This window comes from Colius striatus, chromosome 18, assembly GCF_028858725.1.
Source record: "Colius striatus isolate bColStr4 chromosome 18, bColStr4.1.hap1, whole genome shotgun sequence".
Classification (NCBI taxonomy): domain Eukaryota; kingdom Metazoa; phylum Chordata; class Aves; order Coliiformes; family Coliidae; genus Colius; species Colius striatus.
The window spans coordinates 10,261,480-10,383,375 of record NC_084776.1 but is presented as its reverse complement, the minus strand read 5'-3'; the positions used below and the strand labels follow the sequence as shown (position 1 = coordinate 10,383,375).

The window sequence follows — 121,896 nt, the reverse complement described above, 5'->3', positions numbered from 1 at the left end:
TTCTGAGGATGGGCTCTCAAACAGGGCAGGGCCACGGCCAGGACTGACAGCCACTGAGCTCCCCAGGACATTTCACTGGGCCACACCACCACCACAAATTCAATGGTTCAAAGGGGCTGCTCAGCACTAAACACAACCTTGTCATTCTCCAGATCAGGCCCTTACAGGTGCTAAAAAGCATTTCTGAGCTCTATCAGCCAAGACTGCCTCTCCCTTTCCCAAAGCCCCTTAAAAGTGTCACAAAAGCCATTCTGACAACAGAAGGAGCACATTAACAAACCCAGTCTGTGAGTCACTTTTATTTGCCTGGCTGTGACCATGAAAGAGTCAGGTACACTCACCTGAAATCAGCATTCTCATTAGGATAATCACTGTGTGAGCCTGTTCTTAATTATCATCAATTCTAACCCAAAGACACCTTTTATTAAAGTAAAAATAAACCCTTTCCAATCATTTCAATTTGACTTCTGCACAGTATTGAAATGTAAACAAAAGAAAAAGCATAGCTTGGAGGAGGAGATGGGATCAGCTGAAATAACCAAGACAGCAAAGAAAGTGTGAAATGAAACTAATGGAGTTGATGCCAACAGCAGGTAACTGCCCAAACCCAACTGAACACAGAACCCTCCTGTGTCTGGAATTCTCAGTTCCAGAGTTGCTCTCAATCACTTCAAGGATATTTTTCCCCCCCACTGTCTGATTGGTTCTTCTCTGTGGTACTAACACAAGCTCTGAACTCAAAGCATCACTCTGAATTTACCCATGAAAGCTACAGAAGTCTCGGCCTTGCTTCCAAGCCAGTGTGGTCAGATCAGGGTGGCAAATGTGGTGTTAAGCAGCTGCTCAACTTCAGCTTGGATTTCTCCCAGTTTGTACTACTTCTGACAGCATGTTAGGACATGTACCAGGGGAACACAGCATTAACTGCTGCTGCCATTCACTTAGCAAAAGTGGGCTACAAGAGTTCCAAGGACGACAGTGGTGTGGATGAAGGCTTTGAAAACTCATTGTGCTAGAGAAATGAATGATCAGGATTGTAAGATCCTGTCTTCACTAATAAACTTGTGCAATTCCAGTCAAGATTGAGTGTTGTGTCTACTGGCATCAGGTTGAATGCAGAAGTTCCTATTTATAGTGAGAGCAAACAATTAATCATTGCCCTAGAAAACAATCATTGAGGTTCTCTTCATACACGAGGGAGATTTTGGGGTGTGTGGGGTGGGTTGGTTTATTTTTTCTCATCTATCCCTTATGAGTTTAGTTGTAGAGATGAGAATTCTTTAGAAAGAACATTTTATAAATGGTTCTCTTCCTTGTTTCAACTTGCTAACATAGATTCTACCTAATGAAATTAACATAACAGAAGGAAACACACATAATTAGCAACAAGCTCTGCAGTGGCAGACCCTTCCTTTTCCATACATTCACATTTCAAAATGAAAACTAATTGGCAAGACAAAAAAATACAGATATTCTTCTATGGTATGCATGAAAGAATAATTGGTAGCAGCTTCTTTGGCACTCAAATGTCAAGAATATCAGTTTTCACTTCCTCTTGAGCATTTGGGGATGTGACATGTCAAGATACTGAACCTCAGTAACAGCCTCAAAAGGTAAGAGAAAAAGGAAATGAAGGGAAGACTATTCAACAAACCTAACATGTCATTTTGCTTATGAGGATAAAATCCCTAATGTAAAACAAACCCCCAATAGAGCAAAAGCCATTGTGTTGAAATCCCACTTAATTTACCAGTAAGCTCCCCACTGAGATGAACATGCCATTGTTAGTGACTGGGGTACAGTCTCAGGGCTGGTAAATGCTGATGAGAAAATTAAGGGATGGAATCAGAAATGGATGGCAGCATTACTGTCCTTCTAAATTCTGACTAAACTAACAGTTATGTACAGCTAACTGCATTTTTCACCTCCTGACAAAGGAAAGAAATATGAATAAATGAAAAGCAACTGTGAGTCATCCTCAGCTTGAGTAACTGAGAACTGTCTCAAGATCAAATGTCAAAAGTGATGTTTATATAGCCAATAGTAAACAATCCATTTGCTGTCCATGATGCAGTTCTGAGCATTTCATGAGTTCTTGTAAACACTGTCACAGAGCAGTACTAGTTCAACTCCCATGACACAGTAAATAGTTCTCAACAGCCTTCCAACGTTGTCTGATATTGAGTCAGCCCAAGCAGAACAATAAAGATAAAAAAATAGTAAAGCATCAGCCTCCCAGAAGTACTGAAAATCCCCAGGTTCTCATTTGTTAGCATCCCTGAAAGTCAGTCTCAAAATGCTTTTTGAAACTACACAGACCCAGCACTTCAACTTCTAGTCAAATGTTTGATATCATTCTTACCTGGCAGATGTACAACACACGCTCATCAGTAAAAGGGATCAGTTTAAAAAGCAACCTCACAAGAGCTGTAACCAAGCTACAATTAAACAGCATTGCTTTAAAAGCATTTACTCATCACCACAACACCCAAGAATCATTTTTTCCCCTCTCCATTTACTGCAAGACAAAAATTGTTCCTTGTTAACTTTCAAGCCTTTCTTCTCTCATTGATATACAGGGGAAAGCTGGTCCCAGGAAGAGTTGGGAGATAAAAATCAGTCACTATCTTAAAAAAGCTCTTCATCCCTTTTTGGTACTTGGGAGAAAATACAAATGTGTACCAACAAGAGAATGCTAATCACTGGCAGCATCCTATTGTCTCTACCTACCTTTTACAGTGCTCAGTGTATAAAAACAATATGCTTCCAACTACAGGATGAGTGGATAAGAGAAGCATTAGAGTGCTGCTAGTCAAGTTAATCGTGTGTATTGATTGAATACTGAAGGCTTTTCCAGTTTGTCTGACAAAATGGAATGGCTTCAGTAAGCCCTTGCTCAAATGTGTGTTCTGTCTCATTCTCCTTTACATCATTCATGAAATCTCCTGGGAATACACAAAGGCTTTCTCTCCTGCTTGTCCTTATAGATTTCTTTGCTTGCCAAGCGTGCAGCTGCCCTCTCATCCTCCCATTAACACCTTACAGATGCTCACAGCAAAAACCTGCATTTCCAAATCCCTTTTGGCATGCCTGTAAGAGATCCCCCTCTGCTGTTTCACTGGGTGAAGAGGGCTGTGCTTCATGGGAGCTGTGTATTACATGCCCTGTGAGAGCACGTGACAAATGTCACAGGAGACACTGTACTCCCTTCACCAAGCTTAACCTTGGGCACACCTTCGAGTGGGGACAGGCAGAGGGAGTGACACACACTGACTGCTTGTCTTTAAAGGTAAGACATTTACACTCAGACTGTGCTTAGAAAAAAACAGTTAGCAAATGGTACTTCTCTGGAAACAGCCACATGGAGTGCCTAAAACCACCTTCTCAGTGTTCCAGCCCTGCTCTCAGCTGCATCTTGTTTGCCCGCTGGACAGAAACACAACTGCAAGTACTACAGAGGTCATGGAGACAGATAAAACTGAGTTGTACTCACTGCCTGGATTGTATCATCTCTTAACAGTTTTGGATTAAAACTTAGTACTATGCAAGTGACCTTGTTTTCACATTTGGCAGAGTAGGATTACAGTACAGACCTCCCCAAGTATACTGAATGAAACTACTTATATCAAGCACTTCAGGTAACTTTAGACTATGCAGTAGAATAAACACTGCAAAACTACTCTCCCAGTTCACATTCTGAGTCTGTACTTTTAAGAAGTGATCTTAGACAATGCTCCCTTCACAGAGTACAATGCAAATTTCAGTGACCTCAAAAGAAGCATTTGGGAGTCTGTGAGGGAAGCTATGCCTTATGGTCCTTCATCTAGCATTACCCTGAGAAAGTTCCAGCAGCCATCCCAACAGAGCTCAGTTCTGATGATGAACTAAGAGCCTGTTTTCAGCTATCAACACTCCTCAGCTCTCAGCATCACATCCTTAAGATGGCTATGGGTAACTTGTTCAAATTCTTGTCAAACTTGTCATGTCACACTGCAACTTGATTCATTCTCTTCAATAAAACCCATGCTCTGATCAAATTTCAGCAGATGAAACAGATTCATAAACAAAATGGCTGGGAAACAAGGAACTTACTGAATAAGGCAGCACCATTTCCCACAGAAATACTTCTGCATATCTAATTGCTGAAAAAAAGACAATGGCCCCAATCAATTTCCCAGTTGTGCAGCCACACTCTGTGATATAACGTAACTCATAAAAACATCACTTGTGCAATGCAAGAACTCAAGTGGCTGCAGATTTAGACTATAGGAAAAAGAATTTAAGGGGAAAACCCTTAATTCTGTAGTGCATGGCAGAGTGAAATTAGGCAATGACATTCTGCAAGGTCTCAGGACAGAACTGTTCAATACATAGATCCCTACATTTCCTTCCATCTCTGTAACTGGGTTTTGAAGAATACTCATCCCATGCTCATTTGATTAAAGCACGAAAAAAGCCTTTCAAATTTGGCATTTTCTTTCTCTCATCTTTCACATTCAGTTAGACTGATGGTGATTTAGTAGCAGCCTCCACCACCTTTATCTCTGCAGCAAATTGCAGAGATAACTCTGCAGAATCAGTTCTTCTTGCCTCACTGGGCAGTAAGTGTGCCTGTGCTTTCCCTTACACTGGATGAGGTACGGTATCCAGATCAGATGCTGCTGTAGTCCGAGCCACGGGCAGCAAGAGCTGCTGCTGCTTCCCACTCCACTGTGAAGAAGGTAATTGTTCCAAAGAAGCCCACAACCACCATGATCAGGAGTTGCCATTGCAGAAGGAAATAGTTGCTGTAGAAATATGCAACTGCAGCACAGATGGACTGGAGAGAAAAAACACAATGCAAAAGGATTATCAGTGGAGACAGAGGATTATCAAATCGATGTGCACACAGCTGAATGTGCAACGCTCAGCACTATGCTGCTGCAAAGACATAGCATCTTAAAAACTTCATTATATCTCAGCATATGTCTTGATACACAACAGATGTAGTTTTCACTTGTTATTTAACTAGTGTTGACTGCAGAAAGCGAACACAAAACTCGAGGGTTTGCAGCATTGGAAGTGCAGCTCTCTGGTATTTGGAAACAGTCTGTCTAAAAACAACACTGTCAGGCTTGGAGGCAAAACTCACAGAACTATTTCCAGTTTTCCAGCATCACAAACTATTCTGTACCAAAACAGCTCAAGGCTTTGACAAGCAGCACTGCTTACTTACAATCTAGCCTTTGGATAAGATACAGCACTTGTGTTTATACTGTATGAAGGACTTTTCACCAAGTCTCCAGACACATTCACTTTGGCATTCTGACAACTTAAGGACATGTAAACATGACTTCATTCTTCTTTTGTCTGGATGTCCACTTGGTAGCTCCCAGTGATATGGCAACAACATCCACAAACTCCTCAACTATTCTTTACATAGCTTGTTTCCTTTTAGCTCACAGACACCTGAGTATATCCATTCAGTAAATGATTATTGCACTGAAATCCAAACCTGATTAACTGCATTAGCCTTCTGACTTTAAACTCCAATTCCTAACACTTCTAATTCCCCTCAAAACTTATAAGTAATAACAGTTTGATTATAGCATCACACCAAGCTACACAATTCAGCTACTTCCACCCAAAAACTTTTCTCTCTCTTGAAAGATAAAAAACCAGGATGAAATCCTTTACAGCAGCAACATTATTCTTCTCAGCTCACTACAAAGCCCAGCCTACTATTTCAATAACATTCCAACAAGTCATATTTGCTAAAGTGTGATGTCATGTAATACCTGCACAAACTTAAAGATGGCAAAGGCAGGAGCACTATCTTCTGAATAGAGAAATCCTAAAATACTGAGGAGCTGGGTGTTAAAGCAGCTGTCCCCCAGGCCCAACAGGAAGCTGCAGAATATGGCCACCTGTTTGCTGAAGGAGAAAAGGGAATTGTATTTAGCAGTCATTCATTCAAACAGCTTACACATCCATCAACTATTTTTGGCAGACTTATTTGGAAATGAGAATGGAAGGAAGTTCTCAAACTTTAAATTTCACTTGAAAAGAACTGGAAACTTCTGGCTTGGCAAAAAACAAGAACAGATTAATCAGATTTTAATGGCTTGAATGCTAAGACTTCTGTCACTGTTACCTGCAGTCAATTCCACACTGAATTCAAACTGCTAGAAAAAAGCATTTTGCTGCCTGAAGCCACAGAAGCCAGGAGGCAGTGATGAAAAACTGAGACACACATGGTAAGTTCATTAAAACAGCAGGAATATTGGAGAAATAGCAGTTCATTCTGCAGAAAAATACTCCAGTTAAATAAGGAACAATCAATAAAGAACAGTCACCTGCACAGGCACTAATGCTTAGCATTGCAAGTTTGCAGCTGTGTCTGCTCCAACTGACAACACTATTTTCACACAAATTGGCAAAAGTACACCCCAAAAGAAAGTTGCAATGATGAGATAAGAAAGCTCCCTAAAGTCTTCCCCTAACACTGAGCCAGGCATGGCATGGCTCCAGCTACACCAGGTAGACTTGGATGATGAGCATCCAAAGCATTTGGAAAACAGTGCAATAGCACAGGGCTGGTGGTGCTGCTCCATGCTGTGGTAAAACCGAGCCCAACACTGGTTTAATATAACCTGAGTTCCTAGTACTTAATACAAGAGTTGCTGGTCTCATTATTGTACTAAATATCAGGAATGTTGGTTCTTAAGTGACAGAATTGCTTATGCTTTTTATTCTTTTGCCATTTAAGTTCCTAAATGGGGCACACACAGGTAGAATATCCACCTTTAATTAAACCAGAATCCCAGAAAGTTGTTTCTAACAAGTTACCTCTTAGAAAAGCAGCTTCAAAGAATTTCCTGTTAGAGGAACAAGGTGTTTACATACATCTTGAGTTACACCAGCCAAAGGAGAAGTTCACATACCTTGGAATCATATAAGCAACATCATCTGTTCCTTCCATAGGAGCAATTGGGGCATCATTTGGCATGTTGAAAAAAATTAAATAAAAAGCTATGAAATGGACAACGATGCCCAACATCACAACAGGGTTCCTGCCAAAGCCATTGCTCTTGCTCAGCAAACCAAAGATGCCTCCACCTGTGCAAGGGGAAAAGATTTTATAGATAATTAAAGCAGAACTGGAGTTGTGAAATACAGAACCAAATTTAAAATGCCAAAAAAAGCCAACAACTTAGTTGGACAAGGGGCAATGGGTATAAACTGGAACACAAGAGGTTCCAAAGAAATACAAGGAAGAATTTCTTCCCTGTTGAGGTGAGGGAGCACTGGCAGGGGCTGCCCAGATGGGCTGTGGAGGCTCCTTCTCTGGAGACATTCCAACCCAGCTGGATGAGTTCCTGTGTGCCCTGCTCTAGGTGGTCCTGCTCTGGCAGGGGGGTTGCACTGGATGAGCTTCCAGGTCCCTTCCAGCCCTTGAGATTCTGTGCTTCTGTGATAAATTTCCCCATAGAGGATAACTGCAATATCAACAGACATGAAGCCAGCCCCAAGGACTTTGCCAGAGCTGCCAGTCCCATTGACTAGAAGACACAACCTCTGGGTTGGTAGATATGTCTGGGAAACATGGGCAGGAGACTTATCAGGTGATTCCTGATGAAGACACAATTCTTTTTGCAAGTACCCACTGCTTTCTCCAGTATTGCAGCAGTACTAAGTGAAAATGGGTGGCCTTGTGCTTAGCTCTCAATTGCAAAAGCATCTCTACAGGTCCAAGCTGCTGGTGACCAAAGATAGAGGAGTTTGTGTAACCACTGTAAGTACTTGAGTTTAAGAAAATGGATATTTACTTAATGAACATTACTTGCATTCATTTTTATTCAAATATTACTTAACACAACCTCTTTTGTAAAGAAAGAAATCTTTAGTGTAACAATTTATCATCACTTAGGAAACAATGAAAACAGAACTACAACACTATTTGAAAAGAGTATGAAAATGCTGCAAATTCCCTTCTAACACTGCACCCTGCTGTTTATCCCATTCCAAGTCTCTCATATTTCTTTGCACTAATCCAAGAAGAATGCAAAATCTTAGGACTCCCAGTCATCAATACTTCCCATCCTAGTCCACAGCCACTCTGCATACTGTAATGCACAGTTCACAGAGCAAGAAGGAACCACATTGCCAATGTTCTTTATAGCATTTTGTTCATAGTCATTGCTGGAAGCTTGAAAGCCAGTATTCAGTTAAACACAAAAAACATTTGGAATAGCTACATCACCTTAATCACTTTTTGTTGAAAAGGCAGTAAATTTAGACTCACCCAAAATTTCTCCAACACCAATAAAAATACCAGAGAGGCCAATAAGGCTTTTCTCATCGCTGCCAAACCGATTCACAGCACCAATACACGTCCCATAGACTCCAGAAAAGAATGTCAATTCCAAACCTTTGAAGGAAAGATAAACTATTATGTCTAAAGGCTGTTTTCCACTAAGGCATCTTCCAAATACATATATTTAAATGAGGAATGCATCATAAAAGCCAAAAGGGAAATTCAACCGATGCAGTTTCAATATTCTCCTGAGCTGCTTTATGAAAACTGTATTAGGAAAAGAATCAATGTCACAAATTAGTGTCTCATGCAATCAAGTTAATTCTGATTCTGTTGCCATAGTCCCTATAGATACATCTTTTATTTTTCAACTTTTCAAGAACTTTGGGACATCATCCAAATGAAAAGTGCCACATGAAACAACACTTCAAGTCATTGGAAAAGTAAAGTACAATTTCTATTGCCATTTCTGTGAAGAAAGGGGATATAGCTGTGTGTTCTGCCTTGGGGAGGCCTCATCTGGAGACCTGTGTCCAGTTCTGGGCTTCACAGCTCCAGAGGGACAGGGAACTGCTGGAGAGAGTCCAGCACACGGCTACAGAGATCATCAGGGGACTGGAACATCTTCCTTATAAGGAAAGGCTGCAGGACCTGGGGCTATTCAGCCTGGAGAAGAGATGGCTGAGGGGGATCTCATCAACACTTATAAGTACCTAAATGGTGGGTGTCAGGAAATTGGGGCAGCACTTTTTCTGCTGTATCCAGGGACAGGACAAGGGGTAATGGAAAGAAGCTGTAACATAAACAGTTTCATTTAAACAAAAGGAAAAACTGACTGTTGAGGTGAGGGAGCCCTGGCCCAGGCTGCCCAGCGAGGGTGTGGAGGCTCCTTCTTGGGAGATTTCCAACCCCACCTGGACACGTTCCTGTGTGACCTGATCTAGGTGGGACCTGCTTTGGCAGGGGGTTGGACTGGATGAGCTCTAAAGGTCCCTTCCAACCCCATTCTATGATTCCATGATTCCAAGTACCATGGCTATAAGCAACCACTTGTGAAAATACAAGTTCTTTATTAGAAAGTATATTTAAAGTAATGCAAAGTGCTAGACCTAAACAAAGAAAAGGTGCTCAAAAATGAAACTGGTTCCGATTTACCTCCTTCATCTTTTGCTGCTGCAGAAATATGATACACCATATGCTGGTCTACACGTGGCAAGCTACCTAACATGGTATGTGATTGGCACAGCTGCTAAACAGGGCGAACTTCCAGCGGTCTTCATAATCTGACCATCGATTTTGGAAAGTAAAGCTTATTTTGCATTTTCCTACACACAGTGGCAATAATGCCCCAGTGCCAGCAGGTGGCAGCAGTTACTTTTTGCCAAGCCAGACTGATGATTTCTTTTCTACTTGTAAAAGCAAATTTCACATCACTCAGGTCAAACCTGGCTGACTCCCTTTTGTCACCTTGCTTCACATTGCTCCCATTGCACTAAACATCTAAGAGGAACTCAAGTTTGTTAACTTGGGTTAACACAACACTGGAGATGCTGTGAATTAAGTTGGAACTCATGAACAGGAGCTGGTGCAAGCTGACTTCACAGCTATTATTGCTATTTCTCTACCAAGAGCTGACTGTAAACTTCAGCAGATCTTATGACACTGTTTATAGTTTGTTTATTTGCATCTAATTCTTTCTCTTCACTCACAAGAGCTAACAACATTTTTTTCATAACAGTGACTCTGAGCTGAGGTTCTGAAAATGCATCTGTTCTTCCTAAAGCTTAATTTGATCATGAACAGAACCACATCTGAAGCCAAATGAGAAGCAACAACCCCTCTCCCAAATCCACTGAAGGATCCCAGTAATGTTTTAAACACTTTGTAGTACTTTTGTGGAAGGATCACAGTAGTTTATGGCAAAAATAAACATGTTTATTTTACAACTATTGTCTAACAATATCAGGCCAGGTTTAACTGCAGCTGCTAAAAAAGAAAGAGCTCTTGCCACAGCAAATACTAGTGACAAGAGTAGTTGAAAACAGCTAAACATTGTCCCAGTAGAACCGAGAGAAGAATGAAGACTGTCAGTGATCTCCCACACCTCAATGGAGGGGACACAGAAAGTGTGTTCTACAAAAATGATTTTAATTCAGATGCAATTGCATGAAACCATCTACAACCTGTTGATAGTGAAATGCCAAATCACATAAAAAACAGCTTGGGAGATTTTGCCTAACCCTCCATTTGAGTGAGGCAGAACTGTACAGAACCAGCATCACCACAGCTGTTAGTATTTGCAGCTTTAGGCACACCCCTCCTCCCCTAGTTAAAATTCCAACCAATGTCCTGTCACTGCTACATGGTTAACGCACTCTCTGGTTTCATACCTGTGTAGGCTGTTGTAACACTGAGAAGCAGAATCTCTTTGGTAAAGCTGAGCTTTAGGGATTTCTCTGTAAAGACATGACAATAGAAATTAACATAACTGGTAAGACTATTAAGAAAATCGACACCTTCCTTTGCTCTTTGCAAAAATCAGATTAAATTATGCAAACTAGGACTTTATTACAGCAAACAGAGGGCTAAACAAGCCAACCCTGACTTGCCCTTTGAAAGAAAAGCTGTTATCTGAAATCCTTAGTTTGTAAAAAAGGCAAGAGGAGAAATATTAAAGAGAAAGGGACACACAGTTTTCACTTAGGAGCCAATTTTCTGCTCATGGTATTTCTGTGCTCTCAGTTCATGGCAATTGTCTCCTAAAAAGACAAATAAATTATCAGTGAAGAGCCCCACATTCTCAGAACAAACTTCACAGCCACATGCAAACCACACCAAACTACGATGGAAACTGTAAATGCTCCAGCTCAAAATTGTTGGTTTTAACTGGATCATTTGGTGACAAAACAAAAGCACATGTGACTTCTTTGATCTTATGTTAGTGAATTTTTGATTTAAAATCTAAAACCAAACCAACTTTCCTGCACTTGCTTTCCCAAGTGGTGACCTGTTCTTTCGGAGCTCATCTGTATAAAGAAGCTGTAAAGCAGCTTGGATCTGAAAGTGAAATATTGCTCCAAATTTCTCATGGACTCTACCAGTATATCACTGAAGCCTACTTCACTTTCCTTGCTTGCAGTCAGGCTTTGTATTGTATCATCACCTGAACAGAGCACTTGGGAAATGCAGTCAGCTCACACTAACCCCACCTCAACACTAATTAACCCACGTGTTAGTTCAGTGGATCCCAAGTCTCGTTTTGGCTAGGCTCAAAATCAGAAATGCTTACACAGACAACTGAATTTCTATCAAGCTCAAAACTCATTCCTGTGTCCCTGCATGAACTGTCATCTCTGGGCTGAAAAGCATTGCCATCAGACAGTCGTTTTCCAAAGGGGTCAGCCTGAAGGTCTATATTCAAAGAATAACTGAAACACACTCTTAAAACTTTGTTTGTTCACAACCTTTTGTTCCAAGTGATTTGCACATTATCAGCAGAATCACAGACAGCTGGAAAGGATATGTCAGTGTTTTTGTTACATTACTTACTGAAGGCAGTCACTGCTCTCGTCAGTTTGTTTTCTGCAGACCTGGGTGAACAAATGACTTAGTCAAATAACCACCCTGTATCACTATACTGGAAGGCAGCTTTAGTTTTCATTTCTTCTGTACATTTTCTAACACAACATTATCTAGTGGAATACACTAACATACTGTTACAAGTTTCTGAGAACCCAAACTACTAACTACAAAATTGCTTTCTGGGCTAGTGAATGCTGTTCAAAAATCAGCTTGCTTAACAGAGTCTTTCTTTTGAGACATCTTTTCTTTGAACATTGTTTTACTGGTATACTTATGTTTTCCCCTGTTGTTTAAACAAAGCAATACTTAAACTGATGCCTCAGGTAAAACCATACTGAATCTATGTGCCTGTGCACTTCTCATGTATTGACCAGTGGCACACATTTAGAGAAGACACAAAAATATGTGTTTCAGTATGTAAAAGATAATCTATAAAAAGAAAGCAATTTCTGCTTTTTCCAGCCTTTAAACTGGGCTGATGAAGGCAACCCAGACTATAGAAAGCAGATACATGTTTAATAATAATCAGTGGAGAAAAGAGGTAAATGGTGTATTTCCAAAGTCATTTATTCCTTAATGGCCAAGCTTAACGTGCAGTACTGCACTCCACCCTTGAGAACATGCCATACAAAGAACATGAATTCTCCCTTGTTAAGGTACAGACACTTTGCTATTAAAACTATCAATTCTACAGGTTGTTCACAACGTTTCTGTTTGCAGTTCAGAGGGGAAGTGAACACAATGTTCCACTGAGGAGCAGGAGCCTAATTGTGTGAGACAACGTGGTGCTGCCCTAAGCACTTACGAGCTGTCCCCCAGGATTTCATTAGCAGAATCTTCCTCTCCTGGAGCTTTTGTGTCCTCTTGTTTCCTAATCAGAAAGAACAGAACTGTGCCCACAAGACTGATAACAGTCAGAGCAATGAAGACAGTTCTGCGATCGCTCTCTGTGGAAAAACAAAGAATCATAACTAGATGTGTAAAAGCAACTCAGCCCAATTCAACAGCCTTCAAAGAACCAATAACAGACACACTACATACCAGTGCTTAAAATCCAAACTCAATCCTTCCACATGGAGCAAAAGGCACTCAGCTGCTGACAAATACCTGTCTCAGTTTTACTATGCCAATAAAATATTGGCATATTTAAGAGAGTCACTTGGATTTTCTGCCATGCAAAGTATGAGCAAGGAGGAGCCCAGCAACAAAGGAAGTGCATCAGTTATTAGCAGGAGAAAATACAGCTTTCAAGACTTAAGTAATTCAGAGTGGACACAGTAAACTACCCCAACACATTCCAAATGTCTAAATAAAACTCTTGACCAGCATCAGAAATATTAGCACTGTCACATCACAAACTGGAAGGCTTCTAAACTACAAAGGCCTTAAAACCACTGAAACCTGACACAGCCTACAGCGTGCAGCTGGAGGAAGGTAACTGCTGCCCTAAGCCCCAGCAAACTTGTTTGACATGGCAAAGTCTGTAATATAGGAGTTACTGCCATTTACAAACATTAAGCAGAAAAAAAGGCACCAAGAAACAGCTAATAGTTGCTACTGAATTGTTAATTCTGAAGATAGTGTCTTGTATTTCCCATGAAGTTGTTCTGCACCAATTAAAAACAACGTGTGCTTACAGATCACAAAGAGAACACGTGCTTCACCTTCCAATGCCTGTACAGTTTTCATTCAGGTAGGTAAAGGAAGGAGGAATTGATTTTAAACAGACAGATCTTCTGATAACAACATTTTTAATAGTCTCAAGACATTTGAAGATGGGTGCAATAACAACAGAATTCCCTCACAGTTAATTGCTCCATTCTGTGGTTAGAAAGAGCAATGGAATTTAGAATATACCCAGGCCCACCAGATCCAAAGTGTCTCCAATGCCTTCAATAACATTTAAGCCTTTGTGTCAAAGATGAGGGAACGTGGGACCTGACCTTTAAAAATCAACCTGTGTTGTGCTACCAAGCCTGTATCTGTGGGGATCCTGAAGAGATGGATCCGATAGAGACATGAAGTGGACTCTTAATCTCAACAGGGCATCATTTAAAAACCAGCATCATCTTTCTGATTGACTACAGCAGCACTATCTTCATCTTTCAGAAGTTAAAAGAATTGATTATTCCAGCAGGTATTTTACTCTAACACTATAATGCAGAACAGACAATTGCTCCCATTTCTTTACAAAAGGCTGGCTTTCCAGCAACAGTAGGGTTTTATAACTCAAATCTCAGATTGTGCCCTATTTTCATCATTGCTGTTTTCTTACTTGACATCCCCTCACTTTGCTTTAATTAAAAATCTGGTTTAAAACCAATGAGTCTCAACCACTACCCAACTCCTGTTAAGTTTACTGTTCACTATCTTGCTCTTTACCAGTTTAGTATGACATCAAACAAAAAAAATCCCCTATGGTATTACTTAAAAACCCATTGGGAAGTTAGTATCCATTAACTATCCCAAGCAAAGGCTGAGTTCTTTACCCACTCCTCCAGCAATGCTGCAGTTTAAGCTGCAGCCACCCACTCCCAGTCCAGCTGCACACCTCACCCTCTGCTTTATGCCACCACGATGAGTGCAGCCTTGAAGTGCAATGGGATGGCTTTCCTTTCTTTTCCTTTATTTCATAGCTTAATCAGTCTCAAAAATGATCTAGAAGGATGGTCTACATGAAGAAATAACTTCAGAACAGGACATATGTATATTAACACACAGTCACTCCAGATTACCCTTCACCCAAGATACGTATTTTGGCATGAGCATGTCTGCACAGGGAAAATCTGAGGAGCTATTGTGGAAAACCTTATTCTAAACTAGCATTCTGAAGCATTTCATAGACAATGTGCTACAAGAAGGAAAACAACAATTGTATATATATGGGCTGTCAGAACCATGGAACACTGAGTCAAAAACATACTCCAAAAACAGTCTCTCTCTAACAACAAATTGGAAGAAAATTTGTCTGCTGTCAGAAAGGTTTCTTGCCAGTTATTTCATCTGTTTACTCATGCTACTGTGTTTCAAAGGATGCCTTCCCATATAAACAAACACCACCCACCTGATATGTGAGTTTTTCCTTGCCAAGCAAAGTAGATATAGAGGTTTCCAAAAAACAAGCTGTAAACAAAAAATACACAAAGGTGAAGAGCACTTTTTGGGGTAAGATTCAGGTTGTAGCATCATGGTAATACTGGTCTATGGAAAAAAAATAATCCTGTGCAATCTTGAAACCAATAAAGGCCATAGTCACTCTTCATGCAAACTGCTTAGGGTTGTGGAAATTGCTACTCTGATAGCATAGTGAGGTGTTAATTCCTGAACCTGGAATGTAAGGAACGCCAGAAGCTTGCCAATGGTCCACCAATGCAGATTTCTGGCCCCACAACAGCATCAGCAATGCCATCTAGTGCAGTCTCACCAGCCTAAGTACTCTCTGGGATTCATTCTCCTCATTATCTCCCAATAACCAGAACTACTACATTAGGATGGTAAAAGGCATCTCTCTTCAGGAGCCATTTGTAGGCCTGTTGCAAATAAATTTGTTTGATCCCTTTTTGATCTTGCTGACACCACCCAACTCTATACCCCCCTGTAGCAGCAAGCTCCAAAAGTTTAATCATCCACTGCATAAAGAAGCACTTCATCTGTTTCAAAGCAATCCTCTCCTCATTTCACCAAACAACTCAAGTTCTAGTACAGCAGCACTCAGTGAGCAACACTCAGCTCATATTCTGCCTTCATGTTTCAGCATGAATATAGACTAGAATGACCCATCAGAACCCTTGTCCTCAAGACAGAGGAAAGACTCCCAGTCTTTTCAGTCACTCTTCAAGTCAGCAGCTCTAGTTTATGCATTTTGATTATTACATTCTGCTCTCCCAAAAGGCATTTGCACAAAACAGGGGAAGCAATGGGTGACTTTAATTCATTGTTCTGTAATGCACAGTAGCAACAGAAATGTTGCTTCCAGCTCTCCCTCCCACTTCACTGACTCCAAGGTACCAGTGGAGTATTTTCCTTCCAAATATTTTTAAAACAGGAGCTGTACAGAATCAAAAATGAAGCCCCAAAACAAATAAAGCTTACCTGGACTGTAAGAGTGCCCAAAATACCCCACTGTTCCTCCCAATGGTGTTTTCATCAGAATTTACAGTCAGGCAACTCCCTTGTGCTGTCCAGAGGACTGAGACATACAGAACATGTTTCTCAGGAAATAAACATATTTCAGAGGCATATGGAAATATAACAAAGAATAGTATGCAGGGTAAGAACAATGCTTACCAGCAGCTGCAATGCCAATGAAAACAGAAGCTGTGTAGAAAGCCCATGTAGTAGGTTGGATAAAAACTGCAATGTATAGGCTAAAAAAGAACAGATCAGTTTATTGAAGACAGACTTAAAGTGGACAATGCTCTTTAACAACTACATATCTCACTCAGCTTCTGCTAAACCAGCTACTCCCTCCTGAGTGACACTGGAAAATGTTTTAGGTTATCTGTGAAAAAAGGGAATCTTTCTACTCCATTAAGCATGTTGAATTATTTTATCTACATACAGCTGTTAATCTGAGACCACAACCTCAACTCCAGAGTCAGCAAATGGAAAATGTTGTGGAAAAAATGCACTGTTTCCAGTAGGCTGAAGTACTCTGCAGTTACATCTCTACTGACACAAGGTATCTCTGCAAGATGCTTTCCATAACCAGAACAATTTTGTGCATGGCATGGCAGCCTTACATGTGAGAAAATGAAAGGAAGGTTTCAGAGGAAGCAGACAAAAATTCAAAACTAGTACCTACCTATAAAACACACCACTGACAACCATGGAGAGTTGAGGTCCTACTATTGCCACCACTGAGGGTGACAGAAGATTTGAGGCAGAGAATACTCCATAAATAACGGACATGCTACATAAATGAACGAGAAAGATGATTACATACTTAAAAATAACATATAGGGGATGAGTGCAACTGATTTAGGCATGTTCAGTCAATTCCAAAAGATTAAGTTAAGGGCATACAGAAATAGCTGCACAACTTTCATGGTCAAACATCTCCTTGCTTCCTTCTATTACCTTCACCCATTGCACTCTGTATTGTAAAGACTGTACAGTGCTGCTGAATAGAGTCCAAGCCTACTGCAGGCAAGCACAGCCTGCCATTTATCACTGTTCTTTAATAGCAAGTACTGTATCTTGTGCCCAGTACTTCTAGAGGAGAAGGTTGCAGAGCCTCACTCATCAGTGAGGGTTTCATTTTCTGCCAAATATTTTACAGCAGTTTTATAGATACATTTTGTGCTAGTTGTATTTTTAGTTTAAATTAAGATTGCAAACTCTTCAAAGCAGCAACCAAGGTTTCCTATATGACAGAGTAATCTGGCATACAAAAGATCCCTGGGGGTGCCTGGTGAGTTTGGCTGTGCCAGCACAACAAATAGAATGGCTTTTTGTGGCTTTGCTTCTCATCTGCCTGCTCCTTCCACATTTATGTTGCAGTACTTCCTGGAAGCTGATTCAAGCCATCTGTCCTACACAAACAGAGGTGTAAGAGACCAAACAACTAAGCCCTTAGCTGGCTGTTTGATCTAGTTAAAAACTTTCATACTTTTCATCTCCTAAGATAAAATGCTGAGAATGTCATCTCCCTACAAAGAAAACATGCAAAACAGGTGTGTAGCTCAAGTAGAAATCATTCAGAGTGAACGTGTTTTAAACTGCTTTAAGCATGTTCTTAAATTGTGAAGTCAGCAGAACACTTATCTCTCGAGAGCATCTCTCTACCAGCTGGAATTTATAACTTGCTTTACTCTGCAAGGAACAAAGTAATAAGAAGATTTGTGTATATTACCTTGTGTAGCCACTGCCATGAAAATCTGTGCTGTTTAAATTTGTGATAACAGTTTGCTGTGGGGAGAAAAATCATACAGTGTAATAAAGTAGAATGTATCTTGTAGTTTGGGAACACTTGCATTGGTTTTAAGTCAGTATTAATCATCACTAGACTCTACAAAGTACTTAACACAATTTAAAGTGTTATAACTCACACCTCCAGAGGAGATATTTGGCTGGGAAATATCTATGTTTGAAGCAGCAATTAGTACTTTAGGACTGGATCATTATTTCAGCAGAGATAAAGTACTTTACAAAACATCTCTTTCACTCTAAATGCTTCTCTTAGGTAGGGATGTATGAGGAACAAATTCAAAAGTCGGAAAAGCAGTTTTAAAATACTCTTCATTTGACCTGAGCAAGAGCTTCTGAGAAGAGTTTCCGTTCTTTTCAGCTTGCCCTTACTTCCCTGTTCTTTTTTTTTCCCCTTGAATCAGCTTTAGCAATCATGAGACCATGTAATTAGTTAGATTGGCAGGCAGATCTGATTGAAAGTCACTTGTAATGACTTTAATGACAATAAATGACATGATTGCATGATCACTAAGTCCAAATCAGAACTTGTAAGATCACTGGGCTGTACATATGTCCTCATGTACAGTGTCAGGCTGCACTATGACCTTTACAAAAACTATCCTAAGAAGTTATTGCTGTAATGCAGGGAAGGACATTCACATGTCTGAACCCAGAAACAATTCTTCCTGCATGCAAAAAGAGAGAAGCTGTAATACCTGTAGGCTTAAGAGGGATGTTGAAACTGTCCTTCAGGCAAATAGCTGATCTCAAAAGCCATGTCAACAACTCAAGAAGTTAGAGGATCCAAAGCTAAGGGTGTCAGTAGCAGGATTCTAAACATTTAAGCAGTAAGGGAGCAAGCTGCTTTTACCAGTGAACTCGGATTCTGTTAAGCTCCATTTTGCTTCAGCACAATACATGACACTAAAGCAGTAAATTATTTATTCAGATGGAAGGTGACTTGGCAGTCCCAGCAATTGAGGAAGTCTGACTACTCGTCAGATGTTATCCTCACACTCCCCCTCAATGTTTAATTTGTCAACACAAAGAACATGTTAGATTAGGAAAAACACTCAAGGAAAAACATAGCTGTATGGTTAATAATAACAGCTGAGGCAAATGTTCTGAAAGGGACTATAAGCAGAAATATGGAAGGTCCAATGTAATTCAGTTGCTAAAAATTACAAGTGGCAAAAGAGACACTATTTAAAAGTTGAAGCACTTGACAAGATTCATTTTCTACATTCTAAGCAATCAGGCACAGTTACATATGTAGCTATGCTATCTCAAAGAAAGCCACTGCTTAATTATCCAGTTAAGCTACTGAATCTATTTAACAGCAACCCCAAAGGATGGAGACACAATGTCAAGGTGTCTTGCCCATCAAATACCCCCAGTAAAGTATAAATTAGAAGATAAATAAGACAAGAAAGGAGGAATAACTGTGACAGAAACGTGGCTTGGTTTGAAATTCACACCTACCGCAATATTTCCACAGGTTTGGAAAGCTGTGAAGATGAACATAAAAGACACTCCCAAAATAATGATGTTGAAAAGTTTTTTGCATTCTGGAGACATTTTGTGCTCCTTGACAAGTCTTCAGCTTCAGCCTGGAAAAGTTGCTTTCTTCTAACAGTTTCCTCTTAACCTCTGTTAAAAAGAAACAACCAACACTAATAAAACAAACAAACAACAAAAGAAAGCTTTGAAAAGGATGGCTACTCTGGGCTACTTCTCAGCTGCTAGGACACAACCATCAACTAACCAAGAAATCTGGTCACTCTTAAATAATGTACAGCAAAATCAGTAACTTGTTAAAAAAAAAACCCAATTAAAAGAAGCTCTGGTATAAAAGGCAAAGAGCAAGATTCCCTCTACCTTTTCCCATGAAGTTAAGGAGCCAACTGCAGTGTGTTCCTCCTTCATGACATCATTTTCTCCCAAATGAAGCAGTTTTCCACAGATAAGCTACTTAATCAGCTCAGTTTCCTGCCATTGTTCTAAATCAGAGTTCTGGTCCACAGCCTTTAAATCACCTGACGAAGGAAAGATGAGACACTGGTACACGAGAGTCACTTCCATGCACGTTGGACAGGAAATAAAGACCATTTCACAATCGACATCAGCTGACCCAGCATGGCAAGCCCTCGTGCACTATGGGAAATGCAGTTTTATGACAGTTCACCTTTTCTACTCAAGAGAGTGGAAAACTAACCTTTAAAAGAAAAGGATTGGTATTACTTTTTAAGGATTATAATCTCTAGCCACTGAATAGGACGTAGCAAGATCTTAAAAGGTCTTAGAAAGTCATCTGGGGTAACAGTTGAATGATCTGAGTTACAACACAAGGAAAGTCATTCCAAAGGGCAAATGAGTCCCACCTCAGTGCCACCAACACACATGTGCTGCACAGGGCTGCTGCCTTCATTGTCTCAGCGACTCAGGAGAGGAAAGAGTCTTCATAACCTCTAACTGCTTTGTCTCAAGGGATTCACTTTCAGCAATTTAGCAATATCCTTATTGTTTCACTCCATAGTACTTCTAAAGAATAAATTTTAGATTGATTGACCTTTAAGCTGTGAAGATCTGTTAAAATGTGAATGAAACCAGAAGGGGATCACACATCGTGTATCGATCCTCCAGGCACTGTGGCCCACTCACATCTTCTTACAGCAGTGCCATGAAGTTTTTGGCTCTTGGCCTAAAAAAAAACAGCTCAAAGCCTATAAAACCAGCTCAAAGCCTACTTCATGTGCCTCTCAACCCAGGGTCCGATTCTCAGCTTCTTCCTTGTGTTTCTTTGGAACCTCTCATGTTCCAGCTTGCACTCATTGCCCCTTGTCCTGTTATTGGCCATCACTGAGAAGAATTAGACATTATTTTAGGGAAATAATCATAACCTTCAAACATCTCCTTAGAACAGGGTTTCAGCAGATCAGTCACAAAAAATTTAATCTAAATTCTCTGGGGGGAAAATAAAACCCAAACCACATTGCCTGAAGCAATCCAAAGTGTGAAAAGGAGTACTAGTTTACTTGATTTCTTAAGTCATGTGCAGCAGGAAACAATCTGTTGCCTCTGGGTTTGTGCTGATGCCACTGCTTATGATTATACTTCTTCGGTGAAAAAAACATTAAACACAATTACAGTAAGTATAAGGATTTCAATCCCAATCCTGGATTTCTCATGTCAATACCATCATGCTACCAAACAAAACAGGAGAGCACTGTCTCTGGTTTGGGTTTGGGTTTTTTAATACTGTACATTATAGTACATGAAACAGAGGCATAGAAACATTTATCATTGTAGTAAGATGAGAACTAGGTATACTAGGTTCATACTTAAGAGCTCAGGCATTTTATGCCATGCCTGGTGACAAAACAACAGCTTCAGGAGTGGGGGAGCAGCTTTCACCGAAGTCCCTAGAGAAAACCCAACGAAGCCGCTTGTCATCATTGCACAAGGGCTGTGTTAATCATCTGCCTTGCTCCCTCTTTACCCCTCGTGCTGCCAGCGCTCGGACACGCCGAGACCGCAGTGGGTGAGGGAAGGCTTGCGCCGCTTCGCAGCTCGCCTCAGCCCGCGGCGGGGCCGCCCCGCCAGCACGGTGCGGGCCGAGGGGCTGCGTGCGCGGCGCCGCCTCCCTCCCGCAGCCAACGCCGCGCGTCCCAGGCTGCGGCAGGAGGGGAAGAGCGGCCGCGGAGTTCCCACCCGGCTGCAGCGGGGCCAAGAAGGGCTCAGGGCTCGCGGGGCAGAAGCGCCCGGCCCCGCCTCCCCTCACAGCGCCGCCCCCGCGGCCGCCATCTTACCCCGCCGCCTCCCGCGCGCGCCAACCGCCTCCGTCCCGTCCCGCGGCTTTCCGCGGCGGCGGCCGGCTCCCGCCCGTGCTCCCGGACACGGACACACACACGCGCGGCCTTATCGACGGGTTTTTTTACCGTTTTCGCCACACATTGTTCAAAATGTTCCCCGCCTCTGCCGAGTCCTTCCGGGTCACGGCGGAGCCGCCCCAGCGGTCCCTTTCCCCGGTAACCGAGTAATTGATTCCGGGAGTGATTTTCCTCGCTCGCCCCGCGGCCGCCTCCGGGACTCGCGGCCGGTGGAGACAAAGCGAAGGGACGCGGACAGGCGACACGGCCGCCGCCACGGCTCGTGAGGCAGCGCTTTCGCTTCCGGGTCGCCGTCGGCCATTTTGTGGCGTTAAGTAGGCGCGCGCGGGCGGCGCCCGTTCATTTCCTCGCGGCGGCCGTTGCCAGCGCCTCGGCCTCGCTCCGGCCTCGGGCCGCCGCTCCCCCCCCGGACCGCAGAGGTGGGTGTCCGCACCTCCCTCTCCGCTGAGGATCCCCCCGCGGCGTTCCCCTATGCCCTGTAGCTCTCCTCCTTTCTGGACTCCGCTGGGCCGCCGCTCCGGCGCTCCCCCTCCGGTGTGAGGCGCTTCCCCGCTCAGGGCCGCGCCGCCGCCTGACTCCCCTCCTCCCTTCCCTCGGGTCTCTTCTCCTCAGCCGCCGCCGCCCCTCGGGGGCAGTTGCCCGCCATGAGCTACGGGCGGCCTCCGCCGGACGTGGAGGGCATGACGTCCCTCAAGGTGGACAACCTGACCTACCGGACGTCCCCGGACACGCTCCGGAGGGTCTTCGAGAAGTACGGCCGCGTCGGCGACGTCTACATTCCCCGGGACCGTTACACCAAGGAGAGCCGCGGCTTCGCCTTCGTCCGTTTCCACGACAAACGCGACGCGGAGGACGCCATGGACGCCATGGACGGGGCCGTGCTGGATGGCCGCGAGCTCCGCGTGCAGATGGCCCGCTACGGCCGGCCCCCCGACTCGCACCACAGCCGCCGCGGGCCGCCGCCGCGCCGCTACGGGAGCAGTGGCTACGGCCGCCGCAGCCGCAGGTGAGCGCCCGAGGTTCAGGGGGTTGGGCTGGGCGCTGGTACAACCGGGGCAACCTGGTTTTGTTTGGTTTCCCGAGTGAGTTCCGTGGCGGGGCTGGGAGAGGGGAGTAGGAGTTGAGCGGCAAAGACACGTGGAGCAGAAGGGTTTCAGCCCAGAACAGATTTAGCCGCAGGCCACTCGCTCTGAACAATGGCGCCCTCCTCACCACGCGTGCCCACGTGGGGCCCCTTCTGCCCTCACTGTCCCGCACTCTCACTGAAGTCTCTTGCAGTGCCTGTATTCAACTTTTAACTCCTTTCTTTTCTCCCTCTCTTGGTGCGTTTCAGCCCTCGGAGACGCCGCCGCAGCCGCTCCAGGAGCAGGAGCCGCTCGAGGTCCCGCAGCAGGTCCCGCTACAGCCGCTCCAAGTCCCGATCTCGCACACGCTCTCGGTCTCGTTCCACCTCCAAGTCCAGATCTGCCAGGAGGTCCAAGTCAAAGTCCTCGTCTGTCTCCAGATCCCGATCCAGGTCAAGATCCCGGTCCAGGTCTAGAAGCCCTCCTCCTGCCTCAAAGAGAGAATCCAACTCTAGATCCAGGTCTAAGAGCCCTCCCAAGTCTCCGGAAGAAGAAGGAGCTGTATCCTCTTAGGAACATGGTAACGTACCTCAGCATCAGCACATGTTGCATGTTACTTTATTATTCTAGCACTTAGGTGGGGTGTTGGGTAGTTCTTAGAGCATTAATAGCCCGAACCAAGTGAATCCTAAACGGGGCACATGATTCGTTTTTCGGGTGTTTTTTGTTCCTCGAGCAGTGCATTTTTTTGTTATTGCTTTAGGGAAATTAATACCAAAGGGCTTTCTACTGAGAATTATAATTTTTTTTTCAGAGAACAAAATGTTTTATTGAGAGATTAATGGCTTGGTTTAAATAAAATATTGTATGAGACGCAACCTATGATGAAAATGATTATTTCTTACTGTATTTATCCAACATCTGCATTTTCCCCTTTAAAGCTGCGGTCTCCTGTTTGCTAAAAGAATATTGGCCAGTATTGCAGATTTTAACTGATTTGGCTGATCCTCCAGGGACCAGTTTCTGTGGGCGTGTGTTGGAGCAGGTTTGTCTTTAAAATGTTAAAGATACACTATCCTTTTATAAGGGAAGATCGGTTCAGTGGCCTACACTACTGGAGGTAATAACTGTAGCAGCAAAGTGGCAAATTCCTTGCAACCAGAAAACCACGGAAACTAGTTTTTTCCTGAAGTTGGACATCTTTGAAGAGGCATCTGAGGATACACCGGGAGGGGAAAGGATAGTGTGTCTTTAACCCTTCAAACTGTTTGGTCCTGTTTTTTTTTAAAAGGAAAGGGCCTAAGTTAGCTCTGGAGTTAGAGAATTGTAGCCAAACTAGTCACACTTTTGTGTTTTGAATGCTAATTACAGAATGACAGACTCGCTAATTAGAGTTTAGTTAAGTCTTTATGAAAGAAGTAGTAGTTTTATAACTGATATCACTTCTAATCGTTGAACAGGCTGAAGTTAATGGTGGCTTGATTTACAGCCTGATGCTTATCCTTTGTAACTAAATACTTTGACAGAACTGTACCTCTGAACTAAAGCAACACGTGGGGGGGGAGGTGGACCACTTAATGGATACTCCTAAAACTTAAATTAGGCAAAGCCAGTTGAAACACCACTAGAAGTATACCTGAAAGTCATCCACCCAAGCCAAAGAGACAAGGTAGAAGGCTGGCTGAACTTTTCTTTCTTCAAACCTAGATGCATCAGATAAATGAGAATCTCCAAAAAGGACGCCTTTGGGGGGAAAAGATCGCTTGAGTCTTCAGCCCGTTGGAGAGACCCTGGCAGAGCAACCAGCTGATGAAAAGGTTCTAACTTTTTAATTGTTTAAGTTGCGCCTCAAGTGGCAGATTTTACATTTTATGTGCCATTTTGTTGCTGTTATTCAAATTTCTTGTAATTTAGTGAAGTGAACGACTACGATTTCATTATTGGCTGGGATATTTGAGGTAAAACTTCATTTTTGTTTATGTAGTGCCGACTTTTATTTGAAATTCAAACTGATGGGGAACTTTTTTGCTGCCTCCAGTTTCATACTGAGGAGAGGTGCAGCTGTTCTATGCTAACTCTGTCCAAAAGTATTCCCATTTTTGTCTTCATTCCTTAAATAAATTTCTGCAAAAGCTTCAATTTGGAAACTTACTGTAAATGCTTTTTTTTTTATTATTATTAAACTTTGAGTTCAGATAAGTATCTTCAAATTCAAATTGGTAGAAATCTTTTCAGGTGACAGTTGATGTTTGAAAGGATTGTTTTATCCGCCTCAATTCTAATCTCTTCTCTTATGTATTTTTGTGCACTAGGCGCAGTTGTGTAGCAGTTGAGTAATGCTGGTTAGCTGTTAAGGTGGCGTGTTGCAGTGCAGAGTGCTTGGCTGTTTCCTGTTTTCTCCTGATTGCTCCTGTGTAACGATGCCTTGTCGTGCAGAAACAAATGGCTGTCCAGTTAATTAAAATGCCTGACAACTGCACTTCCAGTCACCCGGGCCTTGCGTAAAAATAATGGAGCATACAGTGAGCACATCTAGCTGATGATATACACACCTTATTTTTTCCAGAATGGTAAAAACTTTTACCAACCTACATATACGAACTTGCATAATGAGAAATGTAATGTTAAGAAAATAAATGGTTCATTCCTTTGTAAGTACTGATTGGTGTATCTTTTGCTTAAGACATTCTGTACTATACCCACTGTCTCTGTAGTTAATATTAAACATTTTTCTGTGTTAACTTTTCTCAACTTAATGTCTGACTCAGCTTTATTTTTAGCTTGAAAAGATTTCTGCAATTACACTGTCAATGTTTAACTTCTATATAGTAACTGAATGCATTCTACTGCTTAGAAACATTATCCACTGGGGTTGCTTTGAAGTTAACTACAGGTAAACTTAACTAGTATTGTAACTAACCCAAATGTGGTATGGCAAGTGTTGCACACCAGCCTAGAAATGCAGAATCAACACAGTGGTTTAAAAGATACACACTGAGCAGTACTCATTGCATTTATGCTTGCCCTGACTCCATGGTGAGAGCTGATCTTACTGTGTGATGATTTCTGTTCTTGATTTGAATACCCAAAAGGAATTGTAACTTCAACTGTTGATGTGTCAAGGGTTATTGTAATGCCTTGTTGAACTTTTATGCATGTATGTTCAATGGGAATGGAAACATCTGAATATTTGCAGTTTGGCTTGGTTTGAGGATTAAAAGTACTTTTCTACAAACTGAGGAGTTTGTATGTTCTGGGACTGTGTGGCTGGTGGCAGTCTGCACAGAGGCAGCAGGGAGTAAAGGGGCTTGTTTTTTGGGGATGAATCTTTTGGGAAGGAGCCTCAGTCCTGAGAAATGAATCTTACAGGGATGCTTGGTTTTTATCTTGAAACAGTGCAGTTATCATTTCAGCTGTGAAGAAAAGTTATCTTGTGCATTGGAAAGGGTTTAAACTATGGAATTGAGTCATTGAACTCTGCCATGGTCTTTGGGGAGGAGCACAAACTTCTCCAAAGCCACAGCTGCACCACAGGTTTATTTTTACAATGCACATTCCCTGCTAAGGGGGATACACTTCCCCCAAAACAGGCACGAGGTTTGCTGTAAACAGGAGTGTTTGCTGCAGATCCATGCTACAGTCAGCAGTCCAGTATTGTATTGGAACCAACAAGTGCAATAAACTTAAGTACCCTCTGATTGTGCCAGTGAGATGATCATCATTTCAATTGTGTGTCTTCCTGGGAGAGGAGAGCTCGCCAAGTGCTCCTGGTCTGCCCCGAAGGAGCACAAGGGGATGTGGGTGTGCTTCAACTTCCATTTGCAGAGCAAAGCTTCTATAGACCAGTCAGCACTGAGGGGAGGAGAGATGGTGTGAAAATGTGATCCAGTGGGCTTCTAACTTCTGGGGTTGTTACAGGAGATTTATCACCAAACTGAAGTACAAGAGTAGTCAAGTATTTAAGACTAAAAACAGTCTGTGACAGTTTTCTAGTCAACTGAAAATTAGTGGTTGTTGAATTATTTTCTGGGCTACCCTGCTACCCTGGCATTTACATGGCCTGTTGTCAGGCTGTGAGGAGCTGCTCTGGAATGGGTGTGGTGGCACCTCTGAGAAGTGAACACTAATAGGAGCTGAAACAGGAATGAAGATTTCAGTCATGCAAAGAGTTTACCTTCGGACTTGGTAAGTAGTCCAGAACTGAGCCTGTGGATTCTTTTCCAGCAAGAAGTAAACTGTAGTTAAAATATCTTCAAAGTCTGGGTAGTTGGGGGAGATCAAGCAGTCTGGGTTAGTCTCTAGATGTTAGGTACAGTTAAATATGTTTGGCTATATGAAATGGCAACTAAAAACCAATCCAAGACTAACTGCAGCTGTGTGAGAGACCTTAATTAATTACTCCCTTTTCTATCCCCCCTGCCCCAGGGTGGTATTTATTGTTTAATGGTGGAATAACCCCAGAATAAGGAGGCTGAGAGCATGGTATCACTGGCAAGGCTGGCACTTCAGTCCTTGGCAGTGCTCCCAGAACTACTGAGCCAGAGAGAGCTTGTAGTTTGTCACAGGTAGCCGACAGCATTAACATACCTTTGGGGTCAAAAAACACATCTGATCCTAAAATAACGTCAATGGGTGTGAGCGAGAGCAGCTCTGGGGATATCCGCCCCCAGGTGAGCCCGAGGACCGGTACGTGGGGCAGGCCGTTCATCAGGCAGCTCCTCCGGCACATCTGCAGGCACTGCGGCAGCTCCTCGCTGTCGGACAGGATCACGGCCGCGCCGCACCGCGCCGCCAGCACGCCGGGGAGGCTCACACCGGCACCCACCTGCAACGGCAGCGGGCCGCTGGGGACGCGAGCGGGGCCGCTGCCCCCGCTGCCAGGGCTGGGGGAGGCGGCCGGGGCCGCGCCGCGGTACCTCCAGCACTCGCTTGCCGCGCAGGCCGCTCCGCTGCACCCACACGTACTGCGCCAGCACCACGGCGCAGGGCCACACGTACATCCCGTACCGCGAGTCCAGCGCCTGAAACACACGGGGCGCGGCGCTGGGAGCGCGGGCTCTGCTCCGCCACTGCCGCGCCGCCGGCCCCTCCACCCCGCTGCCGTTCCCGTTCCCCCGGGGCGGTACCTCGGGGATGCGCAGCGCCAGCGCCGCCGTTCCCTCCGTGAAGCGGTACCGCCGCGCGCCGCGCCGCCGCCGTGCCGCCGCCATGCCCGCGCCGCGCGGCCCGCCAATAGCGCGCGGCCACGTCAGCAGCCGCGGCCCCGCCGACCAATCGGCGCCTTCTCCGGGAGTGACGTCACGCGGAGCGCGGGGGGCGGCGGGCCGGGCTCAGTGCGCCCGGTGCCGAGGGCCGGTGGTTGGGGGAGCGCCGCGCAGTCGCGCGTGGATAGGGGAGCAGCAGCCGCCGGGCAAAGAGAAAGAGAGAGAGAGAGGCGGCGGGGGCTTCCGCCGGGGAGCGGGCGCGGCGCGGCCAAGGGCGACCGGCGCCCGCGGTACCGCAAAACCTGCCCTCCCAACATGGCGGCCGGGCCGCTTCCCTCCTCAGCCAATCAGCGCCGAGGGCTCGTGAGGCACGGCGGAAGTCGTGGGCGCAGCGAGCCAATGGGAGGGCGGCGGGGGCGGGGCCGCGGCGACAGCGGCGGCAAGGGGGTGAAATTTCTCGAAGGTGCGGCCGGGCCGGGCCGGGGCTGAACCTGGGGCTGGGGCTGAGCCTGAGGCTGAGCGGGGCCGGGCCGGGCGCTGAACGGGCCCGCGACGGCGGATGGTGACGGCCCCCAGCGCTGCCAGCTGCACCGTCGCCATGAACCATAAGAGCAAGAAGCGGATCCGCGAGGCGAAGCGCAGCGCCCGGCCCGAGCTGAAGGACTCACTGGACTGGACCCGCCACAATTACTGCGAGACTTTCCCCCTCAGCCCCGCTGCCTGCAAGGTGCGGCCCGGCACGGCCCTGCATCGTATGGGCGGAACGGGGCAGAATGGCGGGGGGTGTCTGGGGAGGTCCTGAGGGGATTGGGGAGGCCTGAGGGGAAGGGCGGGCTGGGGGAAGCCTGATGAGAGCGGAGAAAGAGCCTTTCCTTGAGGTCGGGGTCGCGTCGGAGCTGGCGGAGCTCCCTGGGGGAGGCGGGTGGAGACCCTGGCGGAGGGGGTGGGGGGAGAATGAAGCGGCACCCGCGTGTTTTCATCCCTCCACGTGGCGAGGGGTGCGGGGCGATCGGGCCCGGCGGCGTGGGATGGGCGCCGTCCGTGCCGGAGCGCCCACGGAATTCCCAGGCGCCTTCCCCGGGGTCCCGGAGGCGGCAAGGGGAGGGAAATACGGCTGGAGATGTGTCAGCGGAAGGGCAGCGGTGACCTCTGCACGGGGAGTCACCTCCATAGGGAGCTGTGCCAAACGGCTTCGGGCTGTGGGTGTTACCGATGTGCTGAAGGAGGAGGGCATGGGAAATAGGACTGCAGCCTCGGGGAGCTTAAAATACCACGTAGGCAGCTTGATACCTGCTTGGTGTGTGGAACAAAGTATGAGTGAAACTCCTCCTGAAATGAAAAGCACAGCTCTAGGACAATAATCTGTTCTAATGTGTCTTCTGCATTCCTCTCTTGCTTTCCCAGGATAACGTGGAGAGGGCAGATGCTCTGCAGTTAACAGTGGAGGAATTTGTTGAGCGATATGAAAAGCCTTACAAGCCTGTAGTGTTGCTGAATGCTCAGGTGGGCTGGTCTGCCCAGGAGAAGTGGACTCTGGAACGGCTCAAACGCAAGTACAGGAACCAGAAGTTCAAATGTGGGGAGGACAATGACGGTTACTCTGTGAAGATGAAGATGAAATACTACATAGAGTACATGGAAACCACACGTGATGACAGCCCCCTCTACATCTTTGACAGCAGTTATGGAGAGCACCCCAAGAGAAGGAAACTCCTGGAGGACTACAAAGTGCCCAAATTCTTCACTGATGATCTCTTCCAGTATGCAGGGGAGAAACGAAGGCCGCCTTACAGGTACGGTACAGAGGCAGCAAGATCAAACCAGCTGTTTTCCATCTCTTTAGGTAGAATTGTCTTATGTAAAACAAAGTGAGAGCCTTACCTCTGCTCATTTGAAACAAGCATAAATCATAACCCAGAGGGTGGGAAGGGCTGGTGTGTGTATCTCAATTCCTGGTTCTGTCCCCGGTGTTGCTGCAAGTTGATGGGGTTTTTTGGTTGGGTTCTTGGGGTTTTTTCCATTAGGTCACTTTACCTCACTTTCCAGGACTTTTTTTTCTAGGACTTTTGCCTAGTTGCTGAAAGTTATGAAGATTAATTTCTTGCTCTGTGTGCTGTCTGGCTTTCACCTTTTAAGCACCTCAGGACTAGCTGCTGGGTTTTACACTAATGTATTTGGACAGTGTGGCGTTTTGTTGAGTTATGAGTCAGTTCTAAGAGAAGGATCTTAAGCTACATAAGTATGAAGTGTAGAGAGCAGTCCTTAGCTCCCCTTCAGGTGATTTTGAGAGAGAACAGTATTTCACATCTATGTCGTTTTTTCAACTGTTTTATGCATGTGATAGGAAAAGTGTGACCTGACCTTGGTGATCCTGCTTTAGCAGGAGGGTTGGAGTGGATGATCTCTAAAGGTCCCTTCTAACCCCAACCATGTTATAGAAGGGACAGAATGGGTACTTTGTTTCTGAATTCAAATGCCATCAGCTTGTGTTTGGGCTGTTAGTTACAGAAGTGATCTGTGTCTGTGTTTCACAGCAGTATGAGCGAGAGCTGAACCCTCCCAAGTAATTAAAGTCTTTACAGCAATGTTATAATTGTCAGAGAATGCCTTGTCCTTCAAGTGATGTGGGGTTTGTAATTCTTAGAATAGTAGGGGTTGGAAGGGACCTCTAGAGCTCATCCAGCCCCTGCTAAAGCAGGGCCAGGGCTCCCTCACCTTAACAATCAAATACTTCTTCCTTATGTTTAAATGGAACTTTTTGTGTTCCAGCATCTTCCCATCACCCCTTGTCCTGTCACTGGATACAACAGAAAAAAAAGTGCTGCCCCAACCTCCTGACACCCACCCTTTAGATATTTATAAATGTTAATAAGATCCCCCCTCAGTCTCCTCTTCTCCAGACTGAACAGCCCCAGGTCCCGCAGCCTTTCCTCAGAAGGAAGATGCTCCAGTCCCCTCAGCATCTTGATGGCCCTGCACTGGCCTCTCTCCAGCAGTTCCCTGTCCCTGTGGAGTTGAGGAGCCCAGAATTGGACACAGGAGTCCAGATGAGGCCTCCCCAGGGCAGAGCAGAGGGGGAGAAGAACCTCCCTTGACCTGCTGCTCATACTCTTCTTAACACATCCCAGGATGCCATTGGCCTTCTTGGCTATGAGGGCATGTTGCTGCTTATGGTTAGTTTGTTATCAGCCAGGTCTCTCTCTGCAGAGCTGCTCTCCAGCAGGTCACCCCCAGCCTGTCCTGGTACATGGGGTTGTTTCTCCCCACAACTGAGTGATACAAGAGAGTACACTGACATCTGGAGTTCAGGGTTTCATCTGGGTACAGAAACAAATTAAGAGTGTCCAGTAGGGTTGGAGTGTTCCTCCTTAAAATAAAGGCAGCCATTTTTTGAGGCCAGTTACTGAGGCAGCTCTTCCAGTTGTGGGTTGGGGCTTTAAATTGAAGTTACAGGTTGTGAGGTTTTTAAAGGGAAATTTGATGTCCTGTGGTGAGCTGGGCTGTGTTCATTGTGAATTAAACACCTGGAGGAAGCTGCTGGTAAATGACAGTGTATCTAAATAAGACTTATTAAATCTTGTGTGTGTGCAGATTCAGGTTATGGTAAGAAAAATGGTCTTGAACAATATGTGTGTACCAGAGAGATGTTTTGAGTGTAATTTCTTCTTCTGACTTCCTGGTAAAAACTTTGACTGTTTGCTGGTGGTTTCATTTGCTTTCCAAGGCTAATATGAATCTAAAGAGTGAGTCAGCAAGAGAAGTGACAAACACCTGCTTAGTTACCTTTTTATGGCTCCTTTGTGAGGTAGGAAGAGCATAGCTTGATAAATTTACAGTCCTCTAGTTGGTGCTAGCACGTGATACCTGACAACCAGCTCCACTTGCACCTGCCTTGGGAAAGGTTGCTGGTGAGCTTGCTGACTGCTGCTGCTGCTTTCTAGAGCTTTGAATTCTTGCTGGGTACTGTCTTCCTGCCAGCCACAAGACAGAGGGATCTTTTGGTGCTTTAGCTTTAGTTTCTACCCTCTCTGTCCATGAAACAATTAGTGCCTCCTCTTCTCACTGCATGATATTGTCACCTCACTTAGGCTGCTTTGTCTGGGAAGGTGAATCTTCCTGTTCTGATCCAGGGGAAATGAGGAATGGAAGGTGCTGCTGCTGGTAAACATGGATAGTGGGTACAATTATCCATTGGGAGCAATAAACCTTACAAACAGGGAATGAGAATACCCACCCTGAACAGTCACTGGAGAGTAACCTCCATCTAGTTCAAAGTTGGAATGAAAAGCCTGTTGTAGATGAACAGAAGGCACAGAGAGAGGCTAGGCTTGTGTAACCCGGCTCTGTTCCTTTCTTGTGTTGCCTTTTGTTTGTTCCTCATTGTTCTGCAATTCTGGATCTGTTTAGGAGTAGCAAATTTTAGAAGAGGAGGATTAGGAGACTCTCCCTGCATAGTGAGAATCCTGACACAGGCTGCTGTGACTTAATCACATTCATAAACCTTGAAATCGCTCCATATTTTATTGAAGAACTGTTTGAGACAAAATAGGCCTGTGAAGTACAAAAAGCTCTCTGCACTGTCTTCTCCCTGAGTTGTTCCTGTCCCAGTTGATGTTGGTTTTTAGGTTAAACCCATGCTGTGCCTTTTTGCTGTAGTGTGAGCCCAGCAGTCTCAAGAAGGTAAAGGAAGGAACGATGGGAAATTACCAGCTGTCACTTTCTCATATGAAGAAAAGAGAAGGTAGCTACTTGCTTGCTCTGTGACTAAAGGATTCTTTCCCCTCATGCAGATGGTTTGTGATGGGTCCACCTCGTTCTGGAACAGGAATTCACATCGATCCCTTGGGAACTAGTGCATGGAATGCCTTAGTCCAGGGCCATAAGCGTTGGTGCCTGTTCCCCACCAGCACTCCCAGAGAGCTGATCAAAGTGACCCGAGAAGAGGGAGGGAACCAGCAGGATGAGGCCATCACCTGGTTCAATGTCATCTATCCTCGGACACAGCTCCCCACCTGGCCCCCTGAGTTCAAACCCCTGGAGATCCTGCAGAAGCCAGGCGAGACAGTCTTTGTGCCAGGTACGGATGAGTCCCGCCAGGAGGGGAAAACACCTTTTTAACGTGCTTGTGGAGTTGAGATGAAGAGAGTACTTCAGCTTTATGTGGCCCATCTCCTACATAAGAAACTATTCTGAGCTGTTTCAAAAGGGATAAATATTATAGCAAGGTGCAATTTGTGACCACTCAGTTGTTTTATGAATGTGCTGAAACATTTGTGGCCACAGGGTTGTGTGTGGTACAGGTGACAAAATGAATGGCACCTCAGTTGCAGCCCAGGGGGTGATCCTGGGCTAACTTGCAACAACAGGGAACTGTCCAGTTCACTTAAACACAAGGAGAAACTCCTTTGGTGCTGGGATGAGGGAGCCCTGGCCCAGGCTGCCCAGGGAGGGTGTGGAGGCTCCTTCTCAGGAGGTTTCCAAACCCACCTGGACATGTTCCTGTGCCCCAGATGGTGGGGAACCTGCTTTAGCAGGAGGTTGAGCTGCAGGAGCTCTGCAGGGCCCTTCCAACCCCCATCATTCTGTGATTGTGTGAACTGTCAAGGCACAAAATGAGGGGAATTTGAGTACTAGTAACTCTTAGGCAAAAACACTGGAGTTTACACTGTAGCCTGAATTCGTGACTGAGCTTTCCAGTCTGGCTGGAATTTATTTCAGCTGTGGGAGAAGAACTACTTAAAGGCACTGACACCTTCCACCCACCTCTCTGTGGTTATGCTTCCACTTGCACTTGAAATCAAAAGCTGAAGGAAGATGTGATAAAGATGCCATTGTCTCTGAGTGGCACGTTGGAACCAGGAGGAGAGGTGGCTAGTGGGTACAGAGGGCCAGTTCAGTGCCAAACTCTCCCCTCTGCATCCTGCATCATTTTTGTGTAGCCTGTATGCATGTAGCTTCTGTCCACATCTCTTGTCTCTAATGTGCAGCTGACTTCATGTTTGAAGAGTGCCTGATGATTGTCTTGGCACTTCTTAGTGGCTGCTCGGGGTACCTTCTGTTAGGATTTTGTAGCTGTCTGTTCCCATTAAACCATTTCCTTCTTCTTTGTATGAGGTTCTAAGTGGGTTGTATCAACACCACTGTCTAATTTTATCCTATGTTGGGAAACAATTCTGCATCTATTTTTAAACAAAAGGTTAGTCTGTAGTCATAAGAACCTTACAGAGTCAGCATGGAAGGTGCTCTCCAGGTTAACAGGGGGTCTCTGCAGCCTGGGTTACAATGGCTTTTGCTATTGAATAAGCCACCAGGAGCCAGTGAGTTGGGTAATTTGGACAGAGCATTGAACAGCTTTCTGTACCAGGGATCTGTAAAGCATTGGAGCAAATGCTGAAACAGTATTGTGGAGAGAGGAGGTGATGGCAAACTCACTTGGGACTGGGAGAGAAGGTCCAGTTTCCACCTGCACCATGGCAGAAGTGTACCTGTCTGTTCCTGAACTTGCTCTGTGCTGTGCAACCAGGAATAATCACTGCTGTTCTATTTCTAGGTGGCTGGTGGCATGTAGTTCTCAATCTTGACACAACTATTGCCATCACACAGAACTTTGCCAGCTGTACCAACTTCCCTGTGGTGTGGCACAAGACGGTGAGGGGGAGACCCAAACTGTCACGGAAATGGTACAGGTAAGGGATTGAGGAGCTTTGGGGTTTTCATCTTCTCCAAAACAAGAGACAAAAATACCCTTTTCATTTACATGCAGTAAATGTTCCAAGGCTAACCTTGACATTTCATCTGTGTTTAGGATCCTAAAGCAGGAACATCCTGACCTGGCAGCCTTGGCTGATTCAGTTGACCTGCAGGAATCTACTGGTATTGCTTCCGATAGCTCCAGCGATTCTTCCAGTTCCTCAAGTTCCAGCTCCTCAGACTCTGATTCAGAGGTAATGCTTTTTTACCCCAGTGAGATGATCCACATCCTGCAATCCTGTTGTTTTTTTTCCATATCTGATCATATCCTCATCCAAATACTTGTGTCTTAGGGAGGAAATTAATAGAAAGCAGCTAAACAAATGTACGTGGTGGAGCAGCCTGTGGTCTGAGCAGGTCCTGTGGGCTGAAGCCTGTCTTTGTATTGCTAAATGAAGTTGATTTGTTTGATTTATGTTTATATAAACCTGTCACTCACTTAGCTAAGCCATGCTTGTGTGAAATGGGTGTTTTAAAAATAGGCAGGGGCCAGGATCCAAAGCAGAGACTCGGTACTGACAGGGGACTTTTCTAGGCACTTGGGCCTTTCAGGAGGGACCCAGTCTGCTTGTAGAAAATTGGGTCCTTTTAGGAGCCAGAAGGAACACATCCATTGTCTTGCCCCAAGCCAGCTAAGTCAGTGATGAAATCTTAAGAATATACCTGTTTCTGATTTTTAAACCCTTCACTTGAACTGTATTTCATCCATCTCATCTAAATAGCACACTCTTTGGACATTGATTGTTCAGGGTTGCTGAGGTAGCTTTTACAGTTTACTACATTTCCTTTCATCTCTTCATATTTCAGTGTGACTCTGGCTCTGAGACAGAGGGGATGATGCACAGGAGGAAGAAGAGGAGAACCTGCAGCATGATGGGGAACGGTGACACCACTTCCCAGGACGACTGTGTGAGCAAAGAGCGCAGCTCCTCCAGGTGACCTCATGGCAACTCTTGTTCTTAAACCAGAAAAAGACAAGCCAAGGCAGAGCTGGCAGGCTCCAGATAAGGCCATTCCTCAGGCCAGAGGGCTGGAGAGCAAGAGATCCTTTACAGAACATAAAGCACTTGGCCAGGGGGGAGAACTTCCCTCCAGGAATGATTTTAATTGCTCCAAACTGAAGACTAAAATTGATCCCCTTTTTTAAAATGAGAGGTTTTTACTTTATTTAATAAACAGTTTTATTGCTTCTCCCAGTTGGCTCTTTTAATAGAGAAAATATTTTATTGAACTGGGAGAGGTGGGATATTTTAATTGTGTCCTTCAGAATGCACAAGTGAGTAGTAAGGAGATAAAGATGAGGAAGGACCAGGCAAGACTCAGGCTGTACCATTTCTCCTCTTGTTGCCTGGATTACTTCCATTTGGCCCTCTGTTTTACCTGCTAAAGGCAAAATTCATCCCAGATCCCAAATCTCTCTTATCTACCTGTGTTTTTTTGTTTTTTAAAGGAAAAGGTTTCCCTCCTGGAGGCAGGGAATGTGAATATTGCAGAACCAAGAATAGATACTGCCTAGGGGAAAGCTGCTGAGCAAGGAAGTTGCTCTGGGCTTGGCAGGTTAAAAGCAGTGAAACACTGGAGTGTGCTGCAGGGAGGAGCTCAGAAATTCTGTGCTAAATGAAGCATTTTCCTCAGATAACAGAGGTTTGCCCAAATCCTTCAGCAAAGTCCTTTGCAGCCTGGGGAAGGGGTGCTGCAGCTCTGGTGGGTTGTGGGTGCTGTAGTGACTCCTGCCCAGAGTCCCAATGTCATGCCTGGCTGCTGCTGCTGCAGGGCAGGGGCTGCCTCCAGACCTGGCTGCTCCTCTCTGTTGCTCTTGCTGCGCTACCTTGTTTTCAGGAGCTGCTCATAGCTGAGTACAATTGAATTACAAGTGCAGAGCATCATGAAGCACTTGGAGGTAACTGTACCCACTGCTTATTTTTCCCTGGAGGTTTTAACACCTTGTTACAAGTCAAATCCTGTTTCAGCAGCCTGTGTGAGTTCAGGCAGGGAGTGAGCAGCAGAGGTAACAAACCTCAAAGCAAGCCTTGGTTTTTAAAGCAGGAACAGCTGTAAAAAGGCAGAGCACACCTGCAGATCTGTCCTTCTGAAAGCCCCTCTGCATTGTTAACCTGTTTGCACATTAAAAATTAACATGTTGCCTAAAGCATTGACTTCCAGGTTTTACTGTTCTTCCTCCAGGGTGCTGATTGTTCCTCTCTCTGGGGATGGGTGGGCTTTCTGCTCCAGCAGAAACGGATTCGCTGATGGAAACAGTTCCAAACATGAAATGTTTTGCCTAGCTCATACAATTCTGTAGGCAAAATAAGCATCCAGTTAACCATCATGCTGTGATCTCATGTCCTGTACAAGGGGAATGCCATAGTTGCTGACAGGCAGTTGTACTTTTCTTTGCCAGGATTAGGGAATCTTGTGGAGGCCGAAGCTACCCCTGAGGGATAACGCCACCCGCCTGAGGCAGCTGCCCGTCCCAGCTCCCTCAGCAGCCAGCCAGCAATCTTCTACCCCCTTCTGCTTCTGTTTCTCACCACCCTGAAGTTTTTCTCACTCTTCCTGGCTCCAGAAGTCCATCTTTTATGTGCTGTCCAAGGTTGGCTCCTTCATAACCCGTAGGGGAAGGCCCCGACTCCACGTCCTCGTGCAATGCTCTGTCCCCCCACACCCTGGTGAGTGCACTAAGGACCCAGCTCTGGGGAAGGACATGCCAAGGATTTAATGGTTTAAGGAAGAAGATGGTCAGTTTTTAAAGAACTCTTTTTAAAACCAGCAGGGAAATGTCAAAACCTGCCTTGCTTTGACACTGTCATATGTTTACATGTTGTCCTGTACACTTGAGGAAAGGAACACCAGCCCTTCTGGCCTATCTGAATGTCTGGCAGATGTCACACCACATGTCAGGAGGTGAAGGTAGTGTGAATGCTCCAGATACTGAAGCAACTTCAGCAGAGGTGACCATCCACATGAAGCATCTTTTGTGCTCTTCATCTACAGGCATACACTGAAGATGCAACACCTTAACCAGCATCAGCCCATTTGCTTTTGCTCCATGTCTGTCAGGACGACTGATAACAAAGATGCACTAGCACCTTGTGATAGGAAACTTGATGGAGCAGGAGAATCCTGGAGTTTCTTGCACAGCAGAAACTGGGGGGGATAAAGTCAGCATCTGCCAGTAATTCCAGCCCTTTGGGTGCAGGTGTGATGGTGAGCACTAGGCAAAAACTCACACAATAACAACGGTTGCTGGGCTTTAAATACCAGGCAGTGACAGGCCCATGGGCTCCTTCAGGCCAGTGCAGTTCTCATACCAACCTGGCTTTTCTCTGAGTGTTCAGCTGTTTCTGAAACTTGTGGTGCCAATTTTAAAGGGCTGGGAGGGGGGACATGTTGTTGTCTTATGCTTTTTAAAAATGCAGTGTGTTGCTTAAGTCTGTGTAGATGCATTTGTATCCTGCTGGGTAAAGCTCTCATCACCAAGGCATCTGTTGGAGCTGCTGGGTGTTTTAGCAGGGGCTTGTGCTGGTGGTGTCAGCAAAGAGGTTGGTTTGGCTGAAGTTGTGCTGCAAGGCAGGGATCCTCCATCTCTGGCTGAAGCCCAGGCAGAAGCTGGTTGGGCTGGGGCACTCCTGGGCATGTTTGGTTGCTCTCCTGACAACTGGGAGGTGGGTATTAGATCTCACCTCAGCCATTTGTCTTTGGGAGAGGACACTTGAAAGCATCAGTGCTGTGATACAGGAGACAGACAATAATGTCCACACACTGGGAGCAGAGGTAAAAAGCAGATTGGCAGCCTTAGCTGAGACTTTCTTACCCAGGTTATCTTTGATGGAACCCAGAACACTGCTTGTCTGGGTTTCCCAATCCCTTTTTTAACCTCCTGGTTAAACACTCTCTCCCTTCAGGGAGACCAAATCATACCCTATTGTCCAGGGAGTCCTGAGTATGTTTGTCAGGATCTCTGAGTCTTCCCTGCCAGCACTTTGTGTGGGAGCAGTGAGGTGGTGGAAAATCAGAGAGGGCAGGGTTTTTGGTACACTCCTTAGCTGTCCACACTCCTGCATTCCCTGTGATGCCCAGCCATAAGTGAGCACACTGGCTGTGTAGACCAGAGTCAGCCAGAAGATTACTTCAGTTTTTAAAAACCCCACCTTCTCCAAGTGCTGGCTGTTGTGGCCAAGGGTTCCTGCCTGCCTGAGCAGCCTGGGAGCTGCAGCCTCTGCCTGCTGGAAGCATGAGGAGCACGGAGAGGTGAAGGCTCAGGAGCCTCAGCTCTGTCCCAGTGAGGGAGGGCTGTCCCCTGTCCTGTGAGGTGGCCCCACAGCAGGTCTGTAGGGTGGCATCTGCTGCAGCTGCATTTGGCCTGTGGGGTTCAGTTTCACAGTCATAAAATGTTGTGTGGTGCACAAGCCCCGTTGCTGCCCAGGGAGAGCTGAGGGAAGGCCCAGAGGCAGAGGCCTGTGAACTCTGGAGTGAAATAAAGCAGCCTGGGGTTGGAGCCTGTGGTCCTTGGGCAGCCCTTGCAGTGTAGTGGTGTGTGTGAGGTGAGCTGCAGGTGCTGGGACACCTCCCACGTGGCACTGTCTGACCTGGAACAAAAGAGTGTCTGTGCTGGTGCCCTGGGAATCTGGTTCTGCTGCTTCCAGGCTCTTGCCACAGCTGAACGTGTGAGCTGTCGTTTCAGTGGCTGGGGCGAATCCCTGCCTCACAGGGGTGTTGTGGGGCTGAAAGGGAACTGCTCTGGAAGATGCTTTGAAGTTGTTCTCCCACAAAAAAGTGTTGTGGAGATCCTGAGCAACCTGAGGCTTCCTTCTGAACCTGGTGTTAGCTTTTTGTAGCACAAAACATTGGGGATGTTGTTCTGCACTCTGGGCCACGTGGTGTTCTGGGGTGGCCCTGCCAGGGTCACTGTGTGGTACAGAAAGTGTAGCAGAACAAGGCTTTTTGTTTTCACCAGTTTCACAAGTTGGCATTTCATGGGCTGCTCTAAACAGCTGCTCCTGTTAGATCAGGGTTCTTCAAAACAGGACTAGATGAAATGATCTCATCAGGGAGTCAGCCTCACTGGCCTTTCAGGGAAGAGCTGGTGCTGCCCAGGCCCTTGATCCAGGCTGGGCAAATGAGGAAGAGACTTCAAACCTGTGCTCCCCTTGTGCCTGGCTCCCCACCTGTGGGATGCTGCCAGGAGGGTGAGCTTTGTGCTCTCACTTCTCTGGGCATGTGCTGCTTGGGACATCCATGGCTGCTGCTCCAGCCACACTGCTCCTGTGTGCTGCAGAGCCCTGCCCGTGGGGCAGCCCCACGGTGCCCCTGGTTCCCCAGAGCAGCAGCTGCCCCAGCCCCAGGGGAGCTGCTGTGTGGGTTTGGGCCGTGTGGTGTTGGTGGCATTGTCCTGCCTGTCCTGGGGAGGGAGCAAGGGACCTGTGAGCCCTGGCTGAGGCTGGTGATGGCACAGACCTGCCTGCTGTGGCAGTTCAGGAGCCTGTTCTCAGCAGCAGCGCTGTGGGAGCGGCTGAGGCTGAGGCAGCACCTTCCTCCCCTTGCCAGCTCACAGGTGCTGGCTCCAGACTGTCTTAGTTCCATTAAAGCCTCCCCAAATATTCTGAGAAGCAAAGACAGCAACCTCTCTAACAATTAACCAAGCCTGTCTCCCTGAAGGCCTGGCCCATGTGGGGCTGGGAGCGTGGCCACTGCCTGGGTCAGAGCCACGAGGCCTGGCTGGGCTGAGGGGGAGGGCAGGGCTCTGCAGCCCCTCCGGGGGGAGGAGGGAGCTCTGCCTCCTGTTCCACCGTCACACTGTCAGCTCCCAGCGCTGCCACTGCCTCTAGCTGCTTTTATCAGCCCCTCCAGCAGAGCTGGGATACTCTTAATTGTCTTGTTTGGATGATTGTGGTTTTGCTTTTTATTTTAAATAAAATGGATTATTTTGCATTATCAGCTCGACCCTTCTTTGGCTGCCACCAGCTGGAGGTGCCCCCGGAGCAGGGTGTGCCTCAGTTTCCCCAAGCACACGGAACTAAGGGTGCAGGGTCTCTGTGTGCAGCCAGCCCTTGGGGTGAGCCCGTGGGCCGTATCAGACTCTCCCACAGCAGTCAGGACCCTGCTGGTGCCGCTGTCTCACAGCTTTGGGTTGCCTGGAGGACGGTGGGCTTGGGTTCACTTGTCTCCACAGGTCAGCTGTAGAACTTGCTCAGAACTTTGGAGACCATTGACCTGCCCCAGCTGAGGACTTTGGCTGGAAAATGAGTTGTAGCATGAGGGAAGAGCTGCACTGGGTGAGCCCAGAGGCTGAGCTCACACGGGGGTGAGCAAGGGGAGAGTATGGAAGGCACTCAGGAGAGAGCTCTGCAGGAGGGGAGCAAAGCACAGCCACCCCAGGCCTGTGCCAGCTCTGGGTGAGCTGAACTCTCCTGCTAGGGGTTGGTTTTCTGAACTGAAGCAGCTCCAAGTGTCAGGGCGAGCACACAGCCAGCTGTGGAAGGGCAATGTGCCCTCCGGGCTTGTGCCAGCCAAAGGACGGGGCAAGTGCTGTGACATTTCCTGGGACAGCCTCTGGTTTCTGGCATCAACACTGAGAGCATGTTGCAGCTCTTGGCAAGGAAGAAGCTGGGGGCACGAGTGGGGCCTGCAGAAATAACCCGAGCTTGGACCAGCAAGACCAGTGTGTGCCCCGAAGCCCGTCAGGAGCTGGGCCCAGGGCTCTGGGAGCCAGCAGCAGCTGCTCGCCCTGCTCCAGAGCACAGGGGTGTGCTGGCCCGGCCCCACGGAGGCCACGGCCCCGCAGAGAGGGGTGCTGAGCCCCTGCCCGCTCCATTCCCTCCTCACTTTGCGATGTGTCAGGGCAGGTCGAGGCCCGTGGAAGGCTCGTTGTAGCGGTCCCAGAGCCCAACCCCTGCCCTGACCCAGCGCCGGGCCCGGCGCCTCGCTCCCGCGGAGCCGCTGCGGGCTGCAGCCCGTGCAGAGCCGTCGGTGCCCGCGAGAGGGCAGCGGCCGCTCCCCACGGCCCGGCCGGGCCCGGGCAGCCGCCGGACACCGCGACGGGACGGGACGGGGCCGCCCTCCCCAACCTCCCCCCGCAGCTCGGCTGTCCCACGGCCGGCGGGCAGGAGCAGGGCAGAGACCCCTGGCCAGGAGCCTCCCCCACTGGCTGGGTGCCTGAATCCATCCCCTCCTGTCCCCGAGCTGGCACGAGCCTGGGGCATTATCTTGCTGTTGGGTTGAAGTCCCCTGTGCTCAGCGACCCTGTGACAGCCGTCCTTCGGGAGCTGTGACACCAGCCCAGATCCAGGGAAGCACAAGAGAGTCGCCACCAGCTTCCATGGCCACCTGCTCTGCTGGACACGGAGTTTTTCCATCTACATGGGACATGCCAGGCCTGGTTCTGTTGGGGAATTGGGGGTTGTGTTCTGCAGGAGCGGGTTTTGCCCTCTCCCCAGTCTGGATGTGGGGAGCTGAGTGCTGTGGCTGATTCTGACCCCTCCTTCCTGCACAAAGCCAGCTCAGTTAGAGCTGTCGTTGCCAACGTGTCCTTGATGCTCTCGGCTGCTGCTCTCCGGGCCAGGAGGGTTGTTCTGGGGAGATGTCTGAGCCCTGCAGTTCCCACAACTCCTACGAGCGTGGCAGGTTCCAGCAGCCTGACAGGGAACCCCTGCAGGGCTGAAGGCTGAAGCCAGTGATGATTGTCTCTGGCTGTGGCTCCTGTTTGATTCTCCCATCCGTGATCCTGGGCTCAGAAGAAGCCATGAGGCCCAGTGTATTTTAAAGCAGTGATAAATCCCTCTTGGGAGGGCTGGAGCTCTCCCTGGGCTGGGTTAAATGCAAACCATGTGCTGCTGCATTCCTGTGTGGGCAAACACCCCCTGGCAGACTTTCAACCCAGAAAATGTCTGATACCAGGGAAAAAGAGCAGGAGATGCCTCGGGTGTCAGCAGCAATGGAGGGCACAGCGATGTGTGTAAGGCCAAGTCACCCCAAGTCACTCTGCTAGCAAACTGCAGTGGCCAGCCTCAGGCAGTGTCCCCAGAATCCCTCCTTGTCCCCAAACCTGATATTTCACCCAAATGCAGCAGCAAAGACCCAGTCCTGTGAGTCCCCCCAGTTCTGTCTCTAGCTGTGAGCAGGCCTTGGGAGGAGCCTCGGAAGGCAAGTGATGCATTGGATTTGGGACCAGGCCTTGGTGGCTGGTGGGCAGCTCAGCTCCAAGGTTCCTTCAAAATAAAGACAGACAAAAAACTTGATTAACTGCTGATTCAGAGATCTGCCCAATGGCAGAGCGATGTGTCAGGTACCTGAGGCTGTGCCAGGCTCTAATCACCCCTCTGCCCTAAAACCCTTCGGCTGAGGCTCTTTTGGCCCCTGGAAGGTTCATCCAGAGCTGTTTGAGAGAGAATTTCAGTCTCCCTGTACTCCAGACCTGTTTACATCCCCTTGTATCTCCCTCCTGCAGCAGCCCTGGCTGGCACATCCCTTTATTTCTGCTACTTCCATCTATTGAGTCAAGCTTTTGGAAGCAGCTTCATCAAGCTAAGGAGTGGATTTGGACATGAAGGGAGAAGGAGGCCAATGGCACCCTGGCTTATATCAGGAATAGTGTGACCAGCAGGCCCAGGGCAGGGATTGTGCCCTGTGCTGGGTCCTGGGGAGGCTGCAGCTCCAGGGCTGTGTCAGTTTTGGGCCCCTCACTCACTGCCACAGGGACACTGAGGGGCTGCAGCGTGGCCAGAGCCGGGCACAGAGCTGGGGAAGGGGCTGGAGCACAAGGGGCTGGGGAGGGGCTGAGGGAATGGGGGTGTTGAGCCTGGAGAAGGCTGAGTGCAGATGTTCTTGCTCCTTGACAGGAGGGTGTAGCTGGGTTGGGGTCAGTCTCTTCTCCCAAGTCACAAGCAAGAGACAACAGCTTCAGGTTGCTCCAGGAAAGGTTTAGGTTGAAGATGAGGAACCATTCTTTCCCCAAAAAGATTGTCAAGCCCTGTGCCAGGCTGCCCAGGGCAGTGGGGGAGTGCCCAGCCCTGGAGAGATTCCAAAGCCCTGTGGCAGTGCTGGAGGAACAGTTGGACTCGAGGATCTTAAATGTCTTTTCCAGCCTCAATGATTCTGTGATTCTATGAGAAAAGGTGTGTTGGGGCCTGGGCTGTAATGAATGTTATGGAGTCAGTCAGAAACAGAGAAAGTCTGCAGTTTGTCTTTGAATCACCTTCTACAGCAAAAAAGGCCAGAAAGGAATGTCTATGTGATAGCTGCTTGAGCAAGGGGAAAACCAAAACAGCAGATTGGAACAGAAACAAGGTCAAAGCAAGACAGGACAGAGCATTAAACTAAGCATTGTTAGAAGACTGAATAGAGCATTCAATTTAGCATTGTGTGATTGATTGTACTTGACTAATAAATTGTAACATATGTAACCAACAATAATATAAAGTTAACTCAATGTAAGGTAAACATAACCATAGTGTGAGAGAAAACTAACTGAAGGCCAAACAGATGGGGTGATGTTTTAGACCCAATAAGGCTGATGTTTTAAGCACAAGGATGGTGTTTTTACACAATGAGGTTGGTGTTTGTTACAAAAATGAAACTTTGAGGCCTTATGCACAGCGTGTGATCCTTTGTATTAACTACTTGCCATGAATTGTAGCACGGTACAGCATTTGGAAAAGGTACATAAGTGATGATGATGTGACACTAAATTGGAGCTGATGCACATCAGATTGGTGTCTGGTCACTCCTGTTTCACGCAACAAAGAACCCCTGCACAAAGAAAAAGGAACCCTGCAGAGGTGCTGAACTAGGCAATGGTGGGATGCTGCTGTCTCAGGTGTGGCTGAGCTCTAGAGCAGCTCTGCTGATGCTGCTGTCTCTGGTGTGGCTGAGCTCTAGAGCAGCTCTGGTGATGCTGCTGTCTCAGGATGGTGTGGCTGAGCTCTAGAGCAGCTCTGCTGATGCTGCTGTCTCAGGATGGTGTGGCTGAGCTCTAGAGCAGCTCTGGTGATGCTGCTGTCTCAGGATGGTGTGGCTGAGCTCTAGAGCAGCTCTGGTGTTGCTGCTGTCTCAGGATGGTGTGGCTGAGCTCTAGAGCAGCTCTGGTGATGCTGCTGTCTCAGGTGTGGCTGAGCTCTAGAGCAGCTCTGCTGATGCTGCTGTCTCAGGATGGTGTGGCTGAGCCCTAGAGCAGCTCTGGTGATGCTGCTGTCTCAGGATGGTGTGGCTGAGCTCTAGAGCAGCTCTGGTGATGCTGCTGTCTCAGGTGTGGCTGAGCTCTAGAGCAGCTCTGCTGATGCTGCTGTCTCAGGATGGTGTGGCTGAGCCCTAGAGCAGCTCTGGTGATGCTGCTGTCTCAGGATGGTGTGGCTGAGCCCTAGAGCAGCTCTGGTGATGCTGCTGTCTCAGGATGGTGTGGCTGAGCTCTAGAGCAGCTCTGGTGTTGCTGCTGTCTCAGGATGGTGTGGCTGAGCTCTAGAGCAGCTCTGGTGATGCTGCTGTCTCAGGATGGTGTGGCTGAGCCCTAGAGCAGCTCTGGTGATGGAGGCTCAGGAGTGCAGAGCTATGAGGGACAGGGAAGGGAAGTACCATGGCTGGCTGTTACTAAGAATACCATTATCCCAACACTAATGACTGCTGCCTGATAGGATTACCAACCAAGACAAACTGCAGTGAGGATCATGGCTTCACTTCCTCCCACCCCAGGGATTTAAGCCAGTCTTTCCTTGGCTTTTGCTTTTAGGCAGCCAATAAACCCTTCTGCTCCTAAAGAGATCTCCAAAGCCTTTTCTCTGGAGGGAACTTTGGGGCCAGATTCCCGTGTCTGCTCCTTGGTGTGTGACTGGGAGAAGGCTCTGTGCTGGTTTTACCCTGGCAGGAATAGCTTAGGCCTTCTAATTTCAGCCCTGCTTTGTAAAAGGTTGAGCTAATCCTCCCAGCAGTCTCAAGAGGCAGGAAATCCTTGGTGGCAGAGTCTGGAAGGACCTGACAGCCCCTTGGCCAGGGTCCTTGCCAGCTTTTGGGCACATCCTGGTTTTTGAGCCTCCTGGTTTTCAGACACCCCAGCAGCAAAGGGTGAGGCTGAGAGGAGGCTCTCCCAGCTCAGCTCCTCTCAGCACTTATCTGGTGGGTACAACAGCAGTTTACAGCACAAATGTGCAACTGGTATTGCCCACAGCTCCTGGGGAAGGTGGAGTGCAAACTTGGTGTAGGTGTGTTGCCAGATGCTCCTCACCAAGATGAGTCAAAACAACCCTTCCCTTGCCCTGCCAGCCAAGAGTTAACGAGATGCAAGTGCTCATTAAGCAGGACATGGATGCCAGAGCTCCCCCAGCCCCGGAGCTGCCCTCCAGGGCCACCCTGGGAGCCAGAGAGCTTTGAGACCTTCCTGAGCCTGAGGCTGTGTGGGATGTGAGTGTGCATGTGCGTGTGGAGCAGCCTGGGGACGACTTTTTGGATGCAGGGTGTCTAATGAAAAGTCCTCCCGTCCATGGCTGGGCGCTGGCACCGGGCAGAGCCGGGCTGCGAGCAGCACCAGCCTTCCTCACCCCCCTCCCCAAGCAAATCCCACCCGTGGGTGTGGGGAGAGGGCTATGGGTGCGGGGGAGCTGGCTGTGGGTGCAGGGGAGCTGTCTGTGGATGCGGGGGGGCTGGCTGTGGGTGCGGGGCCGGGGCTATGGGTGCGGGGGGCTGTCTGCGGGTGCGGGGGGGCTGTCTGTGGATGCGGGGGGGCTGTCTGTGGATGCGGGGGGGCTGTCTGTGGGTGCGGGGGGGCTGTCTGTGGATGCGGGGGGGCTGTCTGTGGGTGCAGGGGGGGTGTCTGTGGGTGCAGGGGAGCTGTCTGTGGATGCAGGGGGGGTGTCTGTGGGTGCGGGGGGGCTGTCTGTGGATGCGGGGAGGCTGTCTGTGGATGCGGGGCCGGGGCTATGGGTGCGGGGGGCTGTCTGTGGATGCAGGGGGGGGTGTCTGTGGGTGCAGGGGAGCTGTCTGTGGGTGCGGGGGGGCTGCCTGTGAGTGCGGGGGGGCTGGCTGCGGGTGCGGGGCCGGCGCTGTGGGTGCGGGGGGGCTGCCTGTGAGTGCGGGGGGGCTGGCTGCGGGTGCGGGGCCGGCGCTGTGGGTGCGGGGGGGCTGCCTGTGAGTGCGGGGGGGCTGGCTGCGGGTGCGGGGCCGGCGCTGTGGGTGCGGGGGGGCTGCCTGTGGGTGCGGGGGGGCTGGCTGCGGGTGCAGGGCCGGGGCTGTGGGTGCGGGGGAGCTGTCTGTGGGTGCGGGGGGGCTGTCTGTGGGTGCGGGGCCGGGGCTGTGGGTGCAGGGGAGCTGTCTGTGGATGCGGAGGAGCTGGCTGCGGGTGCGGGGCCGGGGCTGTGGGTGCGGGGGGGGCTGGCTGCGGGTGCGGGGCCGGCGCTGTGGGCAGGGCCGGGCAGATGACGCCGCTGCAGCCGCTGCCCAGCCCCTCGCAGGCCCTCGGGCGGGCGGTCGCGCTCCCTCCGTGGCCGAGCACTCGGGCGGGCTGCGAGCAGGCGGGCGAGGATGGATGTGGCCGTGGACTTGTACCTGGCGGTCCCGCTGCTTTTCACCGTCCTGGCTCTCGTTCTCGCCGCCCTCTTCGTGAGGATGCGGGCGGGCGAAGGGGAACGGGCGGCCGAGCGGCCCCGGGAGCCGGCGGCGGCGGAGCCGGCCCGGGAGGACAGCCCCGGCGCCGGGGGCCAAGCGGAGGCTGCGGGCTCGGCCGAGGAGCCGCGGGCCGAGGGGACCCGCGTGTCGGTGGAGGAGGTCGGGGCGGGCCAGGGGGCGGCGGCGGAGCCGGGCCCCGCGGCGGCCGGCAGCGTCCCCGGGCAGCCCGCCCAGCCCCGCCGGGAGCCCGGGCGCCGGGAGCACGAGGAGAGCCAGGTAAGGCCGGCTCCGTGCGGGGCTCCGCCGCGGCCTCTCGGGCCCCGCCGCCGGCTCCATCCCTGCGGGTGCCGGGCCCGGCGGTCTCCTCTCCAGCAAGAGAGGTCTGGGCTAAAGCCGGGCTCTGCCCTGGCACGGGCACGACCCCGCTGTCCCCGGTGGGGCGGGGGACGTTTCGGGCTCCTTTCTGCCACCGTCCCGCAGCGTACAGAAGGAACAGAAGCGCCTGTTCGTGCGGCCCCTCCCGCCTGCACACCCAGCCCCTGGCAGCCTGCTCCTCTCAGGAGCTTTGCGGGGGGGAGGCTGGGAGGGTGTTTATTCTTCCCCTCCACATCCTCTGCCCGAGGGTTGCTGCACGCTGTCCCCTTGCCAGCCCGCGGCTGCCCTGCGCTGTCCCCGGCTGCTTGTCCTTGTCCGTGCCCGCCTCCCCCTCCCTCCCTCCCGCCCAGCCCCAGCACGATGCTGCCCGCAGGGTCTGACCCGGCTGGGCCGGGCTGGAGCAGCGCAGTGGTGCCTGTGACGCCGCTAAATCCTCCTCCTGCACCGGAGCTCGTTTAAAAGCAAAAGGGTGATCCCGTGTGGAGTGAGCTTGCTCTGCTCTAACCCAGCCGGGATGGGGCTGTGGCCACCTAAGTTCCTGCCCGAGTTGTGCCCAAGCTGTCTGCCTCGGTGGCTTTCTCCCTTGTCCCGGTGGGGAGGGATGGGTGACAGTGTCTCAGCCACCCAGGAGTGATGCACCGTCGGTCTGCAGGCAGCGTGTCCTGGCCAGAGAGCTCAGGGCTGGGGCCCAGGCGCCTGCTGGCTATTCTTAGCAGCATTTGTAATCCTCAGTGAGTGTATCCAGGCTGCTGGGCAGCACACAGCCAGCCCTGGCCCCGGAGAGCATCTCCAGGGGCTTATTGGATGGCCTTGGGCAAGTCCCAGGGAGCTGTGTGCTGCCCTCTGTACTGGGGTACACTGAAACAGGGGAGAGCCCTGAGCCCCCCTCGGGGCTGGGACGTGGGTCTGTGGCATGGAATTGCCTCCCAGTGCTCCTCACCTCCCCTTGTTGGCTCTGAGCCTTAGAGCTCTCTCCTCCCTTCCCAGCACCCCTTGGCCATGGGTACAGCTCCTGAGCAGCCCCCTCCCTGCATCCTGGAAGCCACGTCTGTCCCTCTGCCGTGTGATTTATTGGTGCCTTTGAGCACCAGGATCTTTGTCAGGCTGGGGAGCCCCTGTGCTGCCATTAGCTGCCTGGGTCCTGGCTGGGCTAGCTAATGGCAGAGCTGGCCACCCAGCTGGAGCTGCAGGGTCCAGGGTGCAGCCAGTGCCCTCTGATGAAGCTCCAGCACCCATCAGGCAGGACCCAGCACTGCCACAGCTCACGAGTTCAGCTGCTGTCTCATTGCCTTGAGCCTTGGGAATGTTTCTCCTCCCCTCTGGCTGCTCCTCCATGCAGATTTCTTGGAATGGGCACTGCTGCAGTGTTTGTTGCCTTCAGAGATGGGCTCAGCTCCTTTATCCTGCTCAGGCACAGGGCAGGAAAGGGGCTTTGCAGGCCTGGAGGTGAGCCATGCACAAGGGCTCTTGTATCCTCCATAGCCTGACTGGGCTCTGTGGGACTGGGCTCCCTGCTGCACTGCCCTCAGCCCTCCTTACACAGCAGAGCAAAGGAGCCACTGGAGCTGAGGGGAGTGCTGGGCAGTTTTTCCTCCTGGGAAATGGTTACTGCAGAACAAGTTGCCCTGGCCCTGAGCAGAATCTCTTTAGGAAGGACAGGGACAGACAGTGGCTGTGATCTGGGTGATGGTGGAGAGCAGGGAAGGGGGAGGGATGTTCTCACTGCTGAGTAAGTGTTTGGGAGCACTGCTGCTACAGCTGCCAGGGCTGCTGGGCAGAGGGCTGGTGAGCCCATGGGCACAGCACAGTGAGTAAATGTATTTCCAGCAGCCCCTGGCTCGTGTGAGAGGGAGCAGCACCCAGGCTGTGATCCAGGGACACCATCCTCTGACATCCCTGGGTTTGCTCCCTGCAAATCTCCTCCAAGTTGCTTCATCCTCCCCAGAGCCCTGCAGACGTTCCAGGCAGGGATGGGACCAGCCTTGGGCAGAGCAGGGAGTGTTTTGCTGGTGGAAACGTGCCCTGTGGCACCCAGCTTGGCTGGGCTGAGGGCTGCAGCCGCTGATTTGACTCAGCAGAGGAGGCTCCCAGAAGCCCAGCACTTGGCAGCGAGTCCCAGCAGCGGCGGGGCTGCAGGCTCAGGGTTTCTCAGTGCCTCAGCAAGCACAGAACTTGCTTCCCACGTTGGCTTTTTTCCCCTCCTGTTTGCTCAGCACACACTGCAGCAGGCTGGTTGGGATGCACTGCAGCCATTAACCACCCCACCCAAGTGCTGACGGATGGAGCCGCTCGGGCAGAGCAGCCTCTGCGTGTTTAACGGCTGGCTGGAGCTCTGCTGCCTCCTGCCTTCCCTCTCCCTGCCTCTGCAAACCAGGATGTGCTGGGGCAGCTGCATGGCTCAGCCTCCCCCCTGCTCCCAGCTCCTGAGCAGCCTGTGCTGTGGGTCAGGCTGGTGATGTAGGTGTGGGTCGAGGCTTCGCCACCCCTGGCTGTACCCACAGCTCCTGGGAAAGGAGCCCTGGGCTGCTTGTCTCCTTTAACTGCTGGTGTTGGTTCCCCTTGTCTCTGCTGGAGTCCATCACTGAAAAAAAGAAGTTAATGAGTGTGGTGCTGTCTGTTCTCATCCCCATCCCCAGCCTGGTCACGGCTGAGGCAGCGCTGTCAAAGCCAGCCCTCATGAAAAGCCCTTGGGTGGGAACAGCAGCGTCACTGGAGCTGGGGGAAATGGCCAGAAAACACTGGAAATGGCAGCTGGCAGGGACAGGGTGAGGTCTAGAGCTGCCCCTGGGATGCCATCCTGGCTGGGATGCTCTGGAGATGGGGACAGTGAGTGGCAGTGCCAGGCACTCTGCTGGCCACGGCAGCCTGGCTGGTTTGCTGAGGGTTAACTGCAGCTGCTGGCTTCTAACAGAGCAGGGTCAAGTGAGTGACAGTGGGGAGAGAGGAGACAGCTCTGGAGATGATCTGGCAGAGGGGGGTCTGGCACTCAGAGGAGCCCAGCTTGCTCTGCCACCCCTGCCTGGCCAGGGCAGCCAGGCACCAAGAGGATGTCACCTGCCTCTTCTGCAGAGCTCCTGGTGCCTTTCCCCTGTGCCCACCCTCATCTGTGCCCTCCCAGGGGCTCCCAGTGCCTCTGGACACACCAGCAGCCCAAGCCACCCAGCTCCCAGCAGGCACCCTCTTTAAATGTAAGAAGTCAGCATTGTAGGAAGGCCCCTGCTAATGCCTCCTGCCTGCTCTCCCTGTGCCGGAGGGCAGAGGGTGTCTAATGAGTCTGGTTTTAATTAGTGGCTGTGCAGGCTCCCTCTGCTGTCCCACAGGGCAGTGGGGAGGGGCAGGGGGCCGTGTTCCCCCTGCACAGGGGCCCTGCCAGTGGCACATGAGGCTCTGCAGCCCCTCAGGCAGTGCCCAGAGCCAGGGCATCATCTGTGGCAGCACAGCAAAGTGGGGAGGGAGGAGGGATGTGTGCCATGTGTGGGGCCCTCGCCTGTGTGCCAGCCGTGGGGCTGCTGCCAGGGTATGGCTGTGCTGGGGCTTCACACTGTGCCCCCTGCAGAGGGTCTGAGAGGTTGGGCTGCTGCCCAGCCCCTCCTGGGCTGGGTATGGCCCTGGGAGCCTGCCCAGAGCCCGTGTGCTGCTGGAGCAGAGGCTACAAACAGCCCTCTGAAGCAGCTGTGGGGCAGCCCCTCAAGGTGAGAGCGGGCTCTGGCCAGCCCTGCTCCCTGCCTCAGGATGCCACCCGCCTCGCCTGGGGCAGCAGGGGGTGCCCAGGGCTGGTGCCTGTGCCGTTTGCTTGCCAGGGGCTGGAGCAGAGTGGGTGAGCTGGCTGCAGGGCTGGGGGTGCTGTGCTGCCAGGTGCTTCACCTCTGAGGGATGTGGGTGTTCTGCCCATCCCATCTGACCCCTCAGCAGGGCTGGGTGCCCTGGAGCTTCAGCCAGGCTCTGGCTGCCCCGGGGCTCAGCCTTGCCTGCAGGGGTGAGGGGGCAGATGCTCCCCACGCTTTGAGGGGGGTCAGACCTGTGAAGTGCTGCCTCTGTGCAGGACACAGCCCCACTGGCCACCCCAGGGCTGTCCAGAACATCACCTGGGGCAGTCAAAGTGCTCTGGTTCTGGAGCAGCTGCTTCTGTGGCTGGTGGGAGGCTGGAGAGCTGCAGCAGTGGGGTGAAGGGGGGCTGCTGCTGCAGCAGCTGCTTTGCTTTGCTGAACTCTGCCCAAAAGACATGATTTTGATATTCTTTTTAAAGGCCTCTTCCTTCCCCTATTTCTCCTGGCTTTTCTCTTTCTGGCTGGCTGTTCTGTCTGCTGCCTTTCCCTCTTGCAATGTCTTGCATCAGGCTTGGAGCAGAAAGTGCAGCCATAAATGGCAACATGCAGGGCTGGGGAGCTTAATCCAAGATAATTTGCTCCCCCCTGCTTTACAGCCTGGGATCTTCCCTTTTGCCAGAGCTGCAGTGGGGTACTCATTTGTCTCCATCCTGCCCAGAGATGCTGGGGCTGTCCCTATGGCTGATGGCAGGGAGAGGAACACACCAGCCCCAAGATCTCCAGCTGAGAAGGGAAACTCATTGCTCAGTGGGGTTTGTGCTGGAGGAAATGGCCAGAAATGAGCTGAAAACCAGCTGATGGTGGGATGGGGAGCCCAGCCTCGGTCTCCTGTGGGGTGAGGAGAGGGCTCACACAGTGGCAGAGCCCTGAGGGGGGATGTGGGGACGTGGTGCCAAGCTCCTGGGGCTCAGCCCTGTTCCCCTGGGCACTTGGGGCTGGCTGGGGCTTCATCTCTCCTCTTGCTGTGGGAGCTGAAGCACGTTTGCAATGAGCCAACAAATGCCTCAGCTCTCCAGCCAAGAGCTGCCCACAGCCAAGGCAGATGAATTGCTGCCTTGGTATTTAAGGTAAATGACTCGCTGGATTTGCACCCCGCGGTGGCAGGAGCTGGGCAGGGCTGTGATTCCGAGCTGCAGGGGATGTGCTGTGCAGTGGGCTGGGCTCATCGGAGCAGGGCTGGAGGTTTGGGGCCGTCCCTGGCCAGCCCTTCCCATGCCGGTGCCGGTCCTGGTCCTGTCCTTGTGTGCAGCAGCAGCAGCTGCCCCAGCAGCTCCTCCCGAGTCCCCTCCAGATGCTGCCTGTAGTGACGTGGGTGCTGTCCCTGCCGTGCTGCTTGCTGCTGTGCCTTGGGCAGTGTGTGACTGTGCAGAGATGCTGCCTCATGGGCTGATGGCACAAGAGCTCGAGTCTCTGATTCTCCAGCAGCTGCTGCTGCTGTGTTGCACACAGTCCACACTTCTCACTTCTCAATCTCCCTGTACTGCCCTGGGCTGTGCTTCCTACAGAAAAGCAATGCCTGAGGTGCCACAGTCTCCTCTGAGGTTATCAAGTTGCCCTGATACATTCCCCCTGCATTTTTCTGCAGCAGGACTCTGCCCTCCTCTTGCAGAGCATCCCAGGGTACAGCAGCCCCCATCTCAGCTGGGAGAGCAACCAGCCCAGGAGCACCCACCAGCCATGGCAGGGCTGAGGAGGTGCTGGGGTGCTCCAGGCAGGGAGGGCTTTCCCCTGTGCCCTGGCTGGGAAGGGCTGTGGGCACAGCCAGGCTCAGGGTGGGGGTTTTGACCCTGGTGACAGTTTTTCAGGGCAGCCCAGAGCTTGCTCCCAGCCTGGCCCTGGTACTTTGCTGCTGCAAGGCCGACAGATGCCGCATCCCTGCTCCCTGCCCACGGGGATCCTCCTCCACAGCAGCTCCCCCAGCACAGCAGGGAAAGGGTCAGGAGTGTTTGGGCTGGGGGAGGGCAGGGGAAGGAAGGCTTTGGACAGGCTCTGCATTCAGAGCTACTGTGGGGCTGGGAGGTCAGGGAAGCTCCAGCTCTGGGATGGCAGTGGGGGGACAGGAGGGTTTTAAGGGGTATTGCCCTGCATTGGAGAGGGCAGCTGTCAGAATGGGCCCTGCAAGTGTTAATGAACTGAGCATCCTGAGCTGTTCCTCTCCCCTCCCCTCTGCCAGCCCTGATCTGCTGCCTCAGCATCCCAGGCAGCTGCCTCCAGCCCTGCCAGGACACCAGGGCAGCTGAGCCCAGTGCTGGCCGAGCTGCTGCCGCTGCCAGCGGCTGCCTGCGAGGCTCCCAGGGGCTGGGGCTGCTGCAGGGGGCAGCTCCAAGTCGAGCTCCAGGGCTGGACATCAAAGGTCTCTGATGTTCCTCACTCCAGCAGCCGTGCCATGGCTTGGCACAGGGATGGGAGGCAGCACGGGCTCGGGGGCAAGGCGAGCTGCTGGCCACATGCAGAGATAGTTCTGTGTGTGTGGGGGTGGTTGGGCATGAGGAGGGCTCGAGGGTGTTTGTGCTCAAAGCTTTTGCCTCTTTCCAGATGCCTCCTTTGGATGCCTCAGCTGAGTCCAACCTCGGGCACATGGGACAAGCAGAGGATGGAGGTGACCACGAAGTGCTCTCCAGCCAGGTAGAGGTGCGTGGGATGGAGAGCTGGCGCAGGGCAGGTGGCACAGCGAGCCCTGTGCATGGCTGGCACCTTGGCCCAGGGCAGCAGTGGCCATGAGGAGGGGTGGGGGGCAAAGCTTGCCCACTGGGCTGGGCTTTTAATGCCTTTGTCCGTTTAAAACAGAGAGAACCAATGCTCCGTGTGCCAAGGTGCTCCTGGGACGTGCAGGAGGCAATGCCCAGCTCCAGGGGCTCGGGGAGCAGTGATGGGCAGGGAGCAGCCCTGGTGAAGCAGACAGAGGGGGATGTTGAGGCTGGGGCTGCAGTGTGGGGGAAGGGAGGTGCTGCATCTGCCTCTGAGCCATCCAAGCACAAACATGTTGTGCTGCAGCGAGCTACCAGCTGCCACGAGCTGGGGTTCCCAGCATGGCTGTGCCAGCCTGGCATGTCCAGCTGTCCCCTCTGCTCCCATCAGACATCTCTTCCTCTGAGTTAAAGCAGGGATATTTTCTTTCCTTGGAGATCTGACACCCAAATTTCCCCTTGCTCCTGCTATTACATGCTCAGAAGTGCTCAGTGCCCTGTGGGGCCTGGGCTTCCTCAGGGCCTGTCAGCTCACACAGACAGATGGATGTGATGGGGAAGCACTGCCCTGAGCTCATGCCAGGGCTGCCCATCCCCTCCTTGTGCTGCTCCTTTGGGTGCTTCCCTGCTCCCAGCCATCCCTGGGTGTCCCTGGGTGGGACGTGCCCATGTTTGGAACCATGGTGGGAGGGTCCCAGGGGGGTCCTGGCAGCCCTGTGCTTCTGGGGAGCCTGAGACCAGGGTGGTGAGAGGCAGCCAAAGGGCTGTGAATAGTGTGCATTCCTCACCCATGACAAACCAGCCTGTTCTGGGTGGGGGCACCTAAAGCCAGCAGCTCAGCTCTGCTTCACCCTCACTTTTCCTACAGCTACTGACTCACAGGCTCCCTCCATGCTCCTTCCTCTCTCTCCCACGTGCTCTGTCCTTTACACACCAGCCCAATGGCTTTGTGTGGGCTGCTCAGGGAGGATGTGGGGGATGTGTACTCAGGGTGCTGGTGGCCTCTGTGCTCTGCCCACAGGGCTTTGCCTGCAGGGTGCTGTGCTCTGCAAGAGGAAAGCACATACAGAGAGGCATTGCCTTGTGTCCCTGTCTTCTCTCTAGAGCTGGTGCACATAAAGCTTGTCAGAGGTACCCCCCAAAACTGCCAAAATTGCTTTGCATTTGAATCACCCAAGTGTTGTTGCTGCTTGTGGCTGTGCTCCAGAGCTCAGCTGTGTCCCCACAGCAAAGAGCCAGGGGCAGGAGCCAGCAGTGTCTCTGGGAGGTGCTGAGAGGGCTCCTGAGGGGGTCTCAGCCCAAACCTCTCCAGCTTTGACCACTGGTCCCAGCTGGTGAGTGCTCCTGTGCTTTGGAGCAGCTGCTTTGGCTGGAATGGTGTCCCCCAGCATGGCTCAGGTGGGAGCAGCCCCATGGCTCGTGGCTGGGTCCCCTGCAGATCCCCAGGCAGGGTGGGCAGTGCAGGGGGTGCTGGTGGGGGGTGCCAGCCTGGGAGGAGGCTCAGGCACAGGACTGTACCTGGGGACATCAGGTTCTTCCTAAAAACCTTAATATCCCCTCGATTATGGGGAGGCACTTGCAGTTCACAGCCTTTGGGTGCAGCTGCCATAAGTGAGGCAAATCCACCCTCCTTGAGCAGTGAGAAGAAAGCAGACTAAGGAACCTGACTCGTTACTGAGCATCCTTTTGGCCTGTTCTGTGAAGAAGGCAAGGAAGGGGCATCCAGCCCTTGCCACAGGAGCCCTGGGCTCTGCCTCCCTACCCTGCAGGCTCTGGTATCCTGACCAGGCACAGGTTATGGAGCACAACACCTTCTCACAGCTGCTTTGTTGTTACCTCCTCCAGGAGGAAGACCTGGACTCAGAAAATGAGAAGCTGGTGGTGAGAGAGCCGGAGGATGAGGATGGTGAGTGCCAAGCAAGCCAGCACCCTGCAGGGAGGGTATGGCCAGGGCTGAGGGGCTGAAGCCCTGAGTGCTTGGATTGGTCTCCTTTCTCTGGGAAACACAGGGGAAATTCCTCCCCCAGCAGCCCCTGTTTGCTTCCCCAGATGCCCTTGGGCTGTTTGCCATGGGGGAGCTTTGTGATGAAGCAACTCTTTGCTTGCATCCAGGACCAGAGGCTTTAGGCAGAGCCCTGTTTAACTGCTTAGCCAATTAGTTGGTTGGGAAAACGATTAATTGACTAATTGGGGTGACCAACTGCTGCACTCCTAAGAAAATGAAACAGATGGTGCCAAGAAACAATGTGTGTCTGAAGGGGGCCCTGAGATGCTGGGATGTCCCCAGGAGTCCCTGCCCAGGGGCAGTTGGGGCCTCGAGAGAGCTCAGGGTGTTCTCCCTTCCCTGCCCCACTTTCTGCTCACCCTCTGTAAGGCACTGGATGGCAATCCCCCAGCTTGGCAGGATTACACCTAATGCCTCAGAGAATCACACTTTAATCCTGAGGCTGTGCCTGCAAGGAGGGGGAAGCATCTCTGGACATGGGGTTCCCAAAAGACGCTTCTCTCACCCCCATTTGGCTCCCTTGCAGTGCTGCGGTGGGGGCTGCGTTGAGGAAGGATGGTGTCTTCTGGCAAAGGGATGCTCAGGGTGCTGCTCTGCCAGGACCTGCCTCCTGGAGTGCAGCTCTGCTCTGGGACTGCTCAGCAGTGCTGAGCATCACCCCACAGTGGCTGTGGTTTGGGAGCAGTCCTTGGCTGTGAGTCGTGGCTGGCCCAGCATCTCCTGCAGACAGCACCGACCCCTCTCCTGAGTGATTGACACCAGTTCTGAAGTGTTTACAAATGGGATTGGGTAAAGTGATGGTTCAGCCTGAGGAGGAGGAGGCAAGTGGTGTGCAACCTGGGGAGCAACCTCCCTCCTGCCTTCACTTGGTCCTGGCCTGGCTCAAGCTACCAAGCTCCTGCCTGGCAAGCAGAGATTCCCCTTGGGCACGTGGGGAGCGTGCAGGCAGGCTGTCACTGCCCCAGGATGCTGCTGTGGTGGCCAAAGCCACTGCAGTGGCTTTCTCCCTGCTTTTTGGTTTGCTCTGGGAGCTGCTTTCACCCTGCCAGCTCGGGTTCACCACACTGGCAACACCAGGGCACGGGAGATGAGAGACAAATACTTTCTTTAACGTGAACTTGAGGAGGCTCAGAGTAAGCAGGTCACCTCATATTGCTGTGGTGTTTTCACTGGCCATGTGAAAACCCAGCCTGCCTTTTTCTGTGTGTTTCCTGAAGTTTGTTTTTTGTCTGCAAAGAAAGCTCAGAAAACAGCCAGTGCTTTCCAAAGCCACACACTGGCTCCTTTTTAACCACAACACGTGGGCAGGGAGATGGGGTGGCTTCCTTGCCTCCCTCTCATTCTTTTCTGGCAGGGTGGCAATTAAACTGCCCTTTTGGGGACAGGCAAAACCATGTGAGGGAAATGATCTTAATTGTCCTTGAAATCAGGCAAGCTGTACAAAGGGAATGGAATGGCTCCTGCTCTGCAGCAGGGGAAGAAACAGGATGTTACACCCGCTGGTTTTTTTACTTCTTCCTTTTTCTCTTAATATCTCCCAAAGCAGCAGCCAGCTGAATTTTCTTTCCATGCAGTTTATAGCCACCTGAAGGGCTGATAAGCCCCAGCATGTTCCCAGCTGGCCAGACTCCTTTGCCTGCCCCTTCAGAGAGTTTTCCCAGCAGGGTGGTGGGATGTGGCCCAGCTGCGTGGCTGGGGCTGTGGGACTGGAGGTGCTGCTCAGATACTTGTGAAGATGCCAGGGAAAGGGTTTGTCTCATCATTACCTGATGGCATTTTGGGATTACAGAAACATTCTGGATCAGAACCTCAGCAGTGATTCCCCAGGACTTCCCAGGGAAGCTCCCCAGGATCGGTGATGGGGACATGTAGAGGTGAAGGGAGGAAAACAGAGCTCTCTGGAGGTTCCTGTTGAAGCCTCAGGCCACTGTGATTGCTGCAGGCATGCTCAGTCCCTTACCTGCCCACACAGCCTTGCACAGCTTGTTTTTGAGATCTCAGCTTTCCTCATCTACAACATGATGCTCCCCCTTTCCTTTTGCGTGGGGGTCCCCAAGGTCTCTGAGAGCTGAATGTGTGCAGGAGCTTGGGCTGGAGAAATCAAGCAGCTGGCCTTGGACACAGGGAGAAAATCCTTAAGGCAGTATTGACTGGAAAACAGAAGCTGCTGATGCTGAATCCTCCTGAGAGTGACCAAGGGAGGTGAAGGGCTGTGGGGTGTATTTCCTTAGGGCAGGTGGAGGAGGAGAGACTTTCCTGCATGCCTGCAGTAGTAGTGGTGAGAATTGGAAGGGGCTTCCCAGGTGGCAGAGGACAGGGGATGGGTCTATGGGTTATGGACAATTTGGGGCTTTCTCTCCTGCCACAGGAGTCAGGGGGGTTTCATAGGATCCCAGAGTGGTGGGGGTGGGAAGGGCCCTGCAGAGCTCATCCAGCCCAAACCCCTCCTAAAGCAGGTTTCCCTTGAGCAGGGGCACAGGAACGTGTCCAGGTGGGGTTGGAAACCTTCTGAGAAGGAGCCTCCACAGCCTCCCTGGGCAGCCTGGGCCAGGGCTCCCTCACCTCAGCACCAATAGAGTTTTTCCTTGTGTTTCAGTGGAACTGGTTGTGTTCCAGCTCATGTCCATCACCCCTTGTCCTGTCACTGGACACTACAGATAAGAGTGTCACCCCATCCTTTAGGTGCTTATAAGTGTTGATGGAAGCTTTACCACTGTAGGAGTCTTGCTGGTGCTGGGAGGTATCATCCTGGGTATTTGGTTTGTGGATAATGTGCATTTTTTCAGGGCCATGCAGGTAATACAACATCACCTCCCTTTTGTGGAGCCCTTGGAAGCATCCCCAGGGCTCCAAGGGCTGCTGGAAGCAGCAGCTGTTCCTGGGTGGGTGTGGAAACAGCAATACTGGATGGCTTGACGTGAAGCAGCTGAGTCCTGCAGTCCTTGGGAGATAAAGGCTTGCAGATAAATAGCCCATAGAGAACTGATAAAGGCAACTACCCAAGAGCAGGAGCTCTTCCTGGGCTGCCCTTTGGATTGACCTCCAGCCCTGTGCTCTCCTATCTGTAGGAAGATAAAGCAGGGGAGAGGTTTTTAAAAGCAACTAGTGCTCGAACAAAATCCGATTGGAAAAGGATTGGCTTTGGCTCAGAGGCTGTGAGCTTCAGTGCCCTAATTAGCACAGGGCTGAGGCTGCTGAGCAGGTTCCTCTTCAGGGCTGTCAGCTGGTGATGGAGGGACTTGGAGCCGGCCGTGTCGGTGCTGCTGGGGCTGCCTTGGCCCAGCTCTGCTTGCAGCCCCAGAATCTGCAGGGTGGCACCTTCTGTTTTCACAAAGCTTTGTCAAGGGCTGCAGGAGAGCTGCTGGGCTGTGTGGCCTGGGACAGCTCTGCTCGTGGCACTGTCTGTGAGCCTCAAGCATGGGAAAGGGCCCCTGGCTGAGGGCAGGGAGGGAGGAGGAATGCCAGTCTGGAGAGGAGAAGCAGAAAATGCTTGGAGCTAATCAGGGCAGGATTAGCATGTCTTGATAAGCCAAGACAGGCCTTCAAGGCTTTGAATCCAGGGAGAGCAATGGCATATGGTTCTTGTGCTGTAGGATTTGCTTCTAGCTGCTTCCAAGCAGGGCTGCTCACTCACAGCAGTCTTCGCTGCTTCCAGTGCCAGCTGCAGCCAGGACTCCTGCCATCCTCTGGCCAGCAACACCTTGGCTCTCCACTGCAACCCACACAGCTTCTCCAATGCTGCCTGGGCTTCCTGGAGACTGGAGCTGCCTGAGGAGGAGTGTTTTGGGGTGGCCATAGTGTGTGGGATGTGTGTGCAGGGGTCAGCAAGCATCCCAGAGGAACTAGCCCACTGCTGCTGATCATTGGCCTCAGGAGGTCACTGGCTAACGTGATCTCTTGCTCTCTTTTGTCTCTCCCACTCTCCAGCTGCAGATGAGACATTCTCTTTTAAATACAGTCCTGGAAAGCTGAGGGGAAACCAGTACAAGTCAATGATGACCAAAGAAGAACTCGAGGAAGAGCAAAGGTAAGTTGAGTTTCCTTTTTCTTCTCTCCCATGGCCATCTGGTTGGGATCCTCTTGAAGCAAACTGGGTGTGTTCTCACTCCCCACACTACCTTGGTAGCCTCTGGCTCAATGTCTCATTGCAGCATGGGCCAGACCTCTCCCACCCAGGAAGACATGAAAGCAAATAAAGTCATGCTGATTTAGGAGATGCTGTGACCCTCTATACCTGTGGAGATGTTCAAACTCCTTCTCTGGATGCTTAGATCAAATCTTCCAGCTGATGCAAGCTGCTATAGTTCCCCTGATCCCATTAGCACCACGTTGATTGCCATCTGTCAAGGATCTGATCTCCAGCTACTTCTCTTCCCTTGACCTGTGAGCAACCACCACACCGAGGACACGGCCATAGCTCAGAAATACTGGAGCAAAGTGAGTGAGGAGCTCCAGAGTTCACTGTGATGGGGCTGAGCCTGGAAATGCCCATACCCAGGGCTGGCTCCCCAGCTGTAGGTGATGGAGATTTGCCCAGGAGAGATGGAGAGTTGTCCATCTTGAACTTTTTGCTAAAGTTTCCTCCTGAGCCTGAGACCTGCATGAGGAAAGAATCTCCCATGGGCACACAGAGCCCATGCTAAACCAGAGATGTCAAACCCCACAGCCAAGGGCTTTGCCCTACAGCAGACTCTGTGGCAGGCTGCTCCCCAGCAGATTGTGAGCAGCTCACAGCCCTTCTCTCTTGGGTGAGCTGCAGGGAACTGATTTCCCAGTGGTGGCTCAAGCCTGGGGAATATTATTCTCTCCATTGCATTCCCAAGGGCTTTGAGACCCAATTCTCTGCATCTTCTGGAATGATTTGGGGGGATTTGTCATGGTTTGAGTCTCAGCACAAGTGGCAGGGTGTAAAGGCCCAGCATGGATTGTGTGGCAACTGGAGTGCAGGGGGAAAGGCAGGGACAGAGGCCACGCTCCTCGGGCTGCCCTCAAGCCTCTCCTGGCAGGCACTGCCTCAAGGCCCCTGGGCAACACCTCTGCATTGCCAGCAGCTGAGCTGACTGAGGTTTATCTCCATGGCATGAGCAGGGCATTGAGGTAGGCAGTGTAAGGACCTGCCTGAGGGCTTGCACTGACACACACTCAGTGCTCCTGGGAAAGACTCATGTGGTACCCAGGGCTCCGTGCAGGCTGCCTTCACTAGCCAAGCCTGCAACTGTTCTTTCCGTGCCAAACCTGACTTTCCCAACAAGAGGTGTCCTCCCTTTCTCCCCTGGCTTCTGAGCTTCCAGTTGTCCCCAGATCTTGGGCTGCATCTGCCTTTTAGCACTACCAGAAGCAAAGATCTGCAAGGGCTTGGTGCTCTGGGGTCAGCAACAGAAATGAGCTCTGGGTTCCTCTGTCATTCTGCATTGGTGGCATCAGGGAAAATGTTTGCTGTCTTCCTTTTGTTCTATGTTTATGGTGCCTGAAGCTGCCAATCTGTAAAACACTAAGCAGATCTGTTTGTGTCACTGGATGTTTCACTTGGAGAAGATGGTGGTGGAATGAACTGAGTGAATGTGAGAGGAACCCGTGGGGCCCAGTGGGAAGTGCTCTCAGGATTCTGCTATGCACCAATGCAAAAATCTACCTGCAGCAGGCAAACTCAAGCCCTTTGTACCAGCAGCTCCATCCAAACCAGCTCAGGTTTTCAGGCCCAGGAGTCCTGCAAGGGCCTTGGCTGATTCCTCTGTGGCAACCAACGCTCCTGCTGTGGCCTGGAGATGCTTAGGGGACAGTACCTACTGACAGCAGGGGGATGGGGGCTTTGTACTCAGGACTGTAGGCTCCAGGGGCTGAGAGACCTTTCCTGGGCATGTGGGACCTCCCAGGCATCACTGCTCACATCCACCTGGAGCAGTCCCAGGGCCAGCCAGTGTACCTAGAGCTGAGGGGCAGTGCCTGGGCATCAGGCCCATTGGAGGCTCTCAGCAGCTTTCCACACTAAGGGCCATTGGCAGACACGTTTTTCCCACTGCTCCTTTATCTTCTTCTCTTCCATATTTGTGTTGTTCATTTCTTTGAGGCAACTTTGTGAATTTTGTGTTTGTCTTGCTTTGTTGCTGGCTTTACTTTTTCCCTCCCAAATCATCTCTGTGGCATCAGCAGCTTTTCATTTCAGGCCTCACACGTGGTGGAAGGGGGCAGGGCTGCTGCCAGGTAAGCTCCTGGGTGAGCTGAGTGCAGTGGTTCAGCCCACTCCTGCATCCTCCTCCATCAGCAGCTCCATCCCCCTCCCCAACTCTGTGCACCCTGACCCTGCTGCTGACCAGCTGTGACCCAGGTTTGCCACCTTTATGTTGCAGGATTGAGCTGACCTCTGATCTCACATCTCTGTAGCAAGTACCTTAGGTCCTCGGCCACAAACATTCTTACAAACCTTTTTGGTAAGGACACACTGCTTAGAAGTAGTAGTACCACCCATAACAGCTGCTGATGTGGGGGGACTGTTGCTTTTGAGTCTCATTTTCTGGGGGAGGGTTTGTTTCTGAGCTGCAGTTGATTGCCTGTCCCACCTCCCTTCCCTTTCCCTCCTCACCAGATTAATGAGTGTGCTCCCCTCTGCCTCCATCTCCCTTTCCATGAGCACTCCAGGGCGAAGGGGAGCTCTCGTGTTCAGTTGCTCACCTCATCCATCTGGGGTGCCTGAAGCTGGACATGCCATGACCACTTCTGTTTACTAATCTGGGCTGCTGAGGGAGTAGGTGCTTAGTCCTAAAGTGTGTTGCCAAAACAGAGGCTCAGTGCTTGCTTTTAGCCCAGCCACTCCTCCTGTTTTGCCATGAACCAACAGGTTCCTGTGTGAAGCAGCTTGTAAGTAACACCCCAAAAATGCAATGCAGGGACCCCTAATTTTGGAGGTGTCATTGACAGAGTTACTTGCTACAGGACATCAGGAGAGGACAGGCACACAGTGGATTAGGTTATTTAAGCAAAAACCCACTTCTGCTCTAACCTTCATCACTCCAGAAGCTGTGGTTGTCTTGCCTAGTATTCTCTTGAGTCTTGTGGCTTCCAACTGGTGCTAAATCTGGATTAAAAGGGGAAAGAATATGACCTTTAGTGAGTGATTCAACTTCCTGGTTAGTTCAAAAATAGAGGGACTGCTTAGTGAGGGAAGAGCACAGTAAATCTAGTTGGCAAATCCATCTGCTCAGGTGTTGGCTGTGCTTGGTCACGCCTGCTGGGTCACCAGCATTTCTAGAACAGAAGCACATAGCATTTGCTGCCCTGGGGGAGAAAAATAGTCTGTGCAGGAAGGGGAAGAGTGCAGGGGAAGGATACAGCCCTTAGTCAAGCCAGCACAATGTGTTTCCCAATTCCTTCTCCTCTGCACCTGAGGCTTTTGGCCATCTGTTGCCAATTGTAACTGCCAGGGTGCAAAGCTGAGGGTTCAGGCTGCAATGTCCCTGTTCAGACAGGGCTGGGTTGGGTAGGCAGGAGACACAGCCCACCAGGGCAGATGGGTGGAGGAAGAGGAAGGGCTCCCCAGCATGCCTGAGGGCCTGGCTCACGGGGATGGATTTGGAGTGGTCTTTGCCAACTGCTCTTCAAACCTCCCCTGAGGCTGAATGAGGTTAGTGGGGGTTTTTGCAGTTAGGAAGGAGTGTGAGCAGGACTCTCTTGAGCACTGGCAGCTGCAACAAGGCTTCACTCATAGTACATGAGAAAACAATCAGGAGAAATTCCTCTCCTGGCTCTCTGCTTTCAGTTCTCCCTTTCCATGAGGGATAGCAGGTCCCTTGGTTGGCCTCAGTGATGCTGAGAGGTTGAGCTGTCTCTGCTCTGTCCTTACCACTCTTCACAAGGTGTGTTGGCTGGAGAAAGGAGAGCAGATCCCATCTAACTCTGTGTAAAGGTCTCTTTGCTCTGTGCTCTCTCTTGTAGCTGGCATTTAGGAAGAGGTGGGGGTGGAAAGCCAGAAGCTGCCCCATGGGGCCTCAGCTGAGGCACCCTTGCAGACCACTTGAGCAGGGTCTGAGTGAGTGGCACCAAGCTGCTCAGTCACACTCTGCTGTTTGCAGGTGCCCTCATGATCCCCTGAAGTCCACTCTGAGGAGAAGGTAGGGATGGCTGCCCACTTTCCTTGGCTGATGGGCTCAGTTCCCACAGCCAGGTGAGCCATTCTAGGAGCAAATTCTCCTGCCTCTCAGTCCTGTCCTCTCATCTTCTGGACAGACATGGATGGGTTGAGGAAACACAGCTTGAATCCAAACAAGATTGAAGCCCGGGGCTCAACTGTAAGTTGGATTCATGCAAGGGGAATTGGATGGCTGTGTCATGCTCAGTCCTTTTCTTGGTAGTGATTTAGCAATGGAAACCTGTCTCCTCCCCAGATGGGTTCAGAGTGCTACAAGGAAGGGCTTTCAGCAAGGCAGAGTGCCCTGGACAGACTCTGGCTCTGGGGCATAGCAGAGAGGGTACTCTGCCAGCCATCCTGGATCAGTGGGGATGCAGCTGTGGCTTGAGAGAGAACCACACTGCAGTTGAGTTTTAAATGAGACAGTGCTCATGGTGACAACTCTGGAGCACACATGGGCAGGAAGCAGCTGTGGGGGTTTAATGACCATGTTGACAGACCTTGACCTATTTCAAACAGCTCCACCAAAATTAAGTGGGTAGGCTGGGGGAGGTTATGTTTTGAGAGAGCTCTCCATCAGCATCTATCCCAGTTTCCCCCCTGTATTGCCATCACATCACCCTGGCTTGCTTGCTTGCTTGCTCCCCCCTCATTACAGCATGAGATCTGGGCCTCTTTCTTCCCTCTTCTTTCTCTTCCACTAACCTTCCCCCCCAGCCCAGCAGCTTTGCTGCCCTGCCCTGTCCTGTCCAGCATGGTGCTTCTTTTGGATGAGGGAAGCTGGTAAGTTTGGGCTTTCTGTTGGGTTTGATTATTTGTTTGCTTTTCATCTTCTGCAGCACGATAGTCATCCTGGGCTGAGGGAGGAGGAGCAGCAAGGCACTCCAAAGCCAAGGGCCAGGGGATTCTTCAGCTCAGGCTGGCCACTGCTTCACTGTGGCCACTAGCCATGGGGATGGCACTGAGCATGGGCAAGGCTGCTTTCAGCTACAGACCACCCAGCTCATGAAGCACCTTACCTTCCCACCTGCCTCTTGTAGGAAAAGGGGCACTGTGTGTCTGGGGTGCTCTGCATGCTCTGATGCTCCCTCTGTGGGTGCCACACTCCACTTGTATGAGGGGGGAGTCTCCTGGTGACCCAATGCTGTTCCCTGCCTCCTCCACATCCCCGGGGAAAATGCCCTCTGACCTACAAGATGTCAGGGAGCTTGAGCTCTGGCCTTATCTATAGAGCATCTGATTGAGTCATGAGTAATTTTAAAAACTGAGCAACTCAGGATGCCTCCCTCAGGCACCCAGGGAAGGGGAGGCCAGGAAGCCTCTTTCTTGTCTCCCCCTCTCTTGTCCCAGAGAGGAAGTTTTTGCAAGCTCCCCCATAGCCTTTGCAGGGGGTGAGTCTCTGACCCTGCCCTGGCATGAGATTCCAGACCAGACAGCAACTCTGCTTGAGCTCCCAGGTTTTTCCTTTTGGCTCAGGTCCTGAATTGTCCTGGCTTGTGGCTGCTTCTCTGTCTCTCATCCAATGCTCACAACTTGTCTGCATCTGCTTCTGCTTAATCCTGCGTGGCATGGGCAGCTTGCAGTTCTCGATCTGCTATCTCCCTGGGAGCCTTCTCTGTCTCTCCTGGGGCTGCCCTGCAGCCAGGACAGGCTGAGGGGAATCAGGGCATCACACCAGCCTGGGTGCAAACTGGTAGGAAATGAGCTGGAGCACAAACACTGAGTGATGGAGGGAAGCACAGGCTTGGCCCATCTGTGGCTTTCCCCACTGCTGTGGCAGGAGGATGGGCACACGACTGAAGAAGATGATTGTGGCCTCTGGGCTGAGCTGGCTGGGAGCTTGAGCCATCTTCCAGACTGTGCTCTGGCCTTTTTGGCTGTTGCTGCCGTGGCTTGGAAATGGGAGAGGCTTCTGCCTTGAAAGAGTAGTGGGCAAGGTCTTCTGGGGGGGTGGGGAGATGATGCAGTCCCTGAGCCCACTGACTGCTCACCAGCCCATAAAAGCAGAGGGTCTTGTGCTCCTTGGTTGCACAGGCTCTGGCAGCCTCAACTGCAGCTTTCCTGATGTTCCTGAGCAGCACTGACTATTTCCCAAGGTTGAATTCACCTTCAACTTTTCTGTCCCACTGGAAGAATTCTGGACTTGTGTTGCTGGAAGCTGCTTTGGTACCTCTCACTCTCCTGCTCTTCTCTAAACACTGACTGTCTCTCCCTGTTCTGCATGTAAGTCCTCTCTCTCTGTGTTTTTACATATTGGCTGAAGCAACTGGCCCACACTTTTGGGTCTGCTGGGAAAGCTGAGGTTGTGTCATTCCTCATACTCATCCTGCACAACCCAGTCCTGGACAAAGACTGGGTTATGGCCACTACCAGAAATGAGATGGTAGCTGTCCCTGTGGTAAAGAAATGGGAAGCAGTGGTGATGGGACCATCCCCAGCAGTGAGAGATGGGAGGGAACTGCCTGGGAGAGCTTGACCACCCATTGCCAGGTCTGCCCAGAGCCTTTCTTCCCTGCTCTTCATCCCCAAGGGTCAATTCTAGTCTGTTTGGGGTGAGAAGAGTCTGGAGCCAGACTGCTATCTGCCCTCTTTGTCAGGATTTCTGATGAGAAGACTGATGCTCCCAACAAGCTGAGCAGCTTTTTCCCTCTGCCAGGGGAAGGAGCTTGGAATGCCTCATGCTTCTGAAAAATCAGCTTTGAGTGAAACTGTTCCTGAAAAGGACACAAGCAATTACCAGAGGTGCTTACATCAAGGTGCTCTGGGATCTCTTTAGTGTGGGTCAAGGACCCTTTTCAAAAGCTATAGTCTCAGGTTGGGCTACAGGATCTCCTGACCTGCTGTGGGGTTTGCCAAACAAGAGGGATAAACACCCATGGGAATGGCACCAGCCCACCAGTCTGCCAGAGCTGGGCTGCTGTCTGCTCTCAAAGGCAAGAAGCCTTGTACAAATCTATGGCTGAGCTGAAGTGAAGTGAAGTGAAAGCTGCTGAGGCCACCAGGACACTCAGCTTCCAAGCTTCAGGAGACTCATGGTCTTCTGAGACCTTCAGTACTTGAGCCTCCCTCATAATCCAGGACCTGCTCTTGTCTGAGCTCTGTGTTCTCCAGCTCATCCCTGCACAGAACCGTGTCCAGCTGACAAACCATGTGATTGACTGGCTTGGCCCTCAGCTTGGGCCAGAGCAGAGCCATTGGATAATCTGTATCTGAAGAAAGGATGAGGGCTTCCAGCAAAAGAAGACCCTAACCTGGCTTGACTGATGTGCTGCTGGCAGAAAGCACAGTGATCAGGTTGATTTAATCTCCAAGGTGAATGGAGAGAAGAGCCAAGGATGAGCAGTGGCTCAAAGCTCTCAGCCTCCATCCCAAACTAATCAAGCCTTTCAGGCTGACTTTCTGGCAGCACTGCCAGGGCTTCTCAGCCTAGAGTGTTAGATTGCCCTGCTGTCCCCAGTGAGGAACTGCCTCATGCTTTTTAGTCTAATCCCCCTCCCAGCTTGCTGCAGGAGCAGAAAGGGGTATCCTTGTTGTGCAGATGGAGAATTGATGGCTCTGATGGACATCCTCCATTAAGCTCATGCTTGGTTTAACATCATCTCACCCCAGCTGTCGGCCTGGCCCCATCCTAGAGGTGAGTGAGGGGCTGGAGGCTGCAACTGAGCCTCATCCAGCCTCCCTGACATCCTCCATCCTCATGCTGGAGGGGAATCTCAGCTTCTGGGCCCCTGTGGTGATGAGCTTATGCCCTCTGGCATGAAATCTGATGATGTTTGCGTGCCTTAAGTGGGATGATCTGGCCCCATGGATCCACAGAGCCGTTATCCACCCCAGAGAATTTCCTTCCTTGTCCTAATGGGCCACTGAGCCTCTCCCCCAGCACTGCTAGAGTGACCCTGGCCTGACATGATGCTTTACCATCTCCCATCCAGGATCTGGGTCTTACAGGGCTGCTCTGGAGAAGGCAGCTCCTTGCAGAGAGAGAGGAAAAGGGAAGGCTGTAACTTGCCTTCATGCTGTGGCTGGCAAGGAGTAGGGGACTTTCAAGTGGTGTTCAGCTGTTATGGATGATGAGCTCAATTGAATTCAGAGGGAGTTAGGCTGGGGTGCACCTGTGTATGTAAGTACCCAGGTAATGCATGTTGTAGCTGCCCAGGCTGATGTCAGCTGCTTCCCATTGTGGATGGTTGGGCCAGGAGGGATGCCCAGTAAGGGCAGAGTGTCTGGAGTGTTCAAACTGAGAATAAGGGACCACATTTTTTAGCCATGACTATGACAATAACATGCTGCAAGACCTCAAGGAGTGCCTGGAGGTCCCTACCCACAAAACACATCTAATCACCTCACCCTTCTTCCCTGGGACTCTTCCCACCAGAAGGACGCCTTGTGACCTGCAGAGAGTGTGGGGAGGTTTCCCTCCTTACCTTGAACAGACACAGCTGTAAGAAGATAGAGAGGTCAGTTTGTTGAGGCACACTGCCTTGTGAAACTGGCACTTGTTTCTGGCTCATCTGGTGGAAAGAGGAGTCTGGGCTGGATGAGGGTGCCAGCAGCCCTGGGAGGCTGTGCACAGGACAGTGAGGCAATGATGCCTGCAGATAACAAAGGTTTCCCATTAGTTGGGCTTCTGCAGCTTTCATCAGTAGGTCAGAAGGGTTGTAACTTAGATTGGTGCCAGATGAGAGGATTTACACTTCTGATTGTGTTTTGACTATCCTGCTGCAGTTGATGAAGCAAAGTGCCTCCTTCTTGAAGGTGGGAGATAAACACACACACACACAGTTTTCCCCCTGCTCATTTCTGTGAATAAGAATGAATCAACCTGAGGGGTGAAATGACTGAAATGATTTCTCTCCCTATTTCTCTTTGCAGAACTGAAGACTATATGAAGTTGTCCCTAGCCTCCTCCTAAAGGCATCCCTTGGCATCTTTAAAGGCTTGAGAGAAATACCAAAACCAACCAAACACACCCATAAGAGAAATCCATAAACCCTCAAAACTTGGGATCCCCTCTTGGTCTGAAGTTGAGTTCTTCAAAAACTCCTGTGGTGTCAAGTTGAGGAGATCCTGTTGTGCAGCTCCATGGACTGGGGCTGGGTCCAAGCAGTGACTTGAGTTGTGTTTGGGGGCCAAGGATGAAGCTCTCCTCCCTCTCCCTCAAACAGAACCCAAACTGGATACTAGAGATGCAGCGAGTCTATTAGTTGTGTTCATTAGCATGTATTAGGCCTGCCATGAAATCTGTGGTGTTCCTTTATCAGGGTGGGCCAACCATAGCTCTTGACCTTACACCAGACTATCAAGTTGTTTCTTCCTGGGGCCAAACTCATCTGTATTGCTGGGGGTGGGAACTGCCTACCATTTCAAATGTTGTGCAACACTGCTTTATTCTGAGGGGTGGAGGGACAAAGTGAGGTCCAAGTGAGGGATGGCAGATGGTAGCTGGACTGACTCAAATCTTGCTTCTGTCCTTATTTTAGCAGAGAGCTGATTCTGTAGGCAGCCAGAACTCGAGAATTGGCAGAGATTGATAGTTGAGCTGTTCTGTGTGTGGTGGAGGTTCAGGAGACCACACTGTGGCTGCTGTTAGGATCTGGATTCTCACTTTTCCCTACTCCAGTTTCCATGAGGAGAGACCCAAGGAGATAGCTGTGGCATCAGAAGTTCCCTCTGGCTCAGGATGAGATAGTGAGGGTCCTGGAAGAGGCACCCTCCCCATTCCTCTGCCTGCTTGCTGTTCCAGTGTCTCTTGCTAGCCCTGTGGCTTGTGCACTGGAGCCAGAGCTCAGCATTGCACCTCAGCTCTCTCACATATAGAAGATGAATTTGGCTGGGTGAAGATACCTGCTTTGGGTTTCAAGTCAAACCCAGCTGGCTTGTGAGAGTGAAAAGAGGTTCTGAGTCCTCTAGCAATGCTGTAGAAACACCAGGCTGGGTGAGGATGTGTCCTTCAACGTTTGTCTTTCACTGCAGGACAACTGCCTCTTGGCTAAGGCTGCAAACATATCAGAAACACAACAGGCTGCTTTTGGTTCTTTCCTTTTCGATTCCTATGCAGACAATACTTGAAACCTTGTACACAGCTGTCCTTTCCAGCACCTGGGCTTGGCAAAGTTGTAATAAAAGGGCTCATTTAAAGAACAGCAGAAGACTTCAGCTTTAGAAGAGGCTGGGTTATTCCATCCCAGCGACAACTGCAAGCGGGTTGGGTGGTTTGCATATGAATTCAGGCACATGTGGATCCCCTGCTTCAAAGTCCAGCTGGTACAGCCGCTGTCTGCCCTCACTGCTGACTGGCTGGCTGTGTCCCCAGCACCTGACTATGCAAAGAATGCCTTATATATACATTGTGTTGAAGTTACATGGCAGCATTGTCCATCGAGCAAAGTCTATAGTTTTGAGTCCAGATTTTTTGCTAGTGGCAGCGAGTCAGAACTATTTCTTCAACTCCAATGGCTGTCTGGGTATTTTTTACTTTTGTTTTGTTTGTTTTGTATCTGATGGTGGCTCTTACACAAAGGACTGTAATTCTAGTGGCTTGAATCTGTAAAAATTGCCTTTGTTTGGTCCAATAAACCTTGGAATAGTTTATTTGGTTTGTGCTTGTTCTCCCTGCCTCCAGCAGTTTGTAACTTCTGCCTCAAGAGATTTGTGTCGAAGATCTGGAGTTTAGGTTGGAGGTACTTTCTGCCTTCCTGTGCTTTTTACCCCATAAATGATTCTACTGGCTTCCTTAGCAATAGTCAGAGCAGTGGCAAAAGTCAGGGATTGGCCCTTATTTCTGCTGGAGCACCACAGTGTTGCAGCAGGATCCTGGTCTGGTTTGGCTGTAGGATTTGCTTCTAGCTGCTTCCAAGCAGGGCTGCTCACTCACAGCAGTCTTCACTGCTCCCAGTGCCAGCTGCAGCCAGGACTCCTGCCATCCTCTGGCCAGCAACACCTTGGCTCTCCACTGCAACCCACACAGCTTCTCCAATGCTGCCTGGGCTTCCTGGAGACTGGAGCTGCCCGAGGAGGAGTGTTTTGGGGTGGCCATAGTGTGTGGGATGTGTGTGCAGGGGTCAGCAAGCATCCCAGAGGAACTAGCCCACTGCTGCTGATCATTGCCCTCAGGAGGTCACTGGCTATGGGGTATGCACTTGAAATTTTGTAGCTGTTCCTGAACTACTCTGTGTCTACAGACTCTTTACAGAATGAACACTGTGCTGATGAAGCTTAATCCAGTTTTATTGTGAAGTCTGCTAAACTGGGACACGTTGCTCTTACAAAATTCCACATGTTGAGTTACCCTGAAACTCTGAGCATAGATAAGCCCTAAGGACCTCCAAAACTAGTTTTAAAGCACTCTGGTTTATCTCCATACTTAAGGAACTGTGGAGAGATGCTCAGGATGATTGGATAGATGTGAATGTGGAGGAAGGAGAACCAGAAGCTATCTCTTTCTCATCTCACATGAGCAGATTTCCTGCAGTCAGTAGGGCTTGTAAAATGACCTGTGTTTGGCTTCATGTTTCATTTGACCGTGGTGCTCTTGCTCAAAGTCCCTTCTGCAGACTGGCTATTCCTACTTCTCCTTTTCTTCTTGACAGGGTTCAGAGAGAGCAGCTGGCTGCCATCTTCAGGCTCATGAAGGAAAAAAGTGACACATTTGGAGAGATGTCTGAAGGAGACATGAAGGAGCAGCTTAGACTGTACGATATATAACCTTGCAGCCAGTGGGGACCATGCCCGAAAGTCGTCTTGGCCCTTATCACGCAGGACACTGGGGGCTGTAGTGCTATAAACATGTTTTGGTAGTTATTTGGCAGTTCCAGTTTGTTTTGCAAGCACATGTAGGTCTGAGGCACGTATTTCAAAAGACTTGGAATTTCTCACCCTTTTAATCCTTTTCCCTTGAAGATGTATCACCATATTTTCATCTCATACAGAGATTTTTACCTCTTTCTGTCTGGGTCCTATGTCTCAGTCATACAAAGCAGTTAAACTTGCAACTATTTTTCTGGATATGCTTTCTAAATGAACTTTCAAATCTAGTCTTTATCAATTTGATACATGAATAAAGCCAAAGATAAAATGGATGAAAATATCAGTATCATAGAATAACTCAGGTTGAAAGGGAACTAAGGAGGTCTGTAATCCAACCTCCTGCTCAAAGCAGCATCGGCTTCAAGACCAAGCCAAGTTGCTCAGGGCTTTATCCTGTCAGAGCTTGAAATCCTCCAAGGATGGAGACCACACAACCTCTCTTGGCAGTCGTACAGTTAGAAACTGGCTATTCAGACTAGGCATTAGTGCTCTGAATAGAGGTGAGTTGCCATTCTCATCTCCTTGGAAAGAACACTTCATCCACCTTCACGTTGGCTTTTTGAAACAAATCCCAGTTGGTTCCAGTTGACCTCGTTGAGCTCATCTTCACACCTGAGAAAGCAGCAGCTAACTTCAGCCTGGAAACACAAACATCCCTTTGCCTCTTGACACCGGTAAAAGCAATACAGAAAAGTGGCTGGCTTTTCTACAAAGATGATTATGTTTAACTCAGATCCTGTTCTCCTAACATAAAAAGTATGTGGGAAACTGCATGCTAAGGAAAATCTCTGTGTGTTTATCAAGTGTTTTGAACAGTCTTGACCAATCCTTGGTGGTTTGGATAAAGCCAAACAATGAGCATTCTTAAATTTGCTTGATTATCTTCTGCTGTACTTCTCTCTCCTATAAAATCCTGTTAAATACTTCATTACCAGGAAGGATTTTCTCAGGTTTAGTAACTACTCACAAAGAGAGACAATACTTCTGACTCAGTTTTAAGGCATGATCTCTTAAAAGACTCAGTTTGCTTTATTTTGTGTAATACTTTTGAGTCTGGGAAACCACATATCTCATTATCTGGTCACTGCTTCCCACTACAGTGTATTCTACAACAGCACACTATTTGACCTTCTTAAGAATTGGTTTATCTTCTAGTTGTTTTCACTTAGGTGAAGGCATATTTATTATGAGATCAAGCTGGTTTTACTTTCAGCCATGACTTAAACTAAATATAACATCTGAAAATTATCTCTTCTTACACAACATGAAGGAATTCAGTGGGAAGAGGAGTCTCATATGAAACATTATGCTGTGTCCCTGGGCCACAATTTCCTTTGTCAAGCTGTGCAAAGGGAGAAATGTAGAAAATTTGTATATGAGACCTCTCCCTAGTTCAAAACCGAAAGCAGGATCTTTTCCAAATCTCTTCTTGAAAGCAAGAAAAGGAGAGTTAAGGTTGAGTTGATTTCTACTCTTTGTTTTGCAGACTTCACAGTTTATTTCCAAAATATTCTTCTATTTCTGCTTTTACATTTGGGGCTTTCTCTGAATAGCAACATTTCTGGAAAAAATAAATCCTTCAGCTCCTCAGCTTCACATTATGCCAGCAACAATAACGCTGAAGGAGGCAGAGCAGCTGGCATCAATCCTGCCTTGCTCACACCAACCCCAACAATGTCACCAACACATCACGATGCTGCTGGTGACAGGACAGCGATAGAAGAGCCATCATTTCGACTCAAATTGAAGAAAGAATCAAAACTAAGGAAAAAAGCCTCTGCTGAAAGCAGGAAACAGAGACGTGTGGATTGAAACCACGGGGTTTGAATGCCATGGTGTCTGTGTGTGAAGCTGCAAGGCTGTAACGAACAGAAGGCCGCTGGCCACGTCTGCAGGAGTCTGTGGGCAGTCTGCAGTGGGGCCGCCTTCCAGGCACTGGGGTATGTCCCAGCTTGGCCCCACAGCTTCTCATTTCCTTTTCCCTCTGGGCTCATCCATATTTATCCAGGAGATTTCGGCAGTTGCTATGGCAGGATCTCGCCTTCTGGGCATTGTCTTTGCACCAACGCTGTCTGCTTTTGCTCAGCCTCGTGCGGGGCCGTGAGGCGCTGAGGGGGCCTCAGGGACGCGTGTGGGCAGCAGGGCAGGCCCGGCACTCCGCGGGCTCCCCGGGACACGCTCTGGTGCCACAGCACGGGCGGGAGGATCCCTGAACGGGGATGGCGCCGAGGCGCCTTTCACGGCCCATCACCACAGAGAGACCCGCTCTGCCGCGAGCCCCGGCTCAGCCCCCCACCCGCGCGGCTGCTCCCGGCCGGGAGCGGCTCCAGCCCAGGGCTGTGGCGGGCGCTTCGGGACGGTGACCGGGGTGGGAAGGCGACACGCGCGTCTGGCCGCGGCCCGGCCGGGGGCCGCTCGCCGTTGCACACACGTGTCCCGCATCGGCACCCGTACGGAGCGCGGGGCGGGGCGGGGCGCGGCGGCCCTTCCCCCGTTAGATGGCGGCGGCGCAGGCCGGGCCGGGGCTGAGGGCGGCTCCTCTCCGCTGCTTGTCTGCAGCGTGTGCTGCTTCAGGGCCTGGGAGTGAGGGCCCAGCGCGCCGGGCTGTGGCTCTGAGGCACCCGCGTTAACGCGCCCGTTAAAGTCCTCAGGAGATGCGCTTCAGTAGCTGTAGAGCGGGAGCGCGGTGCGATGAGGTGACTGTGGTTTAAGCTGTTCCCTAGTGCGTGTTCGGTGATGGTCTTGGGATCAGCCTGTGCTGGTCATCCCGTAGAAGCCACTCCGGGAACACTGTGTGAGGCTCTGCTCGGGAGCTGCAGGAGGCAGGCGTTCTGTATGGCAGCACTGCGTGCATGGGGCATAGCTCCTCCCGTGGTGCATCAGACACTGCTTGTGTCACCCTGTGGCACACACGTGCATCAGTTCCCTCAGACTGTGGATGCATGCCCGTTATTGTCTCAGAACTTATTTACACAGGGTCCACCTGCTTTGGGTATGTGCACAGAGAGGCTTTGGGAGTCTTCAGGACCCTCTGGGCTCATCATCTCAATGTTCCTTCACTCCAGCGTCTGTGCATCATTGGTTGATTTATACAACTTGCTTTTCCACATCAGTCCTTGACCACAAAGTTCCACTCTTTTAGTTTGTGTCTTAGTCTGTGTCTGCATCTGCATCCTGAGGGGCTCAGAGTAGTTGATATCTGCTCCCTGGGTGTCTCAAAATAATCCATCTGTATCTTGGCTATCCTAAGGCAGCTGAAGCAAGCACACAAAACTTTCCACCTTAAGACCATCTGCATCACTGACACCTTCAGAAATAAATCTTCTGCCCCACTAAAAGTGCCCAAAGCAAAAAGTGTGCTGCTGCCCTCGCTGGTGTGTTTGGCAAGAGCAAATCATCCTAAATCTTTACCAAGACATTTTGTAGCCACGTTTTCTTTCTGACGCTTTTTTTTGGTATCTTGCTGACATACCACAAAGCACTCTGTAGCATAATGTGCTATTGTGACTCGATCCTGCAGATGAAGGAGTAGATTGTCTTGATCAAATCTTGGGTAGATAGAGAATTAGAGCATTTTTGTTCTGTATCCTCACTGTTCTTGGCTGTGTTTCTCATTCAAGCCCTGGCAGCCTTTGAGCACCAAACAGATCCAAGTTTAAAAAAAGATCTGGAATTAGTTAAGGAGCTTTAGTAGGTGAAGGCAGGGGAAAGAGAAAGTGAGCAACATTTCCCTCCTCTGGCTCTGTAGGTCGCTCTGAGAGGGATTTCAGGTTTGGAGGCTTTCTTCATGGGTCATTTAAATGAGCTTTTGCATCAGTTGCCTCTGGAATCGGTATATCTTATGCTTCATGCTGTCATAGCACCTGCCTTACACTCCAAACCTGGTGTGAGTTATGAACTCAGGCTTGGCCTAGCACATTAGCAGCATAGACTAAGTGGATGGCTGTGCCAACAGGATGAGGGGTTGGCAGCAAATTAGTCCAGTGTATCTAGCAGTGGAGGAGTGGGTTTCCATCAACCTTTCTGTTGAAACAAATGATAACAGTTACAGATGTAAAGAGTGTGGCCCCATTCCCACCTTATCCCTCTCTGTTTTGCACTTCCAGGGTTATTTTCCATCTGGTGTTGCCTCCTGTGCTGTTCAGGGGAGTTATGGGAGGGGTTTTTTTTTTAAACTATGTCAAATATTTTGAGTAAATTCCTCAGAGGCATTTCTCAGAATGAATTGAAGGCAAAAGTCTTCATTAATATCCACCAGAGGAGAACAAGTAGGAGTTTGCAGAGCAGCTTTGGAGCTATCATAAGATTAAGGCCCCCCACTCCTTTCTGCCCTCATGTCTCTTAATCATTCTATCCAGGCTACATGCATTTGACAGGGAACTAAATCCACAGTCTCAGATTTTTGAGTATACTGGGTTTATTCCCACAAGAATGGTGGGAACAAAGTCCAAAAAGCATGTTGTAGGTAAGAATCCATTTCAGAGAATGCAGTTCCCTCTAGGGAGTCAAATAACTAGCTCTGAAACATGCAGTGACTGTAGGGAGTTGGTGTAGCAGTGAATGTGAGGCATAAGCATCTCCTGGTTTAAGAGGCAACCTCCAAGTTGGTGGAAAAAGTACAGGGATGTCTGCTACCTTCAGCGTGTGGCAGGTGAGTGGTATTTTGGTTTAGCCTCCTTTCTCCATGATATCACTTCAGGTTTTCTCACAAAGGTGAGTTTTTGTAGGGATTCTGATGTGTTGAAGGAATGTGATGCATCTTGTGAGTCCTCTCTTAAATGTCAAGTGAAGCAGCAGAGATGCTGATGGGCGAGTACAAGTTCAGGCTGACTAAGGAAGCAGGGCTAGGTGATAAGGATTCCTAAAGATAAGCTCAGGAGGTGGGGATGAAGTGCTGGTACTGTGGATCTGGATCTGTCTTTCTGCTGGGATGAAACAGAGCAAACATGGAAATCCTTGTCAATTTGTAATTCAAATCACCCCCCAGCTCTGAGTAGATGAATAGATGTATCGCACATGATTGCACATGAAATTCATCTGATTGCTGGATCCCTGCCAGCAACTCTGAAATAGCAGTGGGACAGTCCTTTTTTCTAAAGGGAAACTCTCTTGTGTGCAATGCTTTCTTAGTTCCCAAAGTAGGTCAGGAATGTAGTGGCTGAGATGTGTCTGTGGAGGGAGTGAGTCAGGGTGTGATCAGCTGTTGGGAATGCTCTATACTGCTCCACTTGTTAACTGCTGGATTGCATTAGGAACAAGAAACTACCAAAGAGGTTTTGCATAGGTTGTTTCATTTTCATTTGTCTCAAAGAAAGGAGAGCATTCATTTTGTTTTCTGGGAGAGTGTAGCATCAGACCTACTGTGGGGATTGCAACTGTTTTCAAGTGTTAAACCAAACTGTTAGGGATGGCTATAGAACAAGATGAATCAGCCAACTGCCATCATCCTGGGGAATCATAAGCCAACTCAACACATCTCCAAAACTGGCAGCACAAAGCAGGCCAAACGTGAATGCAGAGCTCAGGTGCCTCCTCCATTGGGGTCACGTGTAGATTTGCTGCTGCAGGTCTGGCTGTGAAGCAGTTGCTAGTGTTAAAGTCCAAGGCTGAGGCATGACAAGCCCTCACCTCCAGCGGGGGCAAGTTTTCCTCCTCTGCAGCCCCAGTGCAAGGGAAGGTAATGCTCAGAGAGAGTAGGTGCTGCCTGATTCGCTGCTGTAGGGCTTCCTGGCAGTAGAAAGAGTGTGGTTTGTTTTAAAGCTGTTTCTTACCACTCTCTTGAGACAACTGACGTTTTCTCATCCAGGGCTAATGTAAATGCATCCCTAAAGTGCTCACAACTGGAAGAAAGTTTATCTGTTGTGTACTCTGTGGGTAAATACTGGTAACAGCGAGGTGGTGGGAGTGAAGGAACGAGTGCTGTTTGTCCTCTGGATGGTGCTGTTGTTTTGTACAGACAGCCGAGGGGTCCTGCAGAGCTGCTTAAGACTTCAAGTACTGTTCTGCTTCAGAGAATTAAGGATGATATACACAGTCCTTTTCTCCTGAGCAGATCTCTCGGGAACCTGTGTGTTGTGATCCTCCTCCAGCACTCCCGAGACTGCCTAAAGCTTAGCTAATGGCCACAGATGGGAAAACTCACATCTTCTGAGCAATTCCTGCTGATCTGGGCCAGATTTTTTCTAAAAAAGCTCACTGAAAACTTTCCTCAGTCCCCCAGCCCCCAGGAGTTAAGCTTTGGTTCAGGTCAGGATGAGCAGGTGTTGGCTCAGTCAAGTGCAATCAGATGGCCAGGAGTCACTGGAGGACAAGTTTTCAGAGTGTGGTTACAGTTCATGGTGGAGGACGAGGACACGTATTCCTCTCATGAAAACACCTTTCCAGAGGTCAGGACTTTGAGCCTGACTTTTGTTTGTCTGCCACAGCATCAGACAAGGTGTGAAATAGATATTTACAATGTATGTGCTTTTGTTCTGATGTCCTTTTAACTTCTTATTGTACTGTTCTGTAACTCTCCTTAAGATACAACTGCAACCCTTACAAAGGAGACTTTGTGAATCATTGCCTCTGTAATTTGTCTTCCTTGTCAACACTCTTGCAGCCTTTTATTGGCAAGGAACAAAGAATAGCAGCCCATGTGCTGTGGGAAATTGTTTTACAAGCTCAGTCTGTGATCCAGTTGTTGGAATTCTGCTACGGATAGTTGATGGAAGTAGAAATTAACTCAAGATGTTGGTTTGAAGGAAAAGCAAGAGTGGAGAAGCAAGTGGTGACAGTGTTTATTTTGTAGTTAGTGAAGATGGCCACATTGGTTCAGTAACTTCTGAAAGGAGATACTTGGAATTTTTAGTGCCTTACAGCATCAGAGAACTGGCCATCAGCTTCTTCCACTTTCTCCTGGAAAAGTCTCCTGGCCATAGATATTTCTAATAACTGGTGCTGGTCTGAGGAGTGTGTGTGTGAGGAGAGTGTGTGCCCTGTGTGATGGCACCGGATCAGTGCAGAGCTTCCACTCCCTGCAGCAGTCGTGTCTGAGCTAAAGGAGTGCTTGCTGATCTGGTGGGATGTGTGTGTGGGTGTCACTAGCCAGGGTCTAGAGACTGGCAAATGCAGGGGGAAAGCAGAAGTCAGAAAAGCTAGTATCTTCTTTTGATGATGTCAGTGGTTCATAGTGAAACAAGTCCTGCCTTCAGTGAGGGACACCATCAGATTCATGCCTTAGTTTCTCCTCTTACTGTAAGCTGTTCAGACTCAGGGTAGTGGTTCCCTGTTGAAGCACAGGTTCTTTCTAATCCTTCTGTCACCCTGAATTCCCTTTAACTGCCACTCTTTGTGGAGTTTATCCATTCATGTCAGCGAGGATCAATTAACAATGCAGTTGTTTCCTTTTGGAAGAGAAATATTAAAGCCCAGCAGCTAATGAAGATGACTGTGACCTTTGGAAGAAAGAGTGACAGTGTGGCTGTATGGATAAACCAGGACTGCCTGGGGAAACAGGAATCTGATGTTTGTACTGAAAGTCAGAGCTATGTCTTTTGCAAAATGGAGGAGTTACCAGTCTCTGGACACTTTTAAGATGTGGTCTGTGTGTGACCAGAGTGACTGGGAGAGAGATTCACACCTGTCAACCTTTGAACTTTCTATTTGTTTTGGCTTTTTGTTAAAAGATCTCCTCCTGCTGTGTTTATGCTTTTCAGTGGGTATTGTTTGTTCCATGCTCTTTGTTTAGTTTGTTTTTCCACTGTGATGGGAAGCACCTGGATGAATTACTGCAGGGTGTTACCTGAATATTGTCAATAGAGAGAGATCAGTGGAAACCAGATGGAGAAAACAGAAAACCCATCTTTGCTCTGTACAGACTCTTCTGAAATTTTCACACACATACTTAAATCAGCTTTGTAATGGGGAAGTTTGATTTGTGGCATGAGCAGGCATTGCATGAAAACGGTAGGTTGGGTGTTGCTGATTCTCTCTCCTCTGTGGGCTGTTTCTTTGCCCTGCAATACTATTCCCTGTCTTATCTGTTGTCCTGGTGACAGGATAGAGCTGTGTGACCTTAGTGGAGATAGGAAGTACCAAGGTGTATCAACCCAGTGACCTTGAGAGAGCAGCAGAGGCATTGTGACTACTTGTGTTTAAGGAGGAGTTTTATCTCCCACCTATTTTCAAGCTGCTCATGGGCAGCAAGGGCATTGGGCCTAAGTTCTTGACTCTCCCTTGTGTTTAGACCATGACAATTTCAACAACCCTACAACTGTACTGTTAAATTGTCAGTGCTGTGACTGGGTTGATGAGATGGTTCTTTAAAGTGTCCTGAGGAAACTGCAGACTCTCCTACACACCTCCTTTAGTTTTTAAAAAGCCCCTGCTGTCAGCACAGTTGGGGTGGGAAATTTTGTGTCTGGCTGTTTGATTGAGCACACCATTCAGGCAGCTGGAAGGTCCAGCAGTCCTTTGTGCTGTCCCTGAGACCTGTGAAGGACTCTACTCTCAAGTCTTCCTGGGTCTTTATCCCCTGTATCTGTTCTCAGGTGAATGTCCACACCAGAGAGCAGAACTAGGGGAGAAAATCTGAGGTGAATGTAACTGTGACTATAAATGCAGCAGAGAGGAATTCTTGTGTAAAGTCATCAAAAAAGAACCAACCCTGCAGCAGTGGCTCTTGGGCCTGTGTGTTATCTTGAGGAGATGCCTTGTGGGAGGTTTTCACCACAAATGTTCTGCCAGGGACACAGAACAGTTGTGGCTATGAAGATCCCACTAACTGATGTTAGCAAGTGTTTTCCTGTTGTGAGTGCTGAGAACTTGTGCAAACAAAATTAGGGATGGTTCCTATTGTCTTTGCCATCTCACCTGCAGCTCAGCAGTCACCTCAGCAGAGATGCTGCAGGTTTATGAGGAGCCTCTTAATCTGAGCTAGGCTGCTGGTGCAACTGCTCCACTGCTGATACTGGTAGGGAGCAGCACCTTTATCACTGCAAAACTTTGGGACCACAGGCAGAGAAGGTGCTGGATCTGCACCCAGTGCCTTTATACTGGTTTCCAGCAGAGGTGCTGTCTTGGGAGGCCCCTCCGTTCCCAGGCTCTTTTGTGACAAAGGTCTGCCTTTGCAGCCATGATGCTGCTGGTCTGGGTGGGATCCCATCAGCTATCTGCCCTCTCTGGCTCCCACCATCCTTTTTGCCAGTTCCTCCTATAGCCCTTTGTGGCAAATGGTTTATTAGTGAAGGATGAGTTGTCTTTGCACATGGATATTCTGTACCCGGGAATGATCTGCATCATGCGTGACAGTGTGGTGATATTTATACGGACAGGCTCGTGACAGTGGTGTTGATGTCTCTGCTCACCTTGCTGCAACAAGAGCTGAGGCACACACCCTCTTCCTAATTGCACCAAAGTGTGATGGGTTTTATCCTTCTCTCTGCAGTCACAGTGACGGACTCAGCTGAGGAAAAGTGGCTGTTCCAGTGTCTGAGGGGCACACACCTGCAGACACTTGGGGTTAGGAATTGGGAGCCCAAGACTGATCCATCACATTGTTCTAAGGTGGGAGAGCATGTGCTGATGGCAATGGCAAGATTCTATTCCCTCAGCCTTGGAAGTCATCAGCCCGTGGTGGGATAGCAGAGCTGTGATCCAAGACCCCTGTACAAACCTGCTTTCTTCCTCTAAAGAAATCTACCAGAGGGCAGGACTCTGTGTTAGCTCCCTGCTGTGAAATATTTTGCCAGTAGCAAAACAAGTGGCCCACCTTAGGCTTGTGAGCTGCAGAGCATTGTGGCTTGAGGACCTTGTGGTGGAACCACCAGTGTCTAGATGAAGCTTAAAACAGAGATATCCATGTAGACCTAGGCAAAAATTACCATGTGCTTGACTGCCTTTTACAGCTCTGTCTCCTTTCTGTTTCTTTCAGAGACCTGTCTGGCAGTATGTGGTGCTGTCTCCTCATGGTGCTCATATTCCCCTCAGCAGTGCCTGCCTTTCAATAGCACCTGAAGGAAACACAGGTAATTCACAAGTGCTTTAGGGTAAATTATCCAATTACTTGATTTATAAACCCAAGGACTTGTTGTTTGCTCTTGGATTCTCAGAGACTTTCCCATAGAATTTCACAGAACAGCACATGGAGTTAAAAACCAGAAGAGTCCTTTTCCACAGCTCTGGTTTGGTTTCTTTTTACAGAGCTCTCAGTGTCCTCTTGCTTGTTTTGTGCTTTTACTCTTAAGATATTTATCATTTTAGTTAACTGGGCTTGTGTGTGCTTAGGATTACAATATCAAGGTGTAAATATGAACTCAAACATTGACCAAGCTGAGAGGTGAGGTGGAACAAAAGAGGTGCCCTTAGATGCTGGTCAGTGGGGTATGACATAGCCCTGGAGAGTGTTTAGGGAGAGGGAGGGAGTCTTCAAGCATGGCAAGATAGACAAGCCCCAGCTGCCATCTGCTTGGAGATACGGGGTTGGTTTAGAAACCACTGAAGCTTGGAGCTGCATGAGGTGGCCTTTCAAGATGTCTCTTCCAGCCTTTATTGCTGTGTACCTCATTCTGGATGACTGGGTGATGTCTCAGTGCAAAGTGCCCACTCCAGAGGAGAGGGCTGTAAGGGCAGGCTAGCAGAGACTCACACCACCTGAATTGGACATCACTCTCTTAGCAACACAGCTTAGACTGTTCCTGTTGTTAGCCTGATCATTCTCATTTGGTAACTAAAAATGGGAACACAAGGCTTGAAATGCAAGCTGCAGAGCTATGAGCAAACACACTCAATGTATGTCCTGCCTGTCTTCCCTGTGCCATGCTGTCACTAGAGTGACAACCATCTTTAGGAAGTGTGGCTTGTGGGAGAGGAGTAATGTCATGGCACAGCCTTATTAGAAACAGATTGTCCAATCCTCTCACCCTGACTGAGGCTATGCTACAGGAGTGTCCTTCCCAAAGATCTAAGGCCTGTGAGACAAACCCTGATGAAACAGATGCTGGGGAGAGAATGGCAGGCTCTTCCTGAGCACAAGGATCTCACATTTCCACTACAATAACCCAGTGTGCTGCTCTCCTGCACAGCAATTACTTTGCCTGGGGTTTTCCCAGTGGCAAAGAATTACCTTCTCTCTATGTCTGGCAAAAGCCTCTGTCGACTGGCTGGAGAGTTGGGCAGAGAGGAACCTGCTGAGGTTCAACAAGGACAGGTGCAGAGTCCTGCATCTGGGAAGGAACAACCCCCTGCACCAGCACAGGCTGGGGGTAGAACTGCTGAAGAGCAGCTCTGCAGAGAGAGAGCTGGGAGTCCTGATTGATAATCAGCTAAACATGAGCCAGCAATGTGCCCTCATGGCCAAGAAGCCAATGGCAGGCTGGGGGCAGCAAGAAGAGTGTGGGCAGCAGGTCAAGGGAGGTTCTTCTCCCCCTCTACTCTGCCCTGGTGAGGCCTCATCTGGAGTCCTGTGTCCAGTTCTGGGCTCCTCAGCTCCAGAGGGACAGGGAAGTGCTGGAGAGAGGCCAGTGCAGGGCCACCAAGATGATCAGGGGACTGGAACATCTTTCATACGAGGAAAGGCTGCAGGAACTGGGGCTGTTTAGTCTGGAGAAGAGGAGACTGAGGGGAGATCTTATTAACATTTATAAATAGCTAAAGGGTGGGTGTCAGGAGGTTGGGACATCCCTTTTTTCTATAGTAGCCAGCAACAGGACAAGGGGTGATGGGATGAAGCTGAAACACAAAAAGTTCCACTTAAACATAAGAAAAAACTGTTTCAGTGTTTGAGTGAGGGAGCCCTGGCACAGGCTGCCCAGGGAGGGTGTGGAGGCTCCTTCCTTGGAGGGCTTCAAGACCCACCTGGACACGTTCCTATGCGACAGGTGACCCTGATTCTGCAGGGGAGTTGGACTGGATGATCTCTAAAGGTCCCATCCAACCCCTACCATTCTATGATTCTATGATTCAGGTTAATAGGAGAAGGATGGAGATAATGAGCACAGAAGCTAGGTATCTAAAAAAAGCAGGAAAAGAACTGTTAAATACAAGACAACAGGTAAAAGAGAGAGAAGGGAAAAGAAGCATGTGATTTCCATCAGTAAATCCATCTTCTCACAAGACCCTGTGGCTGTGCTACTCTTGCAGCTAAAAATGTAACTGCACTTCTCCAATGCATCTGTCAGGAGCAGAGTGGAAGGCACTGTGAAGCCACATTTTTCCCAGTGTAGTTCAGGGACACATTGTTTTATCCCACTCAAGAAGCAGGCTTCCATCTTGCATTCCTGTAGCACTTTTCACTCCAAAACATGCCAAATGGCACATTTGCCCTGCCAGCTGTCGAGGGATGGTTTCTGGTGTTAAATCAGTAGTATTGCAAAGACCTTTAGCAAGAAATATTTCACTCTGGGCTGTAAAATTAGTAACCCCCCCCCCCAAATGTGATTCTGTTATTCATATCTGTGTGTGGCCTGATTTGTGCAGCCAGAAGTGAAGTGCTGAGACAATATACCTGCATTTTTTGCCAGGGGTACAGAGGGGGATTTGAGCTTTGTGATTCTGTTTCTCTCTCTCTGGACCAATGGAGAGTCCAGGAATGCTCCTACTCCTGGCAGCTATCAGGAACTGGAGATGGAAAGTTCTGATGAGAGGCCAGCTAGCCATGAGCTTAATAAATTACCCCCTCACTGGTCTGCAGCACTGCCCTGCTCCTTGGGGGATAGCTCTCTGAGAGATTTCTAGTCAAGGAGCAGAATATTTTCTTCCTTTCCATCAAACAAATTTTAAAAGGGAAAAAAAAAAGCCTCATCCCATATCAGCCCTGAAACGGTGTCAGTTTGTCTCTCTGTCTGTCAGCAATGGGCTGATATGTTAGGCTTCCTGCTGGGATGGCACAGACAAAAGCCTGTTGAAGGAGGTGTTTGGATGAAGGATTGCTGGTTCTTTCCAGCCTGTGTAACTCCTGCTGACATTTCCAGACATTGTTGCTGGGTGTATTTTTCTGTCTTGTTTTTAATTCTCTCAAATGAAGCGGCTCATCAGTCTTCTAAGCTTTATGTGTTTGAGAAGGGAATGCTGGCACCAGAGCCACGTCAGTGTTGCAGCTTAAGCAGGACAGGGTGAATGGAGAAGAACTCAAGATGCAGAAAAGCCAATGTGATGGAAAACTGTTTCACTCAATATAGAGAGGTTGACACCTACAGCTGTGACCATAGGGAATATAGTCAGTAGCTGAGTAGCCCTTGTGCTTACAGAAAGAATTACACCAAGTTACAGTGACCAGAGGCTGTAATATGGCCAAACGCAGAGCACTTGCATCACACCTCCTAGTGATTGCTTCAGGCAAGGGCTTTCCCTGGAGCTGGCTGGAGGAGCCTGCCTAAGGACACATTACCATGTGAGAGAGGGGGAAATATTCCAGCTTGGCCCCATATCATCTGCTGTCACAAACTAAATTAAAGGCAGTTTCTTTGCTGAGGCATTGACTAAGTGGAGTTGGATACCAAGCAGACAAAGCAGCACTAATGAAAACCCATCAAGTTCTGCATTCTCTGCAGTTCTGCTATGTGGACTCTGAGGAGGAGCTTGCTAACATTCCACAATGAAAGCCATCATCTCTTTCTCTCCTGGAGCATTTCATCCCTTGGAGAACACAGACCAATTGGCTCACTAAGCTGTTCCCCACCTCCTGGCTCAGTTCACTGCTCTGTGACAAAACTGTGGGTATTGCGAGTGCAGTGGTAGAAGAGGTGGGGGCTTCATCTCAATACCTGGATGTTCATTGAGTGTCTTTAAGAGAAGGTTTGATGCAGAAAAGGACTTGCTGGAGGATGTCTAGTGAGTGTGGAATTAAGGCAAGCTTGGGACTTTTGGGGCTACTAAATTTGTTTGGTGAAAGCAAAAGGTGAAAGGAGCTGTGCATTTTTCTCGTGTAATTTATTTTGCCTCTGGATTCCCAGCCTGAAAGCTTGTGCTTCTGAAGATGACTACTGAACTGAGAGGGGGAAACAAGAACCAAGTCAAGCCTTTGCTAACCCACAGGCATGACCACTGAGCAGTCACATGCTGTGGGCAATGTAATTGTTTTTATCCTCCTAGACATGACTCAGTTTTTACATCACCAAGTAATACAATGAACAGATGAGATCACCTCCAGCTTCTTTAGCACCTTCTTATTCTTCAGGCTTCCAGTCAACTACTGGTTTTGGTATGTTGTGGGCATCACTGAAAGACAAGTTTGTCCTACAGTGGAGCTTGATCAATTTGTATAACAGTCCTCATTGTTATCATCACAGGCACATCTTATGATGTCCAGAGCTATGGGAAAGTGGAAAACACACAGGGCACAGGGAAGCAAACAAGATGTGATACACAGCCTTCTGGAGAACAAGCACACAGATAAATGGATGGCATAGTTCAGACTGCAGCCAACACCCACAACACACACAACTTATGAAGATAAAGTTTGTTTGTGGAAAAAATAAACAACATAAAGGCAAATCTGCCTCTTATCAGTCCAGGATGTAACTAAGGATGTAGTTCAGTGGATGTGGAATTACCTGGGCTGCTGGAGATGGAAAAGGGATAACAGATAAACATCTTCACTTGGTAGTCCATGATGAAGTATTTTCACAGCACTAAACAAAAAAGAACTTCTGGTGTGGGCATTGACATTGGTAGCTGGACACACTGAACACAGAGCAGCAGTGCTGGGCTTGGAGTGTCTACACCATGAGAGAAGCAGCATCTCCTGGGATTGCTGGTAGGACTGACACAGAAACAGAAAGGAGGCTGGCATCTGGCCTGTGGCCCTTTAGAGGTCAAGCCCTGTGTTAGGTGCAGTCTTTGCTTACTGGCTTCCTGCCTGTGGGCTGGGAGCCCTGTGTATCCCAGGAATCATACTTCTCATGAGCTCTGGAGGAGAGAAGCTCTGCTCTTGGCCTCAGTTTTCTCTGAGGAGTTACCATGTCCCAGTGTGACCTCATGTTTGAGCCTAGCTGCCTGAGCTTTGACATACTGATTACAGCAGTAATAGAGGATGATGAAATAATATTCCAAGGCAGTAAAAGCCAGTACTCTGGTAGGGCTTTTGAAGTTTTCTTTTCTTACACCAAGAAGGTGGAAGGCTGTGTGTTTTGCATAGCAAGCCTGCTTTTGGCTAATGTACTTGCCAGAGATTTGGATATTCCCCCAAGCACAGTCTTTCCTGAACAGTTCTCCACAATTGCCAGCCCAGTTTCTTAGAAGCAAGGAAAGCTTTTTCTGCCTGTAGGAATTTTGCTGTCCCCTGTGCCTCTTGGGTTTGCACTAATGTTATATGGAGAAGATTGAAGGAAGATGTTTGCTGCCCCCAGAATTTCCCTTTGGGACCCTATTAATAAAACTCAGCTTTGCAGTTGCACAGAAGCAGCTCTTCCAAGCAGCGTGCCTGAAGGTGCATAGGGCTTGAAATAGGAAGGCTAAAAGGAAGCCATTTCTGTGTATGTTGTGTATTGATGCTTCAGGACTGACACTTCTTCCTGTAAGAATGTCCTTGTGGAGATCTTGTGGGCACAGAGTTGCTACTTGCCTGCTGCACACCCAGATCTGAAGCCCACCTCTCTAGAATTGGCTGGAGCTAATGAGGGCTGCCCAGGAATATGGAATACCTTGGCTCATCCCTTTCTCAATATGTAATTGTTCAACAGACCTCCTTTGGTCCTAGGCTCAGTTTGAGCAATAGTGAAATGTTTTGCTGTAGATGGAGGCAGGGCTGTATCCTGGACTAACAACCTCCTTGGAGTGTTTCTTCAAGGACTTTGAAACTTGTGTTACAGTGTCATTTTCTCTGTGATAACCATTGTTTTACACTTAACTCCAGAGAGAGTAACTTGTCAGGAAGTATGAGCAATAATGAAATGCAACTGCTGCTGAGTCTTGTAGAGGGAATCCTTGTGGCTTAGCAGGGTATGAGGTAGGTGTGAAACTAATTGACTGGCTTTCCTGTAACTAAAAGCAAACATTGCAGATTTCCATGTACCAGTGCAGTTCTGCCTTCCAAGATTTGTGATATTGTCAACAAAAGCCTCTTTATATCTAAGCTTAATTTTTGATAAGAGCTATGCAAAAGCAGCCAGTGTCGTAAGGCTTGTTGTAAGAAGCAATGTGGGGATCTCCTCTTGGACTGTTAGGGTTAATGTTTAACAGCTTCCCATGAGTTAAAACAGCCCCTTGCTCTAAGCATGTAAAACTACATCTTTGGCACAGGTGAGCATTGCTGTGGCTGTGGTGTTCATCTCTGCTGATGAAGAGATGTATTCTGGCCTGCCAAAAATGGATCTCCAGGCAGACTGTGTAGTTTTGTGAAGGAGAGGATGAGGTTTGTGTTGTGGTACTTGGGATGGGGAGAGGCACTGTCAGGTGCTACCTGTCAAAGAGAAGCAACATATCCCAGGTCTGAATATGCTCATGGCTCAAACCAAGTGTAGTGTAAACCCCTCAGGTTACAGAAGGGATTCATTGCCCTTACAGCATTTTGTGTGCACATGGCATTAGTGAAGCTTTAACTGACAGTGAAGAGCAAAGCCTAGTTGTACTGTACAAAACCCAAATGATCAGGGTCCCACTGAGGCTGGCAGTGTAGAAGGCCATTGTCTGTCTGTCCATGATGGCATGATTCAGATACAAGAAGCCTGACATTTGTTCTGGGTTTAGGTGGAATTCAGCTCCATTAAACCCACTGAATTTCAAGGGGCTGTACTGTGGGGCTCTCCAGAGTGATCTAGTTTTTCTAAATTTTACAACTAGCCACAAACTCAAATCCATTTAGGTCTTGTTTTAGTGGTGAACTGCCATAGCTACATCTCCTGGCCACTCAGCAAGCCCTGTGAGATGATGGGATGGTTCAAAAGACAAATGACCAGCCGTGGTGTTGGTACTGAAGGCAGCTTGAACATTCACTCAAAAAGAAGAGCAGCTGAAGAGTGAGTGTTGCTGCCATCTGTACCAGCATCTCAGAGCTGAAGTAGCAAGGTCTTGATTCAATTTGGGAACCTGGGCTGCAGGCAGGCCTGTGTAACAAGTCAGTCAGCAACAATCTGGTTTGATTGTGATGGAATTGGCACCTTTCAAACAAGTGAAATTCTGCACTGAAATGTTTCTAGTTGCCCTAAAGGCAGGTCAGTTTCATTAGAGAGGATGGAGACTATCTGACTTTAATGCTTCACCCAAGCTTTTAAACCAAGCCTTTAAATTCTTCTGTTCTCTGGTGGATTTGTGAGGAGTCTTATTTTGACCCAAAATAAAATGGATGTATGCAGCCATCAGCTTTTGGGGACAGGGATTGCTTTTGGATTGGAGCTACAAGCAATTACTGCGTAAAGAAGAAAATAGTTTATGGTTATGCCTAGATTCTTGCCTGAGCTCTTGTGCAACTGGTGGTCTGAAAGCTAATTCATTTGACTGTGGATGCTTGAATAATTCACATAAAGGTTCCCAGTGATGCTTCCACCAGGACAGAGGTAAAGGGTTTCCTTCTTCCTGTATGAGAATGCAGGGAGGGAGGGTGTGCATGTTCTTGTAGGGAAATCCAGAGAGAAGCCCAGCCCACTCCTTCAACACACCTTTGCAAAGCAGTGCCTATTGAGCACCTCTGGGCAGCAGCAGCAGAGTTTCTGTTGCTCTCAGGCATCTCACCATGCGTTTTTTCAGGAGAAGGCTTCCCAAAATTCCCAGAGCCCTCATTTGGTTCATTGTTCTAACACAGTTTTGCATCTGCATTGCTTATTTCAGCTCCTTGTTTGGCTTGTCAAACACATGGATTTTCAGGTAAGAAACCTCCTTCCTTGTGCTGTGTGCTGGCTGGATAAAGTCCTTGTGCTCACTTTCTGTCTCCATGTCTTTTGACCCTGAAACTTGCACTTCTGACCTGAATTAGATGCCCACTTGGCTGTAGCAGCCCATGCTGTGTACAATCAGAGCATGATGTTGGAAGATCCACAGTCAAAGACTTGCTTCTGCTGGACAGTCAGCATTTCCTTGTGTAGCTGTTTCAGAGCTTTTGCTTTACTAATGCTACCTTTTTTCATACTTGACACTATATATAGCATTTGTTTTACCTGGTGGCTCCTTGAAGGGCTTCATTCAGCCCTAGTCCAGATTGTATTGCTGGACACTGGATTTCATGGGGTGCCTTCAAATGTATAGCAAGTTCAGGATGTGATTCCTAGTCCAAATCTGCTGCATACAGGGAAACCAGTGGCATACAGGCATCATCAGGGTACTATTTTTTATATAAATGGTCAGATAAATACTACAAGAATGGATGTGGATGGAATTGCAGTGTAGACAGCAATAAAATGCTCCAGAAGCATTGTCAGGAGGCACTGTTCCTTACGTGAGCACAGCAGATGCCTGCAAGTATGGCTTATGGGTTGGTGGCACCACTCCCCAGCCTCCCCACCAGCTCTCAGATGGTTCCAGCTCTCTTGATAAACACCTCTGGCTCATCTTGAGGGGGTTAGTGTTCAGCTGGACCTCTTCAGGGTTGATGCTGTGGGAGCTGGCAGCATGGTGAGGCTGGGAGCACCTGCATCCCTTCTGGAGATGACATGAGTTTAGGTCAGCACCAGCAACTTGAGACCACTCCTTAAGGACAGTAATCAATTTGGAGAGGTCAGAATCTGCACAAGGGAGGTGGGGAGGGATGGAAAGAAGGAGGAGGTGAAGAGAAGTGAGTTGTGCTTGATCACAGAGCCCATCAGTAGCAAAGCTGGGACAAGAACTAGCTCTCCATGCACAGCTGCTTGAAGCCATTTGGCCATCATTTCAGCTAATGGAAATGTCCCTATTTTTGCAGCTCAGGTAAAAGACATCTGGGCATGAGCTGTGTGTGGTTATTTGTGTATCAGTTCTATTTCTGCATCTTTATATGTAATGTAAAATACACAAGGCAGCTTTTTCATGGCTTTATCCTCTATTTGTCCTAATGCTTTGTAAATGAAGGGGGAAATGACAATAAATGCCATTGAGCCTCTGCACTTGTTTGCCAGCTGGACTTTAGAGCCTGAAATATGAGGAGCTGCTTTGACCACTGGTCTGGATTTAAAATGCAAGGTCTTGTGTAGGCATGAGTGTCTGGCCATGTGGGCCTGGCTGCAGGGAGCAGGGTTTGGTTGTGAAGGGCCTTTGGTTTTACATTTGGTCTCTGTATGGTTGGCACAGTATTTGAAAATGATGTTACAGACCTGTGATGTGTCCCATATGGAGAGTGGGGTGGGGAGTAGCTTGTCACACTGTCACACTGTCCCATTGTCAGGTTTCATTTGTTCTCTGCCCTTTCATTTCAAAATTTTAAGTGTCATCTTAAAAACACAACAGAAGGTCATCCAAGGGTTGAAGAGCTACCTGAGCTGCCTTAGCAAATTTCCCTTTACTTAGAGTGTGTATATAAAACCTTTCTTCTCATTAGGCAGTAACACAAATTTACACCTGAAGCACTAAGACAGGAAGCCTCTGCTGCACACCTGGTTGAAACAGCTAATGGTTAAGAGGGGAAGCAGAAGAAGAGCTGATAGGCCATTTGCCACAACCTTTGTTCCTCAGAAACAGCACTGATGAGGTTCAAGTACTTATCTGATGCAAAAGGACTTTTAAAAGGCTCCTTAGCTGATCATTTTGTAATCATTTTCGTGAATGCCTTATGACTGAAGCTGCAGCAGCAACTGAACTGTTACCTACAACCTCTCATCCACAGAGGTGCTTTTCTTTTTTCCTGTTTTTCATCTCAGAAGCAACTCGCAGCTCTCTGGAACAAATGCATCATGCAAAGGGTGAAATCAGACTGCCACAAAAACAGGTTTATCCTGAAAAAGCTTTGCTTTACATAAAAGCTCAGCTGCAGAAGTTGTTCCCTTTCTTTTTCCCTGTTCCATCCCTGTGGACAGATGAGAATGAATATCTGGGACAAAACCCACCTCTTCTGCTTTGGTTTATTTTTGCTGGGTTTCAGCCCAGTCTTGTTGCAGGTGGCTCTTCAAAGTGCCTGTCTGAAGACATGTACCTGATGAGCAGTCTGATGCCATTGCATTAGCTGGCTGAGGAGGAGGAGGAGGAGAGGAAAAAGTGCCTTGTGACACCAAAGGCTTAAGAAGGGATATGTTAAAATGATATGGTAAAGGAGTGAGTTTCCCTTCTTATTAGACTTCCCTTACTGAATTTTGGAAGATCTTCATGCTATGTCACTGAAGCACTTGGCTCTGCTGGCAAAGAGAGACAGATGGCACCTTCATGGTGCATGCTATGCCCTGAACTCAGAATCTCCAGAACAGTCCTGCAGTGCTCTGGGGATGTTGCCAGAGGTCCTGCCCAGTGCAAGGCAATTCTGTGCTGGTTTGGAGTTACTGCCAGTGTGGATGTTTCGGGGTGTGTAGCCTCTGGGATTTGCATCATGAGGAGATAAGCAGTATCCAGGCCAGAGTGGTATGGAAAGTTGAGCAACACTTTGGTGGCAAAGTTGAAAGTGAAATTCAGTTCCTACAGTGTCCTGCAGGAACTCACTGGCAGCTGCCAAGGCAAGTCCTCTGAGTGTGGGGATCACACACAGTGGTTGCTCTGCAGCACAGAGAGGCTCAGTCAAGAGCATTAGCAAAGGTCTGGGAGGTGTTGATTGTTAAGTGGAAAATGTATGTGATGTGTCTGTTTTTCTTTTGATTGCATTCAGGCAGCTGAGTGTTTTCCAGCGTGCCCCAGATGTGCTGCAAGTGGACAGCCAAGAGCAACAGGATAATGGGAACTTAAGAAGCCTTTTAAAGGTGACTTTGGGGAGAGACATCCTAAGGCTTGAACAAGGGATGGATGAGAGAACACCAAGATGGGAAGGAAAGGAGGAGCAGAAGAAAATTATGAAACCAGTTGCCAGGTTGAAAGAAGCCAAGGAGACAACAACAGTGAAAACAACTCCTAAGGTGCAGGGAAACATGAAGAAAACAACAGTGATTCCAGGGGTGAAAGAAGTCAAGGAAAAGACAACAGTGAAACCACTTCCCAAGGTTGAAGAAGCCAAGGAAAAGGCAGCAGCGAAACCATCCTCTGGGATGGAGAAAGCTCGTGAAAACAACATATCCAAAGACCAAAGAAAGACAAAAGAGCCTCCTCCATCAGAAAGAAATGTAAGACCTGTTCCTCAGACTGCTGCAGTGACAGAAAAGAAACTGAGGGCTGCTGACTTCAAGTCTGAGCCAAAGTGGGATTTTGAGGACAAGTATCTGCTGGACAACTCCCATCCACCATGGGTAGGTGTGATGGCCCTGTGTGTTCACCAAGGATGCTGCCTCTTTGTTAACTTCTTTGTCTGCTGCCCATTGGCACGTGTGTCCTTTGCAGTCCAGGGTGATCCCTAAGCTGGTAGTTTAGCTCACTGGTATATGCAGATGCTGCTGGGACCCAGAGAGGGGGACCTATATGTACAAGTCCATTAGCCAGACCAGTCCTCCACCATGCTCCAGTAGTGGAACTTCCTGCAATTGCACACATTGCCATGGGTTCCTTTGAAAGTCATCCCTTTCTGGAGCTCAGGTGCATCAGAAACTGGGGAAAATCTCCTTCTAGATGTGCTTCAAGATGGTGCTACTCTTAGGTGCCTCTGACATATTGCTTGGGGGGCTTAGGCACACAATGCAGCACACATGTGCCCTGTGACATGACACCCTAAGGCAAGTGGGTCACACCAAGCCTTGTGATGCCTGTCTGGCACTAGCTGCCAGGCTCCTTACAGGCATCCCACTTAGAATCACAGAATGGTAGGGTTGGAAGGGACCTTTAGAGATCATCCAGTCCAACCCCCTTGCCAAAGCAGGTCCCACCTAGATCAGGTCACATAGGAATGTGTCCAGGTGGGGTTGGAAACCTCCAGAGCAGGAGCCTCCACCCCCTCCCTGGGCAGCCTGGGCCAGGGCTCCCTCACCTCAACAGTCAAATAGTTTCTCCTTATGTTTAAATGGAACTTTTTTTGTGTTCCAGCTTTTTTCCATCACCCCTTGAATCGTTTCTCACCTGAACATCTGCATTCCTATGAAGACTCAAGTGTACAATTCCCAGATTTCCCTTGATCTTTGTTTTGTGCAGCTGAGCTAAAGGAGAGGGATCATGGTGAGGGAATAGGAATGCCTCTGTGTGCCTGTTCACCCAAGCACATAGATACCAAGCAGAGCAAGCCACAGGCTTTGGCAGCAGGGAGGCTTGTGCTGTGCAGGCTGTGAGGAGTGACACTGGCAGTGATGGTCTCAGTGCACAGCAACAGAGGCTTTCTTAGTTGTTTGTATTAAAGTCAAAGAAAAAGGGTTAGACAAGGGCTAGTAAGCAGGAACCTGCCTGCTTTGGAGACAGCAGAGTAGGGACCTCTCTCATTTTAAGGTTTACTGTCAATATTAGCAACAATTCAGCTATGTGTAAGTGAGCCCCACTGGAGAAAGGATGGTTAGAAAGTAAATTTTTATACTGCTCTTGTGGTAATTATCAACAAGAAGAGAATCTTTCCCAGGTATTGCCAGTTCACTTTTTCTGCCCTGTATATAGAGAGCCATATCCAGCAAGCAGCTCCCTGCAGTCCAGAGCTCCATGACTCAGGTACTCCCAGCATGGCAGGCTGCTGTGGAGGGTTGTCTTGCTCTGTATTGAACCATCATCAGAGCAGAGCAAATAACTCTGAACAGATCTGGCATTCAACAAGACTTGCTTTGTTCCTCTCTGTTAAACAGGCACAACTGTAAGTCAGCACAGGTGTGAAGTATTTTGGTAGAGGTGAAGATGAGAATCTCCAGTTATAGTTGTAGCTGTCAAGGCAATAGCACACACACAGCTACAGCTTCAGGGTTTCCTTACAGCTCCTGTTTGTTGGGAGTGTGGTTCTGTAGCTTAGTTCCTTTGATCACTTCTGCTTCTGTTGGTCATACTACTGATGTGATCTTCCACAATGGTAAGTCTGGTGCCCACCATCAACTTGTCTTTACAGCCATGCAGTGGAAAGCCTGTCTGTTTCTTTTCTATTTTGCACTGAACTCTTATCCTGAAAATATTTGTTGGCCTTTCCTTTTTAGCTCTGAAGGTTTGGAGCTAATGCAAAATGAGATTAGATCATCTCATAATTACTGTGGTCCAGGAACAGGGCCTTTAGGGAAGTTGTAGACTATAGCAAAAGTCTCAGCAAGCAGATGAGGCAGGTTGTGGTGCACAATACTGTCTCTGTCCCTCATCTTATCCTGGGGACTCTGTAAATCTTAACCCACAGCAATTTTCTGTGATGCCCCTGTTGCTGGAGGGCAAGTAACCCTCTCTAGAGTGAGGAAGGTCTTTAAACATGGGTGTAAGTGCCCTGCTCGTGTGCTCAGGGAGGAGGGAGGATGTAGGCAGCTGAGCAGAGGTTGGGACCACCTGGTTTATCTCTCTTAGAGGAGCCATTTAAGTATTTAAAGGCTCAGTGCTGTAATTTTCCACCATTGCATGTGTCATTTTGGTGGTACTGGGGAACTATAGCTGTTGCTCCAGGGGACTGTCAGGGCTGCAGACACCACGTCCTCTGCTCAAACCTCTCAGTGGAGCAGGGGCTGCTCTTGAAAATCTTCATCCCATTCTCCTCTCTGGCAGTATCAGCCCTTCTTGTACTGTTGGGGTGTGTTCTTCCATGTGGCACTGAGTCACTGAGAAGAGCAGCTGGCCCCTAAGATACCTCTGTTATCCAAAGACATGTGACTATTAAATGTGGAACTTGGCTGTTAAATGCTTGAGCTCATTTGCTGGTACAGTCTTACTAAGGCACAGCAGAAGGGCCTGGCAGGTAATCCAGTCTGGGATGTGGGATGTGCATCCTTCTTCCTAGGCTCCACATAGTCTCAAGGTGCCTGTAATACAAACAGGAGTGGGTCAATTATATGGCTATGAGTGTGTATGCCACAGGTGCCAGTACCTCACCCCTCCTGCCCAGTATTACTGTCTCTAGAGGCAAAGATGATGTCACCAGAATGCTGCTCACCCACATGCTCCCATCTTCTCATCTGATGAGCTGCAGAGCATGTGCAGCCATCTCAGAAGTGCAGAGCAGGAGCTGGCAGAGAAGTGTGAGACAACAGTTTACAGCAGGAAGCTGAGAACATCCTGCAGTGTAACAGGCTGCAGAGTATTTGGGTGTGCAGAACAGCTGAGACAGTGGGGAAAACCCTTCCTCAGTATGGAAAGGAGGAGCAAATGCACACAGAAGGGTCTTTAGTGAAGATGTGGATGCACATGTTTGGTCTTGCTCCCAAACCTGATGTCTAATTATGCAGAGAGAGGGAGTGACTAGAAACACTCCCACCTCCCTCATTTTCTACAGGGTCAGACTTTTCCCTTGTTCCTGTGGTACTGACCCAGTGTAGCTGTGGAGGCACAAGAAGTACTGAGCCTTGGAGAGCACAAAGCACAGCACAAAGTACAGCTGGAGCAGGAAGGGAACATCTTTGTCTCTGAACATGAAGTATGCTGCAAATGAAATGGTGCCAACATGAAACTTGCCACAGTGTTGTTCTCATTCCACTCCTGATGTGGCAGACAGAATGAGGGTTGTCTCCTCAGGCTGTGACTGGATTGTCATCCTCACCCATAGCAGAGAGCCCAGCTGAGCTGTGGAGCACACAGCAAGGCATTGGCCCTGTAGTCTGCTCGTTGCTGGGGATCTAAGCTGGGCATGTGGGTCCAGTTGGTCTCCTGTTCAGTCTTTCAGTCCATATTTGGGGAAGATGTATAAGAAAGTAGAGCCCACATTGTCTCAGTGGAAAATCCAGTGCAGTGGGGTTGTTTGATCTCCATCTGCACACACAGAAGGGTCTAGAGGCAAACAGCCTGACTCTTGCCAGCTACAATGAGACCTCTCTTGTTAGAGAACATAAGCTGGCTTGGAGTCCCTTCTCAGCCATGTTCTTTGTTTGTGATGAGTCAATAATCACAGAATAGTGATTTATATGTGAATTTATGAATCAATGATTCAACATTTACGATGGTGAACAAGTTGTTTGTACCCTTTTCCTTATATTTAATGGGAATTATAATGGTAATGTGGTTTCAGTCACTCCCTCTGTCTGCAGAATTAGACATCATGTTTGAGAGCAAGATTCAACATGTTGATGTGTTGCTCACTTTGTTCCTTTGTGTGCAGTCTGAGGCCAGGACCTCATGATATATGTTGCTATGTTTACACTAGACCTATTACAGATAGTCATTTGCATCAGTTAATGAAGCTCAAGCCTAGTAAAACTTGTGACTATCACAGACCTGCTGTGAGCAGAGCAAAGTCGGAGAGACCTGGAGTCACAGGGGCTTCCCTGCAGGTGATGTTCCACCAGGAAGTTCTTGATGTAGTGCTGAAATGACTGCTTTTGTTCATGGTGATGGAGACATTGAGGGGAATGGATGATGTACCACTGGAGTTTCTCTGCTCTCACTCTTACACACAAGCACTGGCACTCAGTCAGGTTTATCAGCTCCCTGCTAATCAATCCTTATTATTTTCCTTTTGTTTTTCAAGACCTGCTCTGCTTCAGTGAAAGTCAAAGCTGCCAAGTCTGACTGGCTTCGAGATCTTTTCCTGCCCAACATCATGCTCTTCACAGACAGGAGATACTTCAATGACAGTGAGTGGGACCGCCTGGAGCATTTTGCACCTCCCTATGGTTTCATGGAGCTGAATTATTCACGTGAGTCCCTCAGAGCAGGTCAGGATGGAACTATCAAACTCCCAACAGGAACCTTGTGGTAGCAGTTGGAAGTTTGCAGCATCTCCCTGTGAAAGGCAGCAGATTGGGTGCATCTCATGGTGGAAACTGTGCTGGTTTCACTGTGTCCATCCCAAAGGCTCTTGATGATGACTCTCAACTATGTTTGCTTCACAGTGGTGAAGGAAGTCATGGCCCTGCTGCCCCCAAATCCCCACCAGCAGCTGCTCCTGGCCAACAGCAAGAGCAACATGTCAACATGCATCAGCTGTGCTGTCGTGGGCAATGGAGGAATATTGAATAACTCTGGGATGGGCCAGGAGATTGACTCCCACGACTACGTCTTCCGGTAAGGCAGCCTTCCCTCCTGCCACACACACAGCCAGCTCATTCTGGCTAGCTGATATTTACAGCTGGATAACTTCACCTCTTCTGGTGTTTCACGGACTCCCAAGTGACAAAATGACTGATGGCAGGAGGAGATGAAAAACCCAAAAGGAACTGGAAAGTTCCTAAACACACAGGAAGAGCTTGGGTTCACAGATGAGCCACAGCCACCTCCAAAGCAGGGGATCTCCTGGGGTGGCTGAAAATGGGCTTAGTCTTCCCTTTCTCCAGACTAACTTTGTCATTTCCTGTTATAAACATGAATGTGAGTGTTTTCAGTGGTCACCCGCTAACTCTGCTCCTCTGTTTCATTTCCTTGGCCAGGGTGAGCGGGGCTGTAATCAAAGGTTATGAAAAAGATGTGGGAACAAAAACCTCCTTTTATGGCTTCACAGCGTTCTCCCTGGTGGCCTCTCTCCAGATCTTGGGACGCAGAGGGTTCAGCAAGATCCCACAGGGAAAAGTGAGTGAGGTCCACACTGCATGCATGCACAGCTCTGACAGGATGCTGTTTGTCTGTGGCCTTCAGTTCTGATGTTGCCATGCACGAGGAGCAAAGGAGCTGAGCTAACACCTCAGCGTTGCCCTTGGTGAGGGAACCTGCATTGCCTTTGCTCAGAGGGAGTATTGGCAGTGGCAAGCTGCATTAGTCCTACCCCAGCCTTTTGGCATGTAGATGTAGCTCTACATCAGATGTTCTGCAGCAGATGCTCTGTGGGGTGGTTAAAAGGTGCAGACCAAAGAGGTGTGTCTCAGGAACTCAGTGAGCCTAAGTGCCTGCTTGCTTTTCCTTTTTAAAGGATGTGTCTCTCTTGTGCCTTCATTAATGCTCATTTGTTTCCTTAGGATGTCAGATACATTCACTTCCTGGAGGGAGCTCGAGACTATGAGTGGCTGAAGGCTCTTCTGCAGAACAAAGACATCCGAAAAGGATTCTTGAACGAGTAGGGTAAAACTGGCCCCACCTCTGCACCCTGCAGTGTGGAGCTCTCTGTTGTGTCCTTTTCCTCTCACAGCCCTGCTGAGGTGCAGCCCAGGGTAAGGCCAGGTTAAAGCCTCCCTCTCCTGGCAGGTGCTCAGGGCCCTCCACAGCTCTCAGCACTGCTGTAACCAATACACCTCCTTCCCAGAAGTAGCTGATTGGAATGATGTGTTGCCAGAGCTTGGTCCTCAGGGATCAACACACGCTGTTGTCTGGTCTGGTGTCTGTTCATGGTGGGCTACTCAGAGATGAAGGTCTGGTTCCACCAATTCTTGTCTACACACACACACGCTTTTGATATTCCTGTCTCTTCTTGTTGCCTCTTTCCTTCCTGATCTCTTCCTCTGCAATGCACACAGGTTGTAGAGGCTTTGTCATAATCTGGAAGATGGTGCAGAATAACTTAACAGTGTTTGTGGTTCTTTTCTTATCACCAAGTACAGCAGGGCTGATGCTTTCCAGCTGTGATGAAATAAAGGAGCCTGTCCTCAATCTCCCCATTCCTGTCTTTAGGCACAGGCCCCGGGACAGATTTGATAAAGATTTCATGCTGGAAAAATACCTGGTGGTTCACCCTGATTTCCTCAGATACATGAAAAACAGGTGAGCTGGGGGATATGTGCTTTAATAGGCTTGTTTTTTCTTGCCAGCACCATCTCAGTCTGGGCTTTCTCTCCGCAGCTGCCTCCCTTGTAGCTGCAGTTTAGTCACACCAGCAGACTGGGGGTAAGCTTCATCAGTGTGCAATCAGTTCAGATTCTCTGTGGTGCTGCAGTGGGATGTTAGTGGGAGGTAGACACCCAGCATCTGAGTTACTTTTCTAACAGCCATCAGACAGTTGGGCTTTGTGCATCCTAAAGAGCTCCTGGGCAAATGGCAGCTTTACATGTGGAGAGAGTGATGCTCAAATGCCAGAATTGGTCTAGTTCAGGACCAGGCTTTCATGTTCCACATTGCTTAGCATTTTGGAGGAATGCTCTGTAACAGTTCTGCTTTCTCAGGATCCTTGAGTCTGTGCCCTCAAACACAATGACAGGCACTTCAGTGTCCCCTTTGCCTGCTCCTTTTCACAAGCCTCTGGACACTGTCACTGTAAGAGCTGCTAATTGTGGCCCACATGTGACCAAGAGGTGTAGGAAGAGCAGCTCTTTTTGTGCCCTATGTTGGCTGCCTTTACCCTTCAGTCTCCTTGAGAGCTGAGTTAGGCCTTCTCTGAGACAAGGGAAATGCAGTGCCAGATGGCTTGTACCTCCCTGCTCCTTCTGCCATCTCCCCTTTGACTTGGGTCCTTTCCAAGGCCAAGAGGACTTGAATGCTGTTTTTTTCCTGATGTGGACTCCTACCTTTATAACAGCTGCTGGCACAAAACACTGCAGCTGCTTGCAGGTTTTGTGATCCTCCTCTGCACCTCTCCTGTGTCTCATGTCACTGCTGAATGTGGACATGGAGCAGGATTTACCAGGGGGTTTCAAAGCACTTCTGCACTGCAAGGCCAAGGATGGATTTCAGGGTGGGCTTTAACATCCCAGATCCTTTAATCTACTCCCTCTCTATCCTCACTGCCTCAAGACCTACCACTTCCATGAAGCCAGGGTAGAGCTGGGCTTAGGCTGCAGATGATGGAGCATTCAGGGCTGGCCTTGTGCTTGGCCCACACGTGTGGGCATGCTCATGGCTGCTCTGAAACGCCTCCTATGGCCTCAAACTGCTGCAAGGGGGGAAGATGCCACACAGGCCACAGGGAAAAAAGGTGTGCCAAGCTTTAACCAGCACACTCAGCAACTGCTCTGTGCTTTCTTCTCTCCTGCTGCAGGTTTTTGAAATCTAAAAGCCTGGAAAAGCCCTACTGGCGACTGTACAGACCCACAACAGGGGCCTTCCTGCTGCTGACTGCCCTCCACCTCTGTGACCGGGTAAGGGCATGGTGATTCTTGCACCCAGCACTGTCTGGAAGGGAGGAAAGAGTAACAGGGCAGAGCAGGGATGGCTCCAGCCTGGAGGGTGTCTGGGTTGTTGTCAACTGTGAGGGAGCAGATTGAAGACAAGAGAAACGGCCCCTAAATAGTTCAGATGAAGGTTGTGAAGTCTGTCATGGCCCAAGGGCCATCCTGCCTCCCACAAAGGCAGTGAGAGGACTCACTGGAGCCACTGTTCATAGTCTGGGCCTTCTGCACCCCCAAGCAGTGTCACCTTGAGGAGCCCTGATTGACATCCCTGTCCTGTGTTCCCTGCCTGTCTGGGAACTGTGTCTTGTCTTTCACTGGGCTCCCTGTTCCTCGCTCCCTGTCCCCAGTGAGCCCCTCCATCTCTCCCAGGTGAGTGCCTATGGCTACATCACAGAGGATCACAAGAAGTACTCAGATCACTACTATGACAAGGACTGGAAACCTCTGATTTTCTACACTAACCATGACTTCAACCTGGAGAAGCAAGTGTGGAAAAAGCTTCATGATGAGAATATCATGAAGCTTTACCAGAGATCCTGATTGTGTGGTGAGGGCCATTGCCTGGGAAATCTCAACAGCACCTCACTGGGGATGGAAAAGGACCACCAGAACCAAAGTTAGCTCTGGGCTTCCAGGCACATTTCATCCCCAGAAAGAGATTTTCCTCCTTCAGCACCTCTCTATTCTCACAGTGTTTCTACAAATGTGCAAATGCTACAGACCAGGAAATGAAAAGCAAGAAAACACAGCACAGTGACAAAGAGTTCCCTTCTGGCTGTGCTGCAGGACTGCTGCTGATGGAAGCAGTGTTGGAAGAGAAGAATCTAGGGTGGATCTGGATAGGATATGGACCAGTGTTCTGCATCTTCATCCAGATTTTCTCTCTTTGCAAGGAGATGCTCCTCATGCTGGGGCTACTTCTGTTCTGGGTGGATCCTCTCCATTAGTGGTGCCCATACTGGGGCTGGGTCTGTTGTCTGAGCAAGCTCCCTTAGCAGCCAGTGAATGGAGGTGATCATGCAGATCCTGTCTCAGGTTGACTTAATTCCTGGAGGTACTGTTTTCACTCTGCTCCCTGCAGATAAGAAGGATGGACTGGACACTTTCAGGTGACTTGTTTGAGAGAGGATGAGTCTCACTTCCATTTCCCAGCGTGGCCTTGTCATAACACCTTGGAAGGAGCACCACCAGGCCAAGGGCAGGTTCATACCAGACTTGGTGCATCCTGCTCTGGGGCTCCTCTGGCTGTAGAACATGTGAATGTTGTGTTTACCCTCTTGCCAGCAGAGGTAGCAGCTCTCCAAGTCCAGGGATGGATGCTGCCCGTGCTTGCTGCTGGCTGGAGGGTCCATCCCCCAGCGTGCTGGTTACAGCCAGTGAGCCCACAGCATATCCACCTGCTGGAAGGGGTTTTGCAAGCAAAATAAATGGCACTCCTTTGGCCAAGCTGAGTTTTCCTTGCAGCCCTGTGAGTTGTGGTTTTTTTGATGTGTGTCCAGAGCAGTTGCTGGAAGGCTGAGATAGCAGGTAGTGAAGCCAGAGAAGGGCAGGACTGTGTGTGGAGGTGGGCAGCTCCATCTGCAGAGGCTGCCCCACTTCCTATCACAGGATGGGGATGAGAGCTGGCCAACAACCTCCTTGAGGAAATGGGTAAACACCTGGCAGTTTGTCCTTGTTCTCAGGTCATCAGATGCTGGAGACAGATGCATGAAGGGCTGGATGCTTTCTCCACGACACTGTGCAGGCAAAAAGCCACTCCCAGTGTCCAGGCAGGTTCAGTGCATCTCCCTGGACCCAGCAGGCCCTGGATTGAGACCCAGCTGCACACTGACTGGTCCCAGTGGACCTCCTCTGGCTGTGAGCAGTTCTCCTTCTGTGCAGCATTTCTGCAGCAGTGTTTCCAGGGACCCCCCGGGCTCCAAGGGAGGCATTTCAGCACAGACTCTCAGCAGAGTTGGTCAGTCCTGATGTTCTTTGTCCCTTTTTCCTTGTGCTGAGGAAGGACCAAGCAGTTTCTTATGTCTCACTGAGCTTGTTTGCAAAGGACAACCCCCAGCATTGACAATCTAAATGAGAATTCAGCATACCTGGGAGAGGGTGGAGGCTGCCTTGCCTGCTCTGCCCATGCAGGCCCCACAGTGTCTGTGGGAGCAGGGGGTTATCTGAAATGCCCCCTGCCTCTGCTGGGAATGAGCTGTGTTGCCCTCTGTGAACACCAGACCCTCAGGGGGCTGCAGGCTCTGGAGCAGACCTGGAAACCCTCCTGAGCAGCAAAGAGCCTCCCTGTGAAGGGGCAGCGTGATGGAGACTAGTGACTCTCCCAGGCTGACAGAGAACAAACCCCCCAGCACGAAGATCTCTGGCCCCGCGGGTGCTCACTGTCTGCCCGTGGCTACTGGCCCCTTTGCTCAGTTCCTCGGGGCTCTCCCTGTCCTGCACTCGCCCTCCCGGGCACCGGGGGCAGCGTGGCAGCCTCCCTCCTCACCCACACCAGGGCCCTGCCGAATAGCTGCGGGTTGCTTAGTGACCAGCTCCCCTCGGTATTCTTCCTGCCTGAATAGGGCTTTTCTTTTCCTGAGAAGTTGGAAGAAGTTTCTCTTCCACCCTTCCCTTCCCCCTCCTCCCCTTTTGTTTCCCTCGCCTCTGGGAAGCGGCATGGGGCTGAGTCCCACCCAGCAAGGGTACCAGGGTGGGTGAGGAGGCTGTGGGGATGGGCTGGCAGCCCCCAGCCCGTGCTTTCCCCTCACACTCAGCTCCTCTGTGCAGCTGAGGCTTCCCAGAGCCAAGGGAGGGAAACTTCCCAGGAGGATTTCCCCACCAGCAGAGCCTGCTCCCTCCAGGCTTTCCTCTCAACACAGCTGCCATGTTTCATGTTATCAGGGATAACCTGGGCTGGAGAAGGGCCTTTGCTGTGGTCTGGGGTTTCCTAGCAAGCTCAGACCCATATCTTCTCTGGCCCCAGGAGTGCAGCACTGACCTGACCCCTTCACCTCCTCACTTTGTTTCTGGCCCCCTGCACCAAGTCCTGCCCTCCCACCAAGGACTGGCCAGGCGTGGGGAGCCCCTGCATGGGGGGAGCCCCTGCACCAGGCCCAGCATGTCTTGGAGTGGCCACGGGAGGTTGAAGGGGTTTGGAGGTGGCATTTCCCTCACAACTCCTAGCCTGGCACAAGCTGGTGTAGCAAAACCTGTGGAGGGCAGCTAAACTGGAGCACTGATGGTGAGAGGCAGGGCTGAGCTGTGTGTCCCAGGGCTGAAGCAGCAATGCTGGGCTGAGCCAGAGCAGCCCCAGCCTCCTCCAGGCAGCTGAGCAGAGCCAGTGCCACAGTGCATGGCCACCCCAAATGTCCCCATCCAGGCCCTCATGGCTGGCAGGCCAGCAGCATGGGCCCAGAGCCCCAGGTCCTCTGCAGGGCCCTGCCAGTGTGGTGCAGGGTCTGGCACATCCAGGCTGGGCAGAGGCTGTGTCTGAGGGCCATGCACAGCCCTGCAGCTGCCCACACTGCATCAGACCTCTGGAAAAGCCCTGCTCCTGCTGCCACGTCATTTCTGATACAGGCCAGGGTGCCCTTGGCCTTCTTGCCCACAGGGGCACGCTGCTGCCTCCTGTTCAGCTGCTGTTGATCAACCTCCTCTAGGTCCTTTTCCCCCAGCAGCTTTCCAGCCACACATCCCCAAGCCTGTAGCGGTGCCTGGGCTTGGTGTGGCCTAAGTGCAGGGTCCGACACTTGTTAAACCTCATTCCGTTGCCCTTGGCCCATGGCTCCAGCCTGGCCAGAGCCCTCTGCAGAGCCCTCCTGCCCTCCAGCAGATCCATGCACCTGCCCAGCTTGGTGTCATCTGCAACCTCACTGAGAGGGCACTCAATCCTCTCATCCAGATCATGGATAGAGATGTTAAACAGAACACTGAGCCTTGGGGAACACACTTGGTGACCAGCCAACAGCTGGATTTAACTCCATTCCCCCCCCACTCTCTGGGCCCAGACAGACACCCCTGAGAGCTGCTTTTTTGTTGGTGAGCACCATGAGCCGTTATTACAGTCACACCTGACTCCTCTGGGGTTTCCCTGGTATTAACAGCCTCTAAACACTCCCTGCCAGGTTGCAGGAAACAAATCTGCTTATTGCCCAGGAGCTCTTGTGGTCTCACCTTCCTGGCAGGGCTTCAGATCTTTTGTTTGGTTTCTACCTCTTCCCTCTTTGTGGTGTGACTGCTCCCTGTCTAGCAGCAGAGACTGTGTCCTGCTGTATGTTTGCAGGCACGTAGGTACTCAGCTGGGGCTGGGGCTGAATCACAGAACCACAGAATCTCAAGGGCTGGAAGAGACCCTGAAAGCTCATCCAGTGCAACCCCCCTGCCAGAGCAGCACCACCCAGAGCAGGGCACACAGGGACTCATCCAGCTGGGTTTGGGATGTCACCAGAGAAGGAGCCTCCACAGCCCACCTGGGCAGCCCCTGCCAGTGCTCCCTCACCTCAACAGGGAACAAGTTTGTCCTTGTGTTTCTTTGGAACCTCTTCTGTTCCAGTTTATACCCATTGCCCCTTGTCCCATCATTGGAAGCAGGTGGGAGTGGACAGGATGCACTGGGCTGGGGACAGGGATGGAACTCAGGGACAAGTAGATGAGCTGGGCTCTGGGTCAGCCCAGCCCTGCTCTCTGGTTATGTCTGAAAGGCTCTGGAGAACAGGATTGGGTTGACCAGGAGTGGGGACTAAAGCCCTATGTCCTGGGACTTGAGGTACCTGCTGGCCCTGGCAGCCAAGAACAAAGCCAATGAGGTGCTGATGGAAGCCAGTGCCACTCCAAGGCAGCCTTGTGTCATAGTGCCACATCCAGGTTGTCACTCCTGTCTCTCTTCTTCCCAGGCAAGAAACCAAGGCACAGAGCAGCCTGAGCTGGACACCAGCACCCGGCTTTGCAGCATGGAGTGGGTTCTCCTTCCATCTGCATCACTCTCAAGCAGCCAGAGCTGACTGGGTGCTGTGGGAGTACAGCATGTGCCTGCTCCAGGTCAGCACAAACCTTACAAGATACTATTTATGTTCCCCAGTTGCAGAGGTTTTGGTGCATGGATTGTGGGGGTGGGTTCACCCTCCTGACCTCCACTGTATGCACCTTCTCCATTTGTTGGGGATGTGGCAGCAGGGAAATCCAGTCTGACCAGAAAAACTATTGATAACAGAGGAGGGAGAACAAGTTTAAAGGAGCAGCCCAGACCTTTGTTGTGCAAAAAGCAGCAGATGACGTCTCAGCACCTCCCAAGCAGCAGCCTGGGTGCTGGGGCAGGACCATGCAGGCAAACTGTTCCTGGGGATGCAGCAGCCCCTGCTTCCCACAGCCAAGGGCTCCAGTGGCAGGCAGCGTCCTGGGGGCTGTGGGGCTGCCTCAGCTTGGCCTGGCCCAGCCCTCAGGGTGGTAAATCCTGGAAAGACACTTGCTGAGTGCTGAGGTCATCCCAAGGCTCCCTCCATCCTACAGTGTCAGTTGTGTCCACACAAGCTGGTGCCCACCCACACTCACAGCCCGTGTCTGTGTGCTTCAGGGACAGAGCCTGGCCTGAGCCCTGGGCTCAGCAGACCTCAGGGACTGTTTATGCTGCTCACAGGGCAGGATCAGTCCACGTTTGCTCTGCCTGGTCCAGAGCCAGCAGCAAAGGGGAAGGCAGCAGTTTGAATTGTCACCTTAATCTCTCCAAGGTGCTCCACAGCCCCCAGGGTGTAAGGCAGAGCCTCATGGGCAGAGAGCAGATGGCCTTGGACTGTGTGTTTGGTTTATCTCGGTGCCGGTCAGGGGCTGCTCTGCCATTCGCAGCCGCCTCGGCGATAAGAGCAGGGCAGGGCTCGGGCAGCCAGCTCAGCTCCCCAACCCTCCTGCCTCTCTGAGGGGCAGGGGGAGACTGTGGGCTGCATCCTGCCAGCCTGGCACAGCTCAGCTACACCACGGGGTGCAGCCCCCGGGCACCCCCCCGGCTCTGGCCCCGCCGAGTGAGGCCGTGGCTGAGGCAGAGCCTCGGGGTGATGCTGAGCATGGCCCTGAGCAGCTGCTGTCCCACAGCTGCCCCTGCACTGCCAGCCCCAGGCCCAGCACCCTCCCTGTGGGCACTTCCCTGCTCACCCCCGGCCTTTGGCTGCAGTAACACCTACAAATCTCATCAGGAAAGGCTGTGAGATGTGGGGCTGTTCTTCCTGGAGAAGAGATGACTGGGAAGGATCTCATCAACACTTAAAAGCACCTAAAGGGTGGGTGTCAGGAGGATGGGGGGACACTTTTGTCTGTAGTGTCCAGTGACAGGACAAGGGGTGATGGACATGAGCTGGAACACAACCAGTTCCACTGAAACACAAGGAGAAGCTCCTTTGGTGCTGAGGTGAGGGATCCCTGGCCCAGGCTGCCCAGGGAGGGTGTGGAGGCTCCTTCTCAGGAGGTTTCCAACCCCACCTGGACACGTTGCTGTGCCCCTGATGGAGGGGAACCTGCTTTAGTAGGGGCTTGGGCTGGGTGAGCTCTGCAGGGCCCTTCCCACCCCCACCACTCTGTGATTCTGGGTTTCAAAGACCATGGAGGAGCTGGGGTGAGCAGGGGCAGCCGCTTTGCCCGACCCCATTCCCACAGGGAACCCAGCAAGAGGAGCTTTGGCCAAGGCTCAAACTCTCCCTGCCCTCCCACCCCGTGGGGAAGGGGCTGGGCATCAGCCTCCTGAGACATCTGCTGACCAGTTTGTCATCACTGGGTGCCTTTGCCTGTGCAGGCAGCCATATGGCTCTGCATTCTGCAGCGATGCCTTCCCAGCCCCAGACTTTGCATTCAGGGAAATTTCCTATGAGCAGATTTTTGGCACTTTCTTAACTGTACCTCTGACCTGTGCTGAACAAATTGGGATCTATAAATCCTCCAGGAGCTTTTTGGAGGTCTCTTTGTCCCAGATGGACAGTTCATGATGGCAAAGACCACAAGATTTCCCTCTAGCACCCCACGCCAGCAGCCAGCTGGTGCTTATTTTCCTCCTGCTTTCCCCAGCCCTGCGGCTCGCTTGGGTTTTATTTCCAAGAAGTAATCACTGGAGTAAAAAGCCCAGGCTAAAAATGATACTTGCTGGTTTTCATCATAATTCCTTTTGTGTTCTTTCCCTAATCTTTATTTGGCAACTTTAGGTTTTCACACTTATGTAACTTCGAAAAGAAGCACCACTTAATGTTGGGGCACGGGCCAAGATGCATTGTAGCACAAGACAAGTAGAGCAGATGAAGAGCTGTGCATTTCATTTTCACCCCTTTGAAAGAAATCCCCACAGTAGAAAACCATCCATCATGGAGACAGATGAGAGTGGTGTGAAGAAACCAGCTCCTCCCTCCCTCTGAGCAAAGGCCACCAAGAAGCTCCCAGCTCTGGTGTATGTTGTGTCACTAATGTCTCCAGAGGGCACATTCCTGACTTTCTCCAGGTCACTGGGGGAATCTGTGCTCCTCACTCCCTGCACCATCCATCTTCCACCTCCAAGACCAGGTCTTGCTGTGTCTCTTCTGACTTGCCACAACAGTTGGTAATGATTAGCTGTGATGAAGGAAGGGTGAGAGCTGGGAGCACAGGCACAGGGTCACAGGGGCAAATGCCTCTGGTCCCAGCCAGCCAGGACAATCCCCGAGTCACAGCGGGTGAGCACAGGCTGCAGGCTGGGGGGACCTTTGAGCAGGACCTCAGACCTTTGTCCCCCATCTGCTGGCCCTGAGTCTTCTAGCTAATGCTGGTACCTCGGGGGCTGGGAGGAGGCTTTGCTGATGGAGGCAAAAAGCATTAAATCCCTCCATCAGTGCCCTCACATTTCTCTGTCCTGCCCTTCTCTGCTCAGGTACATGTGAACTCCCTCTTCCTGCCCTTCCTGTTGCAGTTTTACCTGCAGATGAACTTTAGCCCTGATTTCATGCCTGTGTGTCCAGGCTGTGGTGGTCTCTCCTGTTCTTCCTGCTTCTTCATGGAATCCCAGGATGATGGGGGCTGGAAAGACTCTGCAGAGCTCACCCAGCCCAAGCCCCTGCTAAAGCAGGTTCCCCTCCATCAGGGGCACAGGAATGTGTCCAGGTGGGTTTGGAAACCTCCTGAGAAGGAGCCTCCACACCCTCCCTGGGCAGCCTGGGCCAGGGCTCCCTCACCCCAGCACCAAAGGACTTTCTCCTTGTGTTTCAGTGGAACTGGTTGTGTTCCAGCTCATGGGCATCACCCCTTGTCCTGTCGCTGGACACTACAGACAAAAGTGTCCCCCCATCCTCCTGACACCCACCCTTTAGGTATTTATGAGAGTTGATGAGATCCCCCCTGAGCCTTCTCTTCTCCAGACTAAACAGCCTCAGTTCCCACAGCCTTTCCTCATCAGAGAGCTGCTCCATTCCCCAGATCATCTTGGTAGCCCTTCTTGCCTCTTCTTCCCCAGGCTGTCCCCTGCCCAGCCAAGCTCTCCTGCCCCCAGCCCCTGTGCCACAGTAGCCCTTGGTCCCCCTCGGTTCTCTTTAAGAGCTGTCCTCTCAGCGTGGTGACCAAGGCTCAATGTCCAATGTCCCAGGCCCCTGGTGCCAGCCTCAGGTCACTGCTCCTGTGTTCACCCCAGCACATTGCTGCAACCTGGGCACGTGGTGGGTGCTGACACACTGCCAGCCCCAAGCAGCCAGAATTGCCAGGGGAGCAGGGCTGGCACTAGGACATTTAGATAACACAAGCAAAGGGAGACTGAAGCAAACTCACACAAGACAGTTTTTGTCTCTATCTTCCTTTGGATGAGCAGCATCATTGGCAACACGTCTGGGCAGGCAGGGATGGGAGTGGGGGGGATGGTTGGATCTGGAGGGGTGAAGACATGTTGGGAAAAATGCAGCTGTGAATACAGCAGCCTGGGGGTGCACAGGTGGGACTCGGGAGCACTTGTACCCCAGGTTTGGTCCTGGGTTTGGGGGTCTGAAGAACACCAGCTGGTATTTGGGAAGAGGCTGGAGGCAGCTGACACCATGGAGAGATGTGTGTGCTGGGAGAGGCGTGTGCAGGGATTTGGATGGAGCAGGGCTCACCATGCTGCTGCTCCCCCTAAAAATCCCCCCCCCCCCCAAATCCCTGCAGATCAGCTGAGGACGGTTGTTATCTCTGCTGAGTCCCTTCCCCCATGTAACCAGCACGTTGGTATGCATTTCCTTTAGTTCATGGGGCTCTTTTCTTTGTTTAGATGGGTTTAACTAAAGTGAAGTCCAAATACTCTCTCAAAAAAGAAACTCAAGCTCTTCCCTTCTGAAAATGTCCAAACGTTTCATTCCCATTTCCCCACCCCCCGAGTCTGCTTTTCCCCAAACCCAAACTACTGGCAAACTCGGCATAAGGCCCCGAACAAACGGTTTTGTGTGCTGCAAAACCACGTTGTGATGGAGAGATGTTGAGCGTCCATGGGCGCGGAGGCAGGAGCCACCCGCGTGTGCTGTCGCCCCGCTCCCCTCCCACGCCACATTTGCTGCTGCAGCAGCGCTGGGTTTCCCGTGTTTGCTGCCATCGGATAACCCGGGGCCGTAGTTCAGAGCCGCGAGCTTCTGATAAGCTTGTAACAAGCAGCATCAGGCTCCGGCCGCGCTGGGCAGGGGCTGCACCGCCGGGGTGAGCTGTGGCCGCAGCCCCCGGCCCCGTCCCGCGGCTCCGTTTGCTTTGCAGCCGGGTGAAAAGACGTGTTTGAACCCAACGAGAAAGTTTCAGAGAGGGGGAAGCTCCGTGCTGGGGGAGCCGTGAAAATGAGGCGAAAAAAAGCGCAGATTTCCCTGCTGCTCTGAGTAAATGTTTAATCGTCAGCTCGGCGAAAAAGCAACTCAAAAGTGCTTTTTTTTTCTCAGCAAGCCTGAACCAGTCAGCCTGGTGCCTCCTCCCGCCGGCTCACACCCTCCCTCCCACCGCTCCCGAGGAATAGCCCAGCCTGCTCCAAGGTGCAGCCGGGCACCCGGGGCACGACGGAGCGGCAGCCGCAGCTCGGCTCGGGAGAGAAGGAACGGGGCTCGGGAGGGAAGGAACGGGGCTCGGGAGGGAAGGAAGGGGCTCGGGAGGGAAGGAAGGGGGCTCGGGAGGTTCGCGGGGCCGTGAGCCGCCGCTGTGCCCGGCCCCGGCAGCCCGGGCTCCTCCGCTCCCGCTGCCTCCGGGATGGGGTCCCCGCGCTGGAACCGCCTCTGCCTTTTGCTCCTGGCGGGTTTAACATCCTCCCTACTCCTCTACGGCCACTACTACGCGACGGTGGGGTCGCCGGGCAGCCGGAGGATCATAGGCAGGTAAGGAGGTGCGGGGAGCGGCGGTGCGAGGCGGGGATGTGCAAATCCAGCGTGAGGTGCCGTGGGCTGGGACGGGGAGAGGGAACTGGGGTGCGGCGATGGGCCCCATCGGGCAGGGTGTCCCAGCCGTGGCCCCCGTTACCGGCTGGTTTGAGCACGATGCTTGCAGCAGGCTCTGCCCTCCCGCACCCCGAGGTGTGCTGGGCACCAGGGTCCTGCCCGTAGCCACCAGCCGAGCCCAGGGGTGCCCAGGGGGGCTGTGGGGGTCCCTCTGTGGCTTCAGCCCATCCCAGTGCAAAGAAACCGTTGTCGGGTCCGGGAACGGCCAGGGGTGCTCAGCCGCCCGGCAGGATCGACCCCCTTCAGCAGCCCCCAGTTCAGGGTCGGAGCCGGCTGATGGTCCTGGGGAGCAGTTTGGGCCGCGGGGAGCTGCCCCGCGCTGCCCCCCGCTTGCGAACTCCCGGCGCCTGCAGCATCTCCCAAACTGCAGCGATTCGCATCTCCCGCTTTGCTGTCCCATCTGCCATCCTCCAACCTCCCCAGCCCCTTCCCGAGCGGGACCCCGGGCTGGGCGGCGGAGCAGGCAGGGCGGGACGGAGCGAGCTCCGCGCTGGGGCTGCGGCACCGGCCGCTCTCCTCTGGTGCGAGCAAAGCGCTGCGGGCCCTGGGCTCCACGCTCCGGGTGCTGCGGGCACCAGAGCCCATCCTGCCCGGGGCGAGCTGAGTGCAGGCACATTTGTGCTGGGAGCTGCTGGGCGTGCAGCTGGCTGGGCTGCCCTGCAGTACACACAGCCTCTGCCCCAGCTGGGAACCAGGGGCTCTCCTTGCCCACTCCTGCCCTACTCAGGACCTTGCTGCAGGGCTTGTGGAGCACAAGAGTCTCCCACAGCCTGGGCAGAGGTTGGCTGTTCAGGTGATGCCACAGAGGTCCAAACTGCCGTGTGCTCGGGGTGGGTTTTTGCAGGGATGGGGAGCAGCTCCCCAAGATGATCTTGGTGTCCAGGAGAGGAGAAGCAACTCCACAAAGGCAGCAGGATGTGCCCAAGCTGGAGCTGAAATGGAAACCAGCCGTGTCCTGGTGCAGGGTCCACAGCCCATACCAGTGGAGAAGACTGTGGGATGCCCCCCCCCCTCCCCAAGTGTCAGCCTGCAAGTAGCTCAGCCTAACCCCACCTGAGCCTGCCCAGCCTGGGGTTCAGCCCCTCAGAGCCAGCCCAGGCTCCTGCCTGGGACTGTCAGCTCATCTGGGCCCAGAGAGCAGCCCGGGCTGAGGTAACGGGGAGCTCTCCTGGGCTTTTGCTTTTGGCTTCAATCCAACCTTAGCGAGTCCTGTGTGCTCTGATTCCCTGTGTCTACAGCCTGCCACCCTGTGATCACTACATGTCCATCCTGAACTCACCCAGGTGCTGCCCTGCAGCGGGCACGGGCTGAGGCTGGCAGGGAAGCCGGGGCAGAGGGGCAACGTGGCAGGGCTGGGCACACGCTCCCCGCTCCGCCTGCTGCCAGGGCAGGGAGGGAGGTGTATGTGGGCAGACATAGGCTAAAGAGGGGCAGGAGGAAGCTGGGCCTTCAGCTGGTGCTGCCAACCCAAGGGCCACAGCAGTGCCGAGGCCCCCTCCAGCTCAGCACAACGCTGAGTCTTAGGCACCTCAGGAGAGAGGCAAAATGCTCCTATCCTCACAGAGCTGGGCACCTTGGGGTCAGCTTGCAGGCAGCCAGATCTCCAGAGCTCGTGGGGTGTGTGGACACAGCCCCATCCAGGCATCCCTGCCTGGACATCTCCCTGAGCTGCTCCGTGAGCTGCCCCTTGAGCTGCCCCATGAGCTGCCCCATGAGCTGCCCATGAGCTGCCCCATGAGCTGCCCCATGAGCTGCCCATGAGCTGCCCCTTGAGCTGCCCCATGAGCTGCCCCATGAGCTGCCCATGAGCTGCCCCATGAGCTGCCCCATGAGCTGCCCCTTGAGCTGCCCCATGAGCTGCCCATGAGCTGCCCCTTGAGCTGCCCCTTGAGCTGCCCCATGAGCTGCCCATGAGCTGCCCCATGAGCTGCCCGTGAGCTGCCCCATGAGCTGCCCGTGAGCTGCCCCGTGAGCTGCCCCATGAGCTGCCCCTTGAGCTGCCCCATGAGCTGCCCATGAGCTGCCCCTTGAGCTGCCCCTTGAGCTGCCCCATGAGCTGCCCCATGAGCTGCCCCATGAGCTGCCAGCACTGCTCGTGGCTTTGCTGCTGGGGCAGCCGGGATGAGCGTGGAGCACTGCCCAGCTGCTGTGCTGCTCTGGCTCTGTGCTGGGGAAAGATGCTTTTTGGAACCCAGCCCTTCATGGTGGGATGGAGCAAATGCCTTCTGAGCACAGGTTTGCTGCTTTGGCTCCCTCCAACAGCTCTGCAGGGCCCTGGGAGTGTTTGCCAAAGATAAGGCTGAAGCGTGTGCTCACAACATTCGCACATGGTTGCTATCTTCCGGAAATTGGGGGGTGGCCACAGACCAGAAACGTCACATCTGTGAAGGTCACAGTGGTCAGAGAGCACACCCAGCCTTGGCTGGCCCCGCTGCCCAGGCAGCCAGGGGCCACTCCTTCCCTGGAGCTGCATTGTGCATCGGCCGGTCCCAGGGAGGGTTGGCATCTCCCGAGTCGCCCAAGCATCACGAGGTGCTTCACCACATCCTGGCGGGTGACGTCAAAGCACTTGGCTCCCCCAGCTGCTGTGTGGCAGAGGGGCCCCAGCTGCCCCTCCCCAGCACCAGGACAAGGCTCAGCCCCCACAGGGAGGTGCTGATGTGGGCATTGAGTTTATCAGGTCAGCGCAAGTCTGGGAAGGAACGGTGAGCAAGTGCCACACACCATGTCTGGCCACAGCTGGAGGTGGGTCCCAGCTCCTGTTGCAGGTGCCTGCGTCCACCCTCCCCAGCCAGCCTGGACCTGAACCCCCTGTGCTACCCTGGGCACTCCTGCAGCATCCTGTGCAGAATGGAGCACAGCACTCTCCTGCTGACAGTGCCCCTTGTCCTGCGGCACTGGGATGAGCTGAGGAAGGGTCTGTACTGAGAAACAGGAGCGGGAGAGCTTGGAGGGCTGTGGAGGGCCTGGCTGGGCAGAGATGCGTATCCAGGGCTCATGAGTCTCATGGGGAAGGGCTGTGAGAGGCTGTTTGTGGGCAGCTCAAGCCCTCAGTGGTGCAGGAGAGTGATGGCTGTGCGGGTTTGGTGGCGGCTGTGCCCCTGCAGCCAGAGAAAGGGAGTGTGGCTGAACTGGAGGCTTTGTGTGTGTGGTGGGGGGTGGGTTGCTGCTGCAGGGAGTTAAGGGCTTTGCAGGAGCTGGCTCTGGAGCAGGGAGGTTTCTTCAGTTCTCAGTCCATCGTTTGGGTGCTGGTAACGTGTGAGCTCCTGCAGCGTGTGTGACATGGGCTCTGGGGATCCCCTGTGGGGTGAGCCCCAAGCAGCCCATGGCATTTGGCTCAGCTGAGCTGGCTCAGCATGCAGAGCTGTCCTTGGAGCTGCTGACAGACTCTCCTGGGTGAGCTTTGCTCTGACCTGAGTGTGCAGCCTCTGCGTGGCAGAGATGAGCTGAGTGAGCAGGTTCCAGCATGACCCCAAGGTTTCAGACAGCTTTTCCCAGCCAGGATGTTGCTGTGTGCAGCCCCTGGTGCCAGCACCCCCAGGGTGGCACTGAGCAGGGTTTGGGCTGTGGGCACTGCTGGTGTTGACAGGGGCCACGGTGAGGATGGAAACCCAACGCCTGCAGCACTGGCAGGGGCTGGGGGCAGGCAGAGCTCTGCTCCCCACCTGCCTCTACCTGTCCCCAGGCTCCCAAGCAGAGATCCCGTAACAAGGGGCCCTTGTCTCCTCCACAATACCCCCCTTCTGGGCCGAGCACCTGCCTGCCGGGCTGGAGGCGGTGCCGGGGGGCTCTGAAGGGCCCTTGTGTGTGGGGATGAATGGGAGCCTGTTCCCCTCCGGTGGGCTCCCACCTCCCGCTCGCCCCTGGCCCCACACCCTCCTGGGGCAGCCCTGGCTGCTCTGGTGGGGCTCAGCACCCCAAGATGCTCGGGTGGGAAGCCTCTGCCTCCATCCCCCAAGGCTACCTGAGGGACCAGGGCATGCCTCAGCTGGCCCCATGGCAGAGGGGGGTCCACATACACTCCAAGGGCCTCCAGATCCCAGTTGCCAATTGCTTCTCCATTGTTGCAATTGAACGTGTCCTGCTGGCCTGCCCAGCTTGTCCCAGCCCCGTCCCTCTCAGGCCTGGGACAGGTGGGATGGTGAGGAGAGCTGGGGAGTCTCAGCAGGGTCCCCCCACTGCTGCAGGCTGGGCTGGGTGTGGGTTTTGGTACAGAAGGGTCCTGGAGGTGGGACCTGCATCAACCTCCCAAAGCCCCAGCTCTTCACTTGCAGCAACACGCAGAGGGTGGGCGCAGGCAGCGGGGAGGGGAGGGGGCTGGATGGAGGTGATGTGCTCCTGTCCCAGGGCTCCCACAGCTGGGGGCTGTCAGGGAGAGGTGGCTGTCACCCCCCAGCTCAGCCCCCACTGGCTTCTCCCCAGCCTGCTGCAGCCGGAGCCGCTGGTCCTGGCCCCGCGGGGGACATCGGGCCGAGCCGGTAGCCACAGATGGGCCCGTGAAGGTGGCTCTGAGAGGTAAGGGAACGATGTGCCCAGCAGCCCTGGCACCAGGGCCAGCCCTGTGCCTGCTGGGGGCTTCTCCAGAGCCCAAGTGATGGGTTTTGAACTCTGCTATGTGTTTTCCCCTTTGCAGTGGGAAGTCCTTTGAGCCTTCCACCGTGCTGGAGGAGCCCAAGCCCAGCAGAAAGCAGGTTGGGCACTGTCAGCACAGCGCGGTCGGTGTCCCCCAGGCCCCTCCTTGCTGGGAGCTGTTGATTGGAGATCTGTGTGGGGAGGCTGAGGAGGAGCAGTAGCATCTGGAAGGGGTTTTTTGTGTGTGTGTGTGTGCAGGGGAGCAACCTCCTCCATCCATGCACATGGGTCTCCCCAGGCCTTCCTGCTGCAGCTGCAGCACCTCCCTGAGCAATTCCCTGATGCGGAATCCCCACCAACGTCATCCTGGGACACCTGTGTCACCAGCCCAGGCTGGAGGCTCATGGGGACAGCCCCAGGCTCTGGGAGGGATTGGTCCAGGGTGCTGGGGCTGCTGTCATACAGCAAAGCCCTTTAGCAGGAGGTCCACACTAGAATGTGCTGAATCTTCCCCACTGCTCATGCTGAGGTGCCTGTGTGAGCCCTGACCCTCCCAGCCCTGGTGCCGGACACCAAAGGATGTTTGGCAGCAGGGGAGTGAGAGGAGGTACTGCCCTGCCTGGGTGACCCAGCAGAACACTTCTGTCCCTGGGCTTGTCCTCTCCTTGGTGCCTGGTGAGGGGTGGAGGTGTCAGAGGGAAGCCAGACCCAGGCTGCAGGCTGACCCGAGGTCTTCCTCACCAGCAGCCCAGCACATGTCTCCACTCGGTGATGTCCAGAGCAAAAGCAGACCCCAAATTTAGGGAGCTCTTCCGCTTTGACACCCCGGTGCTGATGTGGGACCAGCACTTCACCCCAGAGACCTGGGACAGGCTGAAGACCCGCCACGTCCCCTACGGCTGGCAAGGCCTGCCCCAGGCAGGTACGGACCCGACCGGGGCAGGGGGGCAATGGGGGGCTGGGGGGCAGCCCGGGGAGCCCAGCAGAAGGGACAGGCATGGGGCAGGCAGAGAAGCCCTGCAGAGGAGCTTCATCTCTTCCCACTCAGCCTCCTGGGCTGGAGGGCACGGCTTTGCACGCGCTGCTCACTGCAGCTCATGACATTCACCCACATAAAAGCCCCAGTGTGTGTGTGATTATGAACCGGGGCAGAGGAGCTCGGACAACCCACCCCATTGTTCTGGATGGAGATTGTTTCCCTTCCTACCCTAAACCCACTCTCTGCTCTTCCCAGCAGCCACCAGCTTCAATCCCCAGGCTGGGAAGTGCTGGGGCTGGTGGCAGTTGCGAGGGGGCGTTGTCAGGAGGGGACATGGCTGGGGCCGTGTGTCCCTGTGGCAGCTGTTTAGAGCAGATTTAGGAATGCAGGAGGCTGTGGGGAGGTGACACCTGACCTGGGAGAGCAGGGACTGGCTGGTGTCCCCCCATCCCCCCCGTACCCCCTCCCCTGCACAATGTGGCGTGAGCTTTAGTGAGCGCTGCCCCAGACGTGCTCACACACGAGCTCCCCCCTGACCCACTGACCCCAGCCCTCTCCCTTCCAGCCGTGGCCGACACCCTCCGGCTCCTCAACACCTCGGCCAACAGGCGGCTCTTGGACCGGGCGGCGCTGGGCGGGGGCTGCGTGCGCTGTGCCGTGGTGGGCAACGGCGGCATCCTCAACGGCTCGCGGCAGGGCCGCGCCATCGACGCGCACCACCTCGTGTTCAGGTGCGGCCGGCGCCGGGCGCGGGGCCGGGGGCAGCGGCACAGGCCGGCCCTGGACACACGTCCCCTGCCGTCCCCGCAGGCTCAACGGCGCCGTCATCAAAGGCTTCGAGGAGGACGTTGGGACCAAGATCTCCTTCTACGGCTTCACGGTGAACACCATGAAGAACTCCCTCGTCGCCTACGAGGAGTATGGCTTCACCCGCGTGCCCCAGGGCAAGGTGAGGCCTCGAGGGCTTGTTGGGGATGTTGAGGCTGGGGCTTGCTCCCCCCCAGCCCTTCTCCTGGACTCAGGAACCCTCAGTTCGCAGCCCGCTGGTGTGGGCGGTGTGCCAAGGCCTCCTCCAGTGCCACGTCTGTGTCCCTGCTGCAGGACCTGAGGTACATCTTCATCCCCTCTGATATCCGTGACTACCTCATGCTGCGCTCGGCCATCCAGGGCAGCCCAGTCCCCGAGGGCTCAGACAAGGGAGACAGGTGAGTAGCCCCCCATGTTTCCCCCAGCACCCTCAGCGATGCTCTGGAGGGAGAGTGATGGGCCTGTCCTCACCCCACATCTGGCCCTGGAGCCGGGGGGATGTGTGTGTGAGACCCCAAGTAGCTCCAGGACTCCCGTGCAACCAGTTCTGCCCTTCTCCTCCCCCACTGCAGACCACAGAAGTATTTTGGTCCAGAGGCATCTGCAGAGAAGTTCAAGCTGCTGCACCCAGATTTCTTGCAGTACCTGATGACGAGGTGAGGAGGATGAGGGCTGTGGCTGCTGCCCAGCTCTGCCCTGGGCTCAGACCACCTGCCTTCTGCCACCCCTTTCCCCAGCACAGACCAGTGCAGTCCCAGTCATCCCCAGGCACTGGAGCCATCTCTGCCTGCTCCCTGCAGACAAGGCACAGCTCACATCCCCTCCTGCACCTCACTGTCCTCACTTGCCTTCCATTTCCCAAAATACATTACATTTTGACCCAGTCTAAAAGGAGCAGAGGTAGGGCCCCTGGGGATTGTCTTTTCTTGCCTTTCATGAGCACAGACCCCTGCATTGGGGTGATTTCAAACCATGGAGAGGTGCCTTTTAGCAACCTGCAGCGAACCAGCTCAACCTTAGTCAGAGCCATCAGACAATCCACAGCGTTCCCCTGGGTGCCCCTGGCAGCAGTGTGTGGGGGGCTGGCTGGGTGCTGCCAGGGCCGTGCTGGCCATCAGCCCCCCGTGTCCCTGCAGGTTCCTGCACTCAGAGGTGCTGCGCACGCAGTTCGCCTCCCTCTACATGCCCAGCACCGGCGCGCTGCTGCTGCTGACCGCGCTGCACGCCTGCGACCAGGTGAGAGCCCTGGGGCCTGGGGCTGCTCCAAGGCTGCTGGAGGGGACATGTGCCACCCATCACTGGGGTGTGCATGGGGAAGCCCTCAGCCTGTCCACCTGTGTGTCCCACCCCCCAGGTCAGTGCCTACGGCTTCATCACGGCCAACTACGAGCAGTTCTCAGACCACTACTACGAGCCGGAGAAGAAGCCGCTGGTGTTTTATGCCAACCACGACATGCTGCTGGAGGCAGCGCTGTGGAGGAGCCTGCACCGGGCAGGGATCATCACGCTCTACCAGCGGTGAGGCTGGTGGCTGCCCATGGGGGCAAGTCCAAGGACTCCTGGGGCTCTCCTCCTTGTTCTGGAGGCTGCCACGTCCCTCCTGAGGGCTGTCCCCAGCCAGCCCATGGTGTGATGGGAAGTTGGGGGAGAAGTGTTGCACTTCCTGAGGGATCTCTGGCAACGTTTGGTGGCTCAATGTGACTGAACGTGGCCTTTGGGGCATCAGGAAGCACCACAGCATGTGGCTGTGACCTCCCAGCCCTGCCACCATGGCCTTGTGGCAGCAGAGGCCCCTGTGAAGCACAGGAGGTGCTGAAGAGGCTGCTGGAGATGTGTAAAACACCTTTCTTCTCATCACTGTGCTCCAGTTCAAATACTTGTCACCATGGTGGGACCACACAGGGGCACAATGGATCCTCGGCCTGGCACCTGGGTCACACACCTCCCTCCCAGCCCACAGAGCCTCAACTGCCAGCTCTGGGCTGTGTGCCACCTTCCAGAAGGATCCTTTTGCCCCCATCATCAGCGTGAAATGCTGCAGCTTGGCTGCCCTCCCCTGTGCCAGACCACAGTGGGGCCTCCTTTGTCTCTTCTTATGTGGTGACAAACAAGGAAGGGGCTTAAAAGCCACCAGAGATGTGTTGGCTGTGAGGAGCAGAGCTGTCCCACAGCTGTGCTGGGGGAGTGGGGGGCTTGTCCTGCATGGGGGGCCCTCCAAGTGCTCTGAGAAGGCAGCTCCAGGGCAGGCAGGTGAGGGAACCTGACAGCTCCCAGGGGGAGTAGAAGTGATTCTCACAAAACACCAAGGGGGGGGTGAAGGTCTCCAACCCTCCAGCTGTCCCGTGATGGCAGCACCGAGGCTCTTCCCCACTGCCTCCAATTACACAACTTGGAACGATTATAGTTTTCTTTGATGCCTGTTTCTGTTGTAACGTGGCCTGGAGGAAGCCTTCCACTGGGGATGGCCCAGGAGGGGGCTGGGAGGGGGGAAGCCCGGGGCTGGCAGGGGCCCAGTGCCCCCTGCAGACTGCTGGTGCTGGAAGGAATTCCTGCAGATGCAGAGATATCCCAGCCCCCAGCCAGGGAACCTGGGACCCCCCTCAAGCTGCAGCAGGCTGGTTCCAGCCAGGACCAGTGAGCATGGCAGGAGCTTGGTCTGTGAGCCAGTTTCAGATGCAATCTCTAGCTTGGAGCCCATCTCATGTTCCCAGGCCTCAAATAACCCTTTGTTCACATCAGAGCCACCCTACCCTGGTCCCGAGGCAGCCTGTTAGGCTTGTTTTTTATCTGCAAGGTCAAAGCAAAGCCTTTCATGAGCAAGAGAGCACCCAGCACCTCCTCACAGCAGCTCTGGCCCAGGCTCAGTGCAGCCCAGGATGGTGACTCTGACCTTGGCAGCGTTGTGAGGCACAGGGCAGGTTTGAGACTGTGACCTCCAGCTGTGCACAGGAACTACTATACCCACCCTCAGGTGTTTTCTAGCCCAGCCCAGAGTTACACACACACACACACCATTTTAAGGGCTTACCAGCAAAGGAACCCGAGGGCTCTACTGCTCCCCTCCTTCCTTACCTTTCAGCTGCCAAGCAGACCACAGGAACCACTTCTGTCACCAGTTCCTGCTTAGCTCTGAGGAGTTCTGTCACCCCCTTCCCATGGGTTGCTTGTCTGCAGACACTGAGGTCTCTGGGGAAGCAGCTTTTGCTGTGAAGGGTAAGCTCACAACTGCTTCAACTTGAGAAATGTTTTAAGCCAGCATCCTTCCTGCCTGCTCAAACCCACTAGTGTTCACACAGGTAACTTGAAACAAAAAACCCCCAAACAAAACAACTTCGACCCCCAAGATTTCCTGTAACATTTTATTTTATTCTGGAACAGAAGACACAGGGACCTGCTTTTTCCTTCAGGTCCTGATGCAAAAGCACCAGTGGCAGAGCAAAGCAGCAGTCAGCTGAAGAGTTCCTGATTTGTAACTCGCTCCTAGAGCCCAACCCCCCACCCCACTCCCCAACCCTCCTGCTGCTGCTTCTGGAGTCAGAGCAGCACAAAGCAATGCTGGGACTGCTCTCCCCAAAGTTTGTTCTGAAGCAATTCCCACCTCCCTCTCTCTCTTCTCAAAGTACTGAGTAGCTTTTCCTATTTCTCACCAGGCTGCCTCTTTGCCTTTTTCCCCCCCCCTTGCTCTTTGGGAGCCACAAGCCCCACGTGCCCTCCCCAGTGACCAGTCTCATCCAGCACAGGGCCGGGCAGGCAGACCCCACACACTGCCTGGGGTGACAGGACCTTTCCCTCCCCTTGTGTGTCCCAGCCTCCATTTCCTCAGCAGTCAGCCCCCTGCTGGCAGCTTTGCCAGTTCAGGCCAGCAGAGTGCTACTGATCTTCTGCAAACTCACACCAATTCTGTCCAAGTGTGAAATGACAGGGCTGGTGCAGCTGTCAGGAGCTGCTGTGCCTCAGCCACTGCGTCTCACCTGAGACACAGCCACAGCTCTTATCTGTCCTTCAGCCTGCCTGTGCCCC

At 51.1% G+C, this 121,896-nt stretch overlaps 7 protein-coding genes across 17 annotated transcripts; 5 read left to right on the top strand and 2 right to left on the bottom strand.

Annotated features, from left to right (window-relative positions):
- Positions 1-264: 264 nt before the first annotated feature.
- MFSD11 (major facilitator superfamily domain containing 11) lies at positions 265-23,222 on the bottom strand. 2 transcript variants are annotated; one of them, XM_062011133.1, is made up of 15 exons: positions 21,727-23,222; positions 19,667-19,824; positions 19,271-19,438; positions 17,733-17,788; positions 16,683-16,790; positions 16,166-16,245; positions 15,971-16,067; positions 14,943-15,001; positions 12,684-12,825; positions 11,846-11,886; positions 10,687-10,752; positions 8,285-8,410; positions 6,924-7,098; positions 5,778-5,913; positions 265-4,819 (listed from the first exon to the last, which is right to left on the bottom strand). In XM_062011133.1, the coding sequence occupies exons 3-15, from the start codon at positions 19,364-19,366 to the stop codon at positions 4,652-4,654; spliced, it is 1,350 nt and encodes a 449-aa protein (XP_061867117.1). In that variant the 5' UTR covers positions 19,367-19,438; positions 19,667-19,824; positions 21,727-23,222; the 3' UTR covers positions 265-4,651. The 2 variants fall into 2 exon arrangements, with proteins under 2 accessions (XP_061867117.1, XP_061867116.1); XM_062011132.1 differs by lacking the exon at positions 21,727-23,222 and adding an exon at positions 21,598-21,716.
- On the top strand, positions 21,718-25,977 carry SRSF2 (serine and arginine rich splicing factor 2). Of its 5 annotated transcripts, none has more exons than XM_062011140.1 (4): positions 21,718-22,097; positions 22,291-22,684; positions 23,012-23,322; positions 23,684-25,977. In XM_062011140.1, the coding sequence occupies exons 2-3, from the start codon at positions 22,323-22,325 to the stop codon at positions 23,313-23,315; spliced, it is 666 nt and encodes a 221-aa protein (XP_061867124.1). In that variant the 5' UTR covers positions 21,718-22,097; positions 22,291-22,322; the 3' UTR covers positions 23,316-23,322; positions 23,684-25,977. The 5 variants fall into 5 exon arrangements, 3 of the variants coding, with proteins under 3 accessions (XP_061867124.1, XP_061867122.1, XP_061867123.1); XR_009820022.1 differs by having other exon boundaries at positions 21,719-22,684; positions 23,684-23,787; positions 24,450-25,977; XR_009820023.1 differs by having other exon boundaries at positions 21,719-22,684; positions 23,684-24,559; positions 25,055-25,977.
- A 283-nt stretch (positions 25,978-26,260) lies between these two features.
- On the bottom strand, positions 26,261-28,232 carry METTL23 (methyltransferase 23, arginine). 3 transcript variants are annotated; one of them, XM_062011135.1, is made up of 5 exons: positions 27,869-27,976; positions 27,659-27,763; positions 27,330-27,567; positions 26,917-27,001; positions 26,261-26,594 (listed from the first exon to the last, which is right to left on the bottom strand). In XM_062011135.1, the coding sequence occupies exons 1-5, from the start codon at positions 27,950-27,952 to the stop codon at positions 26,426-26,428; spliced, it is 681 nt and encodes a 226-aa protein (XP_061867119.1). In that variant the 5' UTR covers positions 27,953-27,976; the 3' UTR covers positions 26,261-26,425. The 3 variants fall into 3 exon arrangements, with proteins under 3 accessions (XP_061867119.1, XP_061867118.1, XP_061867121.1); XM_062011134.1 differs by having other exon boundaries at positions 27,659-27,975; XM_062011137.1 differs by lacking the exon at positions 26,917-27,001 and having other exon boundaries at positions 26,481-26,594; positions 27,659-28,232.
- Positions 28,233-28,388: 156 nt separating this feature from the next.
- On the top strand, positions 28,389-40,630 carry JMJD6 (jumonji domain containing 6, arginine demethylase and lysine hydroxylase). The gene is made up of 7 exons (XM_062010963.1): positions 28,389-28,673; positions 29,351-29,739; positions 32,737-33,023; positions 34,497-34,632; positions 34,752-34,890; positions 35,504-35,631; positions 37,098-40,630. The coding sequence occupies exons 1-7, from the start codon at positions 28,506-28,508 to the stop codon at positions 37,132-37,134; spliced, it is 1,284 nt and encodes a 427-aa protein (XP_061866947.1). The 5' UTR covers positions 28,389-28,505; the 3' UTR covers positions 37,135-40,630.
- Positions 40,631-47,135: 6,505 nt separating this feature from the next.
- MXRA7 (matrix remodeling associated 7) lies at positions 47,136-72,610 on the top strand. 4 transcript variants are annotated; one of them, XM_062010800.1, is made up of 6 exons: positions 47,136-47,560; positions 54,022-54,117; positions 56,019-56,079; positions 60,106-60,205; positions 62,526-62,606; positions 69,173-70,891. In XM_062010800.1, exons 1-5 carry the CDS (start codon positions 47,201-47,203, stop codon positions 62,557-62,559), a joined length of 651 nt encoding a protein of 216 aa, XP_061866784.1. In that variant the 5' UTR covers positions 47,136-47,200; the 3' UTR covers positions 62,560-62,606; positions 69,173-70,891. The 4 variants fall into 4 exon arrangements, with proteins under 4 accessions (XP_061866784.1, XP_061866782.1, XP_061866781.1 ...); XM_062010798.1 differs by lacking the exons at positions 62,526-62,606; positions 69,173-70,891 and adding an exon at positions 71,890-72,610 and having other exon boundaries at positions 54,022-54,111; XM_062010797.1 differs by lacking the exons at positions 62,526-62,606; positions 69,173-70,891 and adding an exon at positions 71,890-72,604.
- A 17,143-nt stretch (positions 72,611-89,753) lies between these two features.
- Positions 89,754-101,652, top strand: ST6GALNAC1 (ST6 N-acetylgalactosaminide alpha-2,6-sialyltransferase 1). The gene is made up of 9 exons (XM_062011027.1): positions 89,754-89,884; positions 92,778-93,348; positions 97,611-97,779; positions 97,975-98,146; positions 98,509-98,647; positions 99,031-99,128; positions 99,680-99,769; positions 100,980-101,079; positions 101,482-101,652. The coding sequence occupies exons 1-9, from the start codon at positions 89,754-89,756 to the stop codon at positions 101,650-101,652; spliced, it is 1,641 nt and encodes a 546-aa protein (XP_061867011.1).
- A 9,543-nt stretch (positions 101,653-111,195) lies between these two features.
- ST6GALNAC2 (ST6 N-acetylgalactosaminide alpha-2,6-sialyltransferase 2) lies at positions 111,196-119,398 on the top strand. Its single transcript, XM_062011028.1, has 10 exons — positions 111,196-111,398; positions 115,941-116,033; positions 116,152-116,209; positions 116,838-117,012; positions 117,635-117,800; positions 117,880-118,018; positions 118,171-118,274; positions 118,449-118,532; positions 119,013-119,112; positions 119,231-119,398. The coding sequence occupies exons 1-10, from the start codon at positions 111,274-111,276 to the stop codon at positions 119,396-119,398; spliced, it is 1,212 nt and encodes a 403-aa protein (XP_061867012.1). The 5' UTR covers positions 111,196-111,273.
- The last annotated feature ends 2,498 nt before the right edge of the window (positions 119,399-121,896 follow it).

Excerpts from the sequence above, each read along its gene's own strand:
- MFSD11 (XM_062011133.1), bottom strand. The coding sequence starts at position 19,366 with ATGTCTCCAGAATGCAAAAAACTTTTCAACATCATTATTTTGGGAGTG. Across the intron at positions 16,791-17,732 it reads CATGGCAGTGGCTACACAAG|CATGTCCGTTATTTATGGAG; the intron begins GTAATATACACA and ends TCATTTATGTAG. Across the intron at positions 8,411-10,686 it reads TGTTACAACAGCCTACACAG|GTTTGGAATTGACATTCTTT; the intron begins GTATGAAACCAG and ends TTTCCTTCAAAG.
- SRSF2 (XM_062011140.1), top strand. The coding sequence starts at position 22,323 with ATGAGCTACGGGCGGCCTCCGCCGGACGTGGAGGGCATGACGTCCCTC. Across the intron at positions 22,685-23,011 it reads TACGGCCGCCGCAGCCGCAG|CCCTCGGAGACGCCGCCGCA; the intron begins GTGAGCGCCCGA and ends GGTGCGTTTCAG.
- METTL23 (XM_062011134.1), bottom strand. The coding sequence starts at position 27,952 with ATGGCGGCGGCACGGCGGCGGCGCGGCGCGCGGCGGTACCGCTTCACG. Across the intron at positions 27,568-27,658 it reads GCGGCAAGCGAGTGCTGGAG|GTGGGTGCCGGTGTGAGCCT; the intron begins GTACCGCGGCGC and ends CTGCCGTTGCAG. Across the intron at positions 26,595-26,916 it reads ACTACTTACCAAGTCCGAAG|TGCTGACTGGTCTATAGAAG; the intron begins GTAAACTCTTTG and ends TCCTCCCCTCAG.
- JMJD6 (XM_062010963.1), top strand. The coding sequence starts at position 28,506 with ATGGTGACGGCCCCCAGCGCTGCCAGCTGCACCGTCGCCATGAACCAT. Across the intron at positions 28,674-29,350 it reads TCAGCCCCGCTGCCTGCAAG|GATAACGTGGAGAGGGCAGA; the intron begins GTGCGGCCCGGC and ends TTGCTTTCCCAG. Across the intron at positions 34,633-34,751 it reads CTGTCACGGAAATGGTACAG|GATCCTAAAGCAGGAACATC; the intron begins GTAAGGGATTGA and ends ATCTGTGTTTAG.
- MXRA7 (XM_062010797.1), top strand. The coding sequence starts at position 47,201 with ATGGATGTGGCCGTGGACTTGTACCTGGCGGTCCCGCTGCTTTTCACC. Across the intron at positions 54,118-56,018 it reads TGCTCTCCAGCCAGGTAGAG|GAGGAAGACCTGGACTCAGA; the intron begins GTGCGTGGGATG and ends TACCTCCTCCAG. Across the intron at positions 60,206-71,889 it reads GAACTCGAGGAAGAGCAAAG|GGTTCAGAGAGAGCAGCTGG; the intron begins GTAAGTTGAGTT and ends TCTTCTTGACAG.
- ST6GALNAC1 (XM_062011027.1), top strand. The coding sequence starts at position 89,754 with ATGCGTTTTTTCAGGAGAAGGCTTCCCAAAATTCCCAGAGCCCTCATT. Across the intron at positions 93,349-97,610 it reads ACAACTCCCATCCACCATGG|ACCTGCTCTGCTTCAGTGAA; the intron begins GTAGGTGTGATG and ends TTGTTTTTCAAG. Across the intron at positions 99,129-99,679 it reads CGAAAAGGATTCTTGAACGA|GCACAGGCCCCGGGACAGAT; the intron begins GTAGGGTAAAAC and ends TCCTGTCTTTAG.
- ST6GALNAC2 (XM_062011028.1), top strand. The coding sequence starts at position 111,274 with ATGGGGTCCCCGCGCTGGAACCGCCTCTGCCTTTTGCTCCTGGCGGGT. Across the intron at positions 116,210-116,837 it reads CCAAGCCCAGCAGAAAGCAG|CCCAGCACATGTCTCCACTC; the intron begins GTTGGGCACTGT and ends CCTCACCAGCAG. Across the intron at positions 117,801-117,879 it reads GCGCACCACCTCGTGTTCAG|GCTCAACGGCGCCGTCATCA; the intron begins GTGCGGCCGGCG and ends CCGTCCCCGCAG.